Genomic DNA, 144,179 nt, shown 5'->3' on the forward strand with positions numbered 1-144,179 from the left:
GAATTAAGAAATTATAAAATGCTGGCTGAAATAAGTAGACACAGCAACGTTAGCTGTTAGATGTTAGCAAGAATTAGATAGTTTTTCATTTTTCTGCAGTTCCTAAGTCTTTCTTCCTTAAATTTTACTCAGACACACACTAGTCAATAGATTAGCAGAACTGTGCTCCTCCACAGCTTGGCTTTTTAGTCCACAGCCACCCCCCACTGTTCTACTCATCTCTTCACAGCTGCTTCCCATGCTCCAGGCACCACATCCCTCTCAGAGTGCTTCCAGCTTTAGCAGTCAGGATGTCTGGGTCCAAAAGTGTTGTGCTTCTTTATAAGCCAATAGACCTTCAGTGCTTCTGTGAGGTATTCCAGTGGGTTTGGAGTCCCTGTATGAATGTCACACACAGAAAAAAAATGCAACTTCTCTCTGAAAACACAAGCAGAGCAGGAAGATGTATAACATTGAGAAGGAAAGAAAATTTAAAAGTCAGTCTCCATAATATTAATTACAGTCTCTTACCCAGTTTATTTAGATTATTTCTGACTTTGTTAACACTATGTAATGGAATGGTCTAACATTAAGTTTAAATTTGGCAGACATTCAGTGGTACAAAGGACTAAAATCACCATCCCAGAACGTTCAATGCATTCTGATATTCCAAATCTAGTTCTAATATATGGCAGGTATATTTGTACTCTGCTGAATTCAATGTAGCATACAAAACCTTAGCTGGCTGAAAAAAAACTACATTGGTTACCAAAAATAGTTTAGCTATGGCAACAGAGGTGTCAATTTCAGTTAATTTGCACTTTACCCAGGCAGTCTTTGCTGCACAAGGATCACTCTTTCTGAAGCATCACTTACAGAGAAAATGTGGTCCCGGGAAATTGGTCCAAGGAGAGCTAGAACAAAACACACATGGAAGAGTCCTGACTAGGCAAGATTTTGCATCTAAACTGATAGACCCACAGACTATTGGTGGGGAATCATTCACTCTTATCCTCTACAGCAGCCACCACCTACAGCCCAGCTCCTACTCTCTGGGCCTCTCTGCCTTTGCAAAGTCAGGCAATAATAGGATGTGGCCTATGCCATGGTCCCTCTTGTTCTGATTCCTGATCCACTTCCTGCATCTATCTAAAACCCTTCCCAGTTCTTCATGTTACACCACAATCTGACCATCATGTAGTCTTCTCTGAGGTTCGACTTCTGGTTCATTCAGCAGCAGACATTCCTGTTCTTACTGTTAACAAACCTCAGTCTGAACACATATATTTTCACTGAATCATGACAGCAAGCTGACACTAGACAATTCCTCTGGTGGCTCTTACATTGGAGACTTCTGAAGGAGGAAGGTGGTGCAAATAGCCCATATCCTTCAGGAGGCACCTTAGCAGGCTACTTCCTCTGACTGCTTCAAGCTCCACTGTACCTGAAGTGACAAACTGAGAGTCTGAATCTTCAACGATATCAAGAAAAGCTAGCACCTTCAACCGGCATCAAATTTTGTCAAAGTGCTATAAATAGATGCCTTTTGTTTGAGTTGTTCTTAGGGGTAAGATGACATCAATGAGTTTTACAGAGGTTAGAATTCTCTTATCTCCCCTTCAGTATCACTATATGTCCTATATTAGAAATTTCTATTAGGGAATGCACATCATCATGTTATCTGATTTTACCCACAGTAACAATAAAACAAAAGTCCGGACCACCTAACTATGTGCCAAGAGCACATCTACTTATCTTTTCTATTTTACCGTGTAAGCCTGAGATTCTTTCATTGCCTAAAGTACTTTTTACAGCTTATCTAGCTTCAAATGTGCTTTGAAATACAAACCTACGGCTTTGCAATAATGACACTTTCACATCTTCTGATCACTTTTGGGAAATCAAAACTGAAAAGCACATTTCAATGGCAACTTTGGGTCATGTGCCTATGCAGTGGAATTCTTAGCTGAGGCTTCAGGATGTTGAAAGGCATAACAAAGACAGAGGAGGTGCTCCATTTTGTAAGATGTACTTGGAGGACAAGAAAGTTGGAAATGGCATAACACAGTTATTCGAGGATAAACTTTTACATAAGAAAGAGGTTTAGCAAGGAGAAGCAGCAAAATTTAATGCAAAAGTCTAAGAAGGGATAGAAACTTTTGAAGTTTTTCTCTGCATTCTGATCAGGTCAACAGATCACAAGGTATCGTGGACAATGGAGATTTTCATTCTTCATTCCTACTCAGAAAAGGCAAGGAGACACATTTAATTTGTCCAGATTTACACAGCTATTGACAAAGGGAGAAGAAAACTCTAACAAAGAATCCACAGCATGATGAGAGAGCTACAGGCAGATTTTCTTGACTCCAGATATGGTGGTGTACTTTACTAGGTATCCCTCAATTTTTTTTCCAAAATTTCCATTTCCTGAAAATATCAACTGCTTGCTGCGAAGCAGCAAAAATTAAACTTGAAATGATTGAGATATGTTTCAGAGAACTTTTTTAAGGATTCGTACAATTAAAGTCTTCTGAAAGTATTTCAAGATGAACTTCCATTCATGTCTTGAATGCAAAGCAATAAGAGTTTGCATTTTTAAGTGGAAAAATGAATGGCATCTTTTGTAACTAACCTCCTCATTAAGTGTTTCTCCTTCTTCCTTTGGCCTTCCAATTCACTAGTTTACACTAAGTTAGGCTTACAGTACAGCACAGTTGAACAATCTGTATTTTCATCATCTTCCATTGGAACTCTCAAGGTCAATCTACTAATCAGTTCATTTTTCTCAGAGATCCACAAGGGTTGATTACCCCAAGGGCATCACTAATTAATATTCAGGTTTGAAATAGAAGACAGTTAAGTTTGATGCTAATTAAAGCTGGAGAGTTTCATCCCCAGAAGCCCACAATGAAATCAGTTTTAGTGTTAGAATGTGTTTTGCACCACCTATTTTTTTCACTTTTATTATTTCAGAAATTCTTTCTGGAATCAAATTGCCAGACCTCTCTTCTGTCCAGTTTAATGGCCCGAGACATATTTGTTTAGTTTTAAAAATCTCTGCTGTTATTTCAGAGGTCATCAGATACCTTACACATCTTCATGCAATCTAGAGGGACATTTGTGAACATCCAGTAATTTCTGCACTTTAGATCACTTGCAGAACATAGAGTCTGCTTCATCGTGCAGCCTTGCCCTTCACAGGAGATCTTAGTAAGCATGAAGGTGTTTGGAGGATGATAGAACTTTTCTTTGACCTCACTCAAGCAAAATTTGTTATGATGTCCCTGATACACATCCAAAGTTCACTGAAGACCTCTTCTAAATCCTGTCAAATCGGTGAGAAGACTACCACCTATTTAAAGTGACTTCGGCTCACATTTTACAAAGACACGAGAAAATGAAGCTTTATATATTGCTAATGCATATTCATATTTTTAGATATCTTTACCTTATGGAGTTCCTGCCATTTCTCATTTACCCCCAGATACACAGAATAATTAGTCTCGATACACTTCAGGAACTATCAATAGCCTATTAACTTGTCATTTTCACATTTATACACAGGACACTGCATCACCCTCACTGTCACTGACATTTGATGTCCTGCTATTTTCTTTTCTTGATAGGGCCAGGGTCTCTGAAGGACAAAGGATTGGAAGTAATGTACTGCACCCATTAAAGTTAATTGCATGCAAACATTAGAAGCCAGACACCCATTTCAGTCATGAAATATGAATTAGAATTTGCTGAAAGCCATTTATATTAAATTACATTTATGATAATATTTAACTTTTTGGTATTAAATATTTAGTGCCCTTCTGCTTCCCCAATATGATACACCTTAAAACTCTCATATTTTTGACAGAATGGCAGAAAATTGAACATGCTGATTATTACCTTCAATGCTCAACGTTGAACCAGAGATGGACAAATAAGTCAGAACTATGAGCACCTGCATGATGCAGCACTGGACTAGGTGCCAACAACTTGTGGCCAAATGCAGAACATAAAATTTCAGAGACAGATCCAGACTCATTTTCATGTTACAGCCAAGAAACCAAGATAAAGCTTGGTACCACAACAGTAGCACCATTTATCTCGACCGGGAGCTCTTACCATAGTAGAGTCAGGATTGCCCCCCGCCCTGCCTCTTACAGAAAAAAACCCTTTCCTTCATTGGTTTTTTCCTTTGTATTCCACAGTAATTCATAGGGAAAAAAAACCAACAAAATATCAAAGGCAATTGTGCATTTTGGCTCCTCTTCTCTTTCCGATTTAGGTAAACTTGATATTGACTTCAGCTTCCTGGGTAGATAATGTGGGTGCTCTCTGTGTACCAGCTGCTTCTGCTCCTAATGATCAAAACCAATAGTTCAGATTATGTTTCAAAAAGCAGCAAAAGAGATGCTTCAGCTGCTTATAAGGGATAGACTAGAGTGGGATCAGCAGTTATGGCCTTGAAATACTGGCCTCTGAACAGCCTGGAGTGACAATATGATACACAGGGAAGCACCCAGCTGCTGGTTGTGATCAAAATCTCAAGTGAAACACCATGGAAATAAAACCCGTCTTATCACTGGCAGTACCAAAGATTATAGAAGGCACATTCACTACTCTACACAGAGGTGCTTAGTTCTTGGGATGAAGAGAAATTAACCACAGAAATATTAACTGTCCAGGGACATGGATGGTACTTGCCCTCTTGCTAAAGAAGTGTATTTGACTAGATGGCTGAAAAGTTGGCCAGAGCAGCTTAAACATGCCTGTGGCAAATATTCCATGTAATTCATAAACATCTATGCATAATGCACATTTAATTTCACTTAAATGCAAAAATACTGCATATGATTGAGATTAGTTCCTCCCCCATTCACTCACACTAAAATGGGCTGTCAGGTTTCTTCTTCTCTCCAAAGACAAAGAAAAGCTGGATATAGCTCTAAAGAGCAGTGCAGTACATTTTTTGAAGTATCCATCATGCTTCTTCATTTGCTCAAGGAGAGTTTAGACTACACACTCAGTCATTGTCAGGGATAATCAGAGGAGCAGCTCTGTTTCTTTTCTCTGCATTCAGCCAAAGCTCATGGATGAAAAACAGGTGCTTGAAGTAGAATTCAAGGAAGTTAGGCCAACTGGCAGAGTGCACAGCCCATAGAGCTGGCAGTTCTGGTGCAGGCACCCAAGGCTGCTGATATAAAAGCCCATTTGGTCAATACTGTGCATGAGTTGGGTTCCTCAGTTTTCAATGGCAAGCTCTCACAGTGCTTCGTAGGAAAACCCAGCTAGTGAAGAAAGCTACAGCACATTAGTTCAGCTACAGGGGTTATGGCAAATGCACCTACCAGTCTTCAGCTCTGTACATGAGCTTCCCAGAGGATGTGAAATTAAGTTCTTAGTCTTGGTCTCTATCCTCAACATGTTCAATGGCTTGAGGCGAAAATAAGCTAGAAGCTAGGCACCCAGAAAATGAGAAACACACACATGCTGTGTTTTAAAAAAAGCTTTAAATGACTTGCCAACTGCCTAATAGAAATCTCCTACAAAGATTTTTTTTCACAATAGATAAAGAAATGGAGAAGCAAGCATAACATACAGTCTGTAGTATGTCAGGCAGCTGCCAAGTGACAAGAATTTGCTTTTCTTCCTGACAGTCCTTGTCTTATTGGCTGCAATTGCTAAACATCTCCAACACACAACAAAGGCATCTCACATGAAATGATTTCACATCCTGTGTAAGCCAGACTCAGTGCACAAGCATGGCCCATGCTGTGCTGTGAATGAGGCTCCATACAGGAAGGTACTGCTGCTGCATCATGAAAGCACACACTGTGAGACATAAAAGGACAGCTAAGATTTCAAGGGCAAGTTTGGTCACATCTACATTTCTTGTGCAGGTTAAGACCCCGTTATCCAAACTGTCCTACTTATATTGCCCAGATAGTGCAATGACCTAGAGTGAAAAGGTGAGCAAACACAACACAGTGTGCAAATCCACTAGTTTGGGCCTGAGTGCTACCTTGGCCCCTGAGCTAGTATAAAAACATAACCTTTATTAATACAACATTTACTGGTTTTTGGTTAGGAGAATTCACAGTCTTAATGTTATTCCTGTTTTGTGTGAAGTTTTCTCAAAAGATGCTACCCAAGAGTGTGAGCTGAAAAGCAAGTTCTCACTGATTTCTGTGGAGGCAAGGATAGATCTCCTGTGAGAATGACAATCCCTCAAGCATGTCAATCTGCTCCATAGGACCTAGACCCAATCCATGAAATCATTACTCTCTTGTCCTGCTTGAAGAGGTGCCTCTTCAAGCACAGGATAATGTTGATAAAACCTTGTTTGACTGAAATTTAGCTTGGAGGCTACACACTCTGAATGTTACTGCTGGGTAGGATTGGAACTTCCTGTTTCTCTGAGATTTTCCTTTGTACCGTCTCTGTAGTGTGTCATTGTGTTCATAGAGCAGCAGGCAGAAAATGGCCTGGCATCTTAGGAGTCTACAAATTCTTACCACAGAAATAGCAGGTAATAATTATGCCTCTGCATGTCCTGGGGCAACTGAGTCCTTTTTCATAGAGGAAAAAAGGTAGTACATTGTCTAGCCGTGTAAAGAGTTTTGTGTTGTACTGACAGCACGTTAAAAATAATAAGAGGTTGTCTGTTCTAAATTGGAATTTATTATAAGCATCTTCTTTCCATCCAGTAGTGTGGGCCTAGATGTTGAGCTGCCTTTCAGCCTGCTGCAGGTCAGAGATAGAAATCCTCATGCCCTTGGCCTCATCCTTAGAACCATCGTGTTATGTCCAACTCTTCTGACCAGGCTCTGCCAGATTCTAGCAGCTTTGTAACTCTGCTACTGCATGTTGTTTTCTCACTGGGTGAGTGCAAGAGTGCTGTAAATTCCCCAGTCCTAGGCTGCTAGTGTCCAAGATCAGGCTGAGAGCAAATGATCAGCTGTAGGCTCAGCATTTGCAAAAGCACAACCTGAGCTTGTCAGGTAGCAAGCTATTTTGGCTGTGAGTGGCTCATCCTGGCAGAAGGAATGCCAGTCATTGGAGGCTGGTGACATTTTGCCTGCCGCTATCTACAGATGCTCACTTGTTACGAGTACATGTTGCACTTGTCTCACGCTTTGTAGCAATCAGCCATTTTCTTGGATTTAGGTGAAATGGTGTGAAAAGGGACAAAGGTTCATGGTGTGGGAGCAGCAGCTTAAGAAGTAGTTTTGATGCCTGCCCAAACAGCCATTAAAGACAATAGAAGTGCCAATTCAGAGCTGGCAGAGTATTTCAAGCACTTTGAGTGCACTAAACTATGATGGAAGTGACAATCAGATGATGCCCCAATCATCTTTTCTCATTGGAAAAAGCTTAAATGCACAGTCATTTTCAAGAAGATAAAACTGGCTTAAGGAAAAAAAGTTTTTGTTTGAGGGCTTAAATGGTGTACTGAACAAGTCAAAACATATTTTAAAGCAATTGTTCATAGCCAGTGCTTGTATTAGAAATTTCCAGGGGAAAATGAAGCATATCAGGAAGGTGGAAAGCATTAAAAGCATAGACATGACCTTAAACCTCTGTCAAGAAGCTAAAGCAAACTTTTAAGTGTCATACTTGACATAATGCCATCCTTTAATGAAAACTAACCCCTAAATAATTTTGGTTCCCCCAGTCTCCAAAAATGGATGAGAAAGAAAAAAGGAATTTTTTTAATTCTCAAAATAAAATTATGCTTTCTAATCAGCCTACAAAGATTTCAGACCCAAATGTTTTTATACTATCACTTTAGTGTTTCTAAAACACCTCATAATTTGACTTGATTATCCTGAAAGCCTATTTCTTCAGACAGCCTCATCAAGCTGGGCCTTCTAAAACTATTCCTATTCTTCTGTTGACTCTGGCAAGGTATTCCTGAAACTGCTGCCATCTCCACTGAGCTTGTCCAGTTGTCACTGTGGGGCCCTGGCCAGTGAATGGTGAAGGAATAGATGTCCCCACCCATCCTTTGTCTATGTTGCTACAGGCACAGCAGTGGATGAAGCACACAGCAGGGATAGGCAAGCTCTCACTTGATTTAATACAGCATTTTTATGGGCAGAAAAATATTCTCATGTAAAAATGCCTTTGGCAGAACCTCACCCTGCAATGCCAGTCCTCTTTTTCATCCCCTCACATCTCAAACAGCTGTGGTGCTTGCTCTAGTGTTACCCGAATGCCAAAAATGTTTGCTCATATCAGAGAGATTTTAGGGATAAAAGCAAGTGTGCATGTGTTCATATAATGATTTTGAAATATCTTCCCATTATCTGTGGAAAGGGACCCAGAAGAAAAGATTCAGAATGTCTGCAACAACTAGTTGTATTACTCAACTTTCAGGAAAAACTAAATGCCAGAAATTCTCTTCTTCAACACTCCACAGATCTCTCCTTCCCATCCTGTGTCACCAAAATATGCTTAAAGGATCACACTGAAATTTTGCAGGATAGTAGGTGCTCATTTTACAGATTTAATAAATTAAAAGGCAGGTCCAATGGACTGTGGGTCCGCTAATGTCAGATGTGAATTGCTGCAAATACACATGATAGATCTGGCTGTTCTGTGATCATTGTTTTCCCAGAACACAGGCCAAGAACTGAAGTTAAATGGCCAACCATGGCAGTAGTGAAATAAGAGTTTCACTTCATAAGTAGAGATTGAGCTGAGCTCAATAAAATACATTTTATGGCTTCAAGCAATAGCCCAGGTTAGAAAAAAAAAAAAGTCTGCATTTATTCAACAAAGGACTTGTATTATTGCTAGTGGATATGGAGAAAATAAGCAGTACAGAACTGCCTGAGTCTCTGGTTGTCCACTGTTGAACTGGATTCTTAGTCATTTAACTCAAGGTGAAGTATTAATGACCTTGATCGAAGGAAGCACTCAATCACATTCCTAACTTTTGGTTTTATAACTAGTCATATTGGAATCTATTGTACAGATCCCATACTTAAAGGTACACATAAGTCTAAGTATTTTCCTGCCTAAATCTTTCAAATGAGGAGCTAATATTTATAAACAGGAGACAAGATGAATAAAAGCATAAAGTGATTCAGACCAGGCAAAAATGGAGACCAATAAGTGCAATTGCAAAAATTTTTTAATTATGAGAGGAAGCACAGAGGCACTATAGTAACTCAACTCAAAATTCTTGATACAAACTTAGATATTGTACATGAACTGTGATACTGACTAACAATGTAGCCAAAGGACAGCATTCCCCAAAAGCTTGGACACTGTATTGCCACAGAGGAAATTAATTTAATTAGATTATAAGAGTATGAAAGTCCCCTTGCAAACATGACTACTCACATATACACAAATGCAATTATTTTGTGTTTAATTGACAGGGGAAATTTGTGTGTGAAACTAGCAAGGAGAAGAACTATTGCAAAACAAACAAATAACATGGGAAAGAGCTAACTGCACAGTCAATGCAGCAAAGATCCTGTGTTCTATCTGTGACTCAAGGAATGAAATAGAAAAGTTAAGAGCTCACACCGTGAGCTCTCAGCAGTATGACTGTTTATGTGCAACAAAAGGACTAAATAAATACAAGGAAATGGGGAGAAAAAGGTTCCATCAGCAATTTCTAACCATACGTTTTTTAAAGAAATAACCTCTCATGGAGCTTTAGCTCCACTTACTGGCTGTAAATTAAAAAGTCCTTATATATACTCAAAGGCCAGCTCCCAAATAATTTTTACTGTCTTCAGTCTGATCTTTTTCTTCCATCTGAGCTCCCCTGACTGACCTTGGTGCAGCTTAAATCTGAGACACAGCAGTCAGAAGAAGTTGGTGAACTCTGCATTCATCACATTCCTGGTACTCTGAACTCCCCTAGGCTGCCCAGCTTCTTCCGAGTGGGTCTGCTCCTGGCAAGGCTAAAAGGAATACCAGGATCTGGAACACAGCAGAGGCATGGCAGAGTGAATGTAATTGTGATTCTTGGAGGAGAGAGATCATGTACAAGCCTTTGTAGAGTTGCAAGATATGAGTATTTATCTGCATGAAGCTGTGGCCCTACCTCACTGCCAATGTCTTTTCAAACCTACTACAAAGGGTTTCTGCTTTATATCACAGAGCCATGGAGACTGCTATGCTTATCTGGCTCGGCTTTTCCTCGGCATCACAACTGGATTTGCAGATTGAGTTACTTTAATCCTCCTCAGTCTTATCACTGAGTGCCTGTGGAGCATGTGAGCACATACACTTAGGCAGAACAAGAAATGCCAAACATAAGATGAGCTGCAGTGTCCAAATGTGGGAATGGAAATAGCTGGAATTCACTGAGTTACCCATGCACTAAGGCAAATGGCAAATGGCAGACTCTGTAGGAACAAGTACAACAGTACCTATAGATAGCTAATCAGAGAAGAGCAGGGCAGCCTGAATTTATACCAGCAATATTCAGGGGATCTCAGCAGTTTCCCATTCAGGCATGGGGAAGCACACATAATCCATAGAGTTACAGAGGACCTCAGTAGCAGAAGGAAGAAAAATTCCTTCCAGACTCGGGAGAATAAGACATGCTGTGAGTGGTCCATTTAAGGGCATTGCATCACCCTAATTAAATACAAACAGCAAATGTCAAAAATTTCTTACAGAGACAGAAAGCAATCAAAGGTGGACTCAGAAAGGCATCAGGCAACTGTCTGCCAAAAATATATTAATTCTACCCATAATATCAGATCATCATCAAGAAGGGAAATAATGCTCTCAGCCAGTACCCTGTTCTTCAGTACTGTAGATTTTGGACATATTAATAGCTTCACAGCTGCCAATGTTCACAAACTTTTTGAGCATCAGCAGGGTGAAACAGACTGGGTGTTTCCCTACATATTTCCTAGCCATGCCCCAGTTCTTCTGGGAAGAATCTCAGAAGTGTGAATTAACCACCTGCTGTTGTTCTTGCTCACAGCCATGTACTTCACCCAAGTGCCTGATGCCTCTTGCAATGGACAGATTGCAGTGGTATGCCAGGCAGTGGGTAAGGCAGAAGCACAGGTGGTAGAGAACTGTTTCTGTGATCACTCTGAGTCTGCAGGGAGTCAAGGCTACCCCTTGACCTGCTCATTTGAGACATAAAACGTTGCAGCACAACTATACTAGCAAAGCAGTCATCTTTAGGTCAGAGTTAACTGAACCCAACATGACCTTACTTCAGCTTATTTTTCTAGTGTAGAAAAGCCCAAAGGCATAATGTATAACATACATTAACTTAGAAAGGTTACCTCTTCATTTAATCATACATTTCATTTATTGCTCAATTAACATACCTCATGCATTTTCATCCTTCTATTACAGCTGCAGTATCTCAGACCCAGACCTGTACAGCTCAGCTCTCTGTGAGGCATTTACTGTTATCTACTCAGGTAAATCATTTTCTTTAGTACAGGCTGTCAGCATCTATCCTTTCAAAGGAGATGATAATTTATGTGGTATTTTATGTATGCCAGGTATGTACCACAGCAAAAGCACCCTTTTTTATCCCTTAGCTCCCTACCTGCACTAGGGTTGAAGATCTGCCAGGCTGTGTGCAGGTTCAGAACCCAAGATGACAGCACAGATCCCCATCTCAAGTCTTCTGCTCATCAGGGTCTTTGGTCTCTATGCACCAGATAGCACCTAACTTATCATATCCATGAGTAAGAACTGCAACATAGCAGTTCAGAAATTCAGAAGGAATGATCAGGAACACCATAAGCAGACTGTGTCTCTAATAGATCAAATTTTCTCTGAGCACAGGGTGAAAGATTTTGTTCATTCCTACAACAGCTTTCCATCATGACTGTATTACACAATAAATCAGAGACACTCATGCAAAGAGCTCCCCAGGCACTTCAGTCCAGTCCAGATACAGAGAAATTACCTACATCTTATACAGTGCTTCTGGCTAAGATGAGCACACTGCTTTCAGGACAAAAATCAGTATCTCCAGGTAGAGTTACTGCCCTTCCTATGTGTAAAACCTACTTAGTGGGCATGCAGAGACCTTAGTCGGGTGCTCCAGTGTCATGTAGGTGAGATTTCTGTTGCTAAGGTTCTCCATGAAAAGTATTTGTAAGGCAAGTGAGTCACAGCTTTTTGTGCAAAGTGAACTCTGTAAACACAGACTGGCTTTAGTGCAGCTCTCTTTTGCCTTGCCAGATGATGCCCATCCAACACTTCACATTCTTTACTAGTTCATACACAGCACAACTGGTGCCTTCACTGTTTGTCAGTGTAAGTATCTGAATCTTAAAAGCAGTGCTGCAGAAAAGATAAATTAGTTTCGAAACACAAATACTGTGTGTCCATCCTTTTGGAACACGACTTTCCATGTCTATGAATCTTCCACATCTGTCTTCTGTTGTAACTAGGCATCCCCATAGGGGCAATAATTAGCATTGACTTTATGCTTTTCAGAAGGCTGATCAATCACTTTATTGGACTATATTTATCAAGAAACTTATCACTCCTACAGATAGTCACAATACAGGTGGACTTAATTGGTCCTTGAATCTAGACACTATCACCATTGGCTAATTAAGAAACTACCCCTTGGTAAACAAATCTCTATAACACATTCCACATGCTCACAATAACAGGTGTAGCAAGTGAAGATAAGAATTGTTTATCATTCTTTTTTCTGATCTTCTCACAGCCTTCCCCAGGACAATGCCTGGGAAAGTTGTGTGTTGCTCTCTGTGGCCAGAGAGCTGCTGCCGCCGTCTTCCATATCTAAGAAACCACATATTAGGCAATGAATGCACACTGGTGTAAAGCTACTTTGCATAAGCAACTGCAATGTTCAGTTGACTCTGTTGAAAAAGTTGAGATGTTCCTGGTTTTGTGAATGGGACAGCAAGTTTAAGATCCCCTGCCTCCACACATGGAGCCCAAGGTCTTATGTCCTTTTTCCTTTTCCAGTATGGGGCAGAGAGAATTTGTGCTGCTACTGCCACAGGAAAAATCATTCACAACAAAAACCAGGAGGAAAAAAAAAAAAAAACTGAGTCACTAGAAATATTTTAATTGAAATACATTGCTATAAAGAACAAGGAGAAAAAACATTGGAACTGGAGATGAGTTTGCTTGCCCAGAAATGTTTATCCATTTAATATAAATCCTGAAGAAGGAAATACAATAATCTACAATATTATCACAAACTGCTGAATTATCTAAAATATACATTAAAAAGTTACCCTGCCACATGAAAAAATGTCTTTAGTTTCCTGATCTTTAGACCAGCCAATTCCTTTAAGGGATGTCTAATATTAAAGCATACCATACCTTCTTTCAGCTAAAATGCCCCTGTACAAAACTTTAAAAATTAAAAAAAAAAAAAAAAACAACCAAAAAAAAAAACCAACCCACAAAAAAAACCCTACCCAGGTCCTTCATTAATCATGAAAGCTGAACACTACAAGTGAAATGTATTATATTCCCATACTTCTGAAATTGAATAATTACATAGAAAGAGAACAACTTCATCAAGAAATTGTCAGTTTTAAGGTAGAATGGGACTTTTTCCCTCCTCCTTCCCTGTACATCCATTCTGGTGTTTCAGATAAAGTTAACGGTCATGAAAGAGAACTAGACAGAGAACCCTCAGGAGCAAATGGATACCCGTATCCATTTATCACTAGGTGAAAATGAGTGGAATAGATTGAAGGATACATAGTTCACAATTTCTGTGTAATTATTTAGAAGGTTTCTTCTTGTTTGGAAATTGAACTCAATGTCTCTTTATTGCTTAAGTCCTACAAAGAGTATCCAAAGGCTGGAGCTGTATTAAAATAGTATTAAAAGAGGCCTTGAGCTTACCAAGTGTACAGTTGTTCATTCCAAGTAGTGAGCCTTGTCTAAGACCAAATGATCCATTCGATTTATGGCAAATTCAGATGAGATTGGTAAAGACTAGAGGATTAAAAATCAATTTAATACTTAATTGTAGATTTGAAAATCATTCTTACTAGGTCCTGAGTTTGACATGTTTGAAAGACAGTGGGGGCATAGGAGATAGACTGTCAAGGATCACAATCCATTTCTACTTGCTGAGTAAAGAAAGAAAAATGCCTCCATCAAAACGGTGGCAACAGTATTGGAATATCTCTTCAAGAACAGGTAAAGATCAAAAGATCATGGAAAAAGACCTACATTTCATCTTTTGTCCAAAAGATGCATTATCCTGCGGTGAGGGGATAGATTTTTGATTCTACCTTCTTTTCATGGGATTTATTGCCGGTTCCCCTACTCCAGCATCATAGACAGCACTGCTGCTTTCCCAGCACACCCATTTCTTCCATTAAACAAGATAACTTACACAAATACAAGGGAGGAGAAAGACCTTAGTATGAATTAGGGGTCACTGTTCCATGAAGATTGATCAAAGAAATAATGACTTGAAAGGATGCTGGATTTGTTTTTATTATTGCTAATGTAGAAAACAAAGTGGGATGTGAGAAAATAATCAAGAATAGGGAAAGAAATCTGGGCATGTATCTTCACTATTCCTTGAAAAAAGGTCTTTAAAAATGCTAACTGTATAGATTATTTAAACTTCTGAAAAATTAAATGCCAGTATAGGGTGCTGTTCTACACTGGCCCATTTTAAGCTCTAGTTACCTGTAAATATCTCCTTGTTTAGGAAGTCTAATTAACACCATATTTATACCCCTAAGAAGTCTATAAATCACAAGCACATAAAATAATGCAATAGCATGGATGCCAGATGGCCCATATTATGAACTGACTGAAACTTTAGATCAAATTTGCAAACATACTGTTTTCTTGGAGTTCTCCTCCCCAGCATGACATGAGGTGATACTCATCAAAACTGGTGATGCAGTTGAAGTAAAGGGAATAATGCAGAGGTGGCTCAAAAGGAGGTTTCAAATAGCTCAGAAGTTGGCAGCAAGCACGAAGGGACCATCCTCGTATCCCGCCTCACAACGCACTTTGCAGCAGTCTTGTCACAGCCATGCTGCAGCACCAGGAGTGCTGTCAACTACATGTGAAAGCTCTTTTCTTTCCCACTTCTTAGTCATACTTAGGAGTTACTGTAGCTCTCCCTCCTCCAGGCTGAGATCTGACAGCCAAAGTAGGGCTATTGAATGAATCTCACTTTTCTCTCTGCTTAAGTCTCAGCAAGTTCTTCTGCCATGACAATGGGACCTGAGTGGTACCTAAAGCCTGCAGTGGCTCTCTGCAAGAGAATAAATTTCACTCTTTGATACTGTATACTTTTAAAGTGACTGATTTTGCCATTCATTGAAGAAACCTGTTACAGAATTATTAACATTGGAAACATTTATGTTGTTATAAATGACATGTGAATAGAAATGTGGGTATATAAAAGCACCAGAAAAAGAATGTCAGAGCAAGTGCCAAAGAACTGGTGAGCATTAATTGCCCCAGAATGCTGTATCTGTGATTTCATGCAAATTACCAAAGAAAGGAAGAAAAAACTTAAACATAAGATGGAGGTGGAGAACACTGCTGGAACCATAAAATAGTCAGATAAGTAAAAGTGAAATTCACAAATTTTATCTAAAACATATATGGGGACAAGAAAAATATAAGGAAACAGGTACAAATACCTGGAACTCTACACAGAGGCATGTGTATTTCTCACATTCCTTATTTTTAACTACAATAAGTTACTACTGCAGAAAGATTCCAGAATGAGTCTGTATATCTTTCCTCCCTTTTTCATAATAAGTCATTTTGTTCATGCCTTTATTATCTGATCTCATTCTAGCTTACTGGCATCGTTTCTTTCTGGGATGTCAAGCAGAAAGGGTAGTATTTCCAGAGATCCTTCTGTGCACACCCTCTTCAAAAACAACCTTCTGATTGACTTGCATAGTTGCTTTTTGTTGCATGAGTCATATAACAAGTATATAAGCAGTTTGCAGCGTACAGAGCAGACTTTGTTTGCTGGTTGTAGCAGGACACTGGAATGGGGTCAAACAACTCAGACAACACCCTATTTGCAAGGCTACCAGTGGTGGACTGACAGGGGGTGTCACATTGGGTTTGGTGTTGAATTCTACTAAAACCAATGTGATGCATCAACTCCCAATTAAAAAAAAAAAAAAAAAAAAAAAAAGTTTATTTTTTATTGCATAGTGAAACAAAGATTTGGCAGATAAACTACCAGGCTGACTTGGAGATAAACTGTCACCAAAACTGCAGGATAACAAAATCCATATGACCGGCAGTCATATCACTTTACATCACAAAAGCCCAGTCCACTTTTATATGATAGGTTATTCCAACATACTCCTTCCTGGAGAGTGTGTATGAAGTTTTCTCCCTTAAAGTGAGGACAGCCCTTCAAGGATACTCCTCGAGGCTGAGTGAAAGAGATCTGCACACGAGCATTGATATAGTGAGGTACATCAATCTCTGCTTAATAATTGTTTCTTTTTGATAGCTTTAATATTATCGCTTTGATATAGTGCATTATACTATACTATACTATACTATACACTACAAGTAGTCCTAGTTTGGATCAATATTTTGGCCTAATAATTTGTCATAATAAAAAATTCATTTTATATAAATATTTCTGATTTACCATATTTAATCCTGAAGAACAAGGTTGACACTCTGGGGCTAAGACTGGGTTCAGCTATCACCAGACTCCTCTGAGAAGGAGTTTACAGTGCAGGGGGTCCTCTCTGCATCTCATGGCTCAGCAACAGGGCTTCTCTAATAAGCTTTGTCTGAAGCTCCCACTATCACCCATGACACAGGTCTGACGTTTCTTTCCTAAAACAGTGTCAAAAGAGTGAACAGGTCCTCGAAGTTGCCTAAAGCATACTGTATGGCCTCTGGAGTGATGGGCATTTCTTCACTAGGAATACTTCAACACCTGAGACAGATCTAGGGCCACTACAGCTCTTTGCAGCATTGCTGGATAGCAGCAGCAGAAGACTTTGCCTCCTGTTCTGGGAGCATTTATGGATCCGTCCCCAGCCATGCCACAACTCATTGTGAGCTTTTAGGTGAGATGTTGACACAATCATAGCATGGAATAGACACCTGTCCTGAGAATTGACTCTGATAACCAGACTGCACTGCCTGCAATAACCTTGCCAGAATAAAATGTGCAATGTACAACTTCCACCTGAGGCAAGTTTGGAATAACTATTGTTGGTCCAAGAAGAGTGAGTCTTTCTTTCATCCACACAGCAGAACATACGGCCCAAATTCAAGTTACAGCCGAGTGAAAGACAAAAAACTACACACAATAGATGGGTGATGCTGAGTAGCTTGTAGGGACAGTTTGTTATCATGCCCCTTGTGCCACTAGTACCAACAAACAAGTCATTCCAACTTCAGTCTCATCTTGCTGGAAATTACACAAAGTTTAAAATTTTTTTTATAGCTTTTGCCAGGGGTTCCGTCTGCCTTTGCCCAGGGGTAAAGGAATTGAAGTTTCTTTTTAAAGGAGCATTTCACCACTCAAGGCCTGATAAGCTTAACATCTAATCAGGCTAGGAGTAGCACAGAAGATACACAAAAGATAACAACCATTAACAAACATCAACTCCAAACATTAGCCCTGCATGGAGACACCTGGGAAATATAGGAGAGAGAAAATAGGAGAATGAAGAATGACAACCTAATCAACATCAAAGGGGAACAATTAATAGGAAAACAAGTACTAACACCTGTGTAACTTGGGACCAAAGAACATTGAACCAATTAATTTCTTTGGGTTTTGACTGAAGAAGTATGTGAAAAATCTAGTAAAGACCATGTGTGATGGAATTACTTTCTCTGCACAACTCAGGCAATGTGAAGATGAAGAGATTTCTATTGAACATTCTGGCCAAAACATCCTAGCCAGAATAAAGTAATGTCTTAATTCTCTAACACTAAAACTTGTTGGGGAGTTTTTCTTTTTGTGCAGTTTTGGGGACAATGCCATCAACAGACAAAGCTGCCAGCAGCCAAGAATGTGGAGGCAGGAGAAACATTGTCCCCCACTTTGTGTGGCAAGTGGCTGAGCTGCAGGAGGCAGTGAGAGAGCTGCTTAGCATCAGGAAGGCTGAGAAGGAACTGGATGGTGGCTTCCAAGCACAGTCTGCTGTGGACTCACAGCCCACCACCAAAAACTCCTTCACAGGCATACACAGAATGCCCGTGAATGGAAGCTTGTAACAGCAAGGACCTGCAGGAGGAAAAGACTTCTCCTGAAGCCCAAGGTGCCTTTGCAGAATAATTTGATGGCTCTGCAGACAGAGGAGGAAAGATCTATCACATCAGAAGAGACTGGCGCTGAGTAAGGCAGCATGATCTTCTCCCCATGTAACAACCAGCACAACTAAGAAAAGGCAATGGGTGGAAGAAGTGGGGCACTATCCTCTGAGACCTAGGTAGGCACTCATTTGCTAACCTGACACACTCTCTAGAAATGTGTGATGCAGAGGCTCCTGTCACAGTTCTCACTGAGAAACTACTGAGCCTTTTACAGTCCAGACTATTACCCACTGCTTTTGCTTCTTGTGGGTGCCAGTGATACAGCCAGAAGCAGTCTGAGGTGTGTCAAGGATTACAGAGCTCTGAGAGTGATGGTAAGGGACTCTGGAGCACAGGCAGTTTTTTCATCAATCCTGCCAATCAAAGGAAAGGAGTTTGAAAGGGTCATTCAGATCTGGAAATTCAACAAAGGGTTACAGGACTGATGCAACTGAGATGTGTGCCTACTGAGACCATGGGAATTTCTCTGTGAAACCTGGTCCACTGAGGGGACTGATGGGGTCCACCTGGCACAGAAAGAGAAGAGCATCTTGCCAAGATGGTGAAGAGGGCTTTTAAAGAGTTCATGTGAGACAAGAATCTCAATTAATCTCTCTCCTACCAGCCTGGAGAGGGTAGACAGGTCAGCGGTAGAGAACCTGAAGAGCAGCACTGGGCCATTTCACTATCTGCATCTACTGCAGTTTATCATGTTTAAACACCGTGGTGTTTTTTCCTTTTTGTTCTGCCCCAGACTAAGCCAATACAGAGACAGGATGTTCCTGGAGAGCAGCAGGGGCCATAGAAGCAGATGGGGACAGGCCTGTTTCCTGCGAATCCTGGTACACTCTTCACAACTACATTTCCTGTGCTTTGCCTTGTGCTGTGAAAGTTCCTGCAGGCAAAGGAGAGAAGATTGCTTGTAACATAAGCACAGCATGTGAGTTGTGACTTCTGTCTTTATTTCTAGTCCAGGTCTTTGAGTCATAGAATATATGTTGATTCCCAAGGCAAAAAGATATTTCTCAACTGCTTCAACATTCACACTTTTAAAAAATTAATCTTCTCTTTCCCCCACCAGCTCACAAAACCATTCTTTCTTTAGATTATTGTATACTATTCTTATTATTGCTCAAATCAAGCCAGCAGATTTACTGGCACCATAAACTGGAACACTGACAGAGAGACTCTCACAATGTATTAATTTCTTATGTCCTGCCACACCTGGGCTAGACTGACAGCACCCTCCCAGAAGTAAGGGCTATTTTCCTTGCTTTTGTCAGACCTTTTTCAATTCAAGGTTATACAGGTATACCACCATCCCAGAGAAGCAGCTCTCATGAGGAAAGTCCATACTGAGTACCATGGTATGCTTTCTGCAGGATTGTCCAGCCAGTGCTGTTTCCACATTTCTGCAGATTTTTATTGACATAGCAGAATGGTAAATCTATCAGAACTCCTCTCATTTCTTATGCATCAGGAACATGGTCATTGTGCAGCCTAAGTTCCCTCTTTTTCATACACTTGAAGACAGCCCCTTCAACTTTATTCCGAGAAATGCAACAGCAGGGAGAGCACCAGATGAATTGCCAAATGGAGAGGAATCAACTATGCCAAGTGCTAACTGGAGTTTACTCACAGACACACACACCCATATCACAAACTGTCTTGCTGCAATATTTTTCTACTAGAACTAAAAGTGGTGCAAGGTACATTTTTGTGCATCTCTTAATAGATCACAAGTTTCCTATCTACTCCAATGTGCCCAGCTTCTTCCTGAAGCATCTTGGTACATCCCAGCCTGTCTGCTCTCTGTCAGCAGTGCAAGTGTTAATGCATCAGACACAATAAAGCTTCATAGAAAATAGTATCCCACCGACTAAGATTTATTCCTTGAGAGGCAGATAACACTTTTCTTACTCTTTTGACTAAAATCCTCTGAGTTCTTTTAAAGTGCTGGTGATTTTTTACACTGCACCAGCACCAGCCATTCACATGTAGTGGACATCCTTGTGTCCTGCAAGCGAATAGCATTTGCAAGTCTGTAAGTGTATTAGAAATAGCTGGACTTTCAAAGCTGGCCTTGTTGGAATACATAGTCCATCTTGTAATTGACTGTCAGCTTGATTTACAATGGCAGTTGTGATGTGCTTGGAGATTTCAATCCAAAAGGCTCTCTGAAATAAATGAGGACAAAAGTCAATCCACTGAGGCAGCTCGATTTGTTAATATCATCAAAGAACAGGGAATGGTTTAGGCAACACAGCAAGCCAGAACAAAATGAACTCAAGACAGAAGCAGCCCAGACAAAGGCAGTTCAGAAAACAAATCACAACTCCTGTAAAAATTATAGAAGCAGATAGAGGAATGAAGATCAGCAAAAGGAAATTTAAAAATCATTCTATTCAGAAGAAAAGCAAGAATTTTTAAGTTTTGAAGATTCTGACCCATCAGACGCTTTATGTAATTTGTTGAAAAAAGATTCATAAGAATCTAAATTTTATGTTTTGGGCCTGAATTTGTGGCACTATGAATCTTCCAGTCAGTTTGCTTCAGAAACTGATCGCAATAGAATATTAGGAACTAATAATCAGGCTTGATTATTAAATTTTTTGTTAAATCATGAAATTCTGGTTAAACATTAGGAAGACAGGTAAAGGGTAAGGGAAGAAAATACTCATAGAGACCTCCATGTTCCTGGGTTTCTCTGTGGAACAACAGGCCTTAGCTTCAATCCCCAGGCTCTGAACACCTTGGGTTTTGCAGATATTGCCTCTCCATTTTTAAAATGAATAGAGACACTCCAGACAAACTGAGGTTAATCAGAACTGAGGGGACTTAGGTAAAATCTATTTTTCACCTATGGCAAGAGCTTGTCAGCAGGTAGACAATGTTAACCCCTTGTTTTCCAGCCACAGTTGTGTAAGTTCTACTCCTGCGTTTAGGCTGAATGTCTTTGTTTAGGCTGACACACCTGAGATTTTTACTGAACTAGAATCAGAAATATATTGTTCAGATATAATAAACGGCAATGAAAAGCAAAGCAGAGCTGACTTCAAAATGTATCATGTATTTCATACAGAAACTTATATCTTAAAATAGAGCAGTTTTTGAAGGAGACACAACAAATTAAAATATGATTTATGATCTTGATTCTTCATGTAGACCCAAGTGACTGATTTGGATAAATTATTACTTTGCCACTGGGATCCTTCCATCTCTTACTTCTGATTTCTGTGCTTTGCTGTTAGCAAACAATTTGTTACTCAGACAATTAGCCATATCAGCAAGCAGCTGCCTGGTAATAATATTTTATGCATGCCAGTATTGAACTTGACATTGCAAACCATAAGTGCTGTGGTCTGTCCTGAGGTGTATCAATCCACTGGTCAGGCAGATTAACCCCTTTGTAATTGAAGAATCCCCAGACAGGCTTTTGGTTCAAAACCAAAAGCTTCTCCCAAGTGAACTATAGATAAGTCTCCAGTTATTAGCAATGTAACAAAGTCACCTCTGTCCTCTTACTGCAGAAGAACAAAGACTTTTGAATGCTTGGCTGCAGACAGCAAGAGGACCATATGCCTATCGCCAACATCCAGACCAAGGTCCTACTCCTAGTGCTCCAATTTCTTTCTTCCCTTTTATAGCTAAGTCGCTCTTTTTCACTCCTTGAGAAGGTTTAATTATTTCTGGATTTCAAACCATTTTTTTCTGCTGGGAAATTATATCCATACTGTTTTGTTTTTAGTGACAATATTTACAGAAACTTTCTCCCTTTTTTCAGCTAAAAAGGAGTATAATTTTTAAAAATATAATTCTGTTCCAATTTCTGTTGAAAAATACTTTACCTTGGAAAAACTGAGGAAAACATAAACCAATATACAAGTGAAAATATGTGTTTCAAATAAACCAACATACAAAAGGACAGATGGTGCTTTTCATCAACCTTAATTCTCCTTCCAATACTTATCTTCTTGATCTCACCATTGGAAAATCTCTTACCTTTCCATTCAGATGCATCTCCTAAATTCAACTTGATACCTTTTCCTGTTTCCCTACTACTGTCAGAGTGGCTTTCAGTCCTGCACAAAGCAGTGTTCTATCTTTAAGTCTCTTTTACGGTTTCTTGACATATAACATATAGCTTCCCTGTTACATAAAATCAGATCCGTTAACCAGACATTTTCTTAAGATTCCCTTGACTTAATCTGGTGAATTTTGTCTCTGGATATTATCACTTGCCCAGAAAAGAACCTATGGGAGCTCACTAAAATTGTGCTTTTTTGCCCTTCTCTCAGAAGAGAATGTAGGACAACGATATTAATTAAAATACAGATATATCCCAAAATCTCAAAAACATTCCCTACAAGTATTGTGCTCACAAAATTCCATCCATTCACATTCCCCAGAATGTGGATTTATATTTTGGCTGTCAGAGGCCTGTAGCCCTCTTGGGATTGTTGGTTTAAGACTCTGTCTGGAGAAAAAGAGGAAGTGCTGCAGCTGTACAATTCTCCTGAGATAAATCATTTAGCACATTTTAATATGCAGATGGCTTTATTAAAGTCATTTAATTAGGGCCAGAAATGTTGAAGTTCAAAATCTCCAGAGAGTTTAAAAATAAACTGAAAATGAATATGGGATTTGACAACAGCAGTTGTCAGGGCACTATTAGAGAAAGGGACAATGTAAAAGAGATTTAAATATGGCATTTTGGTATGATGGAGAACCAATGGAAATAAGGTAGGAAGAAAAAGAATTGGGAAGAAGATATGGCTGAAACAGAAGATTCACAAAATATTGGAAGTCTTTGAAAACAACCTGAAATGAACATACACTAAATATTGTATTATTGGTATGTTGTGATCAAGGAACTGACTTAAACAAGATTAAAACATAAAGAAGCAAGTGCTTCCTCCAAAGTAGCTGTTCACTGAAGTGACAAAAAAAAATCAATTTAATAAAACAGGATAAAACACTGAATAGCTGGAGTTCCCTGGAGGATGAGATGCAGCAAGATAAAGTCTCTCTTTCTTTCCAGATTTCTGAAGAGTCATTGCTTTTCAACACATAACTCTGCTCCACGGGAAACTTCACTCCTCAGGACTGTCAGACCCACAGTCTGGGTAGCAAATGCAGTTGCTTGGAAATTAAGCTTCACTCTGGTACCAACAAAGAAGCTGCAGTTATTTCTACTTTGTCTGTGCTCTGTTCAAAGATGCAAAGACAATGTCTTAGACTGAGAAAAGCTCCTGTGAAACAGTGAAGTATTTCAAAGGATCACAATGGAATACAATGTAAGAAGGAAGGGATGACCAAAGCCAGCTTCCCTCAGAGTAGTGGAAGCCTTTGAAATAAACCTGGAAAAGATATTCACCAAGTTCACTAACACTTGTATGCTGAGATCTGTATAGACAAAATCATCCTTTGAGTTCTACATCTTCTTTGGATCCATCTGTTTCTTGACTACTACTTCCAAATTCTACTTTGAGTCTGGGATTTTACATGCTGAAAGAAAGATGAAAAGAGAGGTACAAACTAATGCATACTCTCAGTAGAAATTTCCTGTGAACATAAAGGAAGGAAGACTGAGGGCTGGAGATTTGCTCAGTGTTCAGGAAAAAATACAAAATTATGTCACTGGCATCAGAACTCCTATTCAGTTTTTGCTGCTGTAACTGTGAGCAGAATCCAACTTTATTTAGCTCTGGCCAAAATTCCTTCATTATAAATGTGTGTGCCTGTTTTGTGTGGTCTAGCAACCTCAGAGAGAGACTCTACCTGTGCTATGGGGTTCCTGTCTGTGAGATGGAAAACTAAAAATAATCTGAGTCTTCTGTAGCATCAACATTCATATGCTGTCCTGCATTGTTCTTCGGCTGAGGTCAGACTCCTTTTCACAAATAAATGTGAGCCAGCATCCTGTTTTCTCACCGTCTGCTCAATCCTCTCTCTGTTAATCTGTGTAAAGTACAGCAGAAAATCCAAAATGCTAGAAACATACCAACAAAGCAAAGTTCTCTTGTGGAGGCTTTGAAAGTGAGCACCAGGAAACTGAGCAAGTAATTAATGTTACAATGTTCTGTCTCTAACATCAGAAGAAACACAGCCACAATGCACTGGATTCCTCGCTGCAGAGCCTAATTGTCTCTTAACTGCCTGTGAGAATTTGCAGTTGCACAGCAGCCAAATGTGCTGTAGCACAGCCTTTCCTTGGTCAGTGTGTGCACGCTGTTCTGCCACCCCATTGCTTACCAGGGGAGCATTCTTGTAATATTTGCGAGCTGCACACCTTGAGCATCCTTGGGATGAAGCTGTTGGAGAGAGCAGGGGAAAGACACTTGTATCTGTCATTTGGAAACAATATACCACATGTGATCTTGATTTCAGACCTATCATATAATTTTTTTTCCTAGCTGCTGAAAACATTCTTATTCTTCTTACAAAAGAGAGTAGAATTTATTCAGCTCTTGTGAAAATCCATTTACTCATGTTAGAGATAAATTTGCCCCTCAGGACTCTAAAAAAAGCAGTCAGAGTATTCTGGAATGCAAAGAATCACTCCTGCTCCTGAAATCCATCCTGAGGCATAATGTATTCTCACCCACGCAATGAGCAAACTCTCTTGGCTGGTACTGAGTAGGAAGCAGAAAAATATCTCTGCAGCTTCTCCCTTTCGTTTTGCCCTTTTCCAATCACCATCCCACCTGACTGTAGGGGAGCTGCCTGTCAAGTGCTGCTCAGCCCTTACCAGACATGAAATGGAAGAAGACAATCTCCTGGCTTTTTCCCCAATGCTACTCTTGCCTGAACAATACCAGACTCAAGCTTACCACCAGACTGAGAAACTGCAAAGGTTCTTTCAGCTGACAGAGTCTGTGGAAACATAGCATCAATCTTAATGGCCTCCTATTGGCAGTGTCTGGGATCATCCCTGCTTGCCTGCAAGCATTTATTGAGGTCAGTAAAACCACTCTGACATTTATGTGTTGTTTGCAAAAGGAAAGGAGTGGCTAAAGACTTACATTGGAGGTTGAATCTTCATTTTATCAGGAGCTATTTGAAGAGGCAAACTAGATTTAGTGAGACAGTTCAGGAAGGATCAATGGAGCTTTATTTCATATAGTTCTAACTTGAGAGCCAGGATTCCTTTGCCTGAAATTGCTGTCAAGCTGCTTCTCAGTAGAAATGTGGGGTTTATGCAGCTTGCCACCATCTTCTCTCCTTAAAATCTTTTATCTGAAATATCAAAATTTCAGCCTTTGAGGACTCATTATTTGATTTTTACATAGCAACCTCTTTGATTCATCAGGATGCACAGAGAAGCCTGATAGTTACACAAAAGCCCAAAGCAATAGTATGAAGTAAACTCAAAAGACAGGATTTCCTTTGATATATCAATAAAGTCCACAAAATTTCCAAGTAGAAATTCCCATCTTTATTTACCTCCCAAGCAACCCCGGCAATGACAGCCTTTATCAAGTTGTCAATACCAAGAATAGCACTCTGTCATTTTGGGCCATCACTGCAGAGTAGCACAATCAGGTCAGCAGACAAGAGCATCTGGTACCATCATGGCAGAAGCAGCCCAGCCAGGCTGCTCTGCAGCTCACTGAGGCCAAAGCACTTTGCAGAATAAGCCCCCTCCAGACTTTTTTGTTTGTCCTTTTTAACACCTCAGAGTGGCTATGCCAGGCCAGCCCAGCCTTCTCACCGCGTTGGTGAAGTTTAGTAGCTTTTCTTTGCCCAAAACAAGGAATAGGAGACAAACTGGGTCATCACAGATAAATAAAATTTTCTTCACCCTTCCTCCCCAAAGTCTCAGAGTGCAGGAACTGGGATCTAAGAGCACTCCTCTGGCTCACTATCTCTGAAAATAACAGCTGGGTTTTTATCAAGGAGCTGTAAAAGTCCTTTAACTAACATGAGGCCTAAAATATTAACTCATTGCTGAGACCAGACTGGGATTCTCCTGATTCAGCAGTACTCACTCAATGTGTCTGCAAATGCTTATAAATTTAATCACTAAGAGCCTGTGTGGATGACAGATGGAGATAGACAAAGTGGTGATGACAGGGGTGGAGGGTTGAGTATTTCCTTTTCCTATTTGTTGCTTAGTCAGATAAATAGCAGCCAAATAACACTCTCCAAACTCCCCCATCTCTGCAAGGTAAGGGCAGCTACAGGACGTAACAATGGTATGTAACTCAAGGCTCAGCTGGTATTTTCATGTGGAATGAAGAACAAAAATATAATTGGAGAGTTTATTGGCTGCATGATGCCTATTTCTTATTTATCTGATTGCACCTGAGAGTTAATTGTGAAATTTTGCACTTGAAAAACATGTATGCATGTTATATTTAAAAAAAAATTACCTGACTATAGAACTTTTGAATAGAAAGCAATGAACCTTTAGTACTCACCTGTAGGAGTACTTCAAGTAGTCCTTTTATCTAGCTATTATTCTTGGCCATTTTTTCCAATAATTTTATTTTTACACCAGAACAAGAACCTTGGAATCCCAAGTTCCCTAAACAAAGAATAACTGTAACACGTGAAGCAGCAACACAATCTCTCAATGTTTCATTAATATTGCCAACCTCTTTCTCTTGTAGCCAAAGAAGCAGCAAAGCAGCCTACATTCTTTTGGGCTATATATATCTTCATCCAGATCTTTTGGTGTGGAACTAGAAATGCCAAGTTTATTCCTAGGTTAGCATTCTTTAAAGCACCAGTTTTAATCCATGGTTCCAGCTTTGCTGGTCTGTTCTCTATATCCTCTTTATTCTCTGTGTCCAAAACACTTGCTGCAGGAGCCCAAAATAGCTCCATATGCTTTTTCCTATTCTTCTTTGTTGTTACATTCTTCCAGCTTCTCCCTCTGTATCTACACATTTATTATTATTGACCCTGTCATCTTCTACATTTCATTCACCGTGAACACATCAATCATACAGTTATGGCAATTGTGTCTCTTCATAACCAACAGCTGCATGTCACCCCAGCAATGGCTGCATTGTACAATCTGCGCCTATGAAAATTCAGTAGTCATGGACTATAGTAAAAATTCTGTGGCTGCCCATAGTGGTCCTCATTTTCTGTCCCTCAACTGGTTTTCTGCTCCTGAGGAAATTATTTTCTTTGCCAAGCTGGAAGCTAAAACTTTGCTGTTTTTTACAGTGTTTTTTTGCTTAGCTCAGAAATGGTGTGTTGTTATTGTCCAGACGGGAGCCCCAGGTGGGAGCCAGGCCTGAGACATCAGCTGTTTAAACAAGTGGAACGGCTGTCATTAATCTCTGCTTCTGGAACTCATAACAGGAAAATGGAGCAAGCAGGGAATTGGTTCTCAATAAAAGAAGCGTCCTTCAGCCTTGCACAGCTTCATGTCCAGCCACCAGTCAATATCTATTGTTCCCATAGATCACAGCAGCGGCAGGTGAGAAATTGCTTGGACTAGAGGCTTGTGTAGAGTGGACATGTGAGGATTTCCCATGCACACTACAGACAAATCAATCTTCTAGAATAAGACTTGAAAGAAGGATCAAGAAAAGGCAAGAAATGATACCAAGGATTTTTGGGAACACATCCTTTGTGGGAAATATTTAAGACAGGAAAAAAGCCTGGCTCTTGTCAAAAGGGTTTTCTTGTACTTCAAAGATCAATACAAACATGTTAGAGGTATGTCTTTGCAAAAATACTGATAGCTGAGAGCTAACTGCAGTGTCATCTGCCTGCACACCAGGCTTTAACTTGCTTTCCAGTACCAAAAGGAAGGCTAAAAAAAGCCAGAGGCACTTTTGGAGTGCCACTACAAGGTCATAGGGCTAGGGGGGATGGCTTTAAACTAAAAGAGAGCAGGTTTAGATTGGTTCTAAGGAAGAAATTCTTTACTGTGAGGCTGATGAGACATTGGAACAGGTTGTCCAGAGCAGCTGCAAATGCCCCATCCCTCAAAGTGTTCAAAGGTAGGCTGGATAGGGCCCTGACAAACCTGATCTAGTAGAAGGTGTCCCTTATAATGTCCAGGAGGTTGGAACTAGGTAATCTTTAAGATCCCATCCCAATTCAAACCTTTCTGTAGTTCTATGTTTCTAATGCCTCCTTCTCATTATCTACATCAAAAATCTACAGCTTCAGAATGGCATTTCTTATTAAAGGCTTTGGCTACAAGCAAATCAGTTTTTCTTCAGAAACAGAGTAAAACATCAGCAATATTTAAGTACTGTGGTCTTCAAACCCTGTGTAAAGGCTACTATTCCATGGTCTATCACAATCTTCTCTTTTCACTGCTGGACAGTAGGGCATGCACTTGACTGGGCATCTCTGAAGGAATGCTTTATTGAGCCCAACAGCTGTCTCTTCTGTTCAGAACAGAGAGTACCTGAAAGTGGGCCACAATGGAGAATAGAAAGGTTTTAATGGCTTGGACTTTGCTCAGTAGGTAATAGAGCCCCAATGTTTTCAGATGCCAGGCAGGTTAGAGCAAGAGGCATTTCAATTCCCAGAAGGAAGAAAACACTTCTGGTTATATTACCAAGACAAATAGTGCAGTGAAATCGGTTTTGAGAGAAAAAAATTGGCCCCAAAAGATTGACTGAGTAAATTTTCAGTACAATTCAATTCATATGCTCCTCTGTTACTTTCTATTTTTTTCCTCATAAGCAGGTGGTAGGCAGTGCAGAATGTGGCAAGCTCTTTTATATGATTGATGGTTTAAACTTTTCAATTAAAAGCATGTTTGCTGGTTTGAGGAAATCTTTGGGAAGAAGGAGAAGGGAAAGCTCCATGTGAAGAAGTAAGCCTTATTTTCTCTGCCTATTAGCATCTCCCTTCCTGTTTAAGTTCACTCACTTTTTGGACCAAGGGGACAAGACATCACAGCACATTGTTGCTGGGTAGAGGTGTGACACCCAGCTCCTCTCCAGAACAGTGTCCACAGCACCCTGCCAAGGACATGGGGAAATGGAGCATGAATTGGAAGTTTTGCCATTTTTGAGTTGTTCTTGGTCCTTTCTGACACCCATCTCATCAATCTCTAAGGGTCTGCCTAAAGAGGAATAAACTCAGGGAAGCTGTATGTCACTAGACGTCTAAGCATTTTTAAAAAGTGTAAAAAAATATTTATGCTCCGGAATATTATCATCCAGTTCCCTATTCCTCTTTGAGAACACTGGAAATGCCACTACTGGTGTACCTCCTCTTTCAAGCTGAGGAATGCCCTGCTTTGGTTTGGCAGTTCAGGGATCACAATCCCCTCACTCTATCCCTGCTGACTGCCAGGGCTGTGCACGGACTGAGGAGATGCTGATGGGCTGCTTCTCTGTGCTCCCACACACTGGCTTATGCATTTCTAATAAACACTGAGACCAGACACCTCGGATTGCTCTGCTGCCTGGCTCCTGACTGGTGTTTTCAAAAAGACATTTCACCTTTTTCTTTGCTGAATTAAAATGATTCAGTGAGGATGACATGCAATGAATATCCAGATTGCCCATGATTCTTGAGATAATTAAACTTTCTTATTCTTGTAAGTGGTAGTCTGTAACATGTCCATAGCACATGGTTTTTTGTGGGATTTAGTATCCTTGATATGCAGACATTTATTTTGCCATCTAAAAAATAAGATTTTGATTGACTTGTCTTATAAAAGACATTTTATTATGGTCACAATTGCTGAGAGTCATAATAAGCAAGTTTTTTCTTTTGTTTTCACTAATTCATTGCAAATTACATGACAGAGCACCCCATCAAATGGTTGATACCTTCACTGCCTAAACAATCCTGGGATGAAAAATGCCTGTTGTCTGCTAGCAGAGACAAAAGCAGACTTTTGTAGCCATGTTGCCATTAGCTGTATTTTGAGCTGGGAGTTCACTGACAGTTATTTGTAAGGTGCTGAAACAACATTGTAAACTGGCTTGGCTCCAGCTGTACTTTGGAAGAAGTACATGAACAGTACACATAATTCAAACCCACCACATTTCAGAGATGTGCTTTTGTTGTAAATTTGGGATACAGAGCAACTATAAGGCAACTATAAGGCTTCCAGGTGTTACTTCAGTTAGTTGTCATGTTCTGTTAATCTAAGGGATGTTGCTACAAAACAACCTCTCACTAGCTATACCTGAGTAATCATCTGGAGGTGCATCACTTTCTTTCCCTTGATTACAGATATCTTTATACCTTGATCCCCAGTGAAGTGCTTGACTTAAACATACCAGAGTAGATGGAATGAAGCCAGTCTGTGTGTCCCCACTGAAAGCCATAGAAATTTATATAATCTTGATGTCAGAAATATAAAGACTGTGAGATTTTTAGCACAATTGCTAAAGCAGGCAGCGTGCATTAGGCTGGATCTACAATTTCTGATGCTGAAAATATTCCCACTGGAATAAGCATTGCAGCCAGGTAGAAGTGGCGTGGCCTGCCTATGTTAACTGTAAAGATCTATAAAGAGCCAATTGGGTGAGAAGTCCTTTGCATGGGCTTCTGTGGTACTTGGAGCATGAAGTTGTTTTAATCAACAGAAGCTATCAAGGAGTATACAACATTATTCTACCATGTCCACCAACTCCCAGCCCCTTGCAGCTTGTCATTCTTCTCAGAAAGGTTTCTTTTGACCACAGACCGTGTTGTGGGATAACAAGCCTGGCCTTTCCCCCTTCTGCTGTCTGCACTGGCTTAGGTCTGAAACGTATATGCCGAAGCCTTACCTGAGTTTCCCTCTACAGCAGCAAAGATAAACCCTAAGACGTGCAGCAAGGACATAGCATTAAATTACTTTGACAGAGCTAGGATTATGTTCCCAGAGAGAGTCAGAAGAAAGCAGGAAGGCAGCATGAGAAGTACACTTATAAAGCAGCCGAGACTGGAGTCCAGAGAAGAGTCTTTTGAGGTGAAAAGTCAGTGGACTGGGCTTAGAGCATGATAGAAGAGGCACACCTGGTAGCAGCTGCAACACTATGCCTTGCATCCTGCAAGACTCGGAAAGCCCCTGTCATTTAAATGGCTATGGCTGTTGAAGATAAGCCATGCACAAGCAGTGGTAATTAGCATCTGCCTATCTTTTGTGTGCAGTAACTCAGTTCCCAGTGCCATGGTACAAACAACTGAAAACATTGCTGTTTAAGAATGACTAAATCAATTTTTATCTGAATTTCCATATGTTTCTTATAAATATTCATGTATTTATTTTTACAACACACTTATTGCCCTGTCAAAGCAGGGATTTAAACACCTGAACAACATAAACTGCCAGCAAAAAGGGGACAGGCTCTGAACCTCTGAAGGTATAGGCTAATGCCCCAAAAACTTGCTCTACATGAAGGTCTACATTAACTCAGAAATGTGCAGTACAGAAAAGGGGGCTTTCACGATCTTCACTTTTTGTAATGATTTTTATCCCAAAAAACATCCTTTCTATGTATTGTTCTAATGTAAACTATGAGACTGTATCTTACTTTGTTTAAATTAAAAAAAAAAAATCTTAGAGGACTGTAGTAAAGCAGCAAGTGTAAAAGTTCTACCTGTGCATGGCTTGAGCTCTACCTGATAAATGCATTAAATCTTCTCCAGAAAAGGGTATGTGGGACAGATATTTGGGGTTTTATTCAAATAACCTCACTAAGGAGACAATCTTTACTGCAGCCTGTGAAATTATCAGCTGCTTACAAAACTCATCATAACTTCAAGCACAGCATCTTAGCCATGACTTTGACTGTTCACTTGTAAAATCTATGTTAAGCCTTCAGTGCCTTCATAATCCAGTTTCTTTGTCCTTCTCTGGATGGATGAGGATGTGAAACTAAGGGACTATGAATATTTCTCACCTATTCCTAAAGTTAGAATTCCAGTTCATAGCATTGCCACTAGAATAATTACTTATTCTTTTTCTCATTAATTCTACTTATTTTTAACACATTAGCATAGAGTCTGTAAGAACCATGGGAACAGAAACATTGGAAGCTACTTCTCACACATCAGTGAAATAATAAAACACTATGAACTCAAAGTGGAACATGATCTTAAAAGAACAAAATTGCATTTGGAAAATTTATTTATGTATCAAAACTAATTATTGCAAGTTCCACCTCAGTAGTACTTGAGGATTTCATTACAAGATCTAATTGGACTTATATGTGCTGTAAAATTTTTTTTATCTTTTAATTGGTAGCAGAGATCAAAGTAAATAGAATGAAAGACAAACTTGGTATTTGTTTCATAAACTCATCTTCTGACTTCATTTGTATTTGCATGGTTCCTTGGAGCTGCTCATAGCAGAGGCTTGTATTAGCATGCCAAAAGAGAATCTGCTCCCGTTTTTTCAGTTCAATGCTTCAGAGATTCGTCAGTCATTCAGCCAGTCAGATCTTAATTACCAAAGGATGCTACTTCAAGTCAGTCCTGTGTATCCAGCCTCTCCTTATGCCTTTCTAGAACAGGTTTGGAAGAAAAGACAAGTAGGAGCTGTTGTGCCATTTTAGGCAACTTTCCACGGTGTAGCCACTAGCCTATTTTCCCAAGGGTGAGTGATTCCTTGTAATAGCTCACCTGAATTAAATTTGTGGGGCTGGACCTTTTAAACTTCACCCTACTTGGTAACATTAGCATTTTTGGTTGATTCTGTTTTAAATGCAGCCATGCTGAATCAACTCCTTCAGGGCTCATGGATATAAGAATGAGAATGAGTGAATTATGTCTGCACTGCCCAATGCTGTCTTGTGCATTGATCCCCACTAATGCCAACCTGGCTGGCACCAAATCCAGAAGTAGTATAGCTGTTCTGTTGAAATGGCATCATTAAAAAATGAAACATATACAAAAATTAAACACTGCTTTTTGCAGTACCCTCCAACAGTTACTGGAGCTGAACCACTGTAAATGATGGTAAGCAAAACATCTCTTGAGCCAAGGGGGATACCTTCTGGAGTCAGTGATGAAGAAGAGACCTTAACACACTTTAGAGGTGTGCTTAGGCAAATGTCATGAAGTTCAACAAAGTGCAAGAAACTAGATAGCAGTAATCCCAGAAACATCTACAGGCTGAGTGGAGGAGTGCTTGAGAGTAGCCCTACAAAGCACTGGAGGGCAATGGTTGATAAAAAACCCACCATGAGCCACTCACAGCCCAGAAAGCCAAACCAATCCTGGGCTGCATCCAGAGGATCATGATCAGCAGGTTGAAGGAGAGGATTGTCCCCCTACCATGCTCTTGTGAGACTCCACCTGGAGTGCTTCATCCAGTTCTAATGTCCCCAGCATGATAAGGAAATGGAACTGTTGAAGCAATTCCAGAAGACACCATGAAGTTGTTAAGAGGACTGGAGCACCTCCCCTATGAAGACAGGCTGAGAAAGTCAGAGGTACTCAGCCTGGAAAAGAAAAGGTTGTGTGGAGACCTCATAGCAATCTTCCAGTATCTGAAGTGAGCCTACAGGGAAGCTGAGGAGGGACTATTCATCAGGAAGTCTAATGCTAGGACAAGAAGTGATGGCTACAAATTGAATATAGGGGCCTGAGTAAATGTATGTATTGCAGTAAAAGATCTCTGTATTGTATAAGTGACCCAGCCCCGATTCTGGTTATTGTAAATGGGCTGCAGCTGTGATGCCCTTAATTGGGTGGCAGCTGTAGCCCATGGAGGTAGCTGGGATAAAAGGGGGTGAGGCTGTCAGGGAGAGCCTTGGAGGAGCCCTGATGAAGAAGCAGGAGCAACACTGCTGTGAAGACTGCAGCCATAAGAAAACACTGAGAGAAGGTATGACAACAATTGAAAGAGGGGAAATTAGGCTAGATGTTAGGATGGAATTCTTACTGTGAGACTGGTGAGGCACTGGAACTGGTTAACCAGGGAGGTTGTGGATGGCTCAACCCTGGCCGTGTTCAAAGCCAGGTTGGATAAGGCCTTGAGCAATCTGGTCTGGCGGGACATGTCCCTGCTCATGGCGGCAGGGGTGGAAATAGGTGATCGTTAATGTCCCTTCCAATCCTTAACATTCTATGATTCTAAGTGGATTCTTCCAGTCTAGTAAAAAAATGGGCCTCTTAAAGATTAAATATTTAAGCTAGCAAGTTTAAGCTTGCAACTTAGGAGGCAGAATGAGAAAGAGCTGCCAAAGAGACTGTAGAGTTCATTTTGTACTTACTGCTCACATGTTCTTGACATTCTTTCAAGACTACAACATGATTTGTTGTATTTTGCCAAAGACTGGCTTTGTTCTTTCTTTTGTTACACTTTTATTTTACGTGCAAATTCAATATTTACGAGAGATGTATTGCCTGTCAAAGTTTCTATTGGGAGGTATTTAATCTTCTCAATTTTTTGTGTGTTTGAGCTGTGTGGGTTACATCTGTAACACATTCCAGTTCCGGCCACCCAGCCTGGGCGAATGGTTTTATGTGTCGGCACTCTCTCCCAGTGTCTTTGCTTGAAACTGTGAAAGTTGCTAGTCCAAACTTCTGGTTGTCCAGCAAGAAAAAGGCAGTTTTTTTCCTAAATTTGAAAATACAAATAACTGACAAAACTACACACACACCACAGACAGAAGGGGAGAGGATAGGAGAATGCTGCTTTCAAAGGCTCTTGACCTCCTTGCTGTGTACCTTGCTCTGTCATTTTCCGGTGCTGCACTTTGCCAGGTAGAAAAAGGAAACCACAACCTTTACACATAGATTTCCAGATGGCAGAAGGCCAAACTGTCATTTCTCAGTTGTTTTTGGAACCTTCAGATAAAGTGACTCGGGAAAGATAAAATGTGATGCTGACCCAAATGACACCATGATTTGCTCTCAGTGATGATCCTGGAGTGTTTCCTCCAGTAAACAAACATCCTGTTTCCCATGGTACTTGGACATAAAGTGAGAATCAAGGAGGATTCTTTTCAGAAAGCTGCTTTATTTCTTTTTCTCCAGCTAATTCTAACTCTTGCCCTCTCCTTGAGCTGGCCCAAGGGCTTCAGTAGTAGATACTTCTCTTTCTTTACCAGATATTAATTAAAGAGCTCAATCCTCAATGCATTTATTATAATAAAAGAGCTATGCAGCACAAAGCAATCTAATTTTCCCTGCCTCACAGAGGCCAACAAAATGCCCATTTTGGGGCCTTAATAAAATAAAGGAGCTGCAGAGTTATTTAGAGCCAAGCTGAAGATTCACGTGTTTGAGTGGGTCATGGGTGCTTTATTATATGCTTGTCATTACAAAAAAAATGCTTATTCTGTAATGAGTTCCAGGGTGACAGAAAGCGGGCAGGGGCTCTTGTAGGATCTCACAGAAAGTATGTGCAGCCCTGCCTCTGAATTATTAGCCTCTCACAGCTAAACAGCTGCAGAACTGGATGTGGCCTGTGACAGAGATGGGCTGCAGAGCAGCACATTTCTTCCTGAATCTACAAGTAGTGCACTGTACCAGGTCATATAAATGGACAGAAAATGGGAGGAAAGGCACCAGCTTCTTTGGCTACAGTGCCCTAGTGACAATGCTGCGAATTAAGACTTGCTCTTACCTGATATTTTTTATGTCTGAGAAATTGAAGATTTTTGAGATATGATCATCTTCATTCAGCATTAGAGTTCTGATGAAGAAACTTGTCTGAAATGCCTCACCTGCAGTGTGTACCTTACAGGATACTGGGAAATCCAACCACAATATAAAAACCCATAGGAAATCTGAGTTCATTTGGTCTCAGAACTACATATTTATATATGATGGTAGTTCTCTTGAAAAGAAGACTTTCATTGCATGGAAGTTCTCCTGTGTTCATAATCCTCTGCCTGGAACATCCTAATCCTTTGTTTGCACAGGCATGTCTATACTTTGAAGTGTTAAATCATTGAGAAAAGTTCACAGACCAACAGTACAAGAATGGCTTTGGAGTTTTGGTATATCAAAATATATGTGGGAGATTGATCTCCCCCTGCATAGGTAATCATTTTACATCTGTGTAAAATAAACTTCAAACCTTTCCAGTCTGATTCAGATGAGCTCTGATATCCTTTATGGGTTAGTTTAAATGACAGCATAAGCAGCAAGACAACAGAAAATCAAGCACTGTGATTTGGATATGCTAGCTCAAAATGGATAAAGCAATAATAAAAAAGAATTAGCATTGTGGCTTTCATGCCAGCAGCTCTAATATCATTTATGTCGTCTACAGGAAAATAGGGACATAGGATTGGCAGAGTCTGCCTAGGTCATTAAGTCTGGTCCTCTGCTATCACAGGCAACAATATCATCTAATCCCTTTCATAACTCCTGTGACTTGCCAATAAAACACAGGAAACACATGGGAGAATACTGCAGCTGTTCAGAAGAGCACAGAAAAACCCACAGCCTGTCTACAACTAAAAATGTGATTGAAGTTACGTAGGTTTTTAATAGGGATGAATCAAAAAGTTTGGATTAGTTCAGCTCTACTCCAACATTTTCTGGTGTACAAGTGGGAAAGGGTCATATGTGAACATGTCATTCAAGAGATTCACATACCTCTTTCATATATAAAGAGGTACTTTGAGATCAGAGTTTTGATTTGAGCACCAACATCATCAAAAAGTGCTCATAGATCTTGAATAATCATGACTGGCTCAAAATTCCCCTTTATCTATCACTTGACATATATTCAAGATGACATTTGAGTGGGTTGCCTGTTGATTCCAGGAATGGCTAAATAAATCCAGAAGAGACAACAGCCCAACCTAATTCCCCTTTTGCATAGAATATCAGAGTCACTCATCTATGACATGGAGAGTTCTGAGAAAACAACTGGTTTTTCCAAGAAACTTGTCTCTGTTCCATTTGTGATTCAGACATTTAATTTTGTCTTGCTCCTTGTTAAGGTTCATATAAATAATCAATTGCTAGTTGAGTTGGCTGCCCAAAGGGACAAATTCAATGGCAAGAGAAAGGGAGTAGATGGAATGCCTCACTGGGACCAATAAGGCTAATGAGGGAACATTCATATTGTAAACTTCTAAAGAGTGCATGTCCCGAAGTTTGACCTTTTGTTGTTTCCTTGACAGTAGCTGATATTTCTGTCTGTATCTTTAGAGGGGAATCATAGGTCTCTCTTTCAGAGCTCTTCATGTTGCAGATTGTATTACTAGCCAAACTATAAGCAGTAAATAATCAAGGAATTTAAACCCATGCCAGAAGAAAAGGTCCAGACTGTCTCTTAAGCTAAAGAGAAACAGGTTGTTCCCTGCTTGTCCCCTACAGGAGACAGTTCTCAGTGCAGCATCAAAGCAGAATGGAATATATAGCTGCAGAGGATCTTCTTACCGAGTTTGTTCGGTTTGTACTGAAAAATAGATGGTTTGGGCAATACTAGGTCAAAGCTGAGAAGGTGTTTCGGTGGTCTTCTGTTGTCACAAATTCAGAATGGAAAGAGGAGTGAGTTGGTAAGGGAGAAAGCGTAGCCAGTCCACAAACTGCTACAAACTCTGCTACCCTCACACGTCTTCACTAGTCACTGTTTCGCACCATTTTAGAAAATACAAATTGAGGCCAAGCCTATGCCTCTTCCAAACTGACGTGAGATTATATGATGTCTGCAACATCATTCTAGAGTGAATTTGTTTTTCACTCTTACTACGTATTATACTCAGTTTTCCATAGTATGTGTAAGATTGTATGGCAACTGCAGATTGCCATCATGAAAAGATATAATTATACAAGATAACCCTTTGCTTGGGATTGTCTAAACAATGCAGAGTTGGACCTCGTTCAGAATATATTACAGATGAGATGTTAGGACAGAGGAAAATGGCCAGTTTGTAGAGTTGAAGGACAATTTGTCAGAGAATAACAAGAAGATGTACATAATAAACACCTCTGGCTTCAGAGTCTGGGAAAAGAGAGAACCACAGAGAGAATTTCTGTGGTTTAACCACAGCTAGCAACCAAGCCCCACACACCTGCTCACTCACTGCCCACCATGGGATGGGGAACAGAATCAGAAGAGTAAAAGTGAGAAAACCCATTGGTTGAGATAAAGACAGTTTAAAAGGTAAAGCAAGGGCCATGCACGTAAGCAGAAAACAGCAATGAATTCATTCACTGCTTCCCATGGGCAGGCAGGTGTTCAGCCATCCCCAGGAGAGCAGGGTGCCATCATACCCAGGTTACTTGGGTAAAAAAAATCACCACTCTGAACATCCCTCTCCTTCCTTCATCTTCTTCCCCCAGATTTACAAGCTGAGCATGTTGCCATAAGGTATGGAATGTGCCTTTGGTTACTTGGGGCCAGGTGTGTTGTCTGTATCCCTGCCCAACTCCTTGTACCCCCAGCTTCCCCACTGGCAGGGAGGAGCAAAGGCCCTGAGCACTGCTCAGCAGAGCACTGTTGATAACTCCCCATTATCAACACTTCCCAACAATCCCAAAACACAACCACATGCTAGCTTTAGTTCTAAAATGTTAAAAGTACTTAGAAGTTTTTTCATTATAAGGGTTTTTTTGTTCTCACTGCTACTATTAGAAATTAAGACATCCTCTTGTCTTCACTGAAGTGTATTCATCACATGCCCCCAAAAAAGTACTTTCACTCCCTGAAAACATGATATGCATATTCTCTGTCACTTTCTTATGTGCATATTTTAATTAATTCTTTCTCGTTGAAAAAGCAGGGAAACTCACCTAGGTACAGCATTCATAACAGTGTGACAAAATCTTCATACTTTCAGCACAGCAGGCACAACTAGTGCAATGAGTGTCCCAGAACTTCCATGTCTTGACAGAAAACTCCTGAAAATACCAGATGCTACTGGCCTTCACTTTGATAAAGGAATTTTTAGACTCCTCTTTCCAGTAGGTGCTGTGCTGATTCTCCTGACCATTACAAATACCATCAGTCTCTGCTGCCAAAACAGAAAATGAAGGTGAGGAAATAAGTGCTGTTGACCTGAGGCAGCACTGCTCATCCCAGGGTCTGTTCTGAGCAGGTGATGAGCTGAGAGGCACTGGTCTGAGGAGTTCCTGTGGTCCCAGAGATACACAGACAGATGTGAAAGAGCATCTCTAGCATAGGGCTTGAAATGCTAGAGAGAGGCAGGTAACCTACACAGCATATACAAAGGAACACAGGGATGGGCCACTCCATATATTGGGCAAAATAACATGGCATAGCCATGCCAAGATATGGCAAGGCTGGTATTTCCTGAGATCAGAGGAAGAAAATTATAATTCCAACAAGAGCAAAAACATGAAACAAAAGAAAGTGAGAATGGACAAAAAAAAAATAAATAAGGTGAGGATGTCATCTAAAGAAGGTCCAAGCCAATGTAAGTAAACCAAAGCAGGAAGAAAAGGACTAGGTACACTGACCCTTATGCAAAAAACAAGGAAAAATGGTCGATGCTGTCACATGCTGGAGGGTAGGGAGAATAAATTAATGAATTAATAAAGGGCAAAAGAAACAGTAGCTAATTATGGTGTATTTCATGCCTCTCTTCTAGTAGTTAGCAACTGCAGCAGCAAATAACTTTCTGCTCTTTCTCTGTTAGGAGAGAGAAATACTGCCAAAATGCACTTAGGTAGTGAAGGGTCTCCAGTGTATTTCCTGCAGACTAGCACTCTCTATCCATGTAAAAACACCTCCCACATCAGTGCTACCAAAGACACATTGAGTTGCTCCTGAGGGAATGAGATGTAACTTTGGTCTCTGGCCGATCAGTTATTCACCTCCCTGTTCAGTGCTCTCCTATATGAACTGGGGGATAGTAATAGGTAGGGACTGAGGAAAGAAAATACTTGTTCTCTTCCCCAACTTTGAGCCTGTGCAGCAACACTCAGCTCTCCACATGATGCATAAACACAGCAGGCCGGTGGTTGTCTCAAGTCTACCGCCTGCTGGGCAGAGTTCATTTCTATCTGTAGTACGAGAGCAGAGAGACTATGGAAATGTCACCAAATTACAGCAAGGTATTCACAAGGGAAAAAAAGACATGCTAGCCAGCAAGTGTTTTCAAGGCATGTTAACAAATCCAGTTTATCTCACATGCCAGCTCTCCCCCACCTCATTCCCATTCCCACTGAATAGGTACTAATTGAAAATTATGTTTGCAATGTGAAGGCTTTTTCTAACTTGGTCTTGTTTAAAAGCATTTAGGGATCTTATTGTTTGTTGTATTTCAAAGTGATTTGCATTAACTCCCCAGGGAAGCCAACAAAGGGCACTACCAACATTTTGCTGGCAGACAGCAAGGGTTTCTACTCAGCACAGAATATTTATGTGCTTCAAGAAACACAGATTCTTGATGTAGAGGAGACAGTTGAAGAGCTCCAATGCAAAATATCTAGGAAACTGTTGTAAAATCTATTCCTGTTCAGCATTTTTAGCAATCCTGGTAGACACAGAGCTCAATTGAAAATATGAATAATTTTTAAATATTTTTCATGGGAAAAGTAGAATTGCCTATGCAATATAAACATGCTCAAAAAGATACTTTCCAGGCTTTAAGTCTCATGTATACATCACACTGTACACTCTAAAATCTCTTCACTGAATTCTATAGACGCCCACATATTTATGACAAATGAGTATACAAAGTGTAAAACATTTTGTATTTATCCAACAAAATATGTAATCATGCACTGCACACACACCTATATATTTGACACATGCAGGATGCCAGACATTGTGCATATGCACATATTTGTGCATTATATTACATGAGTGTCTTTGTAGATCATACAAAGCACAGGAACAGCCTGCACCTTACAACACACCCGCAGGACCTGCACACAGCCAGATTTGCCAGTAAAGTTCAGATTACTTATATCTGTGTGCATTAACAAAACCTGTGTTTACGACATCTTCCAATTTGTATATATGCAATACATGTCCATCCATTCATTTACTTAATGAAGTATGATATTGAGGAGGAAAAAAAACATTAAGGCATACAGTAAAGTCTTCAGAAGAGACTTTGTTATACAGAAAGCCCATTTCCTATTATTATGAGTTTTCAGACTGGTGTAAGACCTGGTCTGCATGCGAAAGCTTAGTTAAGAACAGGTACAGCTAGGTTAAGAACACAAAAAACAACCCCATTAATTGACATCCCCATGACAACAGAAGTCTTAGAGCTAAGCCAGAAAAAAACTCTTTGGCAATCTAATTTCTCTGGTTTAAGAAATGGGAGAAGGAAAAAGAATATTTTGCTTCTTTTTTCAGAGTAATTAGAGATTCAACTCGCCATCAATTTCTTTCCATTATAACAAAGGCCTGCATCTGTTTAGGATGATTTTTCACATTAGAGTGGCTCAAAGTGCCAGAGGAATACTATTTCATTCTAATCTAGTCAAGTTCCAAGTTGAAAAGAATCATCTGTTTAGAGATCCTATTTCAACTATGACTTGGACCACAGCAAGTGCTGCAGACTGTGGTTTCCATAGCCATGTTTACACAGCTTGCTACAGCCCTCAGTGTGCCATCCAGGTGGCAGGGACCATTATTAAGTGCTGCTTGAGCATATATTCCAAGTATTCCAGGTATTTCATCCACACTGCTGGGATTTTTCTGAAGTATGTCTGGATAACCTTGCCAGAACCAACTAAAAACAAATCGCAGTCCTCAAAATTCTTCTGTCTCTTTTGTCACTATCTAGCTCCTTCTGTGTAGCCACTGTCATTTTCATACTCTTATCAGCCAGCACAGATGAAAACAGTGCTCCATGCCATTCCAAATGCCACTGCAAATACACAGAAGCTGTGGGAAAGTTTTCACAGCCTGCTGCCATGTGGCTTTAGCACTTCCAATCTGTCACTGTGCTGCAGAGCAGCTCTCATGTGTTTTCAGAAGCAGTGGCAACAGCTGTCTCACCAGCAGCAGCCTCAGGAGCAGCGGAAGGTACAGGATGTCAAGCTGCTCAGTGTGGGAGCTGGGTCAGCATCCATGGCTGAATTCATCAAGCAAGAAGCAAGTGGTAGGGAATTTCATAGAGTCATAGAAGGGGTTGGGTGACCTTGAAGATCATCCAGTACTAACCCCCCTGCCATGGGCAGGGACACCTTTAAGCAAACCAGGTTGCTCAGAGCCCCATCCAACCTGGCCTTGAACACTGCCAGGGATGGGGGATCAACATCCCTAAGCAACCTGTTCAAGTACCTGACCACCTTCACAGTTAAGGATGTTTTCCTAATATCTAAACTTAGACTCTTTAAATTTGAACTCTGTTCATCCTTGTCTTGTCATTACACACTCTTGCAAACTCTTTCCCCATCTTTCCTGTAAGTTCCCTTCAAGTACTCTAAGGCTGCAATTATCTCACCCCAAAGCCTTTTCTTTTCCATGCTGAACAATCACAGCTCTCTCAGTCTTCCCTCACAAGAGAAAAAACTGACCAACGTGGTAACTCTCCTCTGGACTCACTCCAATAGGTCAATGTTGTTCCTGTGTTGAGGACCCCAGAATTCCAGGTAAGATCAGAGCAGAGCAGAGGAGCAGAATCCCCTCCCTTTCCCTGCTGACTGTAGTGCTTTGGATGCAGCCCAGCATACGTTTGCCTTTCTGGGCTGCAAGTGCACATGGGTGGGTCATGTCCACCTTCCTATCCCCCAGCAGCCCCAAGGCCTTCTCAGCAGGGCTGCTCTCCATCTGTTCATCCCCCAGCCTGTATTGATACTGTGGATCGCCCCAGCCTAGGTGCAGCACCTTGCACTTGGTCTTATTAAACCTCATGATATTCCCCTGAGCCCACATCTCAGGTTTTTCCAGCTCCCTTTGGATGGCATCCTGCCCTTCATGTGTGTCAACTGCACCACTTGGCATGATGTTATCTGCTGAGGGTGTTCTTGATCCCACCTTATAGGTTATTAATGATGATAATAAGTAACACTCATCCTAATACAGACCCCTGAGGAACACCACTCATCACTGATGCCCATTGGGACTCTGAGCCATTGACCACTACCTTCTGGAGGCGATCATCCAAGCAACTCCTAATCCACCTAACAGTCCACCCATCAAATCCATCACTCTCCAGTTTGAAGAGATCCTTTTGTGTTGTGGGGGACTGTGAACTGGCAGCGTGAAAATGCAAAAACTTGGAGGCAAAATACAGAGATGAAACCTGTTCTGAGCGAGCCCAGAGAAGCAACAGACTCAGACTGAAATGTTCCAGGAGAAAGGAATCATGGCATGGCAAGTCAATGATGGCCATCATAGCAAAGAGGCACAATGCATCCAAACTTCAGCCTGTATAAAAGTAACATCCAAATCATTTTATATCTTTTTAATGAAGGATGGAGTATCCATTATCTGTCCTATTAATTTGACCTAGCCAGCATTGTACACATTGTGGAAATTCTCAACAAAAGTAGCATAAACTCAGTATAAACTAGTTATCTGTCCCTCTTTCCCAGATGCTCTTTGAGCTAAACAATCTGTGGATGCTGTCTGCTTTTAAGTCTTCTTGCCAAATGTCATATTTAACAGTCTCATTTTCTTATTCTTCAAGATGTTTTGTCTCTAATATTGCTGTATGAATATTCCACACAAACAAGACAATCAAAGTATCTGAAGAGGGCTGGGTTTTCAATCTTTAGCCAGCCTTGCCCATGTGGAAAGACACGCAGCATTTTGGTCTGCAAATGAGAGCGCTGATTGAGCACGGTTAATGCGCACGGCACACACTTTGTGCGGGTTGTGGGAGCTTCTGGATTGTAGAAGAGAGGAGCATTACTAACACATTCACAAACCATTTGAAAGGATGTTCTACATTTCTTACACACTGTGGCAGGATAAGCACTAAGAGGAGTACAAGCAGACTGTGTAAAAAGGCGGCAACCTGGAAAAAAAAATACAGGGAGAAAGAAAAAGCCGGCTCTATTCCTCTAATCCCTTTTCTCGGCTGAATTTGGAGATGTGGCTTGGAACAGACTAGGCGTTTTTCCCGAGGGCCATGCGGGGTGCAGCGAATAGCGGCACAAGGGCCGGCGCCGTCCCGCGGCCGGGAGCGGCTCCTCCGCGGGGGCCGAGCGCCGCCTGCTGGCTCCGCCTGGGAGCGCGGCCGTGCAGCAGGCGCAGGGATTGCCGCTCCCATAGGAAAAATTTCTCACCGTGCCAGGGAGAAATCTTGCAGGAAAACCCGAGCACACTAGAAGGAATTCGTGGAAAATATGCGCTTGTCTGAAGACAGCAGCTAGGTGCTTATAGCCACGCAGGATACCTTTCGTGTGTGCAAATAAAAGGCTTTACATCTGCGAACATAGTAATGCACTCGTATTCCTCTGTGATATCTGGACATCCTTTTCTGAAAAGATCTCCACAGATTTTTAAGATGGATGGAGGGTAATTGCTGTACCCTTTCACATGTAAAACCTCTGTTACTAGCTCAAGCCCAATTCTAAAATGCGAGTTTAGAAGAATTCAGGAGCAATTGCTTATCTAGCATAAGTTAACAAATGGACTCTATTTCAGTCACTTTATTATTCACAGAAATCTTCCAGGTTTGGTTCATGGTTTTAAACCACTATTCCAGTGTGAAGTCTTCATTAATCATGTCTTCTTCTGTCATAAGAAAAGTCTTTTCTTGCCCCACCTGTGGTTTTGTCTAAGGCTGGTCCTCCACCAAAAACCAGAGAACTTGTGGGATAGGAATAATAAGTTTTTTCCTCTGAGGAAAACAGAAAACTTCATTAATTTTACAAATAAATTATTTTTCCTCTGGAGAACCTGCAGTGATTCCAGAGTACTTGATTTATGGGCAGTGCACAGGAATGGGAGTCAAATGTATAATGACACCACTTCATTATCAAATTTACCACAGGGTTATCTCCACAAGCTTGGGTTTGCAGAGATTGAGAAGAAAAAAAAAAGAGAAAAATCCTGACTGATGGCCAGATTAACCCTGTTTTGTGAAACTATGAGACTTGCACTGCAGAGTCTGAAAAAGCTGTGTGTCATTCTCAAATGTGCATTTCAAGCTTCAGAGTTCCTAAAAATGCATTTTCAAAAATATCACGACTTTATTAAAGAGATCCATTACTAGCTTTGAAAAATAATTTCAAACTATTTCTTCAAAATGTGTAACACCATCAGCTCTTCATTTATTTTCTTTTAATGTAAAAGCTAAAGACTAACGGTGATTAATTTTAAAGAGGTTCATTATAAAAAATGCTATATATATTTCATAAATAGGAAAAAACTAAAAAGACTAGAGAATTAAAATTGTTGTCAGGAGAGAAAAAATGAAATTAATGATGTAAAGAAACAAGGAAGTAATTGAGGAAATAAAATTCCAGGATCAAAGGATGGAAACAGAACAAACCTCAGAGAAAATAATTTTTTTATGTGACTGAATACCCCTTTTCATTTGTGTGTTCTCTGTTAGAAAGACAATGAGAACAGCTGAATGTATCACTGCCACAGAAGGTAGAAAAGTATAATTCCAAGGCCTATAATAGATGCTATAAAAATGTGATTAAAATAGTTAGTTGTAACAAAATACATAATGCTTACCATCCCACCCTACCAGTTAATCTCCCTGCCATGCAGCCAAAGTCCATTGGAGTTCATGTCCCATCACTCTGCAGTGTCTGAAGTGCCCCTTCTGCTCTCCTACAGAATGCAGAGCCAGTCTTTTCCCAGAAGGGACACAGCCCCTCTCACAGCCATCTTCATTCATGCTTACTTCTTTTTTTCTCCACAACTGTCAGACCTACAGCAATGCATAAATGCTACATATTTATTCATGCTTGCTATGGAATGTAATCACAGTTTGATAGAGCGTTCTTGACAGAAAAAAAACCAAGAAAATGAGATAACAAGGCAGCTCCATCTATATAAACACTTCAGCAGGGGAGAGTAAAAGGCAGTTTAATGAGATGTTCATCTTTCCTCCTTTGTGGCCAAGTTGTAAAAGTTTGCCATGGTAGTGCTGATAAAGATGGTTATAGTGAATTTTAAAATCTGCATTCAGATGCAATGCTGCCTGGAAACTGCTGGAGCACAAGAGACTGACATCTCTTAATATCCGCCAGGCTGCCCGAGGAAGCTCTCCCTTCCTAGAAAATGAGAGGTTCTCCTAAGCATGCAGCTCATTTGTCGTAACAAAAATATTTCTTCTCTCATGTTACATTTTGTTCCCACTACTAAGATTACCCACCATATTCTTTTTAGATTACTTTGGGTAAATGTGATGGTCACAAGCACACCAAGGGGCAGGATGTGGTCAGAGCTCTCTGGGATCTGACAGCAGCCACAAGCTTCCACACTGTCAGACCCATCAGAGTGTGTAGGAATGACATGCATCCCCTGGTGGAGGAACGCTCAGGTAAAGGCACTGAGCCTCAATTCAAGGAAGGGGAGAAAGGTGACAGATGCCTCCCACAGCATCCTTCATGCTGCTGGGAAGGATATTCAAGAAAGGTCCAGTGCTTTGTGTAGCTCAGCCTCAGATTCACATAAGGGGAATCCTCTTCCATTTAAGTGCCTGTGAAATTTGCAGGAGGCTAAAGCATATTGATATACGAGGCGAAGACAGCCTTAAAACCTTTGCCACAATTTCTATTTGGCAATTGGAGCCTAATGAACACATGCTGCCTTCATTGGCATGAGTTGCAGATACTTCAGTTTCTGGAATTAGGGAGCATTTTCCTCTGCAGGAAAAGATGCAAGTCACCAAATCATAGGAAAGCATTCTTCATCTCGTACTAGGAGCTCAGCGTGCAACAGGCACCTCTCGAGCATCTTCCAATGCACTTGTTAGGACAGACAAAAAGGGATACAGAAACGAGGCGCTGGGGAAAAGCATCAGTCAAGGGAAGGAGAAGGAATGCGAACAAAGACCCGGGGTAGGTAGGGGAGGGTGGGGGGAGGTAGGAGGGAACAAAAAAACCTGCAAGAGGTGAAGGCCATGGCGCATCTGTGAGCACAAGAACGCACCCCGTAGCGCGGCCCCTGCCCGAGCCTGCAGCGGGGCGGATAACGCAGGGCCCGGGGAGCAGCCGCTAGGGCCGGGCACGTAACGCAGGGCCCGGGGAGCAGCCGCTAGGGCCGGGCACGTAACGCAGGGCCCGGGGAGCAGCCGCTAGGGCCGGGCGTTGCGGAAGCGCGGCCCGTCGGGGGCGGCCCCGGCCCCAGCCCCGATCCCGCCCCGCTCCGCCTTTGGCTCCCGCGGCTCCCGGCCCTGCAGTGCCACCTCCCACCGCCAGGGGGCGGCGCGCAGGCAGCGGCGCACGGCCGCTCCGGGACTGGCGCCTCGCTGGTGCTGACGACGCGGACCGAGCGGGAGCGGCGGCCGGAGCGGCGGCGGCGTCGTCAGTGGCGGGTTCGGTGTTTCGGTGGCTCTGCCCCTTCCACGCCGCGCCATGCCCACCGTGGAGGAGCTCTACCGCAACTACGGCATCCTGGCGGACGCCACGGAGACGGCGGGCCAGGTGCGGTGTGGCTGCGGCCTGCAAGGCCTTGTTAGGCCTCGGGCTTGCGTAGCGCCACGGCGGGGAGTTCCGGGCCGAGGGGGGCTGGCGGGCCAGGGTGCCGTCAGAGGGGCTCCTCGCCTCGCCGCACAGCCGGGAGCCCCGGGGCTGTGCTCGGGTGGGTTTCCTCAGGCCGGCGGCGCAGGGCGGGTAAAAATGAACAGCGCGCCCGCGGATCTGCCAGGACCGCAGTGGCTCCCGTCGCTTTTGCAGCATCCGCGTCCTGTCGGCAGCTTTCCTGTTAATGCGGCGTCTCGGATATTAGCCGGTTCTTAGCTAGAGTCAAATATGTTTTTTCCAAGGGGGCGGGGAGTTTCGCCTTGCGAATTCGGGCCTTGAAGTCTTTGACACCGCACTTGCAGATGCAGCGCACTTGCAGGTCTGGAGGGCGTCTGGCAGGCTGTCTTGCTAAAAGGCTTGCTGAGGGAAGGTGAAGTCTGGTATGGTTTGAAAGCTGCCTGTAGCCCTTTACCTTCTTCCTTGAGGCAAGAACGTAAGGTCGACCCTCAAGACTGAGAAATATTTTTTCTGTAAAATTTTGGTAAGATCTGCCATTTGTTTACACCATTACTGAATTATTCAAGAAAAGAGGATGACTTAGAATATTACCAGTAGAAAATATTAATGTTAGTTACAACTAGTTTTGGAATTGTATTAGTCCCTTATTTTCCAAAATGGCCCCCTGAAAAAGCAGAAGATACTTTTTTTTCCTTTTGGTCGTAATGTCAATAAGTAGGAAAGTAGTTTTACCATATCTGTATCTAACCGTGGATTTTAAACTAAATGAGAACACTGCTGTACAATGTCACTTAAAAAGTTCTTTAAGAGAAGAAATATTTTGGTGGTTGGGGGCAGGGGGGTGTTGAAGTTTTTTTTTTGTTTTAATTCAGGTCCCATTCACTTTGCTTGTGTGGTTATGCCCTAGTGAAACAAAGCATCCTTGCAGACAGCCCAACAAAAACATCACCTCAGAGCCGAAACCAAAGTGCAAATAAAATGTAGGGAACTGCAGGGAGAGCTGCAGAGTAAAACATGCTGTTACCTTGCCACTTTAGAAAAGCACAGTTCATCTCACTTTGATTTTTGTGAGGAAGGAATGGGTAGAGCAGTCTTAGGCAGAGCAAACTCCAGCATGGTTAAGAAATGCAGCCTATGACAGGGTAGGTGTGTAAGAACCTCTGAGGGTAAGTATAGAATGGGGATTCCTAAAACTCTCCCAGCTTTGCCCCTCTCCAGCTTTTGGGTTCCCAGAGCCAGAGGAAGTGTCTCTGTAACAAGCATAGCTTGTGAGGTGATTCTTCAGTGAACTTTTCTGGTGCTCTGTTGAACTGAGTGTGCTTCTGGCATATAAAGGTTCTGTGTTAAAACATTTCATTGTTTTGTTAACCTTTGTGGTGGAGTTACCTCTTTGAATTTGTCATTTCATAATCTTGCCTGGTGGCTCCAGTTCCTGCGTTCTGAGAAGCCATGAGTTCCTTGTTCATCAGTTTTATCCCACTTAATGCTTTATTATCTCTTAACAACATCATGAATGTGATCTCTTACTGCAAAACGTCGTGGTCACCCTGTTTCAAACAAGAAAACATTGAGCATGAGCATGGGCACTACCAGAAGTTATGGCATCAAGAGAAGTACTGAGCTTGTCCAAGAGTGTTTCAGTTGAGAAAGGTGCTCAGGTGTGAGGTGTTCACAAGTGGAATGAAGGTGAGAAGTTGAAAAAAAGTGTTAGGAAGCTGGCTGAAAATAAAGAGGAAGACAAGCATTTCTTCATAAGGCATTGTGGACCTTGGCACAGGGCACTGCAGGGCATGAATTGACTCAAGAACTAACCTAGAGAAGTTAATGGATGATTGGTCAATTAACAGTAATTTAAAGCAAAGGTTTGGACACTCTCTCCAGCTTAGGACATTCCTTTGTTACAGATGGGAAGGGAATGCACAAAACAGAAGGATCACACTGCTGCTGTAGTTGCCTGTGGTTTTTCTAGATCATTCCGTGCTGCCAGATACAGATAAAAAAACTCCTGCCTGAACTGCATTTTCCTACATGGTAGGAGTAATTAGCATACAGGAACACAAATGCAGGGAACACAGGCTGCTCTGTTCCAGTGCTGTGTGAATGCTTTTTCATATGTATTGAGTTTTATATTACATGTTCTACAACAGAACTTGTTCTTAACATGCAGCCTGAGAACCCGTGTCTGTACTGATGTGTTTTCATTGCTGGTTTGTGCTGGCTCATTCCTGCCTTTGCTGCTCACTGCACTGCACTGGCCCAGCTGCAGAGGGAACTGGGTGGTGATGTGGTTCAGCTGCCAGGCAACTGATTCTTTCACTGCTTATTTTTCATCCAGATCTGTATCCCACTCTAGATTCTGACAACACAGCTATCAACAGGCTGTAGGGAGTGGTTCAGGAGCATGGGCACTAAATTTTAAAATGCGACTTGCTTTAGAGGACATTAAGGCAGTGTACTGCTTTGTAAATTAATATCTGTATTTGCTACAGGACAACTTTCATGGGGAGTAGTGGTGATGACATATGTGGCTCTGGGAAATTTAGTGTAAGTAAAGCAAAGAAAGTGTCCTGTGCTGTCAGGGTTGCTGTTCAGAGTAGAATAAGCTGTTTTAAGCATTCTTTTTCACAACCATAAGGAAAATTAATCTTAGAAGGTCCTGATTTCCACTAGTACCTAATAATGCTGACCTCTATTTCACAAAAACACAGCTAACCACAAAGACTTCAATTAATTTAAAGTTTTGGTCCTGCAGGCACAGAACCAGAAGCACCTGTGTGATTCTAGTTGGAGCAGCTAGAGAAAATTTTACTGTTGTTGAAGTGTTTATTCTTGTGTTTGGAATAGATATTTCTGTATTTAAAATTGGAGGTTTCTGGGCTTTTTTTAAAGTCTAGTTTCCCTTAATAGTTCTTCCAAGCACTGTATTTCATCCCAGATTAGCTACCTGAATACATAGCAGAGATTCCAGGTGGAGTTAACTTCCTGAATAGATGCCAAAGATACTTTAGCACCATATATGTTAATAAGAATTCATGATCTACTGCAGTGGCACAGTTTCTGTAATCTCTACTTCAAAGACATGAAGTAGAGAATCCATGAGCATACAAAAAGCAGAAACTTCTTGAAAAACTGCCCAAGTTCAGTGGCAGGGATCATAGAATTTCTTGCACTAATCTAATCCCAGTGTGCAGGAGGTGCTACCCTTAGGGCCGGCAGCTGGAGCCATACATGCTTGAACAGACAGGAGCCAGAATAACAGTGAAAGCCAGGCAACAGAGGCAAATATTACCAAATTGGCATGGTTATATCAGTCTAGGAGAAAAATATATTCCTTTGTAAGGAGCTTGTATAGTATGGTTCACTTAAATAGTTTCAGAGACTAGGAGAAAAAAGTCCTTCCTTGTCTTGAGAAGAAGCCAGGATTTTTCTTCTATTTATGTATTCTGGTTTTGTCTTTTAGCATAAGGATGCCTACCAGGTGATTTTGGATGGTGTGAAAGGAGGTGCCAAGGAGAAGAGACTTGCAGCCCAGTTCATTCCTAAGTTCTTCAAGCATTTTCCTGAACTAGCTGACTCAGCTATCAACGCCCAGTTGGACCTCTGCGAGGATGAAGATGTTTCTGTAAGAATAAGAACCTTGTAGCAAGTTGATAGTTCCAATTTGTATTTTGCTGTTTTTTTCTCTTTTTGTTTAATGGGCTGTGTCTTTCGGGAGGGCAAGGTTGGTCTTTGGAAAACATAAATTTAATTGTATTCTGGCATTTAATTCATTGTGTGATGGTTTGGGAAGATGCATCAGTTTTCATTTATCTTCTTTAGCTCCCACCACTAATCGAAGGAATAGCTCTGTAGGAAGAAACTTACAGTTTATTTGAATAGCATTTACATGGCTTCCTATCAAAACGCACTTTGTTGTAATTGATTCTGATAAATACTGCTGGGAGACAGAATCTTGTTTGCACCTGAGAACCACAGGGATGTGATTCTGACTGTTGTGCTTCTTGAGATGCTTCATGCTGCTTCTGTGCTGGTAGAAGCTGTACCTTTGAAGCATTTCTGTTCATCAGGTCTTAAGGGATTTGGACAGATCATTCAAGGATTTTTCAGTGCTGGGAACAAACTCTAGAGTTTATCCCTGCCATATGTACAACTGTAGAACTGTCCTTCCTGTCAGCAAATAAAACTCCTTAATAACACACATTCTAGCCTTTATTTTGTTGTTCATATGAATGATTTTGTGAACAGAAGTACTGTTTGAATTTGATTTTTCTTCAGTGCTGCCTAGCTCTAAGAAAAATACGTTATTTACTTCATAAATATGCCAAAATAGGGGGATTTGGAGTGTTATGTAATTCCTGAAAGTTTAAACATTTTTTAATTTCCACATTATTGACAATTTTAACAGATCCGTCGACAAGCAATCAAGGAACTGCCTCAGTTTGCCACTGGAGATAACCTTCCTCGGGTAGCAGACATACTGACCCAGCTTCTGCAGTCAGGTGGGAGACACGTGCTGGCTTGTCTCATGGCACACCTAGATATGTATACAGTTTTGCTTCTGTAGAACATTTTTCATTGATTCATAATTTATCCCAGTGCTGTTCACATCCTTCTTGTGTTTTCTTCTGCTTTATATTTGCTGTACAGTTAGGCTGAAAGGGCACTAATTATTCTAATCAAAACCAAAAATCTTTCTTTTAGATAAAACAATTTTTTTTTTCATTCAAGTTCTCTGAAAGAAACATCTGTAGAAAAAGGCATGGTGGAGGAAACCTTCCAGTTATAGACTGCAGCAAATTGCTTTCTGAAAAAGATTTACTGAATTTGTGATCCAGTTTCTAGAACCTGAAAAGGCCTGAGGGCATTTTGTCCCATACAGTTGCATTTTTGGTGCAAAATAAATATTTTCGGGGTAAATTCAGAATTTAATATACATTTAATCTCAGTAAGTTATAAAGTACTAAATATTAGGTGTTTAAACTTCTGTTAAAACTCCATGGTTAAGACTCTGGGCTTCTCAAGAAGGTTTTGGTTTGGGTTTTTTGAGATTTATGCATTCCTTCATTTAGTTTAAGAGAGAAATACTGTAGATTAATAATGAGTTTAAAAATAAATAACTATGTATTTTACATTATTTAAATGAAAGCTTGTTTATTAAAATAACTAAGTATATAGATTAATAACTTCCCTTCAAGTTTTCAGTCCTATCAAGTTTTAAGTTTTAGTTTTGGTAGGGAGACTAAAATGACAAATAGCTTTTCTTTTGCTTCCAACTTCCATAATAATGGCTTTGAACTTCCTCACTCTAATAGTTTTTAAAAATACAGGTTATGTTGTTTATAGGTAAATGCTGAGGACAGAATTCTTGTGCAGTATTAGCCTTTTTGGTTTTCTGCCCTTCCCTTTCCATTTCAAGTGTATGTGTATGAACTTTTTTCTCTCTCCAGATGATTCTGCAGAATTCAATTTGGTGAACAATGCCTTGCTCAGTATATTTAAGATGGATGCTAAAGGTAAAGGACAGGTTTTTCTATACATGGCTTTTATTAATACTTTGCAATCTGTAGTAGGATTAGAACAGGACTCAATTTTGTATCTTGTTAGTACAGTGTGAAAGTGAGATGCACACTAATTGTTTGGTTTTGCAAGCAGTACTGAACTTTATAACTGTGGATCTGAATTATGCAGACTAATAAAAGAGTGTGAATTTTTATGTGAAGATATATGAAAACTATTTTTTTAAGTTAGTATAGCATTTATTTTAAAATGTTTCATGGAATATTAAAAGAGGAAACTTCTTCTTTCTGTGTAAATGGTCCAAGTCATAACTTCTGAAATAATTTGTGTTACCCAATTTATTCTTCATTCAGGGACTTTGGGAGGTTTATTCAGTCAGATTCTTCAGGGAGAGGATATTGTGAGGGAGAGAGCCATTAAGTTCCTTTCTACAAAACTGAAAACCTTACCAGAGGAAGTGATGACAAAGGAGGTGGAGGAGTTCATATTGACTGAATCAAAGAAGGTGAGAGTTTGATTTCGGTTCAAATTCAAGTATTGTTCAACCATCCCTTGTCATTGGTGTTGCTTTGGAGGTCTGTTCGAGCATTGTACAAATGTGATCTTGTACTTATCTATTCTGATACTCCAAAGTTTGCAGCATTTTTTTTGTGGTAATGTTAAAATCATGGGTCTTCTAATTTTGTAGGAGTGACTTTGATTAGAAATTGACCCAATCATTCGCATTAGGAAGGGTCTTTGAGAGATTGTTCAGCTCAGGGAATCATGCTCAGCTGAATTCTCATCAGACTTCCTGGTGCTTTTTCTAGTTGGTTTTTGAAAACCTCCTATGAAGGAGAGATCCTGTCCTCTCTGGGCAACCAGCTTCAATGTTCAGTTGTCCTCAAGAGATGTTTTTTTTTCCCTCTATCCAGTTGAAACCTCCCATTTTAGTTTTGTGTCATTGTTTCATTTTGACCATGTCCATCTCATCAAAGAACCTGGCTGCTATGGGCAGTGTCTTGCTCTGAAGTGTTGGAAGATTAGTTAGTTAGTTTGCTCCACCCACATACAGGTCTCTTCCTTTAGGCTGGAAAAACCTGATTGCCTTAGGTTCCCTTCATAGCTCATGTGCTCTATACACAGATCACCTTGTTGATTTACCTTCGTAAAGCTTATCAAGCACTTCCTCATACAGGAGAGCCCAGCACCAGGTGCAGTACTCCAGATTTGGTCAGATGAGGGCCCAGCCAAGGACCTGTCAATCTTCTGTCCCTTTGTTTCCCTTGGTCTGTGCTCTTGTCCTTAGCCCAGAGCACTGCTTGTCAGGCAGGGTATGGTGCTGTCACTGGTGTTCAGCCTGCTGTCCCCCAGACCCCTCAGTCTTCTCAGCAGAGCAGTTCCCCAGCCAGTACATCCCCTGCATGTGCTGATGCAGGGAAGTTGCTTCATCCCAGGTGCAGGACTTGGCATTTGTCTTTGTAGAATCTTAGGAGATTTCCATGCATTCCCTAAGTTGAGAAAGATGCAAAAAGTTTTAAACCAGTAATGAGTAGATACTTGTTTAACATTTTTTTCTGCCTGAAGCATTTGATTTTTGTTAGATAGAAGTTTGTTCTCAACAAATATTTCTTTTAGAGTTAAAAAACCTGTTTCCTATGCACAACTTGATGACAATGGCTTTGATTTGTAGGTGCATTCAATTATACTGAATGTTTTCATGTGTTCCTTCAAACTTGTGTTTTTAAATTACTAAGTGTTAAATTTAAATGCTAAATATTTGCATACTTTACCTTTTCAAATCCAGTAGGTTTGACTTGGAGGCTTGCAAATTGCCACCACAAAAATACGTTTTCTGATTTTCTCTTAAGGTTCTGGAAGATGTGACAGGCGAGGAATTTGTTCTGTTCATGAAAATATTGTCTGGATTGAAAAGCTTGCAGACAGTCAGTGGGAGACAGCAGCTGGTGGAGCTGGTGGCTGAGCAGGCTGACCTGGAACAGACGTTCAATCCCTCAGATACGGACTGCGTGGACAGACTGCTGCAGTGCACTCGGCAGGCAGTGCCCCTGTTCTCAGTATGTGTTTGTGTGCTGTGCATGAGTTAATGGCTGGAGCTTGGCTTTAGTGTTCCCAATGGTTATGTTTGAAAGACCACAAATCAGTACTTACCACCTTTAACCTCTAATGTATGCAAATGCTGGAAAACATCCTTAAAGCCTCCAAACACAAAGATACTTCGTGTTTTCCTCTTCTCTTTTCAAATTTAAGCTGTTACAGTGAATTATTACAAGATTTTCACATTATTTTGTATTCATTTGATTATTTCAAGTCTAGTGCCAGGCAATTGCAGAGCTTAAGGGCCTATTCTTGGGTTGCAAGCAATCTTTTCAGCTGCTTTGTGGTCATCCTCTGAATTTAGGCTACCTGCAAGGTCTTAGGAATAAGAGGAAAGTTTCATAAAGCTTTAAGGTACAACTGTGAGGCAGCATTTATAAGGGTGGAGGGGTGATGGGAGAAAAACATTTAGCCCCTTCAGATTTAAGACTAACATGAGTTAAGTGTGATTGTTTGTTTGTGGGTTTGTTTTTATTTTTCAGAAAAATGTTCATTCCACAAAATTTGTTACTTATTTCTGTGAGCATGTTCTGCCAAACCTCAGCTCTTTGACTACTCTGGTGGAGGGTCTTGATATCCAGTTAGAGGTAAGCCAAAGCTAAAATGTCTTTCAAATAGTGAAAAATAACCATCCTAGATAAAGACCCCTATTTTAAAAATCACAGGCTCTTTCCTCAAGTAGTTTTCATTTTTTGGCTTGTAGGAAAAGTAGCTGCACTAGAAAAAACATTTGCTCTTTTGAGGCATGACTGGGCATTGCCTTTTAAAGCATGCGTCATCTGTCCCAAGCTTTTGAAGCAAGGTAGAATAAGTAGATCAGTGTAATCATTTTTATATTACTCTCAATTTTTGCTTAAGCACATAGCATTTACTGAAATGATGGCTGTACAGTTTGGGCTAATTTAGCCTCCTAAGGGAGTGGCTCAATGTCTGTAATTTTGTTTACATTAATCAGTGCTACAGCTTCAGTAGATCTCTGTGGCTCTCACTTGAAGGTGAGCTGTGCTGCAGATGTGGGAGATTAAGTTTTGTTTACTTGTTGACTAATGCTTGTTGGGATTAGACATGCAAACCCGTGTTTCTCTTTACAGACAGGAAAAACAAATTAGGCATGTTCTTCCTTGAATTGCTTCCTGCTGTTTTGGGAGGGGTTTAGTTGTAATAGCTGGCCTCTACTGTGACAGCCATCACTGTGATGTGATAATTGATTTCAGGTTGAATGTTAAGCTTGTCTACTTTCAGTTAACACACAAAAACATGGCTATCCTTATGTGTAGGTCTTGAAGCTTCTTGCTGAAATGAGTTCATTTTGTGGTGATATGGAAAAGCTTGAATCAAATTTGAAGAAGCTGTTTGATAAATTGCTGGTAAGACTATTTCAGTTTTTATTAATGTAAAACACTAAGAAATTAAGTTTTCATCAAAACAAGTTATTTTTATGTATTCATCTCTTTATTCTTTTTCTGAAGTGGCTATTTCAGAGATGGTCCTGTCCACTGATAGAATGTTGAACATAATTTTGCCATTTAAAGCCTTTGTAGGTAGAGAGCTGTTACCTGAATAATGTTTTTAGTCATGTAAATTAATGAGTGTTTCTTTTTAAATTTCATAGTCATGAGAGACTCGTGTTGATGTCATTAAACACTGTATCTGCACTGACAATTCTAAGCAAATTCAGCACTATTTCAGAAGCATTGGTGCAGTACATTATTGCTTCCTGTGGCAGTTGTGCCACCATAGTATTTCCTCTGAGTCAAGTCACAGAAGTGTAGGTAAACCACCTACACCACGACTTTATTCAGTACTTCATCCATTAGTATAGAGATGGTGGATACTTCTTAAATTGTCAGCACAGATAAACCATGCAATTCAAACACTGTGAAAGAGCAGTCATTCAGCATAAATGTGTCTCATGCATTTGTTTTCCTTTCTGTTCTTCAGGAGTATATGCCACTCCCACCAGAGGAAGCAGAAAATGGGGAAAATGCTGGCAATGAAGAGCCCAAGTTGCAATTCAGTTATGTGGAGTGTTTATTGTATAGCTTCCATCAGCTAGGTCGCAAACTTCCGGACTTCCTCACAGCCAAGCTGAATGCAGAGAAATTGAAAGACTTCAAAATCAGGTAATGGTTTAGAGGCAAGTGTTAATGTTATGTTACAAGGTATTTATTAAAAAATGTTAGTGGAGTTCCTCGGGGCTCAGTACTGGGGCCCGTTCTATTCAACATCTTTAGCAATTGACTGAGGAGATTGGCTGCATCCTCAGTAAGTTTGTGGGCAACACCAAGTTGAGTGGGAGTGTTGATCAGCTGAAAGGTAGGAAGGCTCTGCAGAGGGTTTTGGACAGGCTGAATCGATGGGCTAAGGACAGCTGCATAAGATTTAGTAAGGTGGCGTGCTGGGTCACAACAACCCCATGTGGCACTGCAGCCTTGGGCCAGAGTGCTTTGAGAGCTGATCAGCAGAAAGGGGCTTGGAGGTGCTGGTTGGCAGCCAGCTGGGTGTGAGCCAGCAGTGTGCCCAGGTGGCTGAGAGGCCAGTGACATCTAGACCAGTATCAAGAGGCCAGCAGGACCAGGGCAGTGATTGTCCCCCTGTACTCGACACTGGTGATGCCTCACCTCACTTCAGAAAGGACATTGAGGTGCTGGAGTGCATCCAAAGAAGGGCAGTGGAGTTGGGGAAGGGTCTGGAGCACAAGTCTCAGGAGGAGTGGCCGAGGGAGTAGGGGCTGTTTAGTCTGGAGAAAAGGAGGCTCAGAGAGGACCTCATTGCCCTCTACAGCTACCTGACTGGAGGTTGTAGTGAGGTAGGAGTCGGTCTCTTCTGACATGTCTCAACTGAAAGGATGAGGAAATGGTCTCATGTTGCACCAGGAGAAGGATCAGATTAGATACCAGAGAAAAAAATTTTACTGGAGGAGTGGTTGGGCACTGGAATAAGTTGCCCTGGGAGGTAGTGGAATCACTGTCTCAGGAAGTGTTCAAGAGGCATCTGGATGTGGCACTTGGGTATGGTGTAGGTGTGACAGTTGGATTAGTTTGATCCTGTAGGTCTCTTCCAACCTTTGTAATTCTCTGACTCTACAGAGGTGTGAATTATTGTCTGGATGCTAAAGAAGCACAAATCAGATTGATGGAAGTCTTACTTGAGCATTTTTCCTGAAGGGGAAGAAACAATATTACAGCTTCCCTTTGCTTATGCTTTTATTTCTACAGGACTGGGTGAATTTTACTAAGGGATTGCTTTTAAATGTTTTAGGCTACAGTATTTTGCTCGAGGACTGCAGGTGTATATCCGACAGCTTCGTCTGGCACTTCAAGGAAAAACAGGAGAAGCTTTGAAAACAGAGGAGGTAAGAATTGTTCACGAATTCGGATTTTTCTAATTGAGCTTACTGAAAGAACTGTTGGCACACATTAATAGGCTACAGTCAGTTTTAAGTATGCAAATACATTAAGGGAATAATAGTGCTAACATTATTGCCAAGTGCATGTTACCTTATGCTACATTTTGCAAGTGAAGATGATCTAGTTTTGACTTTTAGCTGCTTTCTGCACCAAATGTATTTGGTTTAATTGTGCTCTGTGCTTTGTTTTGAAGGGGAGATTTTCATATGTTGAACAAAAAAAAATACACAGTGGAAACTACACTGGAATATTAAAAGCATCTAGTTAGTGTGAAACTACAAGAATCTTAAAAGCAGCTGTGATAAAAACTTGGAAGTGTACACACCTTTCACTATCACTGTTACTATAGCAATTCACTAGGAAGAGCAATGAGTTTAATGTTATGGCTTTGTGTAATGAAGTTGGCATAAAGCTACTAAATGCTCATTGGTGTCTGTTTTTTTTACAGAACAAGATTAAAGTGGTTGCCTTGAAAATAACCAATAACATTAATGTTTTAATCAAGGTAAGTTCTCACATTATGAAGGACTAAATTCCCACTGCAGAGTAACCTATGCAGAAGAAAGGAATAGATTTGAACCAAGTTGTTTTGTGGTATTGTGTTAATTGGTGGCAGCCAGCTCAGAGTTGGTGCTGCTTTACTTATTCTGAAGAGATGTGGATCTTGCTGATCGTGCTAGCAGCTTAGCTTTTGCTGCTAATTTTCTTGGGATAGGGTGTGGACACGCTTTCTTACAGTACTAGTTGTCCCCAGGAAAAGACCACCTTGGTTCTTTAGGGGTCTCTGGATTTTCTTGTCATTTCCCTTTCCTGCAGTGTCAGTGAGGAGTATGCAATAGTTCAGAGACATGCAAGGAGATCTAAAGGAGGGAGGAGGCAAAGCAAGCTTCTGCATAGAACCTGTTTCTCCAAAACACCTAGAAGAGTTGGGCTGCAAGAAATAGACTTTCATCTGGAGCCCATGAAACCATTCTGATTTCTTCTAACCCCCTTTTCCTCTCTTTCTTCACTCTCACTTCCCACAATGAACCAAAAACTTGGCCCACCATATTGAGAAGCCTGTCTTGTACCATCATAGGGATATCAGATGTCTTCCAGCAGGAGCCACTGTAGTTCATTGTAAGGTGCTTGATGTGCGCAGGGAAGGACAGAAGTCCTGGGCTTTCTCTGCAGATGCCCCATTCCTTGGAACATTCAAGGCTGGATTAGATAGGTGTCTGAGCAACCTGGTGTAGTGGAAGATGTCCCAGCTCATTGCAGGGTCATTGAAGTAGATGGCATTTAAGCATCCTTCCAACCCAACCTAGTGTATGATTCTCTGTTTGGTCAGTGTAAGACACTACACTGCTAAGATAAATCCTACTTGAATTTCCTAGTAAAGGCAGCCAGATAAGGCAGTGTTCTACTGCCTTCTCTCTCTGCCATGGGACTAAAGGGTTTAAAATTATTGGAAAGTAGTGGTTATTCTGGAGTCTAGTAAGTAAGTAGCTGAAATTTTGAAGTGCAATCAACATAAATTTAACTGTAGAATAAACTGTCCTTTTCTGCATCCATAGGATCTCTTCCACATTCCTCCTTCTTACAAAAGTACAGTTACATTGTCCTGGAAACCAGTACAGAAGGCAGATGCAAGGTAAGAGTTCTTCATACAATAAAAGAAAAACAGTGGGGTTTATTTTGTAAACAGTAAAAATTAACCTTCCAAGCTGTGTCTGTACAATATAGACAGCAGGTGAGCTAAAAGTTTCACATCAGAAATAACACCCATCCTGTGGCAGTGGAGAGATGCTCTTAGTCTTGGTTTAGAGATATTAAGACAATCGACTGGAGGCTCTTCTGAGACACTGTTATTCAGGGCATCATCATTGGCTGCTGCTGGCTTCCAGTGGTTAATCTTTGTGGCTGAGCTACTATTAGTGTACTTGTCACCATAGGGGTGTAATGATATGTTTTTGTCTTCTTCTGTCAGTCAAAAAAGAGCAAGTGAAGATACAACTTCAAGTTCACCCCCAAAGAAAGCTTCAGCAGGACCAAAAAGAGATGCCAGGCAAATATACAATCCTCCCAGTGGAAAATACAGCAGTAACCTGGGTAGTTTTTCTTACGGTAAGTTATGCAGCTTGGAAAAACTTTGTCTAGTGACAGTTGTGTCTTGGGCTGGGGTGAATAAATATCACTTTCATGGAAGATCAAATTGTACTGCCATGAATTTTTGTTTGTGCTGGTCTCTTCCTAGCTGTTGATGTATTGTAGTGTTTGAATGTTACCAGCCTATGACTTAAGTCATTTGCAAGTTAGTTTTAGTAGTGTTTTAATACCTAGAGTTAGTAATTGAACTGTTGTGTTCTCTGTTATGACACACAGTGCACCAGTTTCCCATTGAACAGGCCAGTTGCAGGAGATGGCAGAGCTGGGTCACCTCCTGTCATACGACTTGGCCTGTGCTGCATGCCTATTACAGCCACTGCTGATGTTGCAGACCTGATCCAGAAGTTCTGAGAGTTGCCAGTTCACTGTGCATGCACACAGTTATATCCTCGTGCTCCCAGTCACACTGAATCTGCCTTTCTGCGAGTCATGTTTTCGGGTGAAGCACAAGAGCAGTTGCAGACTGAATGAGTAGGACCAGCAATGGCAGCAGCCCGTTCCTGTCTTTCCTATAGGCCCATTGGTCCTACCTCTGGCAAGTAAAGAGCCTGCTATGACAAATTGTCACCCACAGCCATGAGTTGAAAAACTATTATAAAGCTTTGGCAGATATATAAAGCTAAGAGAAGAGATAACACCATCTGAAAATTCCTTATTCTAGACATCAGGTGACACACCTGTGTCTTTTAAGATAAGCTTGTAATCCTGCAGGTCTAAAGATTGGGAAGCATTCAGCCAGAAATGTTTTATTACTTGCTACTGTTTCTTGTTAATGAGATGCTTCAGCCTAGTCAGTCAGCTCCTGATTTCTGTAGTCTTTAAAACCAGCATGAAGTTCTCTCTGTAGATTAATATAAACTGTATTTTAAGACTATTCATGAAGAGAAATCATGAAAGGGGAATGAGGGTTTGGTACGCCTTCAAACAAATCCAAAGAAACTATATAAACTTATTAAGTTTTGTGTTATTGGGTGATTTTTTGCTGTGATCAGATATTTTCTTAACAAAGAGAAAGGAAAAACTTTCTACAGTATCAAATAGTTTGTGTGGTATCCATGTCTAGCTAGGATTTGTGACTGAATGATGATATCAGCCCCAGAAAAAAAGAATAGTATGCTGGTGGTAACTTAAGGATAGGAAAGGACAGAGAGAAAGACAAAGTTCTGGTTTTCCATAGTTTTATAAAATCACTAGTAGCAAGTTAGAGCAACACCTCAAGGTTAATATTGTGTTATTGAACAGAAGGAAGAGCTAGGCAGCCAGCTTTCTATCTGTGGTGATAGATTGGCCCAAATATAGTCCTAAATTACAGGGACAGTTATGTATCACAGTATTAGTATGCAGAAAGGCTCCACTTTATTTGGATGGGCTCATTCTCCTGACCTCCTTTTAAAAGTCAGCAGGGTCCATTTTCCATCAGAAAATAACTCAGCAATCTCATGGCCCATAAGGAGGCATAGCCTCAGAGACTGAAGTTACCCTCCAGAACCTTCAGATCTTGCTGTTCAGTTTGGATCTGTATACAGCATAAAACCTTCCTGAAAAGTTGTGACTCTTTATTTCAGAGCAAAGAGGTGGTTTCCGGGGTGGACGAGGAAGAGGCTGGGGAGGACGTGGCAATCGCAGCCGAGGAAGAATCTATTGAGAAGACTGCTAAATCTTGCATGCCCCTGAAGGGCTGAAGTGAAAGTGCTACTCAGCAAGTTTGCTTGGAGCATTGTTTTCTTCAAAGACTGCCTTCCATTGAGACTGACTTAAATGTTCTTTATACCTTTGTATGTATGATCTACTTTTCTAACGGACTACAACTTGTCCATAGTGAAACTACAACTGTATTTTTGGATGCTTACAGTCAGCAGTTTTGGGTTCTTACTTTTGAAGTGTCTTCAAGATTCAAAATTGGAAAAGAGCATAGATGTTTCATCAAAAGCTGCATCTTGACAGTTTGTAAATTAACCTAAAAGTCAGCTACTACATAACTGAAATATATAATTGAGTTTATGTATTAATTAATGGACAGGAAAGGCATGACAACCGAGATATGTGTTAGATAAGCTTAGCAGCTGAAGTAATCCTTTCCTCATCTGTAACCATATTTTGCAATATGTGGAGAAGAGTACCATTGTTAAATTTACTTTGATTTACTTTCTTTAATTGAATTGAATTAAATACATGCTGTTTTTTTAAAGTTTGCAACATGGCTGGAAATCTGTTCTGCTTGTAGCATGAAGCATTCTTACTTAGAGACGTGGAGAATGTGGCATATTTTGGTTTGCACATCTTACTCTTCTCCGTGCATTGTAATACAAAAGTGATGTTTTGAAAATTAATTTTTAATGTTTAATATGAATATGTGCATATAGTTATGCCGTGAAATCTCAGTAAATGAATAGCATAAAAAACCAAAACAATAAATGACGAATTATTTCAGGAATGGGTAAAGACTGATGCAGTGATTAAGCTTCACAGACTGGAGCTGGACCATAGATGTTTCTGGCTCTTTTCTGTTTTATGCAGATTTCTGGATTAGTTGGCACTTGAGGGTGGGCTGGTTGGTTGGTTTTTCTTGTTTTGTGATTTTTGTGTGTGTGTGTTTTGGTTCTTTTTTTTAACCAATAGTTGCATTTAAAAATATATAAATAAAACTGTATTTTGGGTAACATTGAAAAATTCCAGCTATGTAGTTCAATTCAGGTGGAAAAGTTAACAATTCCATGCTATTTTTTCCATAGCAACTTGAGATTTTTATTTACTGATGTGCACCTGGAAAATACAATGTAAGAGCACAATGTTGTTTTGTTTTTTTTATTCTCACTGCTCAAAATTTTAACTTCTCAGGTCATTCAACATTGTAAAGGAATTAGTATATAGTAAAAAGAAGTCAAAACAGGAAAAGAATTTTAATTAAGTGTTCCAGAGCATGTTGATGTAAAATACCTTAGGCTTTAGAAGAGTGAATACTTCTTATCTTCCTTTTTTTTGCCCGGTGATATCCACAAAAGGTGATGTTTCCCCACCCTAGTTGCTTTTGTATTTGCTTGTGAATCTCATTCAGGTGTTTTCATTAACACTCTTTAATATTTATCACTACAATCAGAAGGCCAGAATACCAAAATTATGTCAAAGTTAGAAACATTGTTGAGGATGCTAAATTGAAAGTCTGTTTTTGCTGAACTCTGCAGCAGTAGGTAGGAAACTTTGGACATTCCAGGACATGTGAGCTGACTGTATTTCTTGTTACATGCCAGCTGCTAAACTCTGATTTGTCATTAAAACCATGAAACTTGGCTAAAAGCTTTGAAGAAATTTGTCAGGTCAAAATGTCACTCTGAAAATAGGCACTAGATATGTAATAAGCTTCTACTGGGAGGAAAAATAAGGAAAAAGACATTTTGCACTTGTGGCTATAATTGGTATTTTGAGGGGATTTAATAATGTAATCCCAAAGCCTAAACACAGCTTGTATTTAGACTAGTAACTAGGTACTAGCAGCTGCTTTTCTCACTGAATTTTGGGTGAGTTTTCTTTGTGTGACTCCTGTACTTCAGAGGTGATGTGCAAAGCTCTTGTGGCCTCAGAAGTAGTTAGATCATTTTTCCCCAATTTCCTATCTAATTTTAACATAGTGAGTTCTTGTGGAAACACCTGTTTACCATCTTGTTGAATTGTAAATGTTCCCTTACAGCTTTGGAATAAATTCATTTTGTAATTTTGTTTGGCTCATTGTTTCACAGTTACTCTGCAGTATTGTGGCACCTTAGTAAAAGTTCTGTGGTACCTTTTCGTTGTAGTTCAGTTACTCCTTAAGTTGCTGTAGATGCAGAACGTTGTTTACCACTAAGGAATCATAATTAGACTGCATTAACTGTTTCAAGTTTTAAGTAATTTAACTTTCAAATGTGGAATTTTGAGGGGGAATTTAAATATTTGGCAAAAGCTGCACATTTACATCTTATTTGGAAATTTGGTGAAAAGGAGTCCATCATTGTCTTACTCAAGCTCCTCGATGTTGACAGTGTGATACAGTTTTTTAGTAACTTATGAGAGGAAAGCTAATGTTTACAAACAATTTGATGGATGAAGGTGTGGGTGTTAACATCTCTGAAATGGATCCCAGTGTCTCTGCTAACTTTGGGCAGCAGGTTTGTTGGAGCCCAGGCAGCTTGGCTCCTGAAACAGACAAGGGTGTGCACAAACCTGAGTTTCTGAACTTCGCTGTAGAATGGCAGGTTCAAGGGAGGAATATATGGAAGGCAGTTCAGGAAGGCTGTACCTTCCAGGTACCTCAGCCAGTGGGGAAAAGAAGAGGGCAACATGCAGCCAGTTTGGGATAAACCCCTAGAGAGAAAACCCCACGGCTGTGTGCCTCAGTGGACTCTCCTTTTCCTGGAATAAAGTTGCAGGACTCCTCTTTCCTTTTTGGACATAACCTCGGGTGTTTGTGGATTTTCCTGACATTTTTAATAAGCAAGAGCCACTTGGAAGGGCAGCCTAGGGGTTTTTGTGGAATCTAATGTGCCTGATTTGAAAACTCTGGCAGCAGTAAGGAACTATTGTACTTGTGCTGTATTTTCTCTAGGCTGATAGAAACCAAATCCGTTGAGCCACTGACACACCATTTTGTAACCTTGTTCTTGTTTCTACTTAATGAGTTTGAGTTGCAAACAAATATTACTGTTTAATAGGCGCTGGGAAGTTTGATGTTCCCAAGAAGCTGGACTGCAGAAAGATTGAACAGATCAACATTTGAACGTGGCAGCTTTTAGATTTCTCTCGGTACTGGGGAAACAGGCTCCCGCTGCTGGGTTGGTATTTACTGTCAACTAGAACAGGAAAAGGAAAGTTCAGGTTTTGCTGTGTAACTGGAAAGCATTAGAAGAGATGTGGCCTTCAGAGCTCTCTTCAGCCAGCTCCCGGGAAGGCTGGCATTAACTGTGTGTGCATGGCTGCAGGTACGCCTTGGTTTGAGCTGGCCACAAAGTCGTTCCCTCGACCCGTCGTGGCAAATGTTCCAGTGCCCCGGACAAAAATCACCTCTTTTAAATCGAAATTCCGCGTGTCGCCACACGGCGCTGGTTGGCATTTAACGCCGGCCTTGTGCTTGGGGCAGCAGCTCGGCCGTTACCGGAGGCTGCCAGGGCTGCGGGAAGACGCCGTTGGCCGGGCCCGGTTCCCCGCGCGGGGCAGTCGGTGCGCGGTGCTCTAACGGTGCTCCACGGTCCCGCTCCCGCTGCTGGCCCCCTCAGCCCAGGAGTGCTGGGGCTGCTTCAGGACTGAGAGCGCTCCAGCCGGAGGCTCCCAGCGCCGCCTCAGGCACCGACCCGGGCCCGCCCCCGCCCCGCTCCGCCCCTCCGGCGCTGCCACACCGGGCCGAGGGCGCGGCACCGCCCGCTCCCAAAATGGCGGCGGCGGCCGTTCCGCTTCCGGGGGGTGCGAGCAGGCCGGGATTGGGGAAGATGGCGGCGGCTGGAGCGTCCGGGCGGGGCGGGCTGGGGCGAGTATGGGTCTTCTCCGGCTGGGCGCTGGGCCTGTGCACGCTGCTGGCCTCGGGGACGCGGCCTGCCGCTGCCACCACCCACTGGGTGGTCACCGAGGACGGGAAGATCCAGCAGCAGGTGAGCGGCCCGAGGGACGTGGGGCGCTGCCCACCCGGCTGCGGAGGCACGAAGAGCCCCTGTCCGCGCCGTCGCTCACCCATAGCCCCGGTCTGCCCCGAGCTGCGCGGCGCGGGGCACGGGACGCTCGGCCCGGGGCGAAGCCCTGCCTGTTCCCACAACCGCAGCAGCAGTCGGGCGCCGGTGCCGGTCGCTCCCGCGGCCCCGGCACAGGGGTCTCCCGCAGCGAGCTGGCGTCGCTCGTGAAACGTGTCTTGAATCCGCCGGAGCCCCGGGGTGAGGCATCGGGGAGGGGCGGTTGGTGCGTTGGGGCGAGCCGAGGATGGATTTCGGCTGGAGCTCTGGAGCAGCGGCGGTTCCCGCCTGGGGCCGCTCCCGGGAGCCTCGGGCACGAGGCCGGTCCCGCCGTGGCGGCGAAAGCAGCGGGAGCGCGGCCCCGGCTCGCAGCCGGGACCCAGCGGGGCCGGCCCCGGGCAGCCCGGGCTCCTCGCCGCGGGGAGGGGGTGTCAGTGAGTTTGCGATTTTTCGCATCCAGCCGCACCCGACCCGGCCGCTTTTCCTTCCTGCTGGAAGTAGGAAAGAGAAACGGCGGCGTGTGTGCTCGGTGCCGGAGCACACGCACGCCCTGTGAGTTTAGTCAAAATGTCTTATTTTAGTGGGCTGTGCCGCATGTTCACTAAGCTGCTTGAAAGAGTCGATCTGTATCTCATATTTAGGCTTTTTCTTAGTTGCTTGCCTTCCTCTTTGTTGTTGAGGGAGCAGTACTAGAAATTTACCTTGTGTCAGATCTGTCCGTTTTCCTCTGGAGTGAAAGAGTTGATCGCTGTAGCAAGCAATGTGGCCTTCCCCCTGAACAGTGGAGTGGAGACATGAATGTCCATTATCAATTTCCATTTGTGAGGATTTTTAATCGGATTTTCCTGTTAAAATGCATTGAGGTCCTCAGACAGGTGGAGCAGACTTTTCTCTGCATGAAACTCCTCCTGTCTTTATGGTTCTCGTGCACTTTGGCTGTCTGGGTGGATCCAGGCACTCTAACACCCTCGTTAATAATAAATTAATTAATGACACCACTTCCAGTGCTCTCTCATCTCTTTTTGCCACTTAACATAGGTGGGGAGGTGGTGCAAGTATATGATAATGGTCTGGAAGCATCTGTGTGTGTATCCTGAGTGTATATTCTAAAATTTGTGTCAGGTGTTGATTTTGATTATTGCAAGAAAAGCAGTTGTGACTTGGAAAAAATCCAATTAGATAAAAAGGCTTGAAAATCTTATTAGCTAAATTCATTACTTACTTTAAAGAATGGTTTTTCATTATGTCTTTTAACTGATGGTACAGGTAGAAGCTTCCACTATACCATTGTGGTGCATTAGTCTTTTCTGTTACAGTTCCAAACGCTTTGTAAGCAGGGGCATTCGCATGTTCCTTCTGTCAATTTCTCAAAGCCTGTAGGTGAGGTGAAAAAACAGTATCTGTGGAATAGCTTCTCTTACTTGCATGGTCAAAATTAATTCACCCATTTCCAGCAAGGAAATTCCAATTATAAGTGTGTTTTTACTCAGACTATGAGAAGCTAGGTTCTTCAGTACCTGGAATGTAGTGCTGCAAATTGTCCAGTGAACTTTTTGTAATTAGATTCATTTTGGCATCTGTTACTGTCATGTCCCTGGCTCTCGTGAAAACTGTATTTAGATTTGTGGTTATTGCTGGTGTAAACTCTGCATGGCCTCTGAATTTCCTTTTTTCCACTTACTCGTGTTTTGGGGAATCACTGGATAAGTTTTTTTGTGAACTTCAGTGTTGTTTTAAGTGCCAAAATGTAGCAGTAGTTCAGTAGTTAGCAGCAAAAGTGACGGTCTCCACCTGTCCAGCAGGAGACAGGAATTGTTGTTGTGCCACTCTTCAGTGCACAGGTGCAGTCACACCCCGAGTGCTGCATGCAGTTTTGGTGCCTCTGGATAAGGACATTACACTCTTAGTCTGTGAGCCCTCCCAGAGGAGAGCAAACAGGAGGGTGGAAGTTCTCAAGGGTAAGACTTACAAGAAGCAGCTGAGGTCACTCAGCTCATTCAGCCTAGTTCTGAGGAGACCTCATCCAAGCCTACAGCTTGCTCAAGCAAGGCAGCGGAGGGGCAGGTGCTGGTCTCCTCTCTCTGGTGACTGGTGAGAGGACACGAGGAAATGGAATGAAGCTGTGCCAGGGCAAGTTCAGACTGGACGTCAGGAAAAGGTTCTTCACAGACAGGGTGGTCAGTGACTGGAGCAGGCTCCCCAGGGAAGTGGTCACAGCACCAATTGTGCTCAAGTTGAAGCAGCATCTCAGCAGCACTTGGAGGATTCATAAAGGATTTATCAATTAATTGGCAGAACCACAATTTTTCAAAATATTTAAGCTCTCTTCCTAATACCAACCACTTATTAACAGTACAAAGGCCTCCAAATTCACTGCAGAGGGAATTTGCTTTAATTTTGCTTTAATTTTTCAGAGTATTTTTCATTAGGTTGTTATGTATCATGAGAACTCAGGGGTCCATTCCACCTGAGATACTCTGTGATTCCTTGGCACTGCAAACCTCTGCACGTTACCTGCTCCAGGGCACGTTGCTGGTGGTCAGCTGCTGTTGGACCTTGCACTGCCCATTGCAGGGCTTCCAGCACAGCAGTCTCCAACTGGAAGTGGCTGCTGGTGGCAAAGAGTGGTGATATTAATCAGCATTTATATTATTTAATTTTGGAAATACTAGCATTCTTAAAGTCTGAGACACATCTTCAAAGATTACCAGCTTTTTAGAGAGGCACAGGCTTGATCTTCACTTGGGCTACTTCAGTTTATCTGAATGAAGCCTATATAATTAAGAGGTAGGCAGAACTTAATTGACAGTAAGACCCAGACATTCCCACTGCTAAATGAGCCACTATCAGTGGAAATGCAGATGGGCACCAGTGACAAGTGACTTCCTTGTAGTTTTTGAGTTTGCTGCTGTGAGCTTTGTTTTCCTTCATAGAAAAAGTGCAGAACCTGTGGGTGAGGAGCTGACAGCAGGAGTCACGGATCCTGACCTAAATACAAAAGATAGTTGCTGGAATGTGTTTGAGGGAAGAAAGATGAGATTATTATAAATTATTGACCTAAAGTCTCTTTTAGCTTTTTCTCCTTACGGTGCAGCAAGGGTGAAAGCATTTAATATGGGACTGTATTCAAGCATTGCAGTGAGATTGACTTTTCTGTGACCCAAGACCACAGGAGTACCCTGGCTCAGCCTTGATTTCCTAGTGGTACAAAAACCTGGCAGCAGTGGCAAAATTAACACAGACCAAACAATTTTCTAGATATCGTTAAGATTTCATCTAGTAAACAAGAGTACTTGCTAAGTAGGCACTGTTCAAGTTTCTAGTGAGCATTTCTAAATGACAAAACAAATTACTAGCAGTGCATATAATATTTCAGAGTCTCAGCCATCAAGACAAAAGCCATCAAGCTGTATCTGTTGCTATAGTAGCTGGTTTTCAGATCAAAGACATCATTCTCTGGATCAGTTCATGTTCTTTTTGAGTCTGAGTCTACCTTCAAATGTGTGCTCTTGCAAGGCCAGAGACTGACTAATCTTCTCTCTTTAATGAGATTGTATCTGCTCAGTGCACATGTTTATAAGCCATTTCACAACTCACAGTATAAAGTTCAGGCTAATATATAACTGAGTTTTGACAGTGCTTGTCTGCCAGTAGGGAAGCTAGTCACTCTACAGAAATGCTAGTGTGCTTCCAGAGAAGAGAGAAACTCAGGGTAAACAGAGGACAGACAATTGTCAGATGAAATGCAATGCAGAATACAGTCATTCATGACTTTAATGGTGGGCACCAGCTGCTACCATGGCTCAGAGACCTGACATATGAGAGCAGAGGTGGGGTCTTTCTAGAGATACCTTGATGGAGGTGATTAAAACTGAGCAAGCTAGTGGGGACTCAAAGGGCTGCCTTTTTGTGGACTGCTGTAAACTCTGAAGAAGTTAGGTCAGAATAATTAAACAAAGTACAGAAACTTCCCAGGCAGATGATCCAAAGCAGGATTGGGAAAGTGTTGTCAGGAGCAAAGAGCCCCTGGCAAGAAATCTGAGTTGGCAAAAAGTTGTTTTAGTTTTAATGTGTTGTCATGTGTTTTGAAGTTCATGAGAGATGATCTGGAGAGGAGAGTCAAAGAGCAATGCTGCCTAACTTATTTGGAACTAAGACAACCTGCTGCTCAATGAATGTGACATCTGAATTTCCTGCAGTGCTGTAGTGTGCTTCACTCTGGCTTAGTCCAGTAGAGAGGAGAGACAGTACCTGCCACTTGTTCATATGGTTGCAGATTTGAGTGCAAGTGCACCTGAAGCAGCAGCAAGGCAAGTTGATTCATGGATGGCTTTAGAGTTAGTTAATGCATTACTCTGTCTGGCATCTGAGTGCACATGTATGCTAACAGGTTGGGATGATAGCAGTGGTCCATATGCTCAAGAATACAGGAGAAGCAGGAACCCAAACCCAAGGAAAGCTGAGATTCTAGTGCAGCCAAATAAAAAGCTATTTGCTGCTTAGAAGAGCATCTTCTGTGATGCATTAAGTAGTCACTCAGTCCTATCTTGAAAATGGCAGGTGAATGTTTGCTTTGCTCTTACTCTAAAGGTTAGTTTGCTTGGTTGTATGAAATCCTACTTGACTGAATTTCTGATTGTTCCAAGTCTGTTGTGTGCTAAACAACAAAAACATAAACAAAAAACAAGGAAACAAAACCCCCCACACACACATACACAAAAAATTTGTTAATTTTTACTGAAGTGTGTCAGGTGGAGCTATGCCTTCCCCAAAACAGTTGACAGTCCCTCCTTATGAGGGTGTGCAAAGACACCTGGGCTGGTTGGTTTAAATGTTCTGTAGTTTATTAGATGTTACCCTATCCCTAGGATGAGCTGAAGCAGAATGGTTCTGAGGTAAGGTTTTCTTTAAGAAGAGGAAAACTTGTTCTGGTTTAGAACTTCTCTCTTGATCACCAGAGGGCCATAGGCCTTCATGTGCTATGAAAAATAGTAGTTTAAAAAATATATATCTTTAAATTTTCTGCCTTTACATAAGTGTAGAAGAAGTTTTTTAGTCTGAATGTTATGTGAATGGCTGAGTTGCTTAATGTCCTTGTCCCAGGTAGGCATTTAGAACTGCACTTCACCAGCCCTGCCTGCTCCTGGGGGAGCACAGCCTATGTCTGTCTGTGTCACTGTGAACATCACAACTAGATCCAAATTTATAAAAATAGCCCTTGTGGTAGCCTGTATGTGCATCAGAAATGCAAATGTTTCATTCAGTGGAGCCACGGTAGAGAAGTGGCTTCCCCTGCTCCCAACAGCAGTCAGAGATCTGCATGTGAGGTGGACGAGCTGAGAGGCAGGTCCCAAGGGCTGCTGAGCTGCAGCTGCCACAGTCCAGCAGGTGATCTTATGGCAGGTTTTGACTGCTGACAGAAAAGCTTTAGTGCAGAGGGGTCTGGGTTAGCTGAGCATGGTAATGCACACCAAGGCAGTTCAGGCTGTAAGTCCAGAGTGCTGCAGCAGTGGCTTGACCAGGTGTAGGCAGGTCCTGCTCATTCCTCAGCTCCTGGTTTTCATACAGCCTTTGTCCTCTGGACACTGTGTTCCCAGGTCCTGTTTCTCTTAGGATTCTCACACTGTATTTCCTGTTTCTGTCACCTTTAAAATAAGGGTTGAACAATCTGAGAAGATGATATGAATCAACTGTTTCAAACTGGCTGTTCTGTGGTGAGAGTTGTGCTTGGTGCCTGGAATGCCTTCCCTGTATTGTGAGCTTCACAGCTGAAGGGTGGCCTTGGAATTGGCCCAGGCACAAGTTTGCATGAAGACCCCACCAAAGCCCAAAAGAGCAGAGTCAGCAAGACTGATATCCACTGTTATTGCTTGTACCTGCTTTAAAAATACACTGCTGGATAAAGTAATTTCCCTCAAAGTTTAACAGAAAAAATGAATGGGTTTTCTCTTATTCATTTGCTGAAGAAGTTACTACTCAGGGTTAATCTTTTTCAGATCTCTTGTAGCTGTAATAATTAGTCTTCCTGTCTGTACTTTCAGTATTAGAACACTTGAAAGTTTTAGGATTTGGCAGTGAGCAGACATCAAGAACCAGTCTGCTTTTATGAAAAAAAGTACTTGCTCATTACAGATGTAGTCTGAATGATCTCTCCATCTCTTGTTTTGATTCAGCTGAGCATATGGCTACTGAAAAATAAAAGCCTTACCTAGAATATACAGGTTAGAAATTTGTACCCTTAAATATGACTAGTGACACATTGGACACATGGTGTTCCAAGTAAAGGTTTGTTTCCCTTTGATGTATTTAGATCTGTTACCTAGGATATTCCTAGCTTGTGTGATGTCAGTTGAGCAGAGCTATTCAGTAATACTGCAACTTTGTTAGGTTTTATTTCTGAAGTGCTACAAGTGTTTAAAATTTGTGTTTTCCCTGTAGCACAGCTAGTATTAATAATATCAAAATATCTAGTGCTGTTTGTTAACAGGTTCTGCAGCAGTAAGCTTTTAAATGGCTCAATACTTATAAAAACTCATTTCAACGTCATTTTTCTGTGTGAGTTTTTCAGTGATAATCTTGAAACAAGTACCTTCTGACACTGCCTACTCATCATTTGGATGAGTCAATTTATTTTCCAGTTTTGTAGATTGTCTTGCACTGAAACCTGTGCAGATTTTTTGTGGCTTCCTCAGAAATGCCATGTAGCATCATGTTGGAGTGTAAAGTATCTCGAGACAGCAAGAATATTCCAAAAGACAAGCACTAGTTTTCAGATCCTTGGCTCCCCCTCAAGACTGCAAGAAGTTCCAGCCCGTTGGAGGGGGAATTGCCTTTATTTTGTACAGAGACAAAACATCCACGGCCTATAAAACAAATATGGGGAGCCCATATTTCTGTATGCCATCATTTGATACACTGTGTTTTCAGCTTCTTTCTCCAATAATCTGCCTTCTGCATGTAGTATAATGCTTTTAGGATGTGCAGAGGCACTAACAGCAGTTCTGATTTTGATGTGCCTGTGCCTCAGTTAACAATGGGGTTTCCACAGTACTTTGAAAAAAAGCCTTACTTAAAAATAGTTGACTGAGGCCTTCATTGACCCTCATTTTAAAATAATTACTTCCTAGTGCAGTGTAACTGGATTGCTGGGAAAATTATGCTGGAAGGTTTGGCAAAACTTGCAAGTCTAATTGCTGAGAGACTTTGATATATGGAGGTAACATAGGAGACTCTGAAACTTCAGGGTTTGATTCAACTCAATGTCTTTTTTCATTACACAAATTCTGTGTGTTTCTTGCTGAATCAGGTTCTTGGTGTACTTTGTGACAGTGAATAAATTTGAACTGTGCTTTATAAAGAAACTTTCACCTTTGGGCAAAGTTGAACAGAAAACACTTATTCTAAAAGTGTTTTACTGGCAGGCTTTCTGCAGTGTAACTACAGTAGCTGTCAAAGGTTCAAAGAAAGCTTTTCAGCACAACTTTTTTTTTCCTGTTTACCGTGTTGGAATTGAAGTCAAATTCTTGCATTTCAAGCACTTCATCTTGCATGTCACAGTTTCAGCACTTTAGAGGAAGAGTAAATGAATGTGGTGCTTTGCTGTTAGCCACACACTTGGAGTTAAAAATGAGTAAGTAGGACAAAGCATCTGTTCTCATGCAGGAGTCTCCACTTTCCACACCACGAGGCTGTGTTTGCTGTGCAGGTTGATGTCTGTTCTGTTTCATCCCAGAGGAGCCTTATGGAGAATTGCTTACATCTTGAAAAACATGATCCAAGTCACAATATCTGTGTATTTTTCACTGTCTGGCTCCCAAATCAGGTGACAAGGCACAGCAGTGTTTGTAAGAGCACAAGCATGACATGAGTGAGTGAAACCAGTATCCTCTGAAATCTCCCTGGAGTCTTGTTGTGGGAAGGAAAGGCATAATCCAGTCTCTAGGTATCCATCAAATATCTGTTATTTGGACTATTGTATTTCTGACTGAGTGAAGCTCTAAGGGCTTTTCCAAGTCTTTGGGCTATGTTGCCTTCTCTTTGAATTTTAATAAGCAGCAGCTCACAAGAAAGTTCTGATTATTTTGTGGTTTTATTCAGGGTGTAATTTTCCTGGTTTGGGGATGTGGCTGCACAGGAAAGCGGGAAGATGCCAGGTGGAACTTGAGCACAAGCAGCATGAGGGAAGTGTGAGCATCCATGTAACAAGCCCTGCAGGGCTTCAAGTGTGTCTTCCTGATTTCAGCACATCCTGCTTCCCACTTACCTTTATCACTGCTGCTACTCATATCTGTGCTGTGCAAGTTATGCAGTTGCAAACCTTTGTTTGCAACTTACTGTATTCTTCATGAGGTGTCACTACTCTCCTCAATGGCAAACACAGTATTGGTTCTCTTCACAGCTCAGTATGTCAGCTTTGTCTTTTTCCTACTGTACAAATGGCTGGCACTGTGAAGAAAATGTGTTTGATGTAGGGATGGGTGTTGTAAAAAGCTGGATAATGAACTGTAAGTCTTCACAGTGTTGCTGACTGGATCTGAGATTAATAAGTTTCAGTTCAAAAGCCATCTGTCTGTCACTGCAGAGAAGGGGGTAATGAAGAGCTTACCAGTGCCCACCAAAGCTGCTTTATCACTCCTCTCCTCACCTGCACAGGGGAGAGAAAATAAAAGAGAAAGCTCAAGAGTTTGGATAAGGACAGGGAGAGATCACTCACCAGTTACTACCACAGGCAGCACAGACTCAGCTTGAGGAAATGAGGTAATTTATTGCAAATCAGACCAGAGCGGTGTAATGAGAAATACAAGCAAACCTTAAAAATACCTTCCCCCAACCCATCTTTTTTTTTCTGAACTTAATACCTGATTCCCTACCTCCTCCCTCCTGGGTGGTACAGGGGGATGAAGAATAGGCATTGTGGTCAGTTCATCACAGAGTGGTTTTACTACAGATTTTTCCAAGAAGAACTCCTCCTCCAAGGAAGAACTCTTTCCTGTACTCCAATGTCATGTCCCTTCCACAGGAGAAAGTCCTGCATGAACGCCTCCAGTGTGGTTCCTTCTCACGTGCTGTCACAAACTGTTCCAGCTCAGGGTCTCTCCCACAAGATCCCATCTTTCAGGAACAGGCTGCTCCAGTGTGGGTCCCCTTGAGGGTCACAGGTCCTGCCAAAAATCCTGCCCTAGGATGGGCTTCCCACAGGCTCTCAACCTCCTTTGGGTATCCACCTGCTGTGGTGTGAGGTCCCCCCTAAGCTGCGCGTGGATCTCTGCTCCCTGATGGGCTGCAGGGGACAGCCTGACTCATCGTGCTCTTCCCAACAGGCTGCTGGGAATCTCTGCTCTGGCACCTGGAGCACCTTCTCCCCTCCTCCACTCACCTTGGTATCTACAGAGCTGTTTCTCTTGCATATTCTTGCTTTTTTTTGGCCACAGTAACTTATTTTCCCTTCTTAAATGTGTTATCACAGCAGCACTGCCACAGTCACTGATGGGCTCGGCCTTGGCCAGTCTGTCCCGGAGCCAGCTGAAGGCTTCCCTCTCAGACTTGGGAGAAGCTTCTGGCAGCTTCTCACAGAAGGCACCCCTTGCCATGCAATCCCAATGCAACTACTAAAATTCTGTGTTAGGAACTTCGTGTTTACGCACTGGTAAGGTTAACTTTCTACTAGGCTGAAGGATTCTGCTGTTATTAAAAAGCACTTCTTTGCTGGTGACCAACTGGGTCAGATGTGGAATGGAAAATCTGAAGACTAAAGAGAAATATCCTTAACTGGGATGATTTCCTGGTGGATCACCATAACTTTATGAATAAATTCAGTGATATTGCTGTTTGGTTGTTGAAACTTTGGTTTCTGCTGCCAAGTAATAGTTGATGAGAGTGTAGTACTTATTGCATTGCTTTCCTGTCAACCCACACACACTGGGTTGGTAACATACTGCTCTAAATTCTCCAATACTAATTTCAGACTTCTCATGAGACTGTCTTATCAAAAGTTAAAAACAGAAGGCGACCCTGAATATGATTCTGTTTCTGAATGAATGAGAAGCCAAGGTCCTTCATCTTTCAGAAAAAGATTTCTGATTGGTGACGCCTGCATAACTTTCTCCAAAAATGCCCAGATGCTGTTTGTCACTGAAAGTAGAGCTGATAGTTGACTTTTCCCTCAGTGACTGTGTAGAATCATGCAAGCAGCCTTTAGATGTCAGATGAGCAGTGCTATTTTGGAATGGGTAATGAAGTGCTTTAAACACAGTGAAACTTATTTTCTTTGCAAATTAATCTCTCATTCATTTGCACATACCGTGGTAGTTTCTTTAGCAAGTGAGGCATAAACCACAGTGCCACATTCAGTGCATAACTCTGTGTGCAACCAGTTCAGAGTGAGGTGGGGCCCACGGGAGGAAATAGGAAATACGACCATGAATAAAATGCTGTAGACTTTAATACTTCAACTAACAAAATTATTAGATTTTTTTGAAATTATATTTTCTGTGCTTCTCTGCATCATGGTGGATACTTGGTCATCCTTTATTTGCAACAGTTGAATTCAGAATCTCCAAATTCACAGTGTAAAAATGAATTAGCGTCAGTAGCACCCATCATTTTCTATTTGGTGGTGATATAAGAGAATTAATCTGCTGAGGAAGAAACTGAGTTTTTTATATAACTAGGTAGCCACCCATCAAAATGGTTCCATACTAAAAGAAGCCCTGCAGCTTTTGTTTTGGAAAGGAATACTTAGCCAAATTTAGCCAAAACCACCCTTAGGGTTTTAGTAAAAGGAACAAGTGTTTATGTCTCACAGGACAAGGTCCTTCCTCAGTCAAGAATCTTGTAACAAATGTAGATTTCACAGTCAGTAGTCCAGAGAAAGTAGATTTGAGCTTCTTCTCTGACTCACCAAGAGAGTACAGCCTAAGGTATAACCTGTTGACAGGACACGTTCAGATGACCAGAAAATATGCTGGAGATGCAGCTCTCTGCAGTAAGAGAGTGTAACAGAAATTTGTCCAAGCTGCTTGGAAAGGTGACAGAAAAGGAAGAACTGTGGTTTAGGAGGCAAACTTTTCCATTAAATTGTAATGTCAGGTTTGCACATTTGTCATGGGGGTGGACAGCCCATTTAGAGGTATCTGTGCTAACAAACAGGTAAGTGCTCACATCTTCATTCAGCAGCTGGTTCTGTGTCCTGAAAACTTGAACGGAACCTGGGCAGAACCAGGAAAAACATCTTGATGTAGACCATCTAAGAGTCATGTTAAAAGTGTGAGATGCTGCTGTCCTTGTCACCTTGTCTCTTCATTCTGTCATCACATACTCCTGTTTCCTTGTTTCTGTTCTCATGCTCATTGAATCCTTCATGAACTAATTTAGTTTCTAGTTCAGACAAAACAACCAGGAGGGAGTTGCATTCTGTTCAGCTCCTGAGTTTGGGTTAGCTTCCAGGAGATCCTGGTGGCTACCACAGCTGGTGTGCAGCCATGTGTACTGCTCTGACGCTGACACAGGGGAGGAAACGGGGCTGCAAGCTGGACGGGAGCCTTTGCATCAGCTCAGCTGCTGCTACACCACCTTCTCTGCTGTACGGACTTTCCCCACCCAGTGAGGCAGCAGAGTTTGGCATGAGGACAAGGCTGGGGTGTTTCAGCCATGGGTGAAGTGCTGTTAACTGAGCCCAGCCAGGGGCTGATGTGGAACTGCTCCATCTCTGACTTGCTTCTAATGTCCCTCTTCATGGAGCTGGGAACTCCTGTGCGTAGCTATGGAACCTGTAGCATGGTCTCTGTAGCAGAGTTTTCAGTCTTCCCCTGCTTCCCTCTTGATTTTGTTCCTTTACTTATTAATCCTGAAGACAGTACATCCTAATGGTGGGCCAGTGTGTTCAATTAGTTGCAGAGAGGAGTTGAAGCTGAACTCCTTTATGCCTTTTGTGGTGGAGGAATTTTCAAAGTGCAAAACAAAATAAGTTTCTGTGATTGCAGTTTAAGATATCTAATATTTCAGCAGTAAGTACTCTGAGTAATGTTTGTTGTGGAAATTTATTTGCCTCTTATGCTTAGAATTTGTGTGCCTGATTTAATTAAAATAGGTTTAAAGTTAAAGTTTGGGTTGAATTGGATTCTCAAATGACAGTGTTGTTTGAAGTAAGGATTTTCATAATGGACATGTTATGAATGTTGACTGGACAGAAAACCTCTGAACAGACAATATGTGATTGAATGAACAAAATTGCCTTCTTTTAAAATCACTGTAATTAGGTGAATATCTTACATGATGGACTGTTAAAATGTCTTGCAGGTGGATTCACCAATGAACTTGAGAAACCCACATGATTTGGTAATACTAATGAGACAAGAAACAACAGTTAACTACCTCAAAGAACTGGAGGTAAAGCATAACATTTAAGTACTAACTAATTCTGAAAATACAGATTTATTTTTTTCCATAGACTTTACAGTGATAGTTTTAAATCACGAAAATAACTTATTATTGGCAAAGTTCTTCTTCAATGAAAGGATGAAAAATTTTTCAAATCTCAAGAATTTTTTGCCTCAAGTTTGCCTAACTGGTCTCCAGTTGTATCATTCCCTGTTGTTAGCCATCAATCTTAACATTTTTGGATAAAATCACTAGATTCTGTTGTACTGTATTTTGGAAGAACACAGAGCAAATCATCTCTGTTTTTTTTCAAGCCTTTTTATTATTGAAAAGGGGTCTGGGACCACCCTTTTGGAAAGTGTTTCATGAACTTCGAACTGATAAACTGAAGTTTAAATATAAAAGGGGTTAGGTAAGCAAACAGCTCACAGCCCTTCTGGCCATGCACCCCTTTCTTGTGCCAGCTTTGATTTTATCAGATTGGGATAACTACGTTAAGCTAGATGAACACCAGAGAAAAGAAAGCTAGGTGAACCCCAGAGGTAGCTTTAGATGAATGGGTGAAGTAGGAGAAAGGAAAATAAGTGGGACTGCCCCTGGTGTGACTGTGTTCAGCCAGTCTTTCTCATCAGAGTACAGTCTTTTTTGTGGTGATGGACATTTGAGCTGTGGCTAGAATAATACTTGCAAGCTTTTTTGGGACATGGGTTGTGGGTGTGGAAATCGCTGATGTCCAACTTCTAGTACACAAATTACTTTCAGCAGCAGTTACCTATTGTAACTTGTAAAATTCTTGTACAAATTGCTACTAGCATATGTATCTCTATTGTTTCACAGTAGCATGTAATCAAACGTATATGGCTTTAATTAAAAATACAGGTGTTCTCATTCCACAGATATTCATGTGCAGTACTATTCACATGTACTCATGTTCAATTGTACTTAGCACACTGACTGATGATGATTTATTGCAATTTCTTGTATTACTTCCACAAGGTCTTACAGTGGAAAAAAGTGGGCCAAATGTCAAAAAATTTTATGTACTTGTAGCAATCATTTCTTCTTTTCTTTAATGGCGTATCGTGGTTTTGGAGCACTACTAGCCCACTTTTTAGGCAAACAGGAGAAATAAGGACTCATTCAAGGTGTATTATATCTAAAGAAAGCGTTTATATGCCATCCAAATCTAAAAAAGTCCTACAGATGTTATAAAAGATAAGGAAGTATTCCCAAAATTTAATCAGAATTTTTTAGATTTTTTGAAATTAACTTTGTTTTAAGGAAAAAGTGGAACTGTAGAATTGTAACAACTATAGCGTTTGCTTTCATTGGTGTCATATGCTTCTGTTTCCTTTTTTTCCTACAGAAACAGTTAGTTGCTCAAAAGATTCATATAGAGGAAAATGAGGACAGAGACACGGGGCTGGAACAAAGGCATAATAAAGAAGATCCAGACTGCATTAAAGCAAAGGTGCCCCTGGGGGACCTAGATCTGTATGATGGCACATACATCACCTTAGAGAGCAAAGATATCCGGTAATAAGATGCTTTAATAACATACTTTATATTCTGAAATTTTTACTGAATGAAAATAAAATTAACAGTACCTCTAAACACAAGCGAAAAATGACCAGCACTGACTTTCTTTAGATGGCAGTTATTGTTTTGTGTTACTGTGGAATAAAATTGAAACATCTTCCACTAGCTGTGAGCAGGTACAACGTACAAAAGCTGTTTCCCCCAAACCATCTATGCTAGCTCTGCCCTGAAACTTTTCCTTTCTTCCAGTTCTTTCTTCCAGTTACTTTGTACTGATACAACCAGATGTGTGAATTAAAGTGAAATATGTAATGTCAAAGGGGGTTGAATTTGCTTGAGTGTGCTTTCAGTGTTTTGAGCTAGATATTTGTTTTAGTGGAAACTGTCTTGACTCAAATTTGAATGAAATTCCGTTGATTACCAAGCTGTTGAACTTTCTGGTCATATTTTGTCCCGTGTTTACGAAGTGAAGGATGAGCAGCCAGTGTACTTGACATTCAGCTTCATTGGTAATTCATCTTCAGGAATGACTGTTTTGTTTTAGTTGGTTTTTTTATCATAATCACATGAGTACTTGAAGTGGGAAAAGATCAATTTTTTTGTCATACACCTTCATTTGGACTTCTCATCCCCCGTATTTGGGATTGGTTTGTTTGTTTCAGCTGAAGAGCCTGCATGCATTGCCATTTGCCTGACAGATACATCATTAATCATAGCAGTGATACACTAGGTTGACCCTGATACATTTTGGAGGCTATCCAAATGTTGATATTTTCTGTAAAGCAGACAAATTTATTTATCCTATAGTCATGACATCCCAATACAACTGAAATCTGGGAATACAACAGAAATGGGCTAATGAGCCCGAACAGGGGATTTCTGTAATGATTAAATCAGAGTACTCTGTATCAGCTACCATACTGCCTCTTAGGACCTTCAGCAGTATTTTAATCTGCAGTCTGCTGTGTTATTATGTTCTCAGCCCTGAAGACTACATAGACACAAAGTCCCCAGTGCCTCCAGACCTGCAGCAGCCAGACTGTACAAAAGTTCTAGATCTTCCATACAGTATTCATGCTTTTCAGCACTTACGGGTGAGTGAGCAAATGCAAATAAGTATTTTTCCCCATTAGGAAGAGGAATAGAAAACTGCTACTGGCAGTTCTCACTCCAGGTTGAAAGGTATTGTAATTCTCCAAGACTGCTTCACACTTTTTAAAACTACAGTTGGGCCCTGATTAAAGTACCTGCATATCGGAGGTTATGCCTGTTCCATCAGGTATAACATTTTCTCTTGTTATTTTTTCCTTTATTTTAGAGGGCATTTTTAGGAAAATTGAGTCTTTTGTTTTCATAATACATTTCATTAGCAAATCAGTAGCTTTCATTGGGACTACAACTAACTTGTGAGTTGTCTCAGTTGAAATTTGGAGAATGCTGAACAGGGTCGTTAAAATGTGTAAAGATTCAGAATAAAAATATTGTTTGCAGTTTTGTTGGTAGCTCCTAACAAACATGAATGTCTGTTTGGTATCTGAAGGCCAAGCCCCAACCCAGAGGATGAGATAATTGTTCCCTACTAGTACACAGTTTAGATGCTCTAGGAAAGTTAGAGCACAAGAGTGGTGGGAAAACTGGTTGTGTCAACAGCGTTATGTGAGCGGATTTTCTAATGCAGATGCAACTTTAGTGCTTTTATCTTGATATTTATTTTATTGCAAGTCTTTCATCAACAAATAAGGATTTTCTTACAGCTAAACACAAAGTGGAGATTTTTTAGCTCTGTTCCTGGATCTGGATGTATTTTTGAAAGAAGTGTGTTTATGCCTGGGGAAAGAAGAAAGGAGAAGAGGTGTAGGGATACTTCCACCATGTGAATGTAACCTTACAACACTGACTTCAGTGCTTCAGTGGTCATTAGTGAAATCAGTAGCTTCCAGATACCCAGTGCCTCACAAACTAAATATTTCCCCTGTAGAATTCACAAGCAGAGGCTGCTTTTGACTGCTTCTGCTGTTTTCCCATTTGCAGTAATATATATTATTATCTGTCAGAGGTGAAGTTGTTCTATCAATTCCCAAAGATCTTGAAAGGAAGATAAGATTGTAAAATAACCAAGCCGCATGTTTTCCTGGAGTCATGCTATTGTTTGTATTTCTCTACTCTTAAGTGTCAGCAAATACCTGTATTCAATTTTTATTTCAGGGTGTCCAAGAAAGGGTAAATCTTTCTGCACCCCTGTTACCTAAAGAAGATCCAATCTTCACATACTTATCACGGAGACTGGGAAGAAGTATAGAGGAAATAGGTCACCGTATTTATGACGGACTTATGAAGGTATGAAACTGGAATCTTGCTGGGTGCACTAAAAAGAGTGCTGGAGAGGTCTCACAAGTTTAGATACACCTCTTATAAGCAGTTGGATCCAGTTTGGCCCATGTATTTTTGGTTTACAGTTCAGTTTCAAAAGGCAAACTGAGACCACTTTCTGATAGGCAAGTAGAAGCAGGAGAAGGCATCAGCAAAGCCAGTAAATAGATAGTTTCTGTCATCTTTAAGGATTTATGTAGTTATGTTGTCTAGCAAGCCACATTCATTGCTTTGTCAAGGTAATTAGAGTTTTAAAACAAAAAATATAGGTACTTGAAGAGCAAAGAAGAAACAACAGTACTGAAGTGTGTATGTTTTTGTTAAATGTCTTCCTGCAAAATCTAGGAACCTTCATTGAACTCCAGCTAAGATGCTGATGCTTAAACTACTGTCACCTCTCATTTCACCTCATTTTGTATTTTTACCTTCCTGAAATGCAGAAATTCTGTTTCTTTAATACATGAGTATGCTAGTTCACTGTTCCTAAACATTGACAGCTGTTGCCAAATGGCAGCTTTCCAGTGCAGGAGGATAGCTTAGAGCAGCTGAGTGCCAACTTTGGTGCTCAGCTTTTCATCCTATAGTAATTAAAGCCCTGATTAACCTTTTACGTTCATGTGTTAGTAGTTAGTACAGTTCATGTGTTTCTCGTTACTGCAGAACTCTTCTTCCTGGGTACTCTATAACATGGCTTCTTTTTACTGGCGAATAAAGAATGAGCCATACCAAGTAGTAGAATGTGCCATGCGTGCCCTTCACTTTTCTTCAAGGTAAGAATTGCTAATAAGGATTTCTTCTCAGATTGCTTTTCTAGTTATCCTGGTTAGTAAACAGGTTTTAGTTCCTAAGACAGTATGCTAAGGAATAATCTCTGTTACTTGTTCTCGGTCTCTGTGTACTATACTAGACATATAAGTAGTTGAGACCTTTTTCTAGCAAGTGATATATTTTAATGTGTGACTGGCAAATTAATATGTCCTTGTGCATGATTTTTACACAGTCTTAACTTCCTTTAATGTTAGTTTTTAATTTTTTTCCTATTTTTTTCTTTTATTCTTTTAGGCAAAATAAAGACATTGCACTGGTAAATTTGGCAAATATTTTGCACCGGGCTCACTTCTCAGCAGATGCAGCTATTGTGGTTCATGCAGCTCTGGATTACAGTGACTTCTTTACCAGCTATTACACTTTAGGAAATATATACGCAGTAAATACAATCTTTATTTTCCAAGACTTGAAGAAAATTAAATAATACTTGATCTTTTGGGGTTGACTTGTAATGGTTTACTCTTTTACAGTGTGTCTTGTGCTCCATGTGTATCTCATGCTTAATGCTTAAGATTCTGTAAGGATACTTTTATTCTTAAGTCTGTCTATTAGCAAAGGGTTTTATCTGCACCTGGAAATAAATTCCAGTAAAATTCTTTTGTAGCTTTTTTTTAATAGATGTAGTGGCTTGAGTGTCAGAAATGACAGGCTGCTTGTTATCATGAATTAAAATTTCAATTAATGGCTTCTTTAAAAACTGAGTATTGTTTATTAAATATTACTACGCAATGGCTAATTCTCTCTCTTGGTCATTCTTCAGATGCTTGGAGAGTACAACCACTCAGTCCTGTGTTATGATCATGCTCTGCAGGCCAAACCAGGATTTGAGCAAGCTGTAAAAAGGAAACATGCTGTCCTATGTCAGCAAAAACTTGAGCAAAAATTGGAAGCCCAGCATAGGTAACTAAAATATCCCAGTGGCAATTTAATGTCTGTAGTTCTGTTGCAGCAGTTACTCACACTTCAAGAAGAATTGTTTTTAAATTTCTGTATTTCTTTGATTATGCAATAGAATTAAGGATAAGAATACTTCAGGAAACCTAGAGTTAAAAATATGCAAGAGTGTAGGAAAAGATGGTATTCTTGAAAGCATTCAAAGTAAATCTTCTCTGTTTAATTTCCAAGATCACTTCAGCGAACATTAAATGAATTAAAGGAATATCAAAAGCAGCATGACCATTACCTTAGGCAGCAAGATGTTTTAGACAAGTACAAGCTCATCCAGGAGGAACAAATCTTGAGGAACATCATTCATGAGACACAGATGGCAAAAGAAGCTCAATTAGGTACAACTTTTTCATGTTCATGCTCATTAAAGCAATGAAATATGGCTCATATTCAGATAAGTGTCAGGATATAACTTCTTCATATATTAAGATGGCCCTGAGTGGCTCTTGGGTTTTGCTTATTAAAACAGGAGATTGCAGTATGTTCTTGAACAGGGAATTCCTTTTGAGTCTTTTGAGTCCTCTGGGCTGATAGAGTAAATAAAAAGGATTGACCATACTGGGGGCAGAGAGGTTGACTGTGTGCTGTCTTTTGTCTTCTCAGAAACCACACTTCTCTAATATAAAAAAATATTTTCTGCTCTGCAGGGAACCACCAGATTTGCAGATTGGGCAACCAGCAGCATAGCTTGCACTGTCAGTGGGATCAGCCTGTTCGTTATCACCGCGGAGACATTTTTGAAAATGTGGAATATGTTCAGGTTTGTGAATTGATACCACTACCTCAAGTTACATCCCATTTGCTTTATTAGTAAAGTAATTTCAGTTTTTTCAGGGTTGACAAAAGGGTTACATTTTGGATGTAGTAATTATAGTGAGAAATCTTAGTCTTTCTTTTCCAGAGTGCACAGTATTTTAATGCATGTTTCTTTTGATACTAGTGCAAGCGGAGAGACTGTGAACTATAGAAATAGAGAAGGTTTCTTGTAAAAGGCTTTGTTTAACTTAGAAAAGAGAATTACTTGAAATCAAAAACTTCATTTTAGTCCAAAGCCTTGGTTCCCTATGATTGCACCAAGAAAATTTTGTACAAGAGTATTACGAAGTTCTGGAAGCAGGGTGTGTACTGATACTGAAAATCCAGAATGACAGGCACCTAAGCAACACCTCTGCTGTGTTAGAACTGCAGATAAAGATTATGATTTCAGTTATTTTGCAATATGGAGTATGTTCTGAAGTTTCCCCTTAACTAGTTTAAAAAATAGGAATAATTATTTTTCATTTTGCTGTTGTCTTCTTGTCTTTGATTGTTTTTCCTATTATAGTAATTATAAATTCAGAATATTGAGATAATTCTGAAAGCCATGAGTCTTAGCAATTCTGACTTGATTTCAAGCCGTGCAATCTAGATAAGTAGATTTTTGGTACCTTTTAGCATTTTTTCCTTGATTTGCACTTGTGTTTTCATTGTTGGCTTATTTACAGTATGAATATTACTTTTTCATGGTCTGAGTGGATCAAGAGGCTTAAATTCCTTTTTTTTTCTGCTACCCACAGTTCAGCTTATCAGTGAGGCTTAACTACATGAGCGGGGAGGGGAAATAACATGGAGAAATTCAACAAGCAATGTGCCATCTCCTTTATTAAAATTTGTCTTTCTGTTGTTTCTAGTTTGGTGAAGACTCTTCAACTTCTAGTATGACATCCATGAATTTGGACCTTCATGCAAACCAAAGTGTTCACAGCCAGTCCTTGCAGTCTTCCCCTGTGGCTCGTTCTGTTGTTTCAGTGTGGAATGTGGAACCCAGCAGAGTGAGTGAAGAGGATGAGCTTTGCTCTTTCACAGAGGAGGGGTGAAAGTGACTCCTCTCCTTGTTTGTGTAAAACTTTCTAGCATCTGGGCCACAGTTTTGATGTGTGACAGCGCTGGAGAATGTAGCATTCCAAATTTCTTCAACATACAAGTATCTGTCTAGTTTCTCTGTGCTGGTTTCCTAACCTTTGAAACTACTGGAGCACTGAGGGAGTTGTTCTGTAAACATCTGCTGCAAGTAAAGTGGTACAGCTAAAGATAGAAATTTCAGCTGCTGATATTAAAAAAAGATGGAAAAATAATAGCTGTAAAGATCTCAGTTTTGTTTTGCTTTGGTTTTTTTCTTAAGACTGTCCTTTAATATCTCTTTTATTACCTTGTTCATTAGAATATTAAAAATATTGAGAAAATATTAAAAAATAATTCCTTTCCCCCTTAGGACAAACAGCATATTCTTTGGCCTCAGCGGTCAGATTGCATGAAATCTTTCCCCAGAATTCCTGACCCAGAAGAACTGCCAACTTATTTCTTGCCTCCAGAAAATAGGGGATTCAGGCAAGTGTTGATTTTAAAAGCTGTATTTGTAAATCTTTGTGTTATGAGTGAAGAGTATTTTCTTTCTTGAGAGGATGGATGCAATTAGTAAGCAACAGCACAGAGGTGTTCAAACCTCTTTATCTGGCCTTTCCACAGAAGGAAGGCATTTTCCTTGATTGTTGTCTTTGCTGTAAGTATAACAGCCAGAGCCAATTTCATGGTGATTCTTCCCTGACTGTTGGTCAGGAGTAAGGGTGAGCACACTAAACACAGACAAAATGGGGATTTAAGCACAAGTCTGAATGTCTAGTGTACTATATTAATAAAAAAACAACTTGAAAGAGAGAATGAGGTAAGCATCTATTTAATAACTACAGTTAACTCTTGTACATTACATACATCCTATTAGCTTTAGTTATGATGACACAAAACAATGAAGACCAGAAAACAGTAAAAAAGGATTAGGAGTGGAAAACCCCAGCTCATTCATTTGGGACAGAGGTAGAAAATCAGCTTAGTCATGGAAGAGTGAGTTATACTTGTTATTATATAGGATAAAATAAATGTGTCTGTACTGCAGTAGCTAACTTACATAGATCAATACAGTGTTGTAATAACCTAGTCACTTAAATTATGACAGTGGTAGTAAAAAGACTGTTTTGTTCTACCCAGTCATTACAATACTAGTATTGAGCTTGTGTTAAAGGTTTTCATCTAAAAACATCCAGCAACTTCTTTTGGAGAAAAGCAGTTTTCATCTTAGAATGTTATTTATACATAATTTGGCTACGTCTTGATGTTTTTGAAATCAAGTTCTAGTGTAAAAAATTCTACTTTTTTATCACATATCTGTTTAGTCCTAAACTTCATAGAATTCTTATTAGCATAATATGAGAACCTTCTGTTATCTCTACTGCACTGTTCATTGTTCTTGTTATAAACACATTATTCTGTGCTTAAAAATGGAAAGTAAAGACCTTGTAAATTACTTTTCAAGGGAGGGGTGGTCCTTGAGTTCTTCATGTTTGCAGCTCGTGTCTCATAGGAGTCTGCAGTACGAGGCTTAGCAGATTCGTGTATTTCTACATGATGGCATGCAGCACATGCTGTTTATTTGTCTTGGTTTTCCTTATTGCTAGAATCCAGCCAATACTCAATATTCCGGGAGATACTGTTGAGCATGGAGAAGCACAGGCACCAGATTGTTCTTCCATTACTGATGCTCGTAATAATGAATCTCTAAACATACTGGTCAAGGAACTAGACACTAATCTAGATTTGAAATTTAGGATGCCAGACAATCAAGCAAGACAGGTAAGAGATGTTTTCTTGTTGGTTCTCTTCTGGTTTAAAATCCTCCTTTTTATTGCCTTAAAAATGTTATTCATATCATAAAAGATTCTGATATTTCAAGGCAATCAGTACTTCTGAAAAAGGTGGGCAAATTCTTTCTAATAGTATTGGAGGTAGGGTTAACTTGTCTGGCTTCTTTCAGATGCTGACCAAAAGCACACAAAATGGGAAATTTAATTTACTCTTTGAAATCACATCTTTCTTTTAAATCTAACAGTCACTTGATACGATTAATTTCCAAGAGCTGCTGCATTCTACCAAGCTGGTAACTTTCATAGGCCATTCTGGAGATTGGTTGCTTTAAGTGTTAAGTGTTCACATCCTCCTCTTAGTACAATGTATTTTATCTTCCCTTTGCTAAAGAGAAGATTTAAGGAAGCAAGTGTTGAATGGCCCTTGCAGATCTTGGCTGTAAAATTTATTCAGTAGTTTGGGGAAAAACAAATCTTTGTCTTTCAGGTTTTGCATTCTCGTATCAACAATGAAACTCTTACACTGGCAAAGATAGGAGTGTTTCTAGATCATGCCATGAAAAAGGTATGTCCATCTGTCACACGAGATGAATTCAGAATTCTTACTTGAGATTTGTTTTTATACTTCTAAAGTAGTCAGCGACACACTAGAAAGGAGTTTATTTGCTGCCTGTAACTGAAATGAAAGTAACTTTAAAAGCCATGTTTACAAAGCAGAAATACATAGAGAAGTATCTAACTCAGCTTAATGTGGACCAAACAGCCCTGTAGTTGCTTGTTGTTATTGTTGTAAGGATATGGAGCAGCAATATATTAGCTAATTCTGGCAGCCATTTGCTTAACTGGGAGAAGTAGCTTGAAGCTACTCCTCCGTCTGCCACCCCTTCCTGCATGCCTGCCTTGTGCTCTTCCTCCTCCTTCCCACTACCCTGCTTTTCCCCCTACTCTCCCTCCAAGGAAACCAACCCTCTGTCAATCTTCTGTCAGGATAATTAGCACTCTGGGGCAAAGAATGTACCTCTGTATAGAAGCCTGTGGAATGCCACCTCCATCTTGCGTGGGGCCTTTGAGAGTCAAGTGACAGGAAGCATTGAGAGAGACGTTGACTCTTTTTGACATGTCAAGCTGATATTTCTCAGTTTAACTTTCTTGTAGAAGTTGTGTCAAGGTATTATATGTAGATACTTTTCTAGTCTAAAATCAGTACCATTTACTATGTGCATCTGTCTTAACCAGGAGAAGAAATGAGCAGTAGGAGTTGATTCCTGTGATTGTGTTGTTCAGAAGAGTCCTATACATGTCTAATGTCTTACTGTGCAGTGCATGAGTATTTTGGTTTTCACTGTAGTATTCTGTTGCTGTCATGCTAAAAGCATGAATTTTTCTGCCTGCTGATGTAGGAGCAGTCTAGTGTTTTACCTCTTCTGCTAATGATAAACTACTTAGAGCAGGAATGCCAGAGTTAGTATCTTTGTATTGGGAAAGACAAAATGCTAATAACTTGCTGAGAATTTAGTTAAGGGAGGTCATTGAGACCTGTGAATGAAGAGTAATTCAATGAGGAGTTTGGAATGAAGAACAATGTGCATTGAAAAACAGGGATCATTAATAATCTTGAAATCACAGGTTATGTAAGGTACTCCAAACGTTGAATATTGTATCATATTGCTTTCTTTCAGTTCATCTAGAACCACAGTTAGAACCCTTCTGTGGGAGGGGTTTTTGAAAACCTGGAACAAAAATGTTCTTACTAACTCAACATAGTATCACTGTTTTGCTTCCTTAATCCTTGCTGCATGTTTCCTACTCAGGCATGCATTTGGGCTTCAGACATGTAGGTAGAACTGAACATCCATTTCAGGCATTGGTTTTATGCTATAAATGTTTTGTAGAATTGGGTGATAGGGAATGATGAAAATATTAGAAACTAGAACATGCTTCTAAATAATTTCAAAGTGCATCTGAAAGTGGATGTTTTGCCTACCTCTGTCAACCTGTCAGAATTTTTGAATTTGATATTTCTCCTCTAGGTTGAGTGCTTCTTTTTGCTGTTACAGGTTAAACAGGAGGAAGGAACATTCAAGGTGTATTTGACACTTCCTCCATTCTTTCATCTGCTCTCACTTACTGCTTACTATTTTACAATCTTTAAACAGTATCTAATGCATGCCAGTTGTCAACTTTAATAAGACAAATAGATAACTAAATCTAAGAAAAAACAACTCTGAAACCTTAAATTGACAGGGAAAAGGTAATGTTAGGGGACCTGGAAGCACATCTGCCTGATTTTCCAGTTCTAGCCTTTTACACTGATCTGTGTCTGTATAATTTTAAGACTCTGCAATGGCCCTCAAGCGTTCCTTGCTGTAGTGAACTAACCATTATCACTTGTACATTTTGAGGGATTTTTTGGTCATGATACAAAGCATTCATATGAGTAGAGTGTGAGCAGCAGCTGCTACTAAATTGCAATTCAGCCTGTAAATCATGTCCATTTGAGTAGAATGGAGCAGATTGAATAATGTACTAATAGTTACAGCAAAGTCTATTTTGTATCCATTTAACAATGTAGTATGCAAGAGTAAGTTCTGTTTGCTTATTATTAAAGAGTAGGTATTCTGTCTTCCTGAGACACCTCTTTGTGGGTGTTTTTATCCTTTTCCGTGACTCTTCTATAGCCAGAAGATCCTCTGTGGCTTGTGCTTAATGAAGCTGGATTGTACTGGCGTGCAGTTGGAAATAGCACCTTTGCTATCACCTGTTTGCAAAAAGCATATAATTTGGCTCCACATGAGTATCAGGACATCCCTCTGGTCAACCTTGCTAACCTCTTGTTTCATTATGGTCTTCATTCGGATGCCAGCAGTCTCCTCCTGAAGGCTTTGGCCATCAATGCCTCTGAGGTAAGATGATGGGGTTTTGTGTTTGCCCAGCAGTGAATGTGTTTTCCCTCATTATTTTCTAAGTACATGTTACTTGTGTTTACCTGCACATGCAGTTCATCTTCCAGCTGGTGATTTGCAATGGATGTTAATTTCCATATAAATTCCTGACTGCACCAGGGGAGATGCTGATTGTTGAAAGTATAAACATCTCGAGAAGTTCTAGCAAATCAGTGACAGGCTTCTAGCCTCCCAAAACCTGTATTATGAGCAGTGCCTCCAAAGAATTTAATCTTGGTGTTTGCCAAGATTTTAACCTAAAACAGTGATCTGTCAAGTTGTCAGCATTGTATCTTGATTCTTAAAACCCTTAAAGTAGTGTGTATGCCACCAAGATCTTTATAGACATGTTTCTGTCTATACATGACACTTGATTTTTATCTGTCCCTAGTTTTATTTGTCCCTAGCTTTTGTCTATCTACATAGAGGAAAATATGTTCTAGGTGTTTGGTGGCTTTACTTCCAACCATAGATTCAAGCCAGGTTTTTGTATTTCTGAACAGTAACATGATAAATATTCTGTAGGTTGCCACCTATGTCATATAGGCAGTTTCTGTATCATTCAGAAACTGTTTGAACTACTGGACTGGCCAGAACAGTTGTGAAAAGAAAGGGGGAGGGAATTGCATAGCAGGGAACATCTTTTTTCTGGCAGGTAATTTTGGTCTTGCATCACAGACACTTCAGTAAGAAGTTCAAGTGACTTCCTTCCTGTGCTTCTAGCTCTCTAGTTAGATTAACAGCATTAAAGCCTGCTAGGCTATCAATTACCTAGCATATAAAAAAGCTAAAAACAGAGTAAGTTTGTTCAGTGCAGCATTCAGAAACAAATTTTCAAGTGTTGGAAAGGAATGTAGTCCATTTGGGTGGCAAGTAAGAGTGCAAAAAGAAACTACAGAAAGAGCTATGCTTGATTGACGTGCCTTAAGAAGAACATACGAAAACACAGGCTTGGAGGGGAGGAACTTAGGAATCCTCAGGACCATGCTGTGTGAGTAGGGCTTTTCTTGAAAAATACTTGTAATTGCTGCCTCGTTACAGTAATGCCTGCTCGTGTTTTTTTCAGGTGTACTCAGTCTGTAATACCTATTGTACCAGAAAAACTAGCAGGAGGCATTGTACTTGAATGGTATTTCCTGGAATATAATGGAAAGTAAATACAAGTTAAAATTAATTACAGCTACTGGGAATAAAAGATGTGCTCCATCAACAAAAGCTCTTAAAAAGAAAAATAATCCTGTTGCTCAGCTTGCACACTTTACTGAATACTGTTTGGTAATGCAAGCTGAGTTGGAAAAATCTTCAGCTACTGCTCAGTCTTCACATTTTTAGATAATGAATGTAAAAACTGTTTCAGTGGGAAAAATGACTGCTTAAATTATAATACTGTAGTCTTTATTCTAGCAGCGTATTGGTAACTGCAGCAAATTACTTTGCCCAAGTGAAAGACTTTTCAGTCAACCCATAAATGTAATGTTTTACTCTGTGCCTGTAACAAAGTGTTGACTTCTACCCAGTGAAAAAGGTGTTTATAATCTTTACTTTTCAAAAAAATACATATTTTAGAGATAGTAGCCAAAAGCAGTAGACAAAAATAATGTTTTACAAAGAATTGAAAGGCATAAATGTGTACCCCTAGGCTAGTGTGACATTGGTGTTTTCACTAACCTAGCTTTTCTGAGGTAAATCTGAACACTCTTGGCAAATGCAATGCATCTGTGCCCTGTAGAACACTAGTGATATTTTAATTTTTTGTGGACTTTTAATGATTCTAAATTGCCTTTGCACATTTCACTTTAGTCCTGTGGCATTCTCTGCAGTAAGCATTATGTTTCTGATGGTTAGTAAGTAAGTACTTCAAGCTTCATTTCAATCTGTGTGTATTTAACAGCTGTTTTTTGTTGTGGAAAGATGAAACTCAACCCTGTGGCAAAACAGCTTTTGGTTACCACCAATGCATCAGTCTGTTAGTTTTCCATTGTAAGAATAGGCAGTGCCTGTTTAGGAAGTTTTCTAAATTCTTTCCCACCAAATTTATGAGGGTGTGACTTGACAAGGGTATTTCCTAGTTAGCTTCAATCTTAAAACAGTGAGCATACTTATGCTGCAGTGTGTTGCTTTTGTATTCACAGCCCCTGACTTTTCTGAGCCTAGGAAATGCATACCTGGCTCAGAACAACATCAGTGGAGCACTGCAGGCCTTCAGACATGCACTGGATTTGACAGCCAAGTGCTTGGAGTGTGAAAGCAGCCTGAAGATGATCCGCTGTCTGCAGTTTTATCCTTTCCTCTACAACATCACCTCTTCTGTGTGCAGTGGTAAGCAACTGCTGAAAGGTGGACCACAAGTGAAATAATGTCTGTTTGCCTTGGGTGTTGGAGGTTTTATTTTTCCCCAAGTTTCCACCCTTCTGCTTCACAGTGCTTTCTACCTTTAAGGATCAAGGTTGAGATGTAGCTTTTAATGGAAAAGTTACAGTCCATTAAATAATTGCTTGAGGATGACTTCTTGAATATCTAGAGGGCTTCCACTGAGTGCAGATTACTTCCTGACTGTCAGTAATACCTTATTATTGGTAATAAGCACCACCAATATCTCTTACTGGTTAACAAGGAATGCTGGATTCAGTATTTATGAAAGGGCACACTTACTTCTAGGCTACTCAACAGCCCCTTTGTACATCCCTTCAGGTTTTATAGTCAGCTGGATTTGTTTCCTTAAAGCTGAAGAATTTGATGAAGAACAGTTTAGTTTGAATTTATATCCTTTCAGTGTGTTCAGTACTTTGGTTGTCATTTTCTAGAGTTCAGTCTTCAAGGAATAGACTGTCTTGTTGTCAGCATTATATTATTTCTGTGAGACCAAGATCATTGCTCTTAACACTCCAAAACTCTGTAAGAATGAACTAGAATCCAATCTCTCCCCCCAAAAAATTTGTAAATATTTTCAACTGAATTATTTATTGTCATTAATGACTACTTATATTTTTAAAAAATAATAGTTTTTGGAGGTGGATTCTTTCATTTTATTCAGTCCTACTGAATATATTCAGTACTTTGTACTTGAATATGGCCGATGTGACACTCATGAGCATCCTTGAAGACTATTTATTAATATATTTTCTAATCCCTTTTATCTCAAATTGTTACTAAGGTAACTTTCCATCTAATATTTTCTTTATTTTCAGTGTAAACCTCACTAGAGAAATGCTTGTGATTTTTAGCATTCCTAGGACTTCCCCCTGAGAGTTTTCTAAAATTCCCTCTCCCTCTCTAAAACTTAAAAGTAGAGGCATGGAGAAACCTCCTCTGATTTAGCATCTAGAGTTGTGCTGTCTAAACACAGACTAGAGGCCATCCTGTCTCCTGGTACAATATGGATGACAGTACAAATTCCAGGACTGTGCCATTAAAATAATAGTAGTGTTTATGGCCCTATGCACTTTGCTGTGATTGAGAGCCCATCAGCTGTGCAGAGAATTGAGTGCTGTTTGGCTGTGTGGGCTGCAGTGAATGGTGTAGCAGCCCAGCTGATGGATCTCATGCTGATATCCACAATGTCAACTCCTATGCTGGCACCTGACAATGAATCTCTTAACTTCAGATTGCCCTTAAAAAAATCCTAGGAGATACTGTAAGCAGTAATGGAACTTGCACATTTCATCACAAGAGACACATTCTTCTAAAAATAAAAACAAAACAGTGTTTGTTTACTGCTAATTAAGGTCTTTTAAAAACTCAGAATGTTAAAGTTATTCCAGTCAAACTTTAGTCATAGCTACTCTGTTTTGAAGTTAAGCAGAAAGCAATTTAAAAGTATATTCACAGAACTTAAACAGAAACGTGCAGTGGTTGTATCTGATCTCCAAAGTTATCTTTGACATCTTTTGTTTTAAATGCTTTTCTTCCTTCAACTTGGCATAATGTAGTTTGCTTGATTTTTGGCTTCTGCTTGCATTGGTTCCTGATCCAGGATGTTCATTCTGAGGTCAGCTGTTACAACATGTACTGTTTAGGACATTTGGGTTTCTTGAATGTGAGGGAAAACCCATCTCAAAAGTGCTTAAGAGAACAGTGTTGTCTTGCCTTTTTTTGCCAGCTTGGCCACTGGTTAGCAAAGTGAGCCTGAATATATTCATCTGGTACATTGGAGCTGAGATCTGGTCAATAAGGAATTTTGTGAAGCTGCTAAATCAACAAGGAGCAGAATATGCCTTAGCATGTTAATGTAGTCATTAAATTTCACTATTCTATTATTTAAGTATTTTACTTTGTATTTATATTATTTGCCTTTTGCTAGGACTTTTCTTAATATTTATTTTTTATTATTTTTTATTAGATCTTTGGTTTAGTACAAGAAACCTGAAAATATAAAGCTGACAAATAGCGTAAATTTCTTTGTGCATTCTTGAGCGAATGTAAGATAAACATATTGGTTAATTCAGCCTTGATGATGATTTGTGGTTTAAGTCCAAACTCAAAATTTAAAAATTGAAAAGTAGATTTACCTATCTTATTTGCATACGGCTTGAGTAAATATTTTTCCCCCCCTGTAAACTTCAACTGACTCAAGAGAAACCTTGACAGGCTATATGAAAGTGAGGTAAAATCTCCAAAACCAGAATGATTTCAAGAATGTGTACTCAGAAATCATATTTTGCTCTTAAAAGTATCCTGAAACTTTGGGAGTCTTCTATTGCTCCTTCAGTCCAAGGAAAACAGTTGAAAAGAGGTGTTATTATTCACTTGATGGCATGTCATAAATTATTTGTATCCTTTGAGATCGATATACTGAAAAATATACCAAGAATTTGGAATGTGAGATGTTTCTCTGGTTTGATATCTTGTTTTGATGAGCATTCTTTCAGTATTTCTGAAAGTAACAGCAGTAGGCTTCCTGTGCTTTGGGTTGTAGGCCCATGTGATAACTGTGTTTTTGCTTCGCCTGTCAAAAGCCTGTGTTCATGAAAACTGAATTGAGTAGTGAGACACGGAATTCCTTGCTCTGCTGCCGTGAGCCATTGGCAGAATCCAGCAAATGGTCAGTGGGAATTATATGCTAGCATGAGATGGAATATGGGATCAAAAATCTGAATTCATGGCCTGATTTTTGATTACATTATGTGCTTGGTGTTTATTTCAAATAAGTGAAATAGGCATTTTCTCAAGCATGTTGGGATGTTTGCTATTAGCGCAGGACATTGGAAGTGTGACAGACTAACGCTGAGTTTTTGGATGCTTGCTTATATTTTCCTGTCTGTACTGCTGCCTGGTACTGTTTTGTAGTAACTTACTTCTGATAGAGATAATTTATATTTCAAACCCAAGTCTCGTCATGCACATGAGAATGAGAATTTAAAATCTCAGACCAACACTTTTCTATTTAACCTTTGCCTCCTGTATTCACGTTTATATAAATGTTTTTTTCATTGTAGAAGAATTTGCAAAACCGCAGAGGTTTTTGGTGGGGTTTTTTATGTAGGACACGTGTGAAGTGTCCAGTATTATTCCAACCCTGTTACCTGTGACATGTATTTTAGACAATAGCAGGAGTTCAAGCAATTGTATCTAATATAGATGATATATACAGCAAGAACCCGCACAGTGCCTTATTCCCAAATAACTGAGAAAACAGTTGGAAGACTTCATTTTTCCAGCATTATCCTGTGGTGATCCTTCTAGAGGCGACTTGGCAGTGTTAAGGATGCTGCCACATCAGCTGTTAGGTCACTGGTGAGTCAGTTCCTGAAGCAGGTTAAGAAACTTCATGTTGCTTGACAGATAACTTCAGCACCCACGTCTGACACACAGGTAACAGGACCAAGAGATGTGTGTTAACAAGTGTAAAAAGCTTAATGTGAAAAACAGGGACACTCTCAAAGGTGCAGAAATGAAATATTTGGGCTGCTTATTAAGCCAGCAGAGAAAGCCAGCGTCATTTTTGTCTGGTGCTAAGTGGCACATTGCTGAGATTTGTCTTGCACACTTATGGCTAAAAATATTGCAAGTAGCTTTTATCAGGTATTAAGGTGCGTAGATGACTATCCAGCTGTGGGATTGTTCCTGTGACAGTTCACTGGCTGATGTAAACATTCAGATGTTGCCAAGCCTTATTACAAAGATTACAGAATATGAGAACCATATTTTTAGTGTGATGGTCAGCTGGCCATTGAAACATACTGATTTGTTAGTTGCTGTTGGATAAGACTTTGCTTTCTGTGTGTAAACAGAATTGTTGCCTGAGCAAACAGAAGTAATTTGTACTCAAAATATTTTTATCAGACTAAGCATCTATCTCTGTTTCACAGTTCCATTTGTTTGTGAGCTCATGCACTTCACATTTTTCCAGACAAGACCAAAATTCAAAATCTTATTAACAGACTGATGCTATTCAAAACTCATCCTTGGCAGGATAGTACTTTTACAAAAGGCTTTGTGCTGCTCTTTGCAAAGTCGAAGGAGTGTGAGTTCAAAATGAATGTATGTGTATGCCACCGAGAAACCTGAATCCCTGTGTGTAGAGGGAGCGTGTGTGTGTGAGAGCAGTTCATCCTCCTTCCTCAGAGCGAATTCTGTAATGGGGATCCGCTTTACGCGTGCCTTTAGTGCCCTCTTGTGGTACCAATACTCCGTGCCATATGAAAATCAAAACTCCTGGTTTATTCTGTCTATTTCCCCTTAAAATAAAACATGGAAAAGGTGCTTCAGCTTATATGTATGTGGATTTCCCTTTATCCTTCAACACTTAGGTTCTTACAAGTTAGTTAAAGTTAAGAAGCTTATACCTTTAAGCAAATTGACCCGAAGGGAAGAGGTTGACCTGAAAGGAGAATCTCTACTTGAAACTCTAATAGTCAGCTTATGACAGATTAAATAACTTCCTTTAATCAACATCCCAGTTTAAGCAGGCATCTGACACTAGTTTGACAGCTGCAATCAACTCAGGTCCCTTTAGTCATTGGGGATACACAAACATTAAGCAAAAGTATAACGTCATTTTCTTTTCAGTAGTATGTTAAGACACAGGAATGTGAAGTACTTTGCATTTTAAAATGCACCTTTCACTTAGTTATTCCCTACTAGTTATGACTGACTTGATAGTCCCAGCAACAGCTACATTTTTGTTCCATTTCCTATAGAATGAGGTCCCATTAGACATTTTTATTGTAAAAGTAGTTTCCTCCTTGTCCAGGTGCTGTATCTTGTTTGTCCAAGGAATGCTTATCACATTAACACTTATCACACAGTGTTAATGGTGTTACATTAATGTTAACGGAATAAGCATCCCCTGAGGTGTTCACTCTTGGAGCTTTTCTGTATGTTTAAAATTCAGCTTTTTCTCACCTTCATTTGCATATTAGAAGACAAAAATCATGAGTGCTCCTGAACCTTATTGAGAATATTGCATGTACTCTTACTTATCTTAGAGTTTGCAAAAGGGGTGGGATCTTTGGGTGAACATTTGTTTCTCTGTTGCTCTCTCTCTTGCCTTATGATAAAGTTCATCTGTATGAACAAGAGTCAACATCAGTAGGGTATTTAAACAACAAGCAGAATTCTATGAAGCACATGAACAGCTTGTCAGAGCTCTCAGAAACACATCAGGGCAATAATTTGCCTTGGTCATGTAGCAGTAGGATGGAGAAAGTGGGTTCTGTGTGAAACAGGGGCTGTTCTAAGATCATTGTTATCCTTTGAAGTTGTTCATTGGTGGCCTATAATGCACAGGAGTGCACCCATGTGCCTGTTGTTCACCTTGCAAGTTTCACCTGGAATCTGAAAATCAAGCTGGATTCTTGTTCCCTCTGGCAGCCGAGCATCTCTGTCATTGAGGATCGTACAGTGACTGTCCATCTGAAGGATCTGGTGGGTGGCACACAGGTGGGCTCTAGATCACCATATTTGGACTCTTTAGTGATAAAGGAGTAAGAGGAGGTTAAATTGTACGTGTGTAGAGTGAAAACTTGCAGAATGCAGGCAGGTGGGTGATATGGAGAACGATGTCTGCTCTTTGTCCTGGTGGAATCCAACATCCCTGGGGAGCGAGGTTGTTGGTAAATGTCAGATGTGCTTCTGAGTGGAAGATCTTGGAGAAATCCATGTGAGAATGTGCTGTGTGTGACTCAGTGACTCAGTTATTTTGGGTTTGTGCTACTGTTTCTGCACCGCTAGCCCAATAAGGGAAGAAGCAGTTCCCACAGTCCACTTTTGCAGCAGTATTAGAATATTGAGAATATTGACATGATCTTGAAGATAGTTGACCAGATGCAGGCTTCTTGGTACTTTTCACTCCTTGGAGCCTGATTTAAAAATCATACTTTTCCCTGAAAAGTCTTCATTTAGTGTCTCTTGAGTGGCTGAAGGAAGTTGAAGGTAAATGACCTTGACCTAATACTGCTGTGCCAAGCTCATCAAAACCTGTTTTCTCTTTCCATGTCTTTTTTTTGTCAAAACTATAGAAAGGATGTATAGAAGAGATTCTTAAATTGAAAAATGAAAGAATGTGTTACTATGTTAAACATGGTATTTTTAGCTACGCCAGTACCCCAAGGCTGTGCACCCACTGCTTGTGCACATTGCTTCCAAGCTGCTGCTTGCTGGAAAGCCATTGAGAATCTTAAAGGTTTCTGTAAACAATGCATGATTCCTTAAGTATATCCATGTTGTTCAAATGTCATTCTCTTTTGCATGTGTTAAATACACTAATGATTGAGTTTGTTCTGCAGCTTCTTTCATCATGCAGAATATGCCTTGCTCTCCTACACACATGGCCTGCTTCTTTCCTGCATGGCAGTGTACCTGACAGCTTCTCCCAGCAGCCATCATTCTCACTTTGTATCATGCTCTTTTAAGAATGGTACACCTGCAATATTTAGTGTTCTGCATCCATTCTGTCTTTTCCCAAGATCTGAAGGCCATTGGCTAGCAGAGGAGAGAGAAGAAAATTATGGCCTCAGCTGCTGTAGTAACTGAGAGAATGAGAATTGCACTGTAGAAGGGAATTTAGAACTGTAGGAGAATTCAGTGAGAGTTTACTGATGCAAAACCGTTAAGTATGAAGAAAAAGCAGTACAGTATTAAATTAAATATAATATGACATTTCCCATTTTTATCTGCCTTTACAGTGCAAAAGACTTTTCTTCATATGTTACCTGGATCTTTCCTTTACTTGAGCAATAGCTACATGTTTATGTAGGAGAAGGAGAAACATCAGACATTGCTCAAAGGGAAAAGGTTCCCTCTCCAACTAAGTTTTCAAAAGCTGATACCTTCAGTTATCAGATATATTACCATTTCTATGCAGTGTGTGTGGTGCTTTTCTATGACAAGAATGTAGAGAAAATGAGAAATTTGTGACTTTGTCTTCCTCTCTGAGAGGCTTTCTTTGCCAGTGGCAGTTACTTATGTGTAGCTGCTAAAATTTCTTACTGAACCTTAACTGGATGCACCACCTAGAGCTGGACCTATTTAAAGAGTTCCAGCAACTGCATATGTTCAGCAGCCTTTTTAGGAGGAATAGTAATTCCCCAGCTACATCTGCAGGGAGATGTGGTTTCATAAACATGTTTATAGTTGAGCTGTATGCGCTGAATTAGTGAGTTGGTTAAAGCATGTTTAGAAGAGAAAAGAACCACATATGGGAAAGTGACAATGTGTAGTTTAGTGTCATTAGCAGCTGGCCGAGACCTTGAAGGCTTTATTCATTTGGCCTAAATCTGAGAACTTGTAAAGTGGTGATGTGTGGCCTCAGCCTGTAATGAGTCATGTGGAGGTTGTCTGGAAGCAGCATGCAATGCCATGTGCTCAGATTAAAATGAGCACTGCACGCTGAGCCACGGAGTGCCAGGCACTTAACTACCCCTGATCTGTCTGCTTTATTGATTTGTTTTTTCCTTTTAAGGTTGGTTGCCTGGTTCATGTGAGTTTGTGTTGTGCTCTGACTGTCCTCAAAGCTTTAAATCTATCATCTGTTCTGGCTACTAGAGACTGAAACTAGGACAGTTCAGCATTTCCCTAGAGGAAGAAATTGAAGCTTCTTGAATGTTGTAACTATTTTGGGGAGAAAGGACATTCTTGCAAAAAATTTTAGTCTTTCTGCAGTAACTATTCTATGGCTTTGTACTGTTCTGGCAGTGTGAGGAGAGTGTTTTCTTGTTGAATTCTAATCTAGAGTGGTTGGCAGTATTCTCATCCAACATAAGCTTCTGCAGGTATTCCTTACTTAAGGCTAATCTTGATCAACAGAACCATCAAACCAGGTGTGGTGGTTTGACCAGAAATGGGATTTCTGGGATGCTGTAGTCAAACCAGAATTTTTTTATCCTGTTTACAGAACAGTTCTGCTTTTTAATGGATTTGTGTAGAATGTACCCTGACAGGCAAACTGCCAAGCACTTGAAAGCTCTCTTAGATTAGTAAGGGACAGACCTACCTGGCGGTTAACACTGGTGTGCTCTTTGGGTGTGTCAGTAGCTCTGCTTTGGTGTCCAGTTAGGAGGAGCAGTTGCATGAATATCTATTCCAAACAAGTCTATAAATTATCATGGATCAAGTCTGACTATGAATCTTTTCTTGCTGAACAGTATAACCTAGTGAAGAGATATATAGATAAAGATAAATACAGCCTATCAAAATAGCTTCTCTGAATAAAAAACATGTAATCAGGTCCCTGTGGTATGTTGTTTAAAAGTGGTTATCAAGACATATGCATTCAGAGAAGTGGGAAGTTAACAGTAACCCATGGTGGAGTTACTAACTCTCGTAGAGTTCAAATGTATGATGGCATTTCTCAGTAGAATGTTATCATTGCACCTAAAGTCCTTTTTAAACTTGAGTTCATAGATACTTAGAATCTAACAAGATCTACAAAATATGTGATGCCTAGTATAACAAACATGTGGAAAAGAAGAAAGATTAGAAAGCTCAAAAAAAGGCCACTGTAGGCTTTGCTTATGCTAGTGATACTTAAACTAAGAATTATCTTTTGCTTAATCATAAACTGATTTCAGAATTGTGTTTTGTACAGGGATGTAAATAGTAATAATTTAATATTCACAGCAAGCCTTATATTGGAAATACTGGGTGAGTATTTATTGTTAAGAAATTAATACATAACTACTCTCTTACCTACAGTAAAAAAATCTGGCCCAGGGAGAAGTCACTGAGGACAAGCCCTTGTCTTCAGAGCTTTTATGTGCTTATTTCTCTTGGCTTTTTTTCTCTCTTTCCCCAAAACAAACAAGCAGAAAAAAATCTTTATCCTTGAGGCACAGACTGAAATTCAGACTGGAAGGCTACTTACTTTTCTGCTGTATACATAGAAACAGAGTCCTCTGAAAGAGACATTTTCCAGTCTTCTTTTATTCACTGACTGGACTGGGGGGAGGGGTGGGTGGGGGACAGTCTACATATAGATATTTAGGTGTTTTTATGTTTTATGCCCTATTCCTGGCATCATAGAGTAAGTTTCTGCTTATACATGTGCATCATGAAAAAAATAAGTTCCTATTTTAGTAGGTGGAAAGAGAAGGCTGTAGGTAATCAGTCTCTTTGATTTTCCCCTGTGTGATACTGGGAGGAAAATTGATATTTTCTACTCTGCTATACAGTAGCCTACTGGATTCTTCAGGATGTTTTGCAAGCACGTCCCTTATTAAACTGCATTATGTTCTATTTTAAATAGGTTTGTCTTTCTCTTTAATTTTTTCCTATGTTTTGTCATTTTTTTATATTTCATGAGGAAAATTTTTGTATCTGTTCATCAGGGACTGGTCTGTTACACAGTGGTGAGATATTTCTCTCAATATGATCAAGAAATCTGGTTATGTATTGTTGGATATTTTCATGTTTTGAAAGGTTTAATCAGAACTGCTGTGATGAAACAAATAGATAACCAATTTAGAAGCGGCTATTTTGCTACAAATCAGATTTTAAAACTTCCTGCAAGTGAGAAGAGTTTTACCATGTAAACCTCTTAACTGGAAAACTGTTGTTGGAATAAATAATAAAAAAGAAAGAACTTCTCTATGCTTCATTTTGTGTGCTTTGGTCTGAATTTTGATGGCATAAATTATCATCCTGTTTTTTGCTATGCATCAAATGAAAGCTTTTTTATGTAGTGTTTTCTTTGGCTATTCCTTTATGAACTCTCCTTTATGAGCTCTCATCATCTTTGAAGAAGGACCACTGGCTATCAAAGGGAGGAATTTGTGAAAGTCAACTTAATTTTGCTTTTCATTATTTGTTTTCAATACTTCACTTTTTCAATCGGCAGTTTGTCCTGTCCTTTGAAAATGTTTGTCCTGTAAATTCTGATTTTTCAAAGGAGGATTTATATTAAAGGAAAAAGCTAAAAATTAACAAATGGTGTTTGTGTGTAGGGAGAAAATACATTAAAAGCTTAGTTCAGAATTTGGGCATTACATTCCTCATTCTTTTCCAGTACCCATATGGATACTGAACTTCATCAGAGTAGGAACTTACTGCCATCTGTCTTTTGTTATCCAGAATAGAATCTGTGATGATGTGTGGGTAGTAGAGACATCTTTTTAGTGATTTATCCAGTGTGTTACAACTGTAAAAGGCACTGGAGTTCCACTGGTGTTACTGTTCTGGAGCTGAGTCGTGCGTGGCTGAAATCACAGTGATTGTGTGGTAGATCTGGGGTATTTCTCCTGAACTAAATACAGACCTAGCAAACATTCACAGGTCAGTATTGCACAACCAGCTAATTCTAATTGAAACTTCTAGTTTTCTTCTTTTACTCACCTGCTGTTATCATTTGGTGATCATTTTTCACTAAAAATTAAGTGGACATTCTTGTAGGTTTTTTTTTTTATGCTTGTGTGTGTGGAAAGCAACAAATTCCATTGGTATTGCTTCTGGAGTTTTATTGCAGCACTGTTGTGCAGTTCAGCAGTTATGGCCTGTGACCTTTGTGTAACATTTCTAATGGCAATCCTCTCTAGTCCTAAGTGTTCTGCAGTTTCTGCTTTCAGAGCTCAATCGTGGGATTCATTTTGAAGTACAAACATGTGGGTTTTTTTTCATTAAAACAGTAAGAAAAGGACTGCATTAATTTTAGAGCAAAATCTAAATAAAACCATGTTAATTTATTATTAAGGTGAGCAGAGCAGCAAGAGCTGCTAAAGATAGATCTCTGCTGTAGTTACTGCTCATCCTACTGCTTTTAAAACTCATGTCAAAATAAGTGGCTTGGATTTTTTCCCTTAGCAAATGCATTGCAATCAAATATATGTTTATATGTGATTGGAATAATATGGTTGCTGTTAATGTCTCAGAAGATCTTTAGGAAATTACCACGTTCACCTTGAAGGATCAGGGTAATTAGAGTATGCAGTGTGTTAATCGCTAGTGTTAATGTTGCCAGGAAAGTCAAAGTTCATGTTTTTGTGTTGTCTAGAGAATGGTCTCCCAAACAGCACTTCCCTGTGACACTGCCTGGCTTGTTGGTCAACAGAGTCACTGTGGTACAGAAAGTAAGACAGTTCTTAGGGTGCTCTTAGGGTGCTAAGAGCACTCTTAGGGTGCTCATCCCAGGTGTTGATGAATGAGATCCCTGTAGTTCTAGATCCACAAAAGGTTCTGGTAGGTGAATTCTCTCATTCTAGATTATTTTTGTAAACCTTGGGAAATTATATTGCCTGTGACACAAAGCACTAGATAAGACTGGTTCTATAAAAGTAGTGAGTGACAATGTGCTGACTTTCAGTTTAATTTCTATAATGAATATATTTTAGCCTAATTGTAAATATATGTCACTCAGGTAGTGAGCACACCCAGATTTTTCACATGACCTCTAAGCAGCATCATTGCCCATTCTCATATGTAAAGTGGTAATACACCACCCCCCTTTACTTATGTGTCTCTGCATCTGTGTGAGCAGTGCAAAAGTAAAGAGAAGACTCCTTAGACTCCTTATTGATGCTGAGATGTCTGTAGATGAGTCTGTTCGTCTGCATGTAGGGATTGAAACTTTTTTCCATTGAGCTCAGTGATATGTCATTCCTGCTGTAGAAAGAAAAAAAAAGACCTATCTTTACTGAATTTCACTGTGGGGAATACTAGTTTTAAGCATTCATAAAAAATAAGTGTGGAGTTAATAACTTGTGTTAGCAGCTTAGTTTCAGTTTGTTCTCTACTCTGACAACTCAGGTATTAGCCTGACTTACATCTGTATTACGTGCAATTCTCTCTTGGCTGTGTTTACCCATAAAGAGGCAAATTATTTAAGTGACACACAGCTCCAGATAACATGCATTTTTGCCTAACCTAATGCAAGTCACTGACTACAGCAACAGTCCTTGACTCTTGTAATAATTCAGGTGATAATGCAGCTCTGTTTATTACAAACAGTAGGGAAAGAAAAAACAGTACCTAAATTTAAAATTACTTGAGTTTTAGTTCTGAGGCATTATTCTGCCACTGTAATTTCTAAATATGTACCAAAAAAAATTAAGGGAACTAGTCTGTATAACATTAGAAGTTAGGACCCAATAATTTTCATAAACCTAGGATGTTGGAACATAGGTGGTGGAGTTAGGAATACCTTTTTTTTTTTGCAGGTTCTACCCTGACAAAGAGCTAAATGTCAGTAAAAATTTTGTGCTGACCTAAGACACTTGAAGATAATTTTACTTTTTATTTCTAATGCTATTGATGACACCAAATCACATATCTTTAGTTGGTATATAAGAATCAAACAGTGAAAATATTTAATGAGGCCTCATTCTCTCTACCAGATATACCTCAAGAAACAAACAACTACAGTGGCAGTTAATTTACATTTTTAGAACAAAGAGTGCCTAATTTAATGGTGAGGTTTGATTACTTTGAAGAACTTACTCAAGGTGCACCACTTCTGTGTGATTGTGTGATACTCTGGGGGTGTTGTTTGTTCATCTTTCCTCTTTTCTGCACTTTCCACGTTTCTTTCCTTGCCTTAGGTGAGTGGCTTTCAGTCTGAGCATATGGGATCACCTAAATTGACAGAAATTTGCTCTTAGACAAAAAAAAACAGCACGTAGCACCAGAAAAGTTCATATGTAATGAGGAGAGTTCCTAATGGTTTCCAGGCGTGACTTTTCTGAGAAATGGACAACATTAAATATGGTTCAGAATAAGTATTTGTTAGCCATTCATAGATGGAGCAGCTCTTAACCTCCAGTTACTGCATCGCTTCTCCCTCCTAGTATTTCTCCTTCCCAATGACAGATGACAACACTCTGGGTGCTTCCCTCCTTATGCTAGGTGCAGTTCAGCTTAAGGGTTCGCTCCATTCCTAAAGAACTCAAGTCTAACTTTTTCTCTGTGTTTTTTCTGCCCTACCAACTGCAGTAGTTGCCACAGCTTCAGTGGACATTTGAGAGGAGTCCTGAAAATCATGAAGATGGTTGATATTAAATGGGATGGATAATCCAGCAAATCTTTCCTATATTTAAAGTTTGGTTTGTGCTGCACAAGTGTGTTCACATTGGCCGAAAAAATTACAAGTTATAACAGTATGGGAATAGAGTCCTTTAATAAACAATGCTGTGTTCTGCTTTTAATCTCCAAGGTCTCAAGGCTTCAGTCTCAAATACAGAGTTTGTATTTGCTTTTTCTCCAGAAGATTTCCTTTGTAAATTAGGAACTACTGTGTGGGTTTTTCTGCCAATTTCTACATGAACCTGGTACAGACTGTTTGTGTTATTTGCATCACTTAAACAAAGGCCCAGACACTTGTTTGTATCATCAGTTTGATTTTTGTTTCACTGTCTGGAATTTAGTAGCTGGGTCTCATAATACATAAGGTAAGGCAGAACTCTGATCCTCTTCCCTCTCAACTTTCTTAGCTCTGCAGAAGCAATGGGAAGAGTGACAACAGCTGCTCTCAGAAAATAAAGGAGCAAGAAAGTGATCCTTCTCTAGTAAATTTTCAAGGTGAAGTAAGCTGAACTTACCAAGTACAATGTAGAAATTTTAGACTTCCAAGTTTTGTAATATCACTGTGTCAGGAATTTATACCTAAAACACATGTGCAGACTAAGACAGCCAGAATATATGTAAAATAGTAATAATAAATATCTGGGCATTTTTAGGTCAGTGGTCACTTTTGTCCTTCACATAACAGAGGTGCTGTAAGTATTGCAGTGATATGGCCAAAGTTCTACAGACAGAGACTGTGCCTGGAGTTTGGGGCTGTGTTGTTCCCTTGCTGGTCTCACTCTTCCCCACTGGACTTCCTGGTGGGTTTCAAGCTTCTGGCTGACAGAAACTGTGAAGTTCTGACTTGCAGTGTTTCAGTACCACCAGCTTCATGGTTCACTCACTAGAGATTTTCAACTTCCATTGGTTTTTCAACTAGTGTTTTTGTCTCCAGCAATATCAGATAACTGAAAGCAGCAATTTGAAAAAATTAGGTCACTCAGGTTTCTATATATAGCAGCTCTCAGATCTCAAGAAAGCCAGCACAGTCATCTAGCCTGTTTTTAGCTGTCAGTGTTTGTAAATTAATGTTAACAGAGTTGGTGTTAAGTAGAATTTTAAGTACCATCATTTTTTTTTCCTTCTGCTTGTGCTTTCCAGCTTTTTAAATCCTTTTTGGCATTTTTATTTAAATTAAAAATAGTTATCTATGTTTGAGCCCCTCTGCTTCTTTCTTTATACTAATGATGAGTGGAACTTCAGCCAAGGGAATTGTGGCCATCACATTTCTAAGCACCTGACTTGCATTGAAATCAGGCTGGGTTGATGTCAGGTGGGGACAGCTTAAGTGTTCTGTGTGCACCATTTGTCATGACTAAACGTGAGGCTCTCCATATATTGAAGTGCTTGTTTTATCTTTTTCTTCTTTTTTTTTTTTTAATATGAAACCGATTAGTTTTTCTTAGCAGAATGGGATAAATGAGCAGGGGACTGAAGAAAGAATCAGTGACTGATAGAGTAGGAAAGGTTGAGTATAAGTGGATGGTAGATATTAGAAGAGTTTATGAAGTTAACTACTTCTGGTTTATATACTTACTCATAACATTGTTTGTTTTCTTACATACAGCAGAAGAGGTAGGACAAGAAATAGTTTTCCCAAAAGATTTATAAATCTAGTTTGATTTTGGTCACTCACACAGAGAAAATACTGGTTTGTTTCTCCTCCAAAGGTGACACCTGAGTGTTCCCAGGTGGAGAAGCAGAGAGCTAAAAGTTGTAGTTTCACTTTGCAGAGAAGCACTGGAACAAGTTACCCTTATGTGAGAGTTAGAGCCATCCTCTCATCCCACTGGCCTGATGATGGTGTAAAACCTAGAATTTTCCTTTGTACCATAGGATCATTGTGTGAAGTAGAAAGGGCTCACTGATCTACTTTGTTCACATTCTTGTTATTTTATGCTTCTGGTTGAAAAAAATAATGCTTCCCATATGCATAGAGAAATACAGTTTGCACTCAGAGAGGGCAGAATGGAGAATGTACTTGAGAATCTCTTAATGCTTTTATTCAGCTGTGGACTTCTTAATTCATTTCTCCACATATACTGTTTTCACTCACAAGTGACTGAAATAAAGGAAGGAAGGGTTCTAAAGCAGTAGCTGTGTACATGTCTGTGTCTCAGCCCCATAGCTGCACCTTGGGGTTCAGGGCAGTTCCCAGCCTCTCACACATGTGGAGAATGGCATCATTAGCTGTATTCCCTAAGCACCTCTGGCTGTGGAAAGTAATTAGTATTAAAAAATTGGAGATTTGTAGTTAAAATGTACTTATTATCAAAAGTGTTGTTACAAAGATGCAGGTGGTCACCCTTAAAAGTGTCTAAATGCTTATGTGGCACTAAAGGATGCTCAAAGCCTACTGTTGCAAGTGTACCCTTTTTTATTTCTGCTTATTACTGACTCTGCATTTGGATTCTTTCCAGTGTTATTCCTGGATCTTTGCATTTGGTGCAATGTGAACTTGTAACCTGAGCACAAAATTATAGATGTTTAATTTTAAGCTGTATAAACTTCTGATTTTTTGCACAGATTAGTGCTCTTAACTTTTTTCTTTCTATTTCATGAGCTGGTTGTGCCAACATGCTGTTTGTTGCTGGTGTAGAAGGTCAGCCTGGCATTTCCAGATCAGTCTGCCTTGTCTCTTTTCTCAAGCATGGTGACCACTGTGGTCTCTTAAGTGAAAATTCATGTGGCAGGCAAACACCTCATATGGTGTATTGTCACTAAAACGTGTCTTGGGAGTGTTCATTGGAGTGGGTACCAGCACACAGTAATTTCTCACCTCCTGTGCAACCTTCCTTTGAAAAGTAGCTGGTCTTTCTTGCATTAGTAGTTCACAGCATTTACCTAATAGCCTGTAACTGTTATACATTATCTCCCTTGTCAGTGGGCAGATTAGTTTTTAATCACTGAATGAAGTCTTTCATACTTTGTAGAATTATTGTTTTAATCCATAGGTTAAAAACATAGAAAATCCACACAAAACTAGAAGATGGTAGCTTCCACAATACAGCTTCTGCACTTGTATCCAGGAGGAGCTTTCTCTCATGGTATATCATTAAATTTCTCTCTTTCAGGCCACTGTCATGAGAAAAATCCAGATGGCAATTATGGCAAGGAGAAATACTTTGATGACCACTATGAGTCAGCTACAGCAGTGACAGAAGGACACTCTGAAGGAGGTACAGAAGATCCAGAAGTCCTTACTCAGAGTTCAGCAAGGGATCCCTCCTTCTTGAGACTGGAAAGTAAGTCAGCCTTACAAAATCAGTTCTGGCCAATAAAATTGTTTCTAGATTTTTCAGAAGGGCTGTCTGTTTTCCACTGAGAAGCTGTGTTTTCCCCTCTCTGTCCATAAAGTAGTAAGTAACCATAAACTAGTTTCATTCTTTTAACCATTCTTCTGCAAGCACAACAGGGCTGCTTATTTGTGATGGGGAGATGTTCATTGTCTAGTTCTCTCTTTGTGTAGTGACTAGTCAGTGATACTTGGCTTGTGCAAGGGGAAAAGTTAGATCACAGAAAAAAATATTCTTTTTCTACAATTTGTGAAAGCACAGGGAAAATAATTTTTGAAGTTTTTTATGGTTTTCCCTCTTAGACACAGTCACTGCAGAAAGCAATGGTTCAGAAGGAGTGGAGGGTTTAGAAGATGATCAGATGTCTGAAGAGATGCTGGCTTTGGTGGATGAGTTTGAAAATTCTTGGCCTCAGGAAGCTTTTGAAGGGGCACTGGAGGTAAAAGGTCGTCGGATGGACTTGCAGGGAATCCGGGTCCTGAAGAAGGGATCTCAGGATGGACTAGCTAGCTCCTGTTTTGGGGACTGTGGTGACGATGATGAAGCTGAATGGGTAAGTTTGAGTTAGTTTACCTAAGTCTTGTACTAAATGTTGTGGACAAGGGAAAGATGAAGACAGTTCAAGGGATTTAGTACTGGGCGATACAGATCTATGAACTTCTCCTGTGAGCCTAAAAGAGTCGTCGATGGCCAATGTGAAATGAACAAGTAGTTTCAATCCATCACCAACTTCTTGATCACAGTTAAAAATAAAAAAATATTTTAACCAAAAGTTCTAGTTAGCATGAAAACACAGGAATCCCTCTTGTCATTGTGTTGCCAATCAAATATATTACGAAAAATGCCTTTTAGTTCTTCAGCAGTTAAATTGATTTTCTCTTGTGTTGGAGGTCAGAAGTTGCATACTTGGTTTGCATGGTGTGATGCAGTGAAAGGGAAGCTTTGAGAATGAGTTGAGATGGGGAGGAAAAGAGAGAGACAAAGATCTCATCTGTAACATCTTTGGGCTAAAACAAGTAGTGCATTGGACTAAAACAAGTAGTGCAAAACAGTCATGGTGTTTCCTACTGTTAACCTTGCTAATATTGTTCTTTTGGTAGATCACTTTTCAGGTCAAACGTTTAAAGAAACCAAAAGTTGAAAGCTTGGATCTTCAGGAGCCAGTTGGAAGAAATGTGGAAGAAGGGACTAATGCAGAAAATGAAAACTTTTACCAAACTGCTCTAGAGATCAGTGGACCAAAGATACCTTCTCCTGGGCCAATAGGTAACCTGCAACTTCTAGAGATAGTTAATCATTTACAGCTTTTGTATTACTATGATTTATTTCCTTTGCAGCCTTTATGTTACACTGGTTTATTACTGAAAATAAGCATCACAAAAACTACATAGTGTAATGTCCCTTCTAGATGAGTACCTGGAAAACCAAGAAATCTCTTCCATCAGCACCTTCTTGATGAAGTGAAGCCTAACTTTATGTGTTGAATGAAAACTTTCTGGTTAATTTCCAAAACTTCTGGGGGGATGAGGTGGTGAGAGTGAAGAATGAAAGAGGTAGATATTGTAAGTAGAAGTTGTAAAAGAGAGAGGGGACTTTGGTGATCTCTTTTCATAAACTTAATGAGCAGAGAAGTTAGTTTATCAGGATGCAGAATAAGACTTCTGATTTCTGGCTAAGCAGAAGACATACAACTCAAAGAGAAAGAGCTGAAAGCTTAGTCTAATAAAAATTAAGTAAATAAAAATCAAGTGTTCTGCTATAATTGTTCAGTGATATTATAAGAGAAAACTTAGAACTGTCTTCCAAAACAGTGTGGCCATGGAAGAGAAGGGTTTTGCACCAATACAGGTGAGATTTTGAGAGGTAGATGGAGTTTTTGCTAGTTGAATAAGAGGAATCGGAGGATAATCTGTTAATATAGTGCCAGAGAATAAAACCCAAGTAATTGACCCCTTTACTACTTGTCTTAACCTTTCAATGGAGCTAAAATCTTAATATTGTGGGGCTGATGTGTATGCAAAGTTCTACAGTGCATCTTAGTTCTTGACAATTTGATGACCTGGAAAGTGATTTCACATTTTGAAGGCTTTTACATTAAATCTTTAACAACCTCCTTTTTTAGCAACTGACAAATGTAGGTTATTGAATTAAATATTTAAATGGGGGGGAAGGAATACATGCAAACAGACTTTCTTTTGTGAGTAGTACACACCTGTCCTTTCCTCAATGTATATCTTCTTTCCCTCTGGTTACTTCTGTGGCTTTATTACATAGCATCCCTCAATTGTAAAGTAATCTTCCCAACATTCCTGTGAGGCAGGGTCTGCTGGCATCCTCTTTGCAAGAGCTAAATCATCAAAATTTAAGTAACAAATTGAAGATCACCTAGGGAGTTCTTGGTAGAACAGAGGAATGATGGTATCTGTCTTGTGTTTCACTCCTTCCCAGACTACTGAACTGTGTCTGTAGCATTTCCATATCTCTTTATGTCCTTTCCCATTCACGCCAGTAGGAACATGCAGTCGGATAGTTCACAGTGGTGGTAATGGGAGCTGATAATTTTCCTTTGAAATTTCTCTTTGTATCTCGAAATTAATTTCTTTTTTATCACAATATTTTCTAAAATTCATGGTATTGCAGACTTCTTCATTATTTGCAAAATATGCTAAAGTGGTTTACTGTAACTTGGATGAGAAATAGGCGTTGCATCCAAATGGGCAAAATTTCACGTAACTGGAAATAAATACTGAAATATTCTCTATGTAGCTGATGCGATAGACTGGCATGTTGTTAAACTTGGCTTCCCACTGTGCAAATCTGCTGCTATAGTGAATTTTTCTTATGTTCCAAATAGTTTGGATGTTTCTGATACCAGAGGAAAATGTTTCCTAACATTTAACACAGGCCACTTTCCTAGGACTTGATATAGTATCTACCAAATTTGGGGGAAAGATTTCAGTAGGCTTTAGTTCAGATGTGAAGATCAGGTTCATGTTTCTCTCAGGATTCTGTTAGTTAACATAAAGCAAGTTATTTAACCTTTCCCTGCCTTGCTTTGCTTCTCTGCAAAGTGGGAGAGCTAAAGTGTAATTGTTAAATAGTCTCAGGAAGGTTTCCATCTTGAGTGTAAGAACATGGTAAAAGCCACTGACTGTCTTAAACAATACTCATTGAACAGTATTGGCAGGTTTTTTTGCCTGGAATTGTCAACAGATAAATAAGTCAACTTTTACTAGTTTTTAACTGTAGCTGTAGAACATTAATGATGACTCACACATTTGGTTTAAGGACATTTAGGTAGTAACGTTACCTGTAAACAAGATTGGCAATTGTTCTTAATCTGTACTTTTGGAAAAAGTGTAATGAAACAGGTTTGAAACTTCATCTCCTCATCTGTCTTGTGCACAGTCTGGTTCTGTCTGTGCATGCCAGCAGTCCTATTCAGTCCATGTAGATTCAGGAACGTTCTTAAAGAAATGTCTCTGCAAGACAGTAACTTTTATAATGTAGGGGATGTATCCACTGGCATAGAGTATTTTAAGAGTCATTGTACTGAAGTAGAATGTCTTTCTCCTTCCAGAAAGTTTCTTCTATTTTTGTTTTATTTTCTCAAGGAAAAAGGCATGACTACCGTAGCCTTGGCTGGCCAAGTCCTGATGAATGCCTGAAACTCCGCAGGGTAGAGCTTACAACTGTAGCCAGCACGTGGCTTGCTGTTTCTGCTAAAAACATTGAGTGAGTATCTTGGATATGAGCCCTAAGTAAGTTACTTACACAAAGCAGGACAGTTACTTGGTCTTCAGTGTGTGTAAACTGAAGATTTTATGTTAGTAAGAAAAAACTTCCAGGATTTCTAAGAAGTTTGAAAGCATTATGTGGAATTTCATTAATTAGTCTTGAAAAGTGCAAGTGCAGATGAAAGATCCCATTTCTCTTGTTTCTTGAGCTACTCAGATGAGATTCTGCCAGGTTCTGGGCAGTTTACTTTCACTAGAGAGCTTTCTAATGACTATTCTGTTCTTTTAACTAATTTGACTTGTTTTATGACATTTGTAGCATTACAGAACACATTGATTTTGCCACACAGCTGCAGGAACCAGCCATGGAGCCCCTTTGTAACCCAAACCTCCCAGCCAGTATGCATACTTTGGACCACCTGCAAGGTGTCTCTAGTCGGGCCAGCTTGCATTACACTGGAGAAAGTCAGCTGAAAGAGGTATGCCAGAGCTGAAGACTGTCACACAAAAGTGGCCATACTGTGGCAGATTGAAGGTGCATTTAGCTCAATGCCTTGTCTCCAGAGGTGACTTTCAGTGAGTGAATGCCTGGATAAAACTCTAAGAACAGTGCAGCATGAAATTTTACCAGAATGCCTTCCCAGCCATCTACAGTCTGCCCTGAGGGAAATCCTAAAACACCATTAGTGTCTCTGTATTTGTAGCTCTTTGTGAATGTTAGTGAAGGTAAAGTCCAACTCAGCATATTCAGAATTTCTAGTGTTCTTAGTATTCAGTGCCGTGGAGTTATAGCACTGTGTTATATAGATGGTATCAGCTCAAGATAGACAGTTGTGTTTAGGTTGAAGCAGGTTACAGCATTTGTAAAAATGCCAGGCAAAAAGCAACCAATGAGCAAGGCGACATCTCTTACCAGGTTCCAGCCTCTAAGTACTTGTACTTCCTATTCCACAGGTCCTACAGAATCTTGGCAAAGACCACTACTCACCACAGTCACTAGAACAAGTTGGTACTCGAATAGCCAAAGCTCTGGAAAAGGTATGTGTAAAGGAGAAGATGAGAAGTCTGGGCTTACTGCTCATGAGTGGCATAGTGGTCAATCCGGTCTCCAATCGTTTGTCTGAAATCCTGCTCAAGGAATGCATTAGTACTTGGACTAGGGATTTGTGTCTATTTAGCATCTGTAATGCCCTCACAGGTATTTTGTGGAGGTATATCCTATGCTTATACCATCAAGTGTCTTCTGCATCTCTCTGCTGAAACCTAAGCTTGTCAAATGTCCCAGTGTTTCCTGTGCCCTGTAGTGAGCAGCATTGCTGATTATTGATTTATTAAACTATTTCAACAGATCTCAGCTCTCTTCTTTCTCTTTATGCTACATTGATTTGGAGCTTATGGAGAGTGGAGTTAAGCCGTGTCTCCCCTCTCCAGTAACACTCCTGGCATGCTGCTGTCAGACAGCTCAAAGGGGCTTCCTGTTTTAGCCTGCTGCTTCTTCCTGGTGCAGTGTTGGCCTGGTGAAGTGTCAGATGTGTTCAGGCAGAGGTGTGGTACCATGTGCAAGCCTGCACTTCTGGTTCTCCTCAGAGAAACCCAAGCTTCCTAGCTGAAGGACCTCAGCTGTGAGCCCTAGGATGTCAGGGATTGCTATTCTATATTTACAACTAGTAGGGACAATATCCCAAACTACTATGGAAAAGAGAGCTCAATGAAAAGTTTGGTGCCCCTAGCCTGTTGGACCTAAAACTGTCAGAGATACTTGCTGTGCTTTGAAATTATTACCAATATAGCTTTGTCCGTCCCCTGAAAGTAAAGACATTACTCTTATACTCATGTTACAAGAGTTAGATTTTTGTTCACTTTAGATGTATACTAGTTTTTTTGCTTAGATGTTAGTTTCCCCTACAGACACCAAGATTTATCCAAATAAGCTGAATATTTAGTGCAGAGATTAGAAACAGAATTCTCAGTATTTTCCTTTGTAATGCAGGGCATGGGAGTCAGCCAGATAGAGACTGGGCTTTGGCAGGCTTCTGGACTGAGCCGCATCCCAGGGCATCCTTTCTCTTTCCAGTGACTGCAGGGAGCCTACAGGTCCAATCAGCTAATTTAGCTAAGTTTTTTTCCTTCATGTTGGGTAATGTGTGTGCACATATAGATGCTCAGCATCAGAGAGCTGTTAGAAGCTGTTGTGGCTGCTGAAACTGTTGCTGTTGAAAGCTATTGAACTGCTGTTCTGTTCCTATGGAAGTGATGTTGAACTTGGAATTTGTTTCATTTGGCAGTCTCATTTACCTTGCTGTTGCATATATGTTGTCAGAAACTTTTTGCTGCTTTAAAATAGTTTAATGCTCTTTTAAAGTGTAACATCCTCTACCTCAGTATATCAAATAAATTGGAAGAGCGAAAGGTAGGAAGAGTATTCGCTACCAGTGTTTACATGACAGTTTTTTGTGTTTTTCTTTTGCCAGAATCAGACTTCATGGGTCCTCTCTAGCATGGCAGCTCTTTACTGGAGGGTGAAAGGCCAAGGAAAGAAGGCAATAGACTGTTTACGGCAAGCATTGCACTATGCACCCCATCACATGAAGGTGTGTACACTTGTGTGCCCACTCCTCAGGTGAAAGAATGTTTTCCTTTCACAGACTATTGTGAAGGCCAACACTATAGCAGGTGTCTGTAATGTATTAGATACTAGCTAGTTGAGGTGAAACAAAGATTTTCACCATTTGTTTAGTATGGACTTAAAAAAAAGATAACTGCAGAAAGGGTTCAGTGGAATTGCCTGCAGTTCAGTGGATGTGACATCTGCTCTGGGCATCCCAGACTTGAACTTCCTCCTGTTAGTTAGGACTTTGAGTCTTCATCAGCCATTGTCTGGACAAGTCTAACCCAAGATGTGGGTGTATGTTTTCTGGTTGTGCTTTTAGAGAAGGGAGTATCTCTTCTGGTTGTGCTTTTAGGGAGGGTGGGAGGTGATTATCTAAAGGAATTACTTAAGTGCTTGAATCTTAAGCAGTTGGGCTGTGAATCTCAGTTGTACACTCATCCTTGATTTTGTGCAGCAGTTCCTTGCTCCCAAAAAAAGGCAGTACTTTGGACACAGTCTTCTCTTCAGTGTTTCAGCTGGCTGAAGTGCTCTGTACCCTTTACCTTGGCAAGTGCCGTGCTGAGCATTGTAATGTCTGTTCTTAAACACCAAGCTCCCTCTTGCAAACTGATAAATGTAATATAGGCTCCTTACTCAACATAGCAGATTTTTCTTTTTGACCTGGGCAACAAATTGTACAGCCTGGAAAAATGTAAATTCCACTGGAATCTTGGTCTTCAGCCTTTCTCTGAAAATTGCCAGACGAAGTAGTTCATGTTTTCAGGATATTATTAGGAAGATTTAGCCATTAAGAGCAAAGATGCCTCAACTAAGAAATGCACATCCCCACTGCATATCCTTTGTATATTTCCTATAATGCTATTTATTTGCATTATCCATTGAAAACAAGGTTGGAACCAAGACCTAACACATCCAGCCTTTGCTTATTTTCCTGTCTTTCCATGTAATTGGTTCCTCAGGAAAGGAGTCCTTAGCTGTGTGATTTGTCAGGGTCAGACTATGGATTGGAAACTACAGTTTTTCAAAATTATGGTGAAGTAGTGCTTTTTTCTAGAAGTATGATATAATGTTGCTTGAGACAGTATGACTCTCCGACGTTGTGCCTTGGTTTTGTCCTCCATATTGAAGCTGCCCCCAGAGAAAACTCTGGATCTTGTTTGTAAAGATAGAGCTGCAACTTTTAATTCAGTGCTAACTCTGAGTAAAAGCTATTTTGGTTTATCCCCCTCTTTGTTTTTATGCACTTTGGCTACTTTCTCTTGACTTTTTTCATGAAAATAAAAGGTAATTAATTTTCCTGTGAACTTCTCTTGTGATCCTGACTTCCATAATATCTGCTTTTCAAATATGAATAACTTGCACAGCACAGGTATTCCTTGACATGTGAAGGCCAAGGAAATGGGGATCACATACATCCAGAACTTTTTATTGTCGTGATTTTACGCTATTTTTTATTGAAGGCACTTAAGCCTTGGTACTAAGCGGTATTTTGGAGATTTGAGGCCCAGCTCCCAGAGAGTTTGTTCTATCTGCCAGGGCTCTACAGTTTTTTCAGTCAGACAAGGTCACAGTCTGGAAATCCAGGAAATAAAGAACATACCATCCATGTCTAGCTGAGAAAATTTTATTTATAGCTATTACTCAGCATCAGAATAACAATTCTTATGGCAGAGGCAGGACAAAAAATGATGCATCTGTTGCACTAATGGTTAGACCATGTTTTCTTCCCTGCTGTCCCCTTTGTTCATATTCCCTTTTATGCAAGAGCTGAAGGAGAGTATTCAAACAAAACCGTTTCTCTTGTCTCTAAAGAGTGCACCTCATCTTTGGAGAGAAAAATAGTCTAAGAGCTTCTAAAAAGTAAATGTACTTTCACTTAAGTGAGTTAATTGTTGACTTTTTTCTGTCCAAGAGTAATAATTGTCACTATTGTGAGTGGATGTGAGGTTTTTTTGTATGTAACTCAGGCTCAAATGTAGTTTTGTATTAAAATAGGTCTGGATCATTATTCTCAACATCAAAAGAGAGGGAAGTGGGTAGGAACCAGATGAGTGTGGTTTGGTGGTGGATTCTTCTGTTTGTCTTGCTGTTCCTGAGACAATTGCAATGGAAAGAAACTGTTTGTTTCTTGCTCTTCTCTTACAGGATGTACCACTAATAAGCCTAGCAAACATCTTCCACAATGCCAGACTCTGGAATGATGCCATCATTGTGGCTACCATGGCAGTGGAAATAGCGCCGCACTTTGTGGTGAATCATTTCACTCTGGCCAATGTCTATGTAGCAATGGTGAGTGTGCTGTTGCCCAGGTATGGCTGTCTTTGGGACACTATTTACATGTATGTAAAGTCTTATTCTCACAAATCGTTTTGAAGGAGCAATGTTCAAGAAATTTGGTATGATCATCAAGAATTAGTATCTTTAGAAAGACAAAACTTTTACTACTTATTTTACCCCTATTTGTCATTTAATACTTTAAGGCCAACATTTTTATAAGCTGGCTTAAGAATGCTGTGTGCCAAGCTTTGTAAAGACAGTAGCAAACAATTGGTAATTTGGGTTGTCCACTCATCTAAATACAGGATATTTTTATCATACTGGAAAATTAGTGATGAATTTGGTCTTGAAGAGCTAAGCTTGGAATAAGTAAAACCCAACACTCAGTTGTGGTGAACAAACACAAGGGAAGTTCATTTTCAATATCTGGATTCTTAATGCCCAATATAATTTTCAGATTGAACTCAAATTTCTTTATACTGTCTATATATACTATTAAAATACACCTTTTAAAAAAATCAAGATTTAAAACTCACCTTAATCGAGTTAGTCTTTATGATATGGCCAGAAATTCATATTATCTCTACTTCATAGCTAAAGTTACTGAGAAAAGGAACTTAAAAAAAAAAAAAAAGTGATGAAACTGACTGAAAGCCCCAGAATGGTTTGGGTCTTTTCTCCTCTCATTTTCCTCTAATACACTATTGGATGTTGGCATGCTTTCCTTGTTAATAAAAAAGCAGGGTGGCATAGGTAATGAGATTTCAGCTATACAAAAATAGATGCTATTTCCACATGAATGCTTCTAGCTACCAGCCTGGAGTCCAGTTTATCAAGTGAAATTGTTTAGCTATTGTATGCACTCTAGGTTTTGGGGGGGTTTTGTTCAGGTTTACTCTTTTTATTGAGTAATCTTTTAAAAATGATTTCAAGTTATTTCTAAAAATGTTAGCTTTTCAGAAAATGTGATGGTTTTGTATTGTCCATGATTTTAAAGCTTTGATCTACTCAAATTCTGACTGAAATCTGTTTTTAGAAGTTACTTTCACAGCAAGAATACAGAGGTGTAATATTAAAAAGAAAATGCGAGAACATTGGTCAATAATTCTGAGCAATGACTTGACTCCTTTCCATGGATTATGCAGAATTGAGTCATTAGCCCAAGAAAATATCAGTTATTTGTGGGAGAAGGAAAAAAATCCTAAATCACAAGGATTGGTTTTGTTACTTTTGTGCATATCATGCTGCACAACTGGTTGGGATGGGAAAGGCATAGAAAATGTGTTCACTGTTTTTAGAATCTGACTCTTTGCACTCTGGTTTCTTTCTCCACAGGAGGAGTTTGAAAAGGCCATGAAATGGTATGAGTCAACATTAAAGCTTCAGCCGGAGTTTGCCCCAGCCAAGAACCGAATCCGCACCATTCAGTGTCATTTACTTCTGAAAAAAGAGCGACGGTCTCCTTAGAGATCAGCATCTTTCTGTTTTTTAAAAATGTTGTTATTCTCTATTCTGCTCTTAAGTGTGCTGAGATAAATTGATGAATTGAAATTTTTAACAAGACTGTTAAAAAGAGATGGGATTTGGATCAAGGGTTCTTTTATTATTTTTTTGTCAAATAGAGGAGCATCTTTGGAAAATATATTTCACAGACCGTAATTTTAAAACATCCGTGTAAATATTAAACCAAGAAACTTCCATGAGTCCATGACCACCTGTAACAGGACCTAGGCACTGTTAGTTTTTCCGTAATGCTCAGATTGGCATCAGCATCCAAAATAACTAGCTTCATGTCTTATAATCTAAGCCACTGGAAATGTAAAGCACACAACCATACCAAATAGTAAGAAGAGATAATCAGCAATTCATCCATGTGAACCTCATGCTTTGTCCAGTCTTGTTCACTCCATACCACATTACCTGCTTTTTTGGAAGGAGAGGAACAGACTTTTAAATATTTATTAAAAAACATGAGAAACATGAAGCATTTTTGGAATTCTTCGTTTCTGTTGGGGAATGAGGAGGAGGTAACAGCAGGACCCTAAAGTCAAAGTAGTTTTTAATCATACTAGCAGGAGAAAAAAAAAATTGGTAAAAACCCCAATAAGATGTTTTTATATTTGTCTGTATATTCATAGCCCTCTGCCTCCCTGAGTGGTTGATTTACTAATTCTTTGTTCACTGTATTTCTAGCCGTTTTGGAATGAGGTGCGAGTTTATGCTCACCCTGAGCCATACTTTCAGCTGCCAAGGAGGAGGAGAGGGACATGGTGTCAAGGTATCAACAGCAAAAAAGTCAGGTGGAAGATTTCCAAATCATTCTGTCTTTGGTTGGTGGAGGACATGATTCTCCAGAATCAAAAAGGGCACATACTTGAAATAAAATAAATTGTTTATGAACAACTCACATCTTCTCCTGTACTGTGTATGTGATGCGCCACTCACAAGAGTGCGGGTTAGTCTGGAGGTGCTACAGCCTTTCCCTGGGAGCAGACTGAGCTGGGAGCCAGGAAAGCCTTGGACAGTCCTGAACAGACAATGATTTCCTGCATACCCTTGGAAAATTCCTTGCACCGCTGTGTCTCACTCTGTTTGTGGCAGAAGGAAATAAGGAGAAGTTCACTAACTCAGCTGTCATGTAAGCCACTCTGCAGCTTCTAGTGTTAAACATGCTTCTTTGTGATTCTTTTTAAAGAACTAACAGTGCTTTTGAACTTACTGGGTGTTTTTTCTCCCCCAATATTTTTCCTGTCTGGTTGATGCAAAGTAAGAGTAAGTATGGCAGTGGTAGAAACTGTGACATCAATGTAATTTTGATTATAGTGGAACTTAGTACTTCATAAAAGGATCCTTGAATATTTTCATATAAGACTGAAGATCAGCAGTTCTAATGCAAATTTTACCTCTGTTTTATTGCAAGTAATTTCCATTTATCTAGGAATCCTGAGAGAGGTATGAGCGAGTGCTACTGTTGGGTAGATTTTTATTAAAAGTGTGTGAACCTGTCAAATTTTTGTCAAGAGAGTCAACAGCATGTCAGATTTTATGTTCTTCCCAAGGCTGCTGGAAGGCTGAATGTTGTTGGCTGGAGACAGGCATAACTGTATCTCTGTATGAACTCCAAGAGGAAGATCACTTTGTGAAAGGTCTAATACCACCACTGATCATGAACTGGGATAATGAATTACAAAGATTTCTGACATAGAGCTGTGAAAGGGGAAAATAGCAAGGCAGGTGCAAGTAAATGGAAAGAATTTCCATTTGATGTAGGAAGAAAGAACAAAGGCTTTTCCTTGAATTAATGTGCAGAGCGGGTGCTTTTATTCAGTTTTGTTAACCAGTCTGCTTCACTTTTATAGTGGTTAATAAGTATTGGGAGTTACTTAAATACATTTGGTAAATCTTCCATTTCATGTACTAGTTTTAAAATGCAGTGTGCAAAAACCTAGCTCGGTACAGACCATGTACCTTACAACATGGTTTCCTAATGTATCACATGGTTAAATCAAGTGGTTGCCATGTGCTGAGCTCTTTTCTACTGCATCTGTCTCACTGCTGTTGGGAGATGCTGATTTAAGTCTAGAGTAAGGCTGGTCCTTAAGAGCCTAAAGCACCAATATATGGAGCACTGGTGGTCATGCCTTTGACAAAAGATTTTTAATTAAAATACACCTTTTCTGGATCAGCAAGGATTATGCTCATAGAGAATGTTGCTGGGCACTTGAAATTGGTAATTAATACTCACACCAGCTTACATCTTGCTTACTGCAGTGTTTACTGATTTATTTAAGGAATCCAGCAAGATGCACTGTACACAGACATCAAGCAAAAATGTAGGAAGACTGAGTTTGTGTGTGGTCCTACTTTAAACTGGCAGCAAGGAGGTAGCAGGACATTGCTGTTCTTGCTTTGTTTTGCATTTTCAGAGAATTTGCCCATTAGAAATGGTTCTTGAAAACTGCAGTAGTCTGATGATGGGTTTTTCTTCTGAATCTTGGGTAAGTACTTAAATGTATACTGCCTTAGGCCCATAAAATTTGTATGTACAGATGTTCATTTGCTACTTGGCTACTGTGTGCTCTCTGCCATACAGCCAATTTTAAAATAGCCTGTGCTTCTCTCTTAAATGTATTTCCTGAAATTTTAGGTAATTCCTACATGTGTAGTGCACAAGCAGTACATCCCAACTGAAGCAGGGAAGTAAAAATATCTACTTGGGAGCATTATCTTGGCCTAATGCTAGCGACAGTGTGTGTCTTAAAGATTTCACCCACTGGTGATCTGCTGGGGAATGCTGGCTTCTGCCCTTGGAGAAGGCTAATGGAACACTCTCATCTCCATGCCTTCAACCCTGCTGTATAAATGCCAAGAAGCGGTGGGCTTCAGTGCTTTGACTGTGTTCAAATGTTAGTCAATTAAAATTAATTATGCTGATCCTATGAACAGAAAACAAGTTGGGCAGCATGCTGAAATGGAGGCCACTGTATTTTTAAGAGCAAAGGTATGATTCTCTGCAGGGTAAGATACCTATTCAGAGAATACATGCATCTTCTTCCATTTAACTTATTTCAAAATAAGCTAAGGTGGTTTTCTAGGCTCTGTCTTTTTCATGAATGGGAAAGATTGTTACCTTGAGAGGATGATTTACCCTCCCTGTTGTAGAGCGTGACAAATTGCCTGTTCCTTTCCATGGACTGTTTGGATACTTTTGACAAACTGAACTTCAGTATGATTTCTAATAATGAGGCTTAGTAACTCATTTCACATTGACTGCTCTGCTTAACATATCACCAAAGTAGTCTGATTTAGGGATGACATAACCATAGGTAAATGGCAAAATCCTCTCTTCTCCAAAAAGATGGGGTTTTCTCAGTTATTTTCAGAGCATATCCAGGAATGAAGTACAAATGGGAAAAAGTATCCATTTGTTCACACATAGCATCCTTAAAATCCTCAGCATCCTGACTTTAGAGGCTTTAGATAGCCTCTAAAGCTCCTGACATTCAGGGGTTTTTGAGGGAAAATGGTACAGGAAAAAACTTGTATCTATAAAGTGGTTGGATTTGATTCACGGTTGATGCCTTAGTTGTACTGGTCAGGACTGCACTGATACCATACAAAAAAAGGAAACACTGAAATACTATATTGGCATCCAGTGTGACCATAGGATCATATTCAAACGAGGTTTTGAAATGCAATAGTGACTGACATCATCTGTGGACACCTTGCATCACCTATGATAGAAAATGGCCATCAGAAAAGTTTTCTGATGCAGCTCACAACCTTCTTTCCCCCTCTATAACTCTCACTCTTTTCCTCTCACAGGAAAAAGTTCAAAAACAAACAAAAACCCCACAACCTCTCCCTAAGAATAGTATGGTGTAGCTGAAGATGAGATGCTAATTAGTTTTATTGCTGTATTGTGGTGCCTTTCCTTCCTGCAGTTTGCAGTAGCTGCCATTAACTTGTCTGGGTACCAATTCAGGAACTCCCCACATTTGGACCCAGGTCAGTAATGTTCCTACCCTTGTTGTTGTCCTCCTATATGACTTTAGGGAACATGTTTCCCCTCCTTGCTGTACCTCTCCCTCCCACACATTGTCTGATGTCTTTTTAGAACATATTTGGGGGGGGGGGGGGGGGGGATGTGCATTGGTTGGGACTGAAATTATCGCTGTTCATGAATTTGGGTGATAAACTGTTGTAAATCAGAGGTTATGAATAATAGCAACCCAAATGAAAAACAACCTATGAAACAGGGAGTAGGCCAAGTTTAAGTCTGTATCAGCAATGAAAGAATGAAAATGCTTTAGAAGGACTTGCCTGGGTATTCAGAAAAACACAATCTCCTCCAGAGCTACTGGATGTTGTGTGGCAGGTTCAGCTGATCCTCCCATCTCAAGCATTACTTAGATGTGTCCTCCTGGAGTGCTGCAGGTTGTCTTGATTCTTAGAGGACCAGCTGGCCATGTTTGAGTCAATGAGACTCTCTTAAAAGAAACATCCCCCAAGAGAAGGCTTTGTCAGGTGTGGGATTGGTTTTGTTGATTTTATTTTTACTCTTGATTTCCTGAATGTACTCAAGTGTGCCAGTATTTATTCAAACAAAAGAATTTGACTCTGTGAACACTGAGGCTCACGAAGCTTTCCCATCAATTTGTGGTACTCTTGCTGAAGTTCACTGGCTGGTCATCTGTGAGAGCCAACAGAAAGTTGTGCAAATGACTACTACAAAAGAAAAGGCAGTAAGTTTAAAGGCAATTTGTTTTCACTACCATTTTTAGGGAATCTGCACGAGAATGGTACAACCTATATTCCACAAAGAAAGTTTAAAAAGTGACAATCTGAATTAAGGGAGAGGGTTCTTGTACTTTAAGCTTTTTTCATTTTTAAGTACTGAAAAGCTCAGGATTGATTAGGAGTGGTGTTTTGATAGGGCTGACTGCTTAAAAAAGCATTCCCTCAAACTTTTGTAAGTAGCTGGTTTTTTAAACTTTTAAACCTAATGATCTATTTCTGGATTTCAGAGCAAAAATAATAGTATTCAAGTTCAGTAGTCCCAGAGGAGATGCAAGGACAGTGCCACAGAAGGAATGCTTTCGAATACAGGTGAGCAGGAGTTAGCTTTGTGGTATTTATAATCTAGGGGTATTTTCTTAACGAGGTTGTTTTGATTTGTTGAGGTTTTTTTCTTTAATCTAGTTTCAGGCTTCTCCTTCCATTTCCAGTCCTTCAGAATCGGGTTATTACTAGTCCAACAGTGTATTGCTGTGCATGTTTATATGTGCCTATGGCGTGCCAGGTACTTCACAGAAGTGCCAGTCTCTGCTCTGAAGGGTGTACAGCCCCAGACACTGGCCCACATAAGAATTTCAGTGGTTACTGGTGCTTTAGCCAGGGATCAGACAGTTGTTGAGTCAAATCTTCTGGCCACAGTCCCTCCATGATGACAGCACTGGTGCTTTTGAAATCCAACCCATCCCTATGTCTCTGAGAATAATAGTCTGACAAATCAATGATCATCATTCTACTACAATTCAATGGAAAATTGTCTGTTTTGCTTCTTGATCTAAACCTAATCAGGTCCTCTCTTTTTAATAGTCTAATTCTACTGTTGGTTTGGTTTTTGTTTTTTTAAAGAAATTATTTCCCAGAGCTGCAGCTGTTACAGATTACAGTATGGTAGCATGAGTTACCACTATGTCTTAGGAGTGTGTTTTGCTGTGCCCTGTCTTGTGATTCATATGCTGAGCGAAGAATTGGTATATAAAAGTTAAGGGACACCAACTTGTGGGCAGATGCAATCCAAACAAACTAAATGGATGGAGGAGCCAGTCATATTCACTGCTATGGTAGAAGATAATGTAGGAAAAGTTTTCTCTGTGAAAACAGAAAAGAAACCAGGCTTTAGTGGTGAGACTCTTGAAGGAGAGAGAGGAAACTCAAGGTAGAAGAAGCAAGGAAAACAAGAGTCCTGCTTTTTGTGCCATCAGAGACTTAGTGGTGGCAGAACCAGACCAAGTAAAAAGGACAAAGCAGTGGCCTAAGTGGATGGTTCCTTCTGGTTGTCTGGAGGCATCACAAAACAAGGAGAAGGACACCTGAGAAGCTGTGAGTCAATGTTGCAAAGCCCCTGCAGGCAGCGGGGCACCTGGCATTGACGTGCATTCCTGCACGGTCAGTGTGTCCGTGGAGTTGGAGGGCCACAGCTGCTCAGCCTCCCTGGCCCAGGGACAAGCCTAAGTGCAGAAACGTCCTGGGAGCATGAGAATGAAGGCTCCCCTGATCACCTACAGCTGGGAGTCCCAGAGGTCAGTTTCCAGTGAAGTATCTGTTCTTTTTGAGCCTGCTACTTCTGTGTTAAAAAAGATTAACAGCTTTTGTCTCTCACTTTTTCTGTGACATGCTTATCTAAGGCATGCCTTCCTGACTAAACTGAGGCCTGAGCAGACTCAGCTTGACTTTTAACCTACTGACTTCTTTGGGAGGGTAGAATACTTGGTTGAAAGCAATTTTAAGGACTGTACAGCATCCATAATCTGCTTTTTTATTGCCTTCTCAGGCTAGATTGAAGTTACCTCTGGAAAAGAAGGGTCAGGATGTGATTCCAGTAACTGAGGTGTTAATACCAGGGAAACCAATCTAGACCTCACACACAGGGAGGCATCTTCCCACTCACTCTTGTCCTCTTTCCTGGGGACCTGCAAATAGTGAGTTCTGTCTTGTGTGACAGGGGGACCTTCACACAAGGGTGTGGGCAGTTTACTGTGCAAGTGGGTGGCATGATGGCAAGTTGTGTATGTCCCTAAACATGGCTGGATGCACACATTTGCACAACAAAAAGTACATGATGTACCCTACCTCAGTCACTGAGCCGGTTCTATTAACTATTACACTGCCATAATGAGAATTGAGTCTAAAGTCTATTTAATCTGTGTGTTATCTCTTGAATACAGTAGTGCTTTACAGTCTTTTTCAGTGATCTGAGAGAGGTGAATTGAATGATCCTCCAAAACCTACTTAATTAATTCCTGACTGTCATCATAGGGCAATTTTAATTATTTGGAGCAGCTTAGTCAGCACATCAGGTTGCAAGAGCTCTACAAGAGTTTTTATCTTGTCACTGTGGGTCTACATGGGCCTTCCTTTGAATATATATAGCAACACCCCCTATACCTGCATGCAATAACCAACTTTAGCAGGAGCATCACTAAAACCTCTTAGAAAATTGGGTGGCTGCAACCCAAGTGACAGCATTTCCTCAGGAGCAGATCAGATCAGTGCAGCACTGCTACTGGTACTCTGACAAAGAACCCTCTGTCCCTTTTCATAAACAGGATATTTTGTGCCTTTAGATGCCTAGAGTGTTTCATAAGAAACACTTTCTCCTAAAATGTTTCAAAGACATTTTGACCAGAAGAACAAACAATTTGGTGTATTTTAGTGTAGGCAAGGCTTGCTTTCTTCAATTGGAGGACCTGCAAGAGACAAAAATAAGGGAAAAAACCCAAATGGGTAGAAGTTTCTTTAGAAACACTTCAGAAGAGAAGCCAAGACAAACCCCTTCTATTTGCCTATAGTTTCAACCTTCCTCAGTGCTGGGCAGAGGCTTAGAGCCTGCCCATTCCATTACCTGTGTGAATCCAGGGACAGAGCTTTTATTTTTCCTTCCATCTTTTTGTGTATTGGCTTAGCCCTGAGCTTTTTTTTTTTGTTTTTAATCCTTTTGACTGACTGCACGGCAGTTGTAGTTCTTTCAGTCTGGATAGCATGTCCTAGCATACCAGGTTACTGTGATTTCTTTGTTCAGCACACAACCCTTCAAGTGGGTGAAAAAGAAGAACAAGACCTTCTAGTATTGTCAGCATGACTCTAGGAAGTTTGAGAGGGGAATGCGAAGTGTGAATGAATTCACAATATTCATTTAAAAGTTGGTATTACTAGAACGAACAGCAAGGTCACAGCAGATAAAATGTAAATTAATTCATCCCTGTGACTCTTTCACTTCAAAGTGTCACCAGCACCCCTTGATTACCATCTCAGAGCCTTGCTTGCACACTACTCACGAGATCTCCAGCAAAATGGATCCTGGATGGCATGGCTTGGTTTTCAGGGGGAGAACCCATGAGCTTTACTTTTTTTTGTTTACATTAATCCTCCCTTACTTGCAGCAAAATTACTTCTTCCCAGGGCTTCAGTCACCAGCTTTAGTTCCCAGGCACCTACATTTCTCTGTGCCCCACTTCACCCACACCATGCAGCTCAGCCACCTCTGTGAGTGCTGCTGCCAACTTGGAGCAAAGGCAGGAGACAGTGAAGGTCAAAGGAAGATGGGGCTCTGGAAAGAAACCAGGCAGTGGCATCTGTTAGCTTGTAAGTGCTTCCCCTGTTCCTTACTGTCTCCTCCAGCCTCTTAGAGCTGCTGTGTGGGAGGAAAGAGCAGCAGCTGGAGGAAAGTGGGAGGAGTGGGAGGAAGAAGAGGGAAGAGCACCTGGGGGCTGAGAGCCAGCCTCACTGTCTGCTCCCTCTCACAGCTCCCTCCAGCTGTGTTTCTGTTCCTCACCTAGAGGTAAGATCAGAGGGGCTGATGAGCAGGTAGTGGTGTGAGCAGTGGCTGTGGGGCAGTGCCCACCGCCTCCCTCCCCCTTGCCGTGCTTCTGTCTTTCTCCATGCCGGGAAAAGGGCTGTCACTGACACTGAAGCACGCCAGCACTGTCACGCCTTATTCTCTCTACCTCCAAGTTAATGAATGGGCAGCTGAAGCAAAGAGGAGAAGTGGCCAAGGACAAAACTAGTATTGCCTCCTCCCTGGATGTATTTGGACTTGGATGGGTGGTCTATCCTACTAGGAGCAGGTAAGATTGTCCTATCCCAGTACACCTCTCCTATCCCATCCCACGGACTGTCCCAGCATCTTCCCGGGGGGAGTCACTGTGATGTGAGGGTCTTGCAACTCTTTGCCAGTCTGGGCACACCGGGTTTGTGGAGCTGTGTGCCCTGTCACAGTCATGTTACCTGTTCTCCTCCTCTGCCACCGCAGTCTTGGTCTCCATTGACAGAATCACTTTTGCAGGGCCCAGTTTTTGCTCTGCCTTTCTCTGTGTGCCATCTTTGGCCCTGTGACTCCCTGGTAGTGCAGTTTTGTGGCTACACAACTGCAGCGCTGGAGCCTCCTAGGTACACTCAGAGCCCCCTTCCTGCCCTCACTGCTGATTCATGGCAGCCCTCTATCTGTCCCCTCTATTCCTTTCTCGGCCAGGCTTTGCCAGTGCGACAAGCGCTGGCGATGGACACTGAGGAACGCGCCGAGGCTGGCGCTGATTCCCCAGTACCCCCAGCTTCAGGCTGAACTAACCGTGGGCAGGAGTTTCTCATGCTGGAAGGGGAAGGGGATGTCCGTGCCGCAGATATCCCGCTCTGTCCCCGTCCGGGGGTGGGGGGGGGTCCGGCCCTTTCGCCGCAGGGACAAAAACCGCTCCCGCCGCAGCTCGGCGGCCTGGCGGCGGCGGGGGGAGCCGGGGGCAGGCCGGGGGCGGCGGGCGGCGCCTCGCCCCGCTCGGCCGGCAGGTGGCAGCCGCAGCCCGGCGTGAGGCGGCCGGGCCGGGCGGGGCAGCGCCGCCGCCGCCACGGGCCCGGGGCTCCCGTCGGGGCTCCCCCGCCGCGCTCTGCCTCCGCACGGAGCCCGGCCCCAGCCCGGTGGGATCGCCCCCATGGACACCCGGCTGCTCTCCCGCCCACACCGCAGCCGAGAGGGCGCTGCCCTCGGAGAGCGGCGCCCCGCTCCCCTCAGTGCCCGAGGTGCGGCCGCGAGGTTCCCGCCTCGGCCCGGGTTCCCCCCTTGCTGAGTGGGTGAGGGGCTGGGGGATGATGTGTTCGGGGTTTTTGGGGACGGGAATGCCTATGGTGGCTCCGTGGGAGCGCCAGGTTTTACGGGAGTGTTCCTGAGCCCCCTGCTTGGGGCCGCCCGCACTTCGCCCCGCAGGCCGGCTGGAACCCCCGGGTCCGGGACAGCCCTGCCTGCGGGGAAACGCCCGCCCCGTGCCCGCCTCCCCACCCGCCGAACGGCCCCGAGGGAGGCCCGGCTTCCCCGCGGGCACTGCAGCGCCCCGGCGGCTGGGGGGAATCTTCCCTCCCGCCCACACGGTCTGAAACTTGGGGGATGCGGCTGCCGGGGGTGGAAAGGAGGAGGCGGCGCGGTGTCGCCGGCGATCCCCTCCGGGGCAGGTGGAGTCCAGCACTGCACTTCTGAGGGGTTTACCCGCTGCAGCTCTAGATTCTGCAGAGGCAGGGTTTGCCCGTGGAAGGTTTCTCCGGGCGATCCTCCCAGCCCTCGGAATGCTCCTTTGTGCAGCCTCACGCCGATCCGCCCTTCGGGCTGCGGTGTGTGATTCCCTCGCCTTTCACTGTGGGTTGTTGTTTTGGCCAAAACTTCAGTCACAGCTGCGTTAATCTTTATCTGTTTCACGAAGCTCACGATTGTTGCTTTCCAGATGACCCTCCCCAGCTTTTTTTACCAGCTCAGTGCCTCACCTCTGCGTGCCCTCCAGCTTCTCACAGCAGCCCGTCTCCCCCCAGCCCAGGGGACAGCCCATTGGCAGGGAGTTCCCTGCTCACCTTTTCTGCCTCTGGAGCGGGCAGAGACATTATCCAGCACTGCATCTGCCCTGAAATTCAAAGCACCTCAGGCTCTGTCAGTTTCAAACCTTTCGGGCTGGATTCATCCTCAGAGAATGACACCACTTTCTTCCAAACTCTTTTAAATTCAGACAAAATTCAAATAGGAGTCGTGCATCGAGCTGGACATTATGTGGAGCCTGGGAGAAGAACATCGGGTCTTTTCAACTGATGGTCACCAATCCTGCTGGGACAGGTAGTAGCTGTCTTTTGGAGACCTAGAGGGGCAGAGCTGGAGAAGTGGTGCAAGCATCCCCACCCCAAGTTGCACCACCATTTGTTAGTCCTTGCTCACCCCCTGGCAGGTAATGAGAGATAAATTGGGAACTGGCCCACGCAGGGTGTGGCAGAGGCACTAAAGGCTGAAGTACAGACGACACAGCCATGGTGGGGACTTGTCCTGCCTGTGTCTATGATGTTCTTTAATATCTCAGGATATATAGGGGATTGCAGTCTACAGGATTCTCAGACTGCCCCCCATTTTTTAGCTTGAAATGCTCTTTAAAATGTATTTTAAAAAAATAAATCCAAAAACTATTAAATGCAAAGAAATCATGAAAAACAACAAGGAACAAAAGCTCTCAATCCTAGCTGAGCACTGCACAGACAGGAACCTGCTCTGACGTACATGAGCACCCCATAGGGATTAACTCTCTCCTGCCCAACAAAGCCAGCCTTCTAGCTGCTACTTTGCAGCACATTTTGCGTGCTATAAATGTATTTAATCTAGCTAGATAGGAAGATTAAAATGTACAGGCTTAGTACATTTCACAGTACTATCTGCAGTTGTCCCCACCCAAAAAACCCCTCACAATCCTGGTCCAGGAGTTTTCTGCCTATATGACAGATCAAAAAAAAAAATTTCCCTGTGAAGCAGAAACAAGAATCAGGCAGCAGAAGTCTAAAGGAAAACAACAAGGAGAAGCTCTTTGAGTCATTTTTCCCTTCGCTTTCTTGTAGTCAATATGCAGAAGGGCATCTATTGCATATTTACTACCAGCCATTTAATATTTTCCTACCCTCACCCCTTAACTCAGGTTCCTAAAGCCCTTTGCAGCCACTGCTTCACTCAGGTACTCCCAGGAGACAGCTGGTGTCACTAGCCTGCTTGTAAAAAGAGGGGCAGTGAGCCACAATTGTCTGTGTAAAGTCACCTAATAGACAATTCCTGGAACACAAAATAGGAGGTGGGATTCTCAGTTCTGACTTTAACCTTCAAGGTAGGTTTCCTCCTTTTCCCAAACCTGCAGTGCCAAACCACTGCAGTATCAAACATGCAACAACATCCTCCGTCGTCTTGTCATCTTTGGTACCACATCAGGGTGGAGGGACAAGTAGGCTGCAAGCCTCCAGACCCTCACCTGCCTTTTGGGAAGACTGCCATCTAGAAAGCTGAACCAGGGGATTCATGCTTTTGGCTATTTGTGTTATCCTTCATTTCTATAATGGAACATCATTGCTGAGGAGGGAATGATACAGTATATCTTGCTTTAGGTGCTGCATCTGTCCCATGTTTAAGCACCATGAGAAGGTCTGATGTTTTTCCCAATGTACCACATACTTTTATTCCAATGTTTTTTCCCTGCATCTGTGGGCAATTCAAAATCTCAGCATGAGACCACCTGTGCAGGGACACAGCCCACAGCAGGTCTCAGCTGTGGCTGCAGCAAGAACCATCGTAGAAGAATTTTTCCATAGCCATGGCAATTAAAGCATAGCATTGCCTAAATATGCTTGTCCTTCTCACCATGGTCCGCAAATTTTGAGTTCTCTCATTTTTTTTACTTTCAGATCTGACTGGACCCAACTAGCATCTTGGGGTGCCTGTATGGGAGATGTGTAGAGATTGTCTCTCTCTCTCTCATTGACAACCCATTACTGTGGTACAGCACAGGACATGAGCAAGAGGCTCCAGAGCATCGGAGATGGTAGTGAAGATCCTGTGACAGAGGCAAGATCCTTTGAGACAGGTGTGTCATAACAGGTATGGTGTTTTCTCTGAGAAAGCCAAGTGTAAAATATTTGCTAGCTTACACTCTACTGCACTTTGAGGAAAATCTAAAAAAAAAAAATCTCTCTCAGAAGAAAGGGAGAAAATGGGTTCTTGGGAAGAAGGGATTTATAGAAGGGAATTCCTCATGTCTGCACATCTGTTCTAGAAATGAAAAATGTTTATGAGCTTTACCAAATCACTTACTTGGAATCTTTTCCCAAAATACCACATCTACTTTTCTTAATTCTGGGATGGTACCATTCTGAATCTATACTTTGAGTTCATCCTAAAATAAGATAAAACCCTGCTGAGGATGCCTAGTTAGCATTGCAGAAGTGTGGTATGAGACATAACTTTTCCTACATGACATGGAAAATAGGGTGGACCAATACTGAACTCAAAAGCACGCCAACAAGTTTCTGGATGATGTTGCTAATCAGTGTGCCTGTGTTTCATGTGCTTGTGCTCTCCACACATCAGTGCAGCATAGAAGTCTTAGGGGAAGCACCATAGGTGCCAAATTGGACTTTTCCAAGCCTCTTGTCTTCCACTTGACTGTGCTGAAGGCCCTTGCTCTCTGCAAGAATCTGTCTAGAGCAAGTGCAAAGTTTAAGTGAGATATCTCTGAGGGTATTATGGCATGAGATGGGTAAGAAAAGAGGGGCAAAGCATTCACTGATAATCAGAATGTGAAAAAATTAATTTCAGTTATTTCAGGCTTATGTTGCTCAAAAGCCAGCATTCATTGACATTTGAGAGGAAATGAGAACTTCTCAGTTAAGACCAGACAGACATCAGTGTTGTTCAGGGTTTCTTGAACACTACAGGGGGGTGGATTAAAATCCCTTTAGTGCTCCTAATGCCCATGTCCTAGGAATTCCTCCTAATTTGTCCATCTCTAGAAGACAGACATGTCTATCTCTAGAAAGTCCAGCAAAGTCTGATTTTTTATACTGGTTTAAGTGTCCTGAATCTTGGCTTGAAACACAAAACCTTCCTCACCCATGGCCCTCCTGTCAGTGAAACAACAGGATCGCAGATCCTCTTAAGCATCTTAAATTAAAACCCCTTTCTTCCAGTGTTGCTCTTCTTGTCTTCATTTGCTAATTGTGAACATGGGAACTTGATAGCCATGAGAGACCTCATGCTAGAGCCTTACAGATCTCCAGATTACATGGCCATAATTAAATTGAGGAGAGCAGAGGGAAAGGAATTAATATCTTTAAAAAAAAAAAAAAAAGGAAAGAAAGAAAAGAAAGAACAACAACCTAACCCCCAGAAATCAAATACAAGGCAATGACTTTAATTGTGTAGTATGTGGTCAGTGACATATGAGTCACTTGAGCCTATCTTTATAAGAGTAGCGAAATATGAATAAAACACCCAGCTGGCATGGTGCCACTGTCCCTGTAGCTATATCAGAGCATAACAGCAGCCTGTATTGTCAGCTAGAGGCTTATTGTCATCAAGGCTAGTAGAAATCCTAGTCCTGGGGCTCAGCTAAGAGTCATCTTATACCTCATCCTCCTATTGCAAGCCTGCCTTGGAGCTGTCTTCCATAGCTGTATTTCTTTTTATACCCCCATTTCATTTTCATGATTCCAAGAGTTTCCAAAAGAAGGAGTAGAAGTTATGATGTCTCTCCTCTCGTAGTTATATTGTTCACAAGACTCACAGCTCTGCAGTGCAGGTTCAACCTATGCTTTCTTAATGTTTCTGGGCTAGCAGAGAAGCTGGTTGCTGCCTGCCAGGTTTGACAGTCCAGTCCACTTTATGTGATGTTACCTGGTCCATCCAGATTCTCCAAGTGTGGCCAGTGCTGAACCATTGCACTTGCTGTCTAGGGTGGAGGAGCACAAGGAGGTGCTCTGTCAAAAGGAGATGTGTGTAAAGGGTATTGGCAAAGCCTTTAAAAAGGTTGAACTGGCATCTGCCAGCAATGACATTGGTTGTGGCTGACTCTGCTCCAGCTAGATGGATAGATTAGATAAAGTAACCCAGGTGCCTTCCAGCTCTGCCACTCTGTGACAACCCCTTGAGAGCAGTCTGTGCCACCATTAGCTTGATGAGCCATCACAACCAAAGCATAAAGAGAAGACAAGAGCCTATTTTGGTTTGGGAAGAGAGCTTGTAGTAAATTAGTGTACTTCCAAACCTGTGGTAGTGTAGATACAGCTATAGCACAACTGCAGAATGTGGTAACCTACCATAGTTTAAAAACCAGGGTCCATCTCATCCTCTCTTGCCAAGGAGCAGACTAGAGGGAGGCTGGAAGTTCAAGATGAGTTTTCCAGAAATGGCTGGTCTCCTATGCTACGTCACTCTTTACCAGCGTGCTGACATTGCAACTGCCTTGTGCTAAAAGGTCAAATCCATTCAGCTCCCATGTTGTGACCCCCAGTTCCCCAAGGGAGTCACACAGCACACATAGTTAGCTACTTATGCTAGCTGACTCCCACCTCCAGTCCCAGGTGAAGCAGCTATTTCCCTTGGAGAGGAAACCTAGAAGAGGGAAGAGTTTCAATGAGGTGCAAGACAAACAGTTGGGAACACAAGCCCAGTGACATTGCTCAGCAGCGATCCTTAGCCCCTAATCCCCGAAAGAAGGGGTTTCTTCTTGCTGGCTCTAAATGGGACTAGCACACGAATTACCAAATGAGTGAGGACGTTACACAACCATGAGGCGACTGATCTCATGTTCATATCGCGGAGGAGAGGAGCCCTCCCCCGCATCTTACCAGAGCAGACAGTGGGCGGGGTTTCCTAATTGGGAATCCCTCCACTGCTGCTCCCCCAAATCCCAAGCTCCTGTGTGTGGGGTGTGCTGCCTGTGCATCAGATGGGCGGAATGAGGCTGCCGACTTATTTTTCATTCAAAGGTTTAGCTGAAGATAGATTAGAACTCCACACATATATTCCAAGGCAAGTTTTTTCAGCAAGTGTAGTAGGCTTAGCCTGATATGCCCACCTCTATCCATCCTTCTCCCTCTAGAGAAAGGAGGCAGCTCAGTTTGTTGCCTTTCACTATATCTGTTTGTAAGAAAGTTGTGAGAGAAAAGCTGTGGGCAGAACACTCCAAGATAAAAAATAATAAAGCCGAAAAACTACCATGATCCTCTTAAGCTATCTGACAACTTGAGGTTCACCCTGATGTTGGTGAAGACCAGTTGAGGAAGGGCTTTGTCCTTTCCCAGCAGTGTGGTGTTTGTGTGTGCAGGGCAGGTGAAAAAAAGACTCCGATTAGGAGCTCTCCCACATTCCCAAACTTTTCAGCATCTTCCATCACCTAAATTTCATTTTTTTTCTGAGCTTAGAAGCATTTACAAGTCACTGATTAATCTCACCCTGTGACTACCCCAGCTACTCCTGCTCTATGCTGCTGGGTAAGGGAGCATGACTTGCCCAGGTCAGGCCATGACAGAAGCAAGAGAAAGCCTCAGGAACATCTGGTCCCAGTGCTTTCCTACATGTCAGGTTATATCTGTTCCCTCTGTATGCAAGTTTAAGGAAGACTTGGTGCATGAATGGGTTTTCCCAGGAGACTGGGAAAATTTGCATGTGCAGATCTGGTAAGTTAGGTAACTGCCACAGCTGGTGAAGATCAGTTCCATCCTAGGCAGCTGCAGAGGAGGATGACCTTCCCCATGTGGCATGGCTGGGGAGAGGGGCTGAACCCTGGCCAGGAGGGGGAGATAGGAGACAGGTCATGGCCCTTCAGGAGTGAATTTCCCCAGTGTCACCAGGACAGCCCTTGGAGAGAAGCCTAAGCTCCCTGCACTAGGTGTCTGAACAGCTATGCTGGAGCCTCCTCTGACCTCTCGTCCCCAGGAGTGAGGAAGCTTTGGACTAGGCTGACTCAGTTCAGCAGGGGACAGGAGCAGGGACACCCTCCTGGGCAGCCCTACCAGCAGGAGGGCCGGGCAGTGACCACAGGCAGCTGTCACCCCAAGCCCCGGGCGTGCACTCCCCACAGCCAGACTGAGCACAGAGTGACTGCTCCATGGAAGGGAGGGCCTTGGAGGCTGCTGGGGCTGCCTCACCCCACCGTGCTGGACACTCAATGGGGAGGCCAGCTCTGGCTGGTACATGTCCCTCCATGAGAGACTAATAGGAAGATTGCTGGGATTTCTGCTTTTGTACATCATCCTGCCTGTGAAGTAGCTACGCAGAAACATCTAAGAGAAAAAAATGGAAGCATCTTCTTGATCATATGAAGAATGTTGTCCTAAGACAGAAAAACTGGCTTTGTGTCTCAGCAATGACATTGACTATGTCTACAGCCTTGGGTAAGTCACTCAACTTCTATTTACCCAGCTATAAAGTAAGTGCAATTGTTTTTTTCTTTTTGTGTTTATTATTTTATTTTTCTTTTCTTTCTCTTTTCCCATATTGGCATCCTTGGGCAGCCTCTTAATACCCAGCATGTCTAGCTCCTCACATGTTATGGTGCAGATCTTATTTGGCTGTTTACTTCCTCCCATAACATAAATGGGAATTCACTATTCAGAAATCCTTGTAGGAATACTGAGATTGGGAGAGGCTATTTTGAGAATGACAGGATGGAGGGGGGAAAAAAAAGGATTTTGTTAAAATGCAGTCATTGCCCTTCCTAAGCAAGGCTGAGTTAGCATCCTAGAATTGGGCGATAAATGCTACTTTTTTTCTGTGTCCATCCCTTCTTTCATCCATTCCGAGCTAAACCTTTCTGCTGCAGTGTGTGTTCTGTCCTCAATTTAAAAAAAAAGGGGGAAAAAGGAAAAAACCCACAAAGTAAAATAAACCCCTGATAGTATAATTCCTCTTCCACTGTCTGAGTCTCTGCACCAGGGAACTGTGAACAGCACAGTTCCTCGTGCAAACAGCCCCCTGTGTAAAAATAGCAACACAACTGCAAACTTCAGGGTAATCACTGCTTGATTTCAAAATATTTGTTCTGCTCCTGCCCTGTCCTTTATCTCTTGGGCCTCTATATGTCACTAAAGCAACATTCGACAGCTCCTCACCAGGTCCGCCTCCTCCAATGTGCTCCATCATTATTAATGGAAACAATCTCCATTTCAGAGTATTTAAAAATATACCCTTTTCTAAATATAGGAAATCTGTGTGTGCTTAACTACTACAGGGCAGAATGAGAGGGACCAAAATATTGACATGCACTGGGTGTGTATAATTTGTTTTGATTCCTGCTCCCCCCCCAGCCCCCCAGTGCCGATCTGTATATTACCCACACACCTTGGAGGAAAATCTGACATTATTTAGCATGAGGAATGTAGCTGCTGCTTGGAGCCTGGAGTTTCCTTTGTTTATTTTTCCATCCTCTGTCCAAACGGTGTCAGTGAGAGCGGAGCTTACGGAGCTATTTATAGCCTCTCGCCACACCAGGCTGCACCTTGCCAGCAGCAGCAGCCCCGGGGGGGACAGAACAGGGCATTCCACAGGGCAGGGCAGGGCACAGGGACCTGGGCAAGGAGAGGGGCAGGGAGCAGAGCAGAGGAGGTGTGCAGAGTGGGGGACCATGGCATGCAAGGTGGGAGAGGAGCTGGGGGGAGGTGGACAAGGACAGCTGTCTCCAGTGCTTGACAGAAGCTGTTTTGGAAGAGATTTGAGGAGGGAGATGTCAGGTAGCTATTTCCTGGTTAGTATGGGGGCTTTGAATGAAATCATCTTGAGGCAACTTTTGCCTGGGGGAGTACTTGGGAGCTGGTCAGAGTGAGACCTGCCTTTTTGGGGGGATGCAGAAACATCCCATCTCACCCAGTACAGAGGGAGAATCTAAAAAAGGAGGATGGGAGGGGGCAGCAAGTCCGGTGAGAGTCATAAATGGGTCTGGGAATTCTGGGCTTATGTGGCCTGTTGACTCAGGGGACTGGGTGCTTCCCAACACTTCCCTGGCATCATCCCCTTTTTGGGGTGCCAAGCTCTGACCTTGGCTGGAGCAGACAGAACCATGCCATATGCGTGGCAACCCCCAGGAGGGTCTCGGTGCCTCCTCCCCAGCTCCCTCAGCTGTCCCTGAGTCTTATCTCCCCTTGCCATGCCTGGCCCGTCTCCCTGGGGATCCTGCCTGCTTCCCATGCCCCACTGGGGACATTTTCCCTTCCCTGTTCATGGGTGGATTTGATTCATGCCTGGCTTTATGTGCAGATGTGCTGGTGGCAGTTCCCTAAAAGGGGGTGAGGGCAATGTACCCACTGACGAGGCAGCTCTGGAATTCAGTTTGCAGCTGTGCTCTGTTGTTGTTAGCATTAATAATCTTGCCCTTGGTGCAGTCTGCAGGGCTTGAGGTGCTGACTAAGGAGCAAAAATCCAGGGAAGGTGGAGAGCAGGAAGGAGAGGTTGATTTGGGAGTGTGTGTGCATTCATGCTCTCCCCTGAGTACATGTCCAGAGCCTAGGGCCACCCCATTTTTCTAATGGGATGCAGGGAAAAAGCTGCAGTTTCTGCTTGAGGTATTGCTTGAGCTGGCAGGGAGAGCTGGGCTGGCCAGATGGAGGGATGAGAGGGAGGCAGGGAGAGAGAGGCAGGCAGGGATGGGAGGAGGGAGAAGGGAGCTAGACACCTACGCAAACACAGAGTGAGAGGAGATCCTTGGATGCAAACACAGACACAGGCGTCCTCCTCCTCCTCACATGCCCCTGATTCATTTCCACATGCCATACACGTGACATGCTAATTCAGGGCTACTACAGAACTCCAGGGCTAGAGAGGAACAGGAGAGAGAAATAAAACCCAGTAAGGCACCAAACTGCAGATTTTTAAAGGGGATTCAGCGCAGCTTAGCCGCACCCCCGCCCCTTGCTCCCTCCGGGGGGGCAGAGCCCGGGTGGCCCCCTCCCCCGCGTCCTCATGCCCCAGGCACCCCCACACCACCACCTTGCGGGAGTGGCTCCACGTGAGCCCCGCACACGGCACGGAGCCGGCGCACATCCCAGCCCTGGCCGGGACACACGCGGTTACATCAGCGGCACGCTCCGCTCCGCGCCCTGCGGCACCGCCGCGCTGGGGCAGCGCTGCCTCTGCCCTCCTTCCCGGCACTGAGGGCCTGCCGAGCTCCGCTCTATTTTTAGGCACAGGCACGTAAGCCCTGCCTGCTGGGGGGCGAATAACTCCAAGCAACCCCGTTACAAACCCGAGCATCCCCAAGGTAAATGTAGTCACCCGGCTGAGGGCAGGATATGCTCCCTGCCGCAGCCCACCTCCCCACCGCCGGCCCCGGCGCTTCGTGCCTCTGCCCACCTCCATTCCCGAGGCACGGCAGGCTGCCTGCCCTGCCTGACTCAAACAGTCACATCCCCACTGTGACAAGGAACTGAAAAGGAGGGAAGGTAAAATACAAAATACAACTGTAGCTGCAGTGGGCTCAAGTAACTCTGGCAATATGACTGCTCTGACCCCACAGGGGTTTACACCAGGGAAATGGATAGGAGAGTTTTATCCTCTGTACCTGTACCTTTGCCTGGTTTATGAGGTGCTTTCTTACCATTCACTCTTCCAACGCTGGGTCCAAAAGGAGTGAACCACCTGGATTCATAATTTCTGTCATGCAGAAATAACGTCAGTACAAAGAGCTCTGCAGCCCATCACCAGCCATCTTTCTCCCACTCCCTGTTTAAGGCTGCATCAATGCAAAGACCTGAAGAGCTTCACCCTCTCAGGCACCACCAGGTGTGCCAGAGACACGGGCAGGGGAAAGCAGTTTTCCTTTTCAGAGCCTCCCCAGCATGGGTAGGCAGAGACTCTCATCTCACCCACCCCAGATGAGCCAAACAGGGGTCAAAGTCCCTGGACCACACCAGAGCAAATGTGGTGAGCAAGAACAAGCGCCCTCTGCCCTGCGCTTGGGAGTGGTGGTGGCCACAGAAGCAGGACTGTATCTCTCCCCAGCGAACAACCAGTGATGGTGGGAGCTCCCAGTGCCCTTTGGAGTTAGCCCTGATCACCAGCAGCTCCCATTGCATCAGGTCAGTTTGATGGGGGCTCGCTGGGCATGACACAACCAACTTAGTGGAATTGATGTCTTTGTAGCACAGAGAACCAAGGATAATTTGGGCTATATTGTATGCTAGTATGTCTTCACTAACTGGAGTAACCCTCCAGACATTTCTAACAGGAGCTACAAATCTAGTAAGACAAAAGCCTCTTTGCTCTCTCCTGGGTAGAATCTTGTGTGTTTCACCTTTGAAAAGCATATTGAAGAAATTTAGGATGCAGTCCTGGTAATTTGCTCCTGTGAACAGGTGGTGATGACAATTTTTTCACCAAGTGTTGAGTCCCCTTCTCATTTTGGGAGCCAAAGGAGCTGGCCCCTTGTCCCAGGAAAGATAAGTTAGCAAGCTGCTTTCTTCTGCATTTCTGAGGAGAAAGAGAAATCTAGTTTACTGGCTTAGCTCTCCCCACATGTGAATGGGCTTTATTTGCTAGACTGAATGTTTTGAACCAAGACCAAGGAAGGAGAATACACAGCAATTTCAGGTTTAGCTACCACTGCTTGTATTGGAGACACTGCTCACTCAGGAGAAGAAACTTGTGTTGCAAAGTACAAGAGAAGAAGGTGGAAAGCATTCAAGTGAAATATTCCACACAAATATTTTAAACTGACAGTCGCATGAACTAAAACATCCCACAAGCTATATAAGACTGTGTAAGGCTTACTGAAAAACAAGGCTTTCTGTCTAAGGCAGAGGAAACAAAGGTCATTCATAACACCCACTACTGTTTGTATTTTTAACTTTTATTATGTCCATTCTCAGAAACCCTTATCATGATCAAGGTCTTTGTGTGCACAGATATTAAGGTAAGATTGGTATCCAACCCAAAAATGTTTTTAATGATGTAGACAGACAGTTACACTGAAAAGGGCTGCAAATATACACATGCACAAGTGTGTCTGTGTGGTTTATGTCTAGCATCCAGCCTCCTCACGATACCACCCATGGGCACCACAGTGCTAGGTACTCCCCCCAAAGTAACAGGGAAATCCTTGACCAAAGAATGTGCAACTGCAAGTAAGGATCAAACTGCCCTGAGTACTTAGTTTGAGCCTGACTGCTGCACACATGCCAGCATTGCAGTCCAGGAGTCCTGCCTCTCCCTGTCTCCAGTAACCATAAGACAGCACTCCCTCCCACATTTACAAAGATTTTATTTTTTGTAATTACATTAATACCTGTTCTTCCCTCATGCTAGCAATTTGGTTGATTTCTTGTTTATTGCTTTTCACCTTCCACACCTTCTATAATTCAGCCACATAGCCCCCAGGAGGTGGAGAACTAAATCCTCATTTCACAGAGACTTTCCCAGGAAAGGAGTGATGTGATAGCTGGAATTGGATCTCTGGCATTGCTAGTTCCTAACCCAAGACACAATCCCAGAGACAGAAATCCCACAACCCGTGATGCCAGGGCTCTTGCTGGATTTTGGAGGTTTGTTCTGGCTTCATCTCCTTGGGTTTTGCCATGAATAACAACTGCAGGATGTGACCCTGATTGCAAATGAGGTCCATGGGTGGGTTATGCACTGTCAGTCTTGCTTCTTCTCCTCTGGTCTTTAGTCCTGTATTTCCCAAATCAAAGCGTTGTACCCAGATCCTCTCAGGAGTCCCTCTTTGGATTAGGTCATGGGATTAATTTCATTCTCAGTAAAACTGGTTCTTGTGATTAAACTGCTACCATAGTCGACCCCAGAAAATCCTATGTTAGGGACTGGAGGGGGTGAGGAGAGAAAAGGCTGTGAAGAATCAGCTCCACTCATGCTCTCTAGCGAGTGTCTGAGCCATATAGGTCAGGCAGAAGCCATTTGCTGTGCTGTACCTGCTCCATGGATGAGCAGGAGACTGCACTTTGCGAATGTGTCAGCTGCCTTACTTTTCAGTTTGGTTCAATTAGCTAAACCCTTGTTAAAACCCTGTAGAAATAGGTATCCCTCTATTGCTCAAGCTACTGCTTTTCTTTTCTTTTCTTTTTTTTTTCTTTTTTTTTTTTTTTTTTTTTTTTTTTTTTTTTTTTTTTTTTTTTATTCTTTTTCTTTTCGGTCTTTCTTTGCATGCTGTCGTTCCAGCTCATCCTTTAAACACCCCGGCCATCTCTTCGGGTGCCGCGGGCTATTTTTAACCTCGGTGCGGGATCGAGCGAAGCCTCCCCGTGCCTGAGCCCCCCCGGCGGGGTGCGGAGGGGGCTGGCGGTGTGGAGCAGGGAGAGAAGTCAAGCCACAAGGGGGCATGTGCTCTTCTAATTCATAAAATGTGCCTTCATTGACAAAAAAGCTGAACAATTGGTGAATGGTGTGTGCATAAGTTAATGCTGCTGGAGAACACACGGGTAGTGACGGGGAGCTTTGGCCGGGGGACTTGTGCCCAGGGAAACAGAAAGATAGGGAGAAGTGGTGGGGACCTGAAGGGCACCTGGGGTCTCTCTGTGCCTCTCTCCTGCTGAAGCACGGAGCTCTGGTGAGGGAGAGTCAGGGAGCCTAATTCTGCTCCCAGATTCCTCTGAAAGTAATGACAGCAGCAATTCTAAAGCCAGGAACATCTTAGTGATAGTCACAGGCTCGAGCTGGTTCTGGGAATGCCTTGTTGGTTTTTTAAGGTTTTGTAGCAAATGCTCTCAGCTGCCAAACATTTTTAATTCCTTCACTAGGTGACAGTAGAGGAGGCTAATGGCTAAGAAGAATATTTACAAGCAGAATATTTATTTCTAAGCAAACTTGACATCCACCTCCTAGCTGGGTGTGGCTGAACCCATCCTCACCATGTAAGTTCCCCACCTTTTGCTGTCTCTTCCTGCCCTAGAGCACTAGGGTAGTTTCACTACTTTGGGTGGTTTCACCAAAGGGCAACAAGTGTAGAAGGAAGAGAGAGGAACTGAGAACTGAACAGAAAGCATGGACCCCTGGGAATGCTTTAGCCCAGCCCTTCTATGGTCTCAGGTGTGTGGGAGTACTCTTATGAATTAAAGCACTAGGAACTGCTAAAGACCACTGTAAAGTCTTGCTTTCAAACAAAGTTCCCAATGAAACGGATAAAAGAAAATATGAGATGAACAGAAGCTTTCCTGTCTGAGGACCTCACAGTAAGTATTTGGTTTATTGGCTTTTTTAGAGTTTTAGAGTATTTTCAATCCAAAATGGAGCCAGATGTGCAGGGAGTCAGTTTATAAATTTCCAGGATATGTAGTTCAGCCAAGAATGAATTTGACGAAAGTGAATTTATCAGGATGATCCTAAGCGATATCAGGATCGGGAAGACAACCCTCATTCTGCCTGCCTAGTGTGCCCATGCCCTCCTTCTGCAACCCTTCCCTTCCAAATGTCTGGGCAATGCTGTCAGACCTTCACCCACCATGGGCTGTGACCAGTCAAGGGCTCTTCCACCAGTCATTATAGACC

General features: G+C 41.3%; 2 protein-coding genes across 2 annotated transcripts; both read left to right on the forward strand.

Annotated features, from left to right (window-relative positions):
- Nucleotides 1-47,398: 47,398 nt before the first annotated feature.
- On the forward strand, nt 47,399-64,567 carry API5 (apoptosis inhibitor 5). The gene is made up of 14 exons (XM_059473619.1): nt 47,399-47,625; nt 51,143-51,304; nt 52,088-52,181; nt 53,130-53,195; nt 53,553-53,704; nt 55,050-55,256; nt 55,779-55,883; nt 56,574-56,663; nt 57,238-57,419; nt 58,558-58,651; nt 59,155-59,211; nt 60,263-60,339; nt 60,676-60,812; nt 62,420-64,567. Exons 1-14 carry the CDS (start codon nt 47,557-47,559, stop codon nt 62,497-62,499), a joined length of 1,572 nt encoding a protein of 523 aa, XP_059329602.1. The 5' UTR covers nt 47,399-47,556; the 3' UTR covers nt 62,500-64,567.
- Nucleotides 64,568-66,253: 1,686 nt separating this feature from the next.
- TTC17 (tetratricopeptide repeat domain 17) lies at nt 66,254-121,037 on the forward strand. The gene is made up of 25 exons (XM_059474812.1): nt 66,254-66,469; nt 78,842-78,931; nt 80,289-80,458; nt 81,444-81,555; nt 82,667-82,798; nt 83,492-83,601; nt 83,894-84,038; nt 84,420-84,559; nt 84,785-84,945; nt 85,255-85,367; nt 86,278-86,418; nt 86,859-86,974; nt 88,096-88,270; nt 88,769-88,846; nt 90,960-91,184; nt 93,356-93,542; nt 109,784-109,954; nt 110,308-110,558; nt 111,106-111,271; nt 113,620-113,740; nt 114,062-114,221; nt 114,697-114,780; nt 116,214-116,333; nt 118,499-118,642; nt 119,966-121,037. The coding sequence occupies exons 1-25, from the start codon at nt 66,254-66,256 to the stop codon at nt 120,095-120,097; spliced, it is 3,660 nt and encodes a 1,219-aa protein (XP_059330795.1). The 3' UTR covers nt 120,098-121,037.
- Nucleotides 121,038-144,179: the final 23,142 nt, after the last annotated feature.

The sequence above is a fragment of the Ammospiza nelsoni genome, chromosome 6 (genome assembly GCF_027579445.1).
Source record: "Ammospiza nelsoni isolate bAmmNel1 chromosome 6, bAmmNel1.pri, whole genome shotgun sequence".
Classification (NCBI taxonomy): Eukaryota; Metazoa; Chordata; class Aves; order Passeriformes; family Passerellidae; genus Ammospiza; species Ammospiza nelsoni.

Coding starts and splice junctions, on each gene's coding strand:
- API5 (XM_059473619.1), top strand. CDS start 47,557: ATGCCCACCGTGGAGGAGCTCTACCGCAACTACGGCATCCTGGCGGAC. Junction 47,626..51,142: donor CCACGGAGACGGCGGGCCAG/GTGCGGTGTGGC, acceptor TTTGTCTTTTAG/CATAAGGATGCCTACCAGGT. Junction 58,652..59,154: donor AAGCTTTGAAAACAGAGGAG/GTAAGAATTGTT, acceptor TTTTTTTTACAG/AACAAGATTAAAGTGGTTGC.
- TTC17 (XM_059474812.1), top strand. CDS start 66,254: ATGGCGGCGGCGGCCGTTCCGCTTCCGGGGGGTGCGAGCAGGCCGGGA. Junction 86,419..86,858: donor GGAATGTGGAACCCAGCAGA/GTGAGTGAAGAG, acceptor TTTCCCCCTTAG/GACAAACAGCATATTCTTTG. Junction 86,975..88,095: donor CCAGAAAATAGGGGATTCAG/GCAAGTGTTGAT, acceptor CCTTATTGCTAG/AATCCAGCCAATACTCAATA.